The sequence below is a fragment of the Hyla sarda genome, chromosome 2, assembly GCF_029499605.1.
Source record: "Hyla sarda isolate aHylSar1 chromosome 2, aHylSar1.hap1, whole genome shotgun sequence".
Classification (NCBI taxonomy): Eukaryota; Metazoa; Chordata; class Amphibia; order Anura; family Hylidae; genus Hyla; species Hyla sarda.
The window spans coordinates 211,544,878-211,689,056 of NC_079190.1; positions in this window are offsets into that span (position 1 = coordinate 211,544,878).

Consider the following 144,179-nt stretch of genomic DNA (forward strand, 5'->3'; position numbering starts at 1 on the left):
CTGTGTTGTAGGGAGAATTTGTTGTCTTGACATTGAACAGTGAATTTTAATAACATTTAAAATTTGCCAGTGTGTCTCGATTGTTTCTATTGCACTCACTAAAGATGAGCGAACTTACAGTAAATTTGATTCGTCACAAACTTTTCAGCTCGGCGGTTGCTGACTTTTCCTGCATAAATTAGTTCAGCTTTCAGGTGCTCCCGTGGGCTGGAAAAGGTGGATACAGTCCTAGGAGACTCTTTCCTAGGACTGTATCCACTTTTTCTAGCCCACCGGAGCACCGGAAAGCTGAACTAATTTATGCAGGAGAAGTCAGCAACCGCCGAGCTGAGAAGTTTGTGACGAATCAAATTTACTGTAAGTTCACTCATCTCTAGCACTCACCATCACAGGTAAAACCCCACCAGGCACCTCACTCAAGTGTACCCTGCGGTCAAGAACTTCCTATCTTGTGCAGACCTCCTATTCACAAAAATTGCAGGGGTTCGAACATGGATGAACATGGTTAGCCAGCCACATATTGTGCCCTAAATTTTAATTCAAGGCTTGTGTGAATAGCTGAATTATCTGACCAATCAGGTTGGGCATTATACTAGTAAAACCCCATTATTACTGACTAGTAGCACCTCTTTACAGCAGAGTATGGCTCTGTACAGCATTTTACCTGTGCCAGGATGAGCTGCTTCTGTGGACACCAGGTGAGGGTGAGTACATTAAATTTTTCTGGTACATTGTGTGTACTGTACAAAACATGTCAGTGTCCGCTCCGGGGAAGGAGCATGACTATGCTGGCATGTTAGATGAAGCACATTTGTGCGTTGCTGGAATATATTGTAATGGACTACATTGGAGTGCAAAAATTATACTGTAGATGGACATGAAATAACATGTAAAATGGTGAATGTTATCATTAGGACAGGAAAAAGTCGGCTATATTAGGGGAATAATAGTGGTGGGTTGGTGTACTATGAAGGTGATTGAAAAAAAAAAATAGAGAAGGGGGGAATGTTCAAATGGCTAGCTCTGCAGATGAAATATATAAAGATTGCCAGTGGTAGCATACGGGAGGAAGGGGGGGAAAAGGAAATGAGAAGGGAATGGGGGAATGGGATGTGGGGGGGGGGTGGATGGGGGAGAATGGAATAAAACTGATGATAACCCAAATATCAAATAAATTGATGATAGCCTAAATATCAGGTTGGAAATGTGATTGGATATGACATATATCAGTAGATACTTTCAATGCCGTCATTCAGGCCATATGGAACTAGAGATTTCATTTTAAAAATCCAGTACGACTGTCTCCTTTTTAGGGTCTCAAATCTGTCAGCACTGTTTTCTGGTATTTGTTCTATGCCTGTTATAATAAAATCAGAGAAGGAATTGTTATGAGATTGGTTGGCATGGAGTGATACACTGTGCTTCTCAAATTTGTGCAGTACATTAAATCTGTGGCTGTTCATTCCGTTTTGGAGTGTTTGAGAAGTGCGTCCGATATATTGCAATCCACTATTACCGTATTTTTCGCCCTATAGGACGCACCGGCATATAACACGCACCCAATTTTAACCCCTTAACGACGCAGGACGTATATTTACGTCCTGCGCCGGCTCCCGCGATATGAAGCGGGATCGCGCCGCGATCCTGCATCATATCGCTTCGGTCCCGGCGCTCATCAACGGCCGGGACCCGCGGCTAATACCACACATCGCCGATCGCGGCGATGTGCGGTATTAACCCTTTAGAAGCGGCGGTCAAAGCTGACCACCGCTTCTAAAGTGAAACTGAAAGTATCCCGGCTGCTCAGTCGGGCTGTTCGGGACCGCTGCGGTGAAATCGCGGCGTCCCGAACAGCTGATCGGACACCGGGAGGGCCCTTACCTGCCTCCTCGGTGTCCGATCGACGAATGACTGCTCCGTGCCTGAGATCCAGGCAGGAGCAGTCAAGCACCGATAATGCTGATCACAGGCGTGTTAATACACGCCTGTGATCATGATGAGAGATCAGTGTGTGCAGTGTTATAGGTCCCTATGGGACCTATAACACTGCAAAAACAATGTAAAAAAAAAGTGTTAATAAAGGTCATTTAACCCCTTCCCTAATAAAAGTTTGAATCACCCCCTTTTCCCATAAAAAAAATAAAACTGTGTAAAAAAAAAAAAGAAATAAACATATGTGGTATCGCCGAGTGCGTAAATGTCCGAACTATAAAAATATATCATTAATTAAACTGCACGGTCAATGGCGTACGCGCAAAAAAATTCCAAAGTCCAAAAAAGCGTATTTTGGTCACTTTTTATACCATTAAAAAAGATCACGGTGCAAAAAATGAGCCCTCATACCGCCCTGTACGTGGAAAAATAAAAAAGTTATAGGGGTCAGAAGATGACATTTTTAAACGTATAAATTTTCCTGCATGTAGTTATGATTTTTTCCAGAAGTGCGACAAAATCAAACCTATATAAGTAGGGTATCATTTTAACCGTATGGACCTACAGAATAATGATAAGGGGTAATTTTTACCGAAATATGCACTGCGTAGAAACGGAAGCCCCCAAAATTTACAAAATGGCGTTTTTTTTTCGATTTTATCGCACAATGATTTCTTTTTCCGTTTCGCCGTGCATTTTTGGGTAAAATGACTAATGTCACTGCAAAGTAGAATTGGCGATGCAAAAAATAAGCCATAATATGGATTTTTAGGTGGAAAATTGAAAGGGTTATGATTTTTAAAAGGTAAGGAGGAAAAAACTAAAGTGCAAAAACGGAAAAACCCTGAGTCCTTAAGGGGTTAAAGGTGCAAAATCTAGAAAAAAAAAAGATTCTGAACCCAACTGTGTTCTTCAACCTGCGGACCTCCAGATGTTGCAAAACTACAACTCCCAGCATGCTGGGAGTTGTAGTTTTGCAACATCTGGAGGTCCGCAGATTGAAGACCACTGGTATAGGAGGTAATACTCACGTGTCCCCGCCGCTCCAGACCCGTCACCGCTCATCACCGCTGCCCTGGATGTCGCTTCATCGCTGTCGCCGCGTCCCCGGGGTGTCCCCGACGCTCCGGACGGTCTTCTTCCCAGGGATTCACGCTCTCCGTTGCCGTCATCACGTTGCTACGCACGCCGCTCCTATTGGATGATGGGACGGCGTGTGCGACGACATGATGATGTCAAAGGAGAGCGCCGGCCATGCAGGGGATCCCGGCACGGAGCAGACACCGAGGAGGCAGGTAAGGTCCCTCCCTGTGTCCGGTAAGCTGTTCGGGATGCCGCGATTTAACCGCGGCGGTCCCGAACAGCCGGGTTAGTGTCACTTTCCCTTCAGACGTGGCGGTCAGCTTTGATTGCCGCATCTGAAGGGTTAATACAGGGCATCACCTTGATCGATGATGTCCTGTATTAGCCGCGGGTCCCAGCCGTTGATGGCCGCAGGGACCTCCGCGATAGGTGTGTGTATTCGCCGTATAAGACGCACCAACTTTTTCCCCCCAGTTTTGTGGAAGAAAAGGGCGTCTTATACGGCGAAAAATACGGTCAAGTTAATGATATATGTAAAACCGCAATTTATATGACTTTTCAATATGTAAGGATTCACTTTATCTGTATAACATGTTTGCTTGTTTTTCTTTCATCTTCATTTTTTTCATACTTTGCGTTGACATTTTTTGGGCTTCAGAACCAATTACTAGTTTTCCATAGAGTTATGGTCTCAGGATACAATAGTTTCAACTTACAATGATCGTCCCAGAACCAATTAACAATGTAACTTGAGGGACCACTGTTCTCATGTTACACCGTTTTATTTTTCTATCTGTAACAAATGTTTTGTTACAAAATGTTGGCTCTCAGTTTGAATTGAAATCTCTTTTTCTACCACTATTCTGAGGTCACCTGGTTTATTTGCAGAGTTCTGTCATTCACACTTGGAAGATTCAGTGTAGGTAGGAAACATCAAAACCTTATCTAGTCTGTGAAATATAGCTCATTCCTCCTCATCATTTCAAGAAGCTTTAAAGCTATAAACTTGAGTCATCATTTTGGTAATTTTGACAACTTTTTAAACTTCTAACATTTCAAATGTGTATGTCAGATGTTTTTACTTTAACTTTTCAGTTTTGACATGTCCGAGCATTAAAGGCAAGTCAAAATATAGCTTTCAACAATCCGTAAAGAATTACATTCACATTTCTTGGTTTGGTTCGGAATAAAAGAAATGGGTTTTCCCAAAAAGATTTTGGCGCATGAAGAAATACATGAATATGTGGTCAGCATGTGTATAAATAATACCATGAGCCTTTAACCTGCAACTTGAAACTTTTCAACAGAACAGAACAGAACATTCTATCAGCAATAAATTGGGAATGTTTATTTTTAACAGAAAAAAACTTATTTTGTTTTTAAAATTCATGTCAAATAGAATGCCTGGCATCCTCTTCAGTACATCTATCAACTGGAAGCCACCACCTGGGGATCTTGCAGGAGGTTAATACTGAGGACAAAAAGATATCTTTGACGCTTGTGGAATTCGCACTCCCATTTACAGTTTTGAATTTCCGCTTGCAGACATTCTGCGGGCACCGAGCTAGGCCTGCACAGAAATGCGTCACCTTTATAGATGGCAATACATTTCTGAGCTGATTCTACAAAGAGGAGGAACATGTTTCTGCCACGAAAATACTAGCGTGTATACAGTGCAGTAGAACCCAATTGAAAGCAACGGGAGGCTGCTGCAACAGATTTTTTTATGTTGCATTCCATTTGGAAATTCATCTGAGTGAATGGGCCCTAAACCCTGATTAGTTAGTATCAAACTAGTTGTGGCATGATGGTTTAATTTTGTCTATAGTATGCTAAACATGTTCCTGTTCAATGCCTCAGGATTCTCACATTGTCCAAAAGGGATGTAATAATTTTTCTATGGAGGTAAAAGGTACCGGGTCTGATGGCACAACCGCGTTGGAAAGTACCAGCAGGAGACCCAGGTTTCTTTTAAAAACTTCAAGTTTATTCTTAAAACAGACATGATTCCGAGCATAAGCCCCTTTCGCAATGTGAACAAGGCAGTATGCAGATGGTAATGCAATCACTATTTATAGAGGTGTTGGTCCTTTCTGTTTTGACGGGGATCTAATTGGGCACCATGATATGATGTCACAAAATAGAATATATTGGTAAAAAGATATATATAGGTATATATATATATATATATATATATATATATCTGTAAAAAACTCTAATACAAATAGATAGACGGGATGCAGTGAAAGGTGCTTCCTGAATAGAACAACAAAACAATAAAACTGTAAGTTTGAATTAGCAGAGCGAGTCAGAGATCGGTGTGTCTGACATGAAGTGCCTCTGACGCGCTGACAGGCTTCACTCTCCGCTGCACTGAAATGTTCATCGCCAAACTCCTCACTTGTGGTATGTTTTGCAGATCCTATGTAGCTATATTGTAACAGTGTAAGTGTAATTCACTTAGGTGTAGTATTGTATTATTCCTCATGCCGGTCCGTTCTAAGTTGGCGCATGCACGAGTCGAGATTAACCTGTTAAGGACCAAGGGCGTACAGGTACGCCTTTGCTCCCTGGTGCTTAAGGACCAAGGGCGTACCTGTACGCCCGTGGGAATTTTGGTTCCGGGCGGGGACCGGACCGGGGTGACTGCTGATATCGATCAGCAGGCACCCCACGCAAATGCCCAGGGGAGTCATCAGACCCCCCCATGTGTGCAAAATGCAAGTGAATTCACACTTCCAATTTGCGCGATTCTGGGTCATTAAGGGGGATTAACCCGGAAAATAAGGGGGATTGCGGTTGTCCAAGACACCCACGATCCCCCTGAAGGGATAGGAGTGAGGTGGCAGGGGTGCCACCCCTCCTATCCCTGCTATTGGGCGTCTAGAAGCAACTTCCAATAGTAGATCAGGGGTGGGGGGGTTAACGTTCGTTTTCCCCGTTCTGTCCACCCACAATAGGCGGGGCAGAACGGGGAAACAAAGGGGACTGGCGCCGAAGTCCACTTACTCTACGGGCGAGGCTGTGGGCGACGATCGGTGTCGGAGATCGGCGCAGGCGGCATATTGTGCGGCTGGCTCCCTGGATCCGACAGAAGCCAGTAAGTTGCTTAGCAACATCTAGAAGGCTACATTCTGAGACCACTATACAGTGGTCTTTATACTGTTGCCCTCCAGATGTTGCAAAACTACAACTCCCAGCATGCCCAGACAAGCTGTCATGCTGGGATTTGTAGTTTTGCAACAGCTGGAGGGTCACAGTTTGGAGATCACTGTGCAGTGAACTGTGGCCCTCTAGATCTTGCAAAACTACAACTCCCAGCATGCCCACATAGTAGTATGCTGTCTGGGCATGCTTGGATTTGTAGTTTTGCAACATCTAACTGTAGCCCTTCAGATGTTACAAAACTGCAAATCCCAGCATGCCCAAAAAGCAAACAGCTGTCTCATTATGCTGGGAGTTGTAGTTGCGTACCTCCAGCTGTTGCATAACTACATCTCCCAGCATGCACTTTGGCGATCAGTACATGCTGGGAATTGTAGTTTTGCAACAGCTGGAGGCACACTGGTTGGAAAATACTGAGTTAGGTAACAGAACCTAACTGAAGGTTTTCCAACCAGTGTGCCTCAAGCTGTTGCAAAACTACAACTCCCAACATGCACGGTCTGTCAGTGCATGCTGGGAGTTGTAGTTTTAAAACAGCTGGAGGTTTGCCACCCATGTGAATGTACAGGGTACATTCACATGGGCGGGCTTACAGTAAGTTTCCTACTACAACTATGAGCTGCGGCAAATTTTTTTCTGCAGCGCAAACTACTAGAGGTAAGTTCACTGTAACCCGCCAGTGCGAATGTACAATAAAAACACTACACTACACTACACTAACACAAAATAAAGGGTTAAACACTATTTACACACCCCTTACACTGTCCCCCCCCCCAATAAAAATGAAAAATGTATTGTACAGCAGTGTTTCCAAAACATAGCCTCCAGCTGTTGCAAAACAACAACTACCAGCATTTCCGGTACTTGTCCAGGCATGCTGGGAGTTTAGCAACAGCAGGAGGCAGCCTGTTTGGGAATCACTGGCATAGAATACCCCTATGTCCACCCCTATGCAATCCCTAATTTAGTCCTCAAATGCACATGGTGCTCTCTCACTTCGGAGCCCTGTCGTATTTTAAGGAAACAGTTTAGGGCCACATATGGGGAATTTCCGTACTCGGGAGAAATTGCACTACAAATTTTGGGGGGCTTTTTCTCCTTTTACCCCTTATGAAAAGGAAAAGTTGAGGTCCATGCCAGCCTGTTAGTGTAAAAACAGGTGCTAGTGTTGCCCTTACTTTTTATTTTCACAAGAGGTAAAATGAAAAAAAAGACCCCCAAAATTTGCCGCGTGCAAGATCACGGGGGTCCCCAGCGGCGGGACTCCCGCGATCAGGCATCTTATCCCCTATCCTTTGGATAGGGGATGAGATGTCTAAGCACTGGAGTACCCCTTTAAGGCTCACTGGATGCTCCGGGGAAGGAGCTGTGTCCGCTCCGGGAAAGGAGCGTGACTATGCTGGCATGTTAGATGAAGCATATGTGTGCGGTGCGGGAATATATTGTAATAGACTACATTGGAGTGAAAAACTATATTGTAGATGGAAATTAAATAAACAATACAACATGTAAAATGTGAAATAGTCTTTGGAGTTTTTAGGGGTGGGTAGTGGTTTATAGACATGTGCAGAACCAAAAATTTCGTTTTTTTCGTTTTGTTCGTTTTTTGCTTTTTTTAAATTTTCGGTTCTGTGAATATTCGGAATTTTTTTTTCGTTTTCGGATGCATTCATTTAAAAAAACAGATGCATTCGTTAAAAACAACGAATGCATTCGTTAATTCTGATTTTTGGTTCTGCACATGTCTAGTGATCCCTCAACATACGATGGTAATTCGTATGTTGAGGGATTCGTGCAATGTAAAAAAGTAAAGTCCTACTCACCTGTCCCCGCTGCTCCCGATGGTGTCCCCGGGCCTCCGCTGGGCTCTCCTAGTCCTTTTTGGTACTCCGCTGGGCTCTGCTGGGCTCTCCTGTCTTCTCCGGTCCTCTGTTGTCTGCCGCAAGGCCTTACTGGGCCTCCTTAGTGACGTCATCATGTTGCTGCCGCGCGCCGTTCCTATTCGATGACGGGACGGCGTGCGCGATGGCGTCATGACGACGTCAGAGGGAGACCCTTATGAAGGCCCCGGACTAGCCCAGGACCCACCGGTCTGAAGGCCCGGAGCAGCGCAGAAAGGTGAGTGAACCTGCCTGGGCTGCTTCAATTGCTATCCGGCAGCAGCTTAAGCATTATGCGCTGCCGGATAGCAGTTGATGCATGGCCCCAACATTCGGTATACTAATAACGAATGCATTCATTGTTCGTTAACATGCATATTCGTTATGCGTTAGTTAACTAATGCATTTGTTAACTGTATATTTGTATGCTTTTTCGGGATTTTGTGATTTTTTTCTTTCGTGCATTCTTTTCATAACGAACATCCGAAAACGGGAAAATTTGTTTCGTTCCGTGTTCGTCACGAAACGAATTGCACATGTCTAGTGGTTTATAAGAGTGACACAGATAATGAAATAGAAGAGAGAAAGTATGGTTGGCTCAATCCAATCTACAAGACTGGGCGCTACTCAGTGATAAAAAAAAACAACATTGTATTCAAGAGAAAAAGCAGCACTGAAACCTAGTAGCACACCAATTTATGTTCTGTCAACGCACGTCGTGACGTCACCGTCAGTGCGCACAGTGACAGCGCACAGCAACAGCGCCAAAGCCAGAATGATCGCGGACCTGGGCCGGGAACAGGTAATTATAACACCGGGGATGGGGGAGGCGATGGGGCAGTTGTGGTGTTTGCTGAGGATTCTGTATAGAAGCGAAGTGGGGACCAGATAACGCTATATGTCTGGTCCCCACTTCGCTTCTGTATACTTATACCTCTTAAGTGCCATCATTGACAAGCATTAGCCAGTGGTCTCCAACCTGCGGACCTCCAGATGTTGCAACACTTTAACTCCAAGAATGCCCGGACAGCCAACGGCTGTCCGAGCATGCTGGGAGTTGTACTTTTGCAGCATCTTGAGGTCCGCAAGTTGGAGGAGACCACTGCATTAGTCATTGATAGGACTTCAGAGGCATACGTATATAGATGTGCTGTGCGGGGGGCATATATAATATATATCTACATGCGCTGCGGGGGGTATATGATAGCGCTGTGCGGGGGGTATATATAGATATATATATATAGATATATATATATATATATATATATATATACGGGTATATGATAGCGCTGTGCGGGGGGTATATATGTACACATGCGCTGTGGGGGGTATATAATAGCGATGTGCGGGGGGTATTTATATATATATGTACACATGTGCTGCAGTGGGGGACAATACATATGGCAGAGCAGGGGGCAAGATATATAGAAGCTGTGGGGACATATACAGGGATCCCTGAATGGCTCTTCAGTACGGGCCATTCAAGGATCCCGGTGGGGAATTTGAAAATGAAAGTGAAATACATCGTACATCGCTGAGGAGCGGACCATGCCGCCTGCTTAATAACCTTTGATCGGATCGGGTCTCAGAAGTGAGACCCGATGCGATGAACCCATTAGCCCCTGTACTACTACCCCCAACATGGAACAGACCCTGTTTCATGATGGGGGTAGGATTCACTCGGTTTTCAGTAATTTTCCGACAGCTCAGAGCTGTGGGGTTTTAGTGAGTTTTTCCTCATACTCCGAGTGTTTTTTCTGTTTTGTCAGTCAGGAGCACGCCCCTTTTTGTGATAACCACGCCTATTTTGTCGGGTTTAAAAAACACTCGGAGTGATGATATATTTTGCCAGGTTGAGCGACCAAATTTGTGTCGCATGGACTATGTCGCATGTCGGGTTGACATTAGTAAATGAGGGCTATTGAGTTTTATATATATATATATATATATATATATATATATATATATATATATATATATATATATAGATTTGGGTTATCATCAGTTTTATTCCATTCTTCCCCATCCACCCTCCCCCACATTCCATTCCCCCTCCCCTCTTCTCATCCCCCCCTTCCTCCCGTATGCTACCACTAGCAATCTTTATATATTTAATCTGCAGAGCTAGCCATTCAAACATTCCCCCCTTTCTTTTTTTTCAATCACCTTCATAGTACACCAACCCACCACTACTATGCCTCTAATACAGCAGTGTTTTCCTGTCCTAATGATAACATTCACCATTCCACCTTTTCAGTCTCTTACCCATTCCCAATAGTTCCAAACAGTACCCCTCATATACTTATATATCCTACACTTCATATTGCGTTATATGTGTCAGTCTCCCATAAACGACTACCCACCCCTAAAAACCACTACCCACCCCTCCAAAGACTATCTCTCACATTTTACATATTATATTGTGTATTTCCTTTCCGTCTACAATAAAATTTTTCATTCCAATGTAGTCCATTACAATATATTCCAGCAGCGCACACATATGCTTCATCTAACATGCCAGCATAGTCATGCTCCTTCCCCGGAGCAGACACAGACATGTCCATAGTTTTACCCTTTAATCCCGACTCGCGCATGCGCCAACTTAGAACAGACTGGCGCAAGGAATAATACAATACTACATCTGAGTGAATTACACTGCTACAATATAGCTACATAGGATCTGCAAAACATACCACAAGTGATGAGTTCGGCAATGTACTGTACATTTCAGTGCAGCGGAGAGTGGAGCCTTTCTGCGCGTTAGAGGCACTTCATGTCAGACACACCGATCTTCGCGATAAAAATTAGCATTTCAAAAATTCACGCTCAACACTAATTGAGAAAGGGGTTTATGCCCGAAACACGTCTGTTTTAAGGCTATCAGAATAAACTTGACGTTTTTAAAAGACACTTGGATCTCCTGCTGGTACTTTCAGACACGGTTGCGCTGTCAGATGCGGTAACTTTTACCTCCGATCCACGGAGCTGCCCTTTTGATGACTGCATCTTCGGCCGTGGATTTCATCCCGTCCGATCACCGGGTGGCTGCACCTCATTAACGCATCACAGGCCTACAAGCTGTTGTGTCCATTACACAACAGCAAAAGGTGAGTGAATCACCTCACTGCCCTGTGTCGAACAGCTCCAACAGTACTTTGATATACCACCCCATGAGAAGCTATGCTTTTCTTTTGTTTGTGTAGAATCACAGTGAGAAGTGAAGCATGCACTGTATGCATCGCTGCTCAGTTAAACAGTTTAAGGGCAAATAAATATAAAGACTGGGGAATGAGTTGAGTAACTCATATTACAGTTTTTGGGATTGAATTCTTAACTTACATTTTGGTTAAATGCTCTGGAAGCCCCCGCTATCAGAGGTAGCTCCATACAGCTATTTTCACTGCTAGTCACAGCACCATCAGTAATGTTGTTGCTCATCCCATTATCAGGTCTTTACATTTATTTTCCTCAAAACTAATTAACTGAAGAATATAGAATATGCCTTGTTGCTCACTGTAGGGAGTTCTGTCTTTTGTCAAAGGCTCAGAGGAACATGCTGATGCTATATGCATCACTGCTTATACTCCTTAGTACATCTGTGCGAATTCAAAACAATTTTGGACGTCTCACTCATATCTACTGCCTGACAACTGATTATGTATATAATATTTCATTAAGGTTACATTATTTCATTGGTGCATGAAGGTGGAAAAAATATACTTTAAGTTTGTTCTGCTAAGGGTACAAGACAACTTCATTGTATAAAAGGGATGGTGGATGGGGCCATGTACCATCAAATCTTAGGTGAAAACCTTTTTCCCTTAGCCAGGACAATGAAAATGGGTCATGGATAGATATTTCACCAGGACAATGACCCCAAAAAACAATTCCAGGACAACAAAAAGGGCCAGACTGGGGATAAAAACTAGCCCTGGAAATAACTGCATACCAGCCACCGGTCAAAGGGCACAGCCGCAACGTACATGACAGAAGCCTGGTAAATCAAATACCAGGCTTTTTCTACACACGTTCTATGCACTACAGTCTGGTATTTGATTTGTCAGGCTTCCATTACGTTGTGTTGCGGTGCCCTGCCCGCCAACCAGGCCATCCCACAAAAACTTCACAGGCTTGCAGCTAGGGGTATAATTTGTATCACATGGGCTTCAGGGAAAATGTTCTTATCATTCATCCTGCCTATATACAATCTCCCCATATATTGTCCTCAAAATGGTAACAATTCCCTCCTCCCAGCCCAGTAGGTAGGTAGTCCCCTCAGGTCAGCATCTCCAAACAAAATGAAATAGGCGCACAGGTGCACACTGCTAGTTTTGTGTGTTACCAGTAAAGGACAATTAATACTGCCACAACATGACCACTATTACCATTAAAGGGGTACTCCACTGGCCAGCATTCGGAACACTTAGTTCTGAACAATGTGTGCGCACTGCAGGGGGTTGACCACGCCCCCTCATGACATCAGGCCATGCCCCCTAAATGCAAGTCTATGGGAGGGGGTGTGGCGGCCGTCACTGACATCATGAGGGGTATGTTTGGAGCTAAATGTTTCGAACACTGGCCAGTGGGGTACCCCTTTAACACTGACTAATACCGCAACACCATGACCACCACTACCATTACCACTGACTAATATTGCTATATTCTTACTAAATAACATAAGCTATAAAAAAGACCAATATTCCTACATATATTCATTATATAGAGGTGTATACCAGCTGTACACAGGATCTGTATACCATATACGTTATTATATACAGGATCATATAGAGGTAAATACTAGCTGTTCACAAGATCTCTATACCATGTAAGTGATTATATACAGGACCATATATAGGTATATACCAGCTGTCCACAGGACCTGTATACCATGTAAGTTATTATTAACAGGACCATATAGAGGTATATACCAGCTGTACACAGATCTGTATAGCATATAAGTGATTACAGTTACATCTAGGAACTCACAGGTGATGTATTTTCTGATCAGCACCGTCCTCTTTTATTTTCCTCTCCATTTGGGTCAGATCAACATGACTACTTCTTCCAGCCAAAACTCATCTCTTCAGCATTTGCAGGACAAACATGTTAGACTCCACATTTTCCAGTGCCGTCCCCTCCTCTACACAATCTCCCCATCTATAGGCTCCCACACTGTAATACTGCCCCCCTTAGTGTCCTGCACAGCAAAATGGCAAGTAGGTAGGTAGCCAGCTAGGTAGCTAACTAGGTAGTTAGGGAGCCAGGTATGTAGGTAGGTAATTAGGTGACCGGGTATGTAGGTAGCAATGTCGGTAGCTAGCCAGGTAGGTAGGTAGTTAGGTAGCCAGGTATGTAGATAAGTAGTCCTCTCTGATTACCCCCCAAGTAGGCAGTTAGTCTTCCCCAGTAGGCCGTCATTCCCCAAATTATCCCCCCCAAATAGAAAGTTACTCCCCCCCAAGTAGGCAGTTAGCCCCCCCTAGATCATCCCCACCAAGCCCCTGTCCCCCATATACAGATAGGCCCCTCAACTCACCGGACATAAAGGAATAAGCTGTAGTTGACCAGTTCACTTCCACAGGCAATTATTTTAGGAGCCATTAAGCTGCCTTGCAGAGGTATAGATACGGTGGCCAGTGCCACGTAATGATGTAGAAAGTAGTGTGAAGGCCTTGTGATTCTGGGAATGTCATTACGCGGACACTGTATCAGTACGGCAATCCCAGCGCTCCTTATTTGTGGGAAGGGCCTAGGTCTGACAGCTAGCAGTACCTCAGCTGCTACATGATTTGCCTGGCATTTTAATGAATGACAGCCAGGGGTGGAGGTGCTTTAGCCTCTGCCTCAGTCTCCTACACGGGCCTAATCTTGATAACACTGCCACGCTGGCCATCAGGGCAAGCAGTTTACCAGGAATTTTCCCGATGTCATGTTAGGCCAGTCCGGCCCTGGTAACAAAGGAGTGGCAGGCCAGCTCCTCACCTCGATTGGGCACAGAAGACATTAAGCAATGTAGCTACAGGGAGTAATCTTTTTTTTCTTGAAGTTTATTTTAAATGTTACAGCAAAACAAACAAAAAAAGACAAGTATTGCAAAATCACAACCCACAGAACAGCACCTTAGCAAATTGCATATGGCAATATATGGTCACAAGAGCATCAATAGGTTGTCGGCCCAAAGCTAGCTGTACTGGAGTACATATCATATACACAGGTAATTTGATGCAAGGGAGTAAATATTTACAATCCTTGTCCAATCCGGCCCCAATGGGCTACGGCAGGAACAGAACTGAAACTATAACTTAACTCAGCTCCTGCAGTTAATACATCATAGGAAGAAGTGTAATCCCAAGGAATGGATAATAACGTATCCACACTTGTGCATATGAGGATATACAGTTAGCTAAGCAAAGTGGTTACAGACTTTTATATTTACGCCTCCTGGACCAGGCAGCGGAGAAGCAAGTGAGTCTGTGCAAAGTTGATGCAATAGACCTTTCCATTAAGCAATTATAGTGCGTTACAATAACCAGGTGTTGAAGGTCAGGGCCACCGTCAGGAAATTAATTAGTACCGTCAAGGAGGTAGGTCGTCCAGGCCTAGATGAAGTAAGGCCACTTCAGGTCCCCAGGGTATTGTGTAATCTATGATAGAGCACAATGTAAGATATATGTATTACTTCACATTCCCACCACAAGTGTAGAAGGGTCCCCACTTTGGCACCGCAATGCCAGCAAGTGGGTGAGCTGCCATGGTAGATTTCTGAAAGTCTATACAGGGTTAGGTACCAGCTATATATAAATTTTCTGGTTGCTTCTAGGTGGAAGGCACTATTGGATATTTTCAAACTAAAAGTGAATGCATGTATATTGGTCAGGAAAGGAGTTGCCAAGATCAGGGGGAGCTGAAATTTCTGGGTTATCTGATTATATAACTTCTCCTATATATCAGCAAGTCAGGAGATGCCCTGCAACTTCCATCCTCTAATGGTAATATCAGGAATTTGAGACTGGATTACATCTAACGGTAAGCCGGGAGTTGTAAGTGGTGTAAGAGTTTTGCAAACTACCGGTAGGCACCACACACGAATTGTCACTACAATAGGGGGGTGAGAGGAGGCCAAGTGTCTAGAGGACAAACGTGAGTAACACAGTTCCGTGGTCAACGAGGCACTAGGATTCAATTTCCACCCACTGTTTAAAGTGATCACCAATCCACCAGAATTGTTTTTGTTAAAGAATTGCTGCTCGGTAGTACCAAAGAAGGTCTGGACAGCCCAGGCCACCCAGTCGGGAGATAGAGCAGATTTGAAGCAATTCTGGCTCTGTGTCCTCTTCAGACAAAGCTCATAAGCAGTCGCTGAAGGGAACATATACGGTATTGTGGTTCTGGTACTGGTAAATTACGAAAGTAGTATAAAACCTTGGAGATGAGCAGAGAGCAATAACTTTTAAATGGCTCGACCAATTTTTATAAGTGACATCTTATTTTACTGCTGTCCACCCGCACTACAACCCAGTGTATTGGGTTTAGTACAGGTGGACAGTTTCTTTTTAATCCCAATGAAATTCTGTGAATGGAATTAGAGGTTGGAGTTGCCAAATGCCAGCCTCAAAACTTTAATGCCTTTGGGAGGATCTCTAGAGAGGAGCGAGGCAAAAACAGCCCTGAGATGTGTACAAACATAGTGGACAACTACAAGAAACTTCTGAGCTCTGTGATTGCCAACAAGGGTTTTGCCACCAGGTGCTAAGTCACGTTTTACAAAGGGGTCAAATACTCAATAGGTGAAATGAAAAACAATTTACACCTTATTTGAAATGTGTTTTCTGGATTTTGTTTGTTGTTATTCTGTCTCACTGTTCAAATAAACCTACCATTACCATTATATTTATCATTTTTTATGTCAGTTTCTTTGTCAAAATCATCAGGGGATTAAATCATTTTAAAGTGTTTCTAACATTTGGTTTAGTGAATACCTTCATACATTCTGTGGTGTGCCATGGGAGTGCGATGTGAGGTGTATGGGGCAGATGTTGTAGCCCAGGGGCAGGTGGTGTTAACCCCTAAATGTTTGTGACGCCAGGGTGTGGTTTTACCGAGGACAACCCGAATGGTAGCACCGCTAGTTCTAGTTAGGCAGGGCAAATAAGAGTCCAAAGCCAGGTCAGGGTTAATGGTAGCTTTACTGAGGTAGACAGATAGGCCAGGATCCCAGAGAGGTGATCAGTAACACAGGGGACCTTGCAGCTTGCAGGGACTTGCACTGACTTTGGACAGCCACACTGACTATAATAGACTCGACTTGACTGAAGATAGTGACAGCAGACAGAGATGACTTTAACTACTGGCTTGTGGCTGTAATTTAGGCTTGAGGCCTCCAGATGTGCTGGACACTGGCTCTGAGACGTCTGGACTGGACTTGACCTCAAAAGAAAGCGTGGTGGAAGAGAGAAAAGAGGCAGATTGCAGCTCCTCCCTTCCTTATAAAGGGGGGCTGAGCAAGGAGCCCATAGGCTAGCTGTGGGTCATCTGGTCACCTGGTGCTCTCTGGGTAACAAAACGTGTGACAACCATAATCATGTGACTAACAACCATGTGGCCATATCAAAGGTCCTTTACATATAATATACAATTATACAGATTATAGGGGTACAGTGCAGGTGAGCCCTGGGGACGTGCAGGGACTCAAGCTAATAGGACTGGGAGATGCATATCCCTTACTGGGACATCACAATTCTTTTACACTTACATGTATTTTTTTTTTCTGGTTTTTCTTCATTTGTATGCATACCATAGTGACATACCACCAATGTATATCCTGAGACAACCCTTTAAGTAATACCACAGAATAGTAAATTTAAGTGAAACATTCCTTATTTTGTAGGAGACAGACTATAGCAATCCTTTCCATATGTGAATCATGTTGAATTTTCATGATTAAGCACAGTACACAGTATATCATTTCCTAACATATTTCTTCCTCCCTGCCAAGAGTGTAGTCTTTCAATTATTATCCTTTCTCAGAACTTGGTCTCATCTTTCGTAGACCTTGACACAAGTATACTTGTACTAAGACTGATAAAAGTTACACATGCTTTTTATTCAGCTCACTGCAAGATCCATTGTTTTAAAAAAAATGGAATTTCTTACCTCAATTTAACTGGTGTTTGCTATTCCTCTATAAGTGTTCACTTTTGTCGACTTACAGTATCTCTATTTTTTTTTTCATGTAAACTCTTGTCATTTGTTGTGTTGATATTAAAGGAAAACTGTCAGATATTTTCTCCCGCACTACCCACAGGTTCCGATGGATAGTGCGGGAGACACTGATTCCAATGAACCCTACCTTGCCCCGACCCACCCGGCTGTTCGCCCGCAATTGTAGTTTTATTCTATGTGTATATCTTGTTGTAACTGGGGCTTCTGCAGCTTAACTGGCACTGACGTCAGCGCCACTTATGAATATCCATCCCCCCTCCCTCCAGCTCTCCCTCTCTTCACCGCTCCTAACTGGAGGGAGGGGGGATGAATATTCATAAGTGGCACTGACGTCAGTGCCAGTTAGCTGCCAAAGCCCCGCCCGTGCCAGTTATAGTTAGATATACACATAGACTAAAACCACAATTGCGGGCGAACAGCTGGGGGGATCCATGCAAAGGGCTCATTGGAATCAGCATCTCCCGCACTATCCATCAGTACCTGTGGATAGTGCGGGAGAAAATATCTGACAGTTTTCCTTTAAAAAAGACCATAAAAGCAGCAACTTTTTTGTATCCTTTATGGGGCACTACTTAAAGGGGTACTACTGCCCTAAGACATCTTATCCCAAATCCAAAGGATAGGGGACAAGATGCCTAATCTCAGGGGTCCAGCTGCTGGGGACCCCCGCAATCTTTCATACAGCACCCTGCTATCATCAGCCTCCAGAGTGAACATCGCTCTGGGTCTGATGAATCACAATCACGGGGTCGGTGAATTGTGACATCACAGCTCCACCACATGTGACATCACGCCCCACTCCCTCAATGCAAGCCTATGGGCATAGGCTTGCATTGAGGGGGCAGAGCGTGACGTCACACAGGGGTGGAGCCGTGACATCACAATATTCCGGCCCCGTGATCGTGATTCATGATAGCGGGGTGCTGCATGAAAGATTGCGGGGGCCCCCAGCAGCGGGACCCTCGTGATCAGGCATCTTATCCCCTATCCTTTGGATAGAGAATAAGATGTCTTAGGGCCGGAGTAAACTACTTAAAGGGGTACTCCACGGGAAAACATATTTTTTTTAACCAACTGGTGCCAGAAAGTTAAACAGATTTGTAAATTATTCACATAGGAGGTAGTGCGGCACTGCGTGAGTGTGCTGGATTTGGAATGGCAGGTGGGAGTTGGTGTAGCTGTAATGCCTCAGGTGGTGCTCAGATAATGCAAGCAAAGTTCATAGTATCCGTGAAGAGAAATGAAGATATTGGCACTCACCAGTGTGGCTGCAGGGTCTTCTTTATTGAGACATACTGACATGCGGGGTACAGAAGAGAGGGGAGTGGGGGGACAGGTGGTGGCGACCGAGCTCTAGTTTCGCACACTTGGTGTGCTTCGTCCGGCCATTACGAAGCACACCAAGTGTGCGAAACTAGAGCTCAGTCGCCACCACCTGTCCCCCCACTCCCCTCTCTTCTGTACCCCGCATGTGAGTATGTCTCAATAAAGAAGACCCTGCAGCCACACTGGTGAGTGCCGATATCTTCACTTCTCTTCACGGATACTATGAGATTTGTAAATTACTTCTATTTAAAAATCTTAATCCTTTCACTACTTATCAGCTGCTGTATGCTCCACAGGAAGCTCTTTTCTTTTTGAATTTCTTTTTTCTCTGACCACAGTGCTCTCTGCTGACACCTCTGTCCATGTCAGGAACTGTCAAGAGCAGGAACAAATCCCCATAGCAAACCTCTCCTGCTTTATCCTGCGTCAATTGGTCAATGCTGCCAGAGCTGGCATCCCTGCCCTTTGGAGAAGTTCAGAACCCCTACTCTATGGTTATGGATCAGAAAAATCCTGAAGATACAGCACATGGAGTAGCTTACTGCTCACCTCCATCACTGTACAGAGCAGTATACAAAGACCTAGTTCTACGGGTCTTCCATTTCGTAGATCTCTGAATACCATGCCTTGTCACTTCCCCATGTCTCTTTAGGAGCCCCCCCCCCCCACACCTCTTCTGTTGCAGCTGTGGGTATTGCCATTATTTTGTGTGTATCCTGTGTTGTTCTTTGCACCCCCCAGTGTTCTTCTTTTCCCTTTCATACCTCTGTTTCCCCTCCTTCTCCTTCCGGTTTATTTCTCTTCCTTCTTTTTTCTCACTTCTCCTCTTCAATCAGTTTGCTTTTTGTTACTAATGCCCTAATAGGGTGTTCCTTTGTTTTGGTCGGGTTTGCATTGATCACCCCCGTCTTCCCTACACACATGCCATGTTCATTATAATTGTTAAGGATTATATGTTTGACTCCCTCTACATAGTGAGCTTTTATTATTTGTTTATATTGAAAATTTGTAAATGAAGAATTATAAAAACCTTAATGCAAGGTGAAAAACTCATTTACGAATATGCCTTAGTGAATGCTCCTTTTTATAGCCTGCATGATTTCACTGAATGCCCTTTTATATTTTATAATTTCAAGGATAGCCAATGTATTGAAAGCACATACAAGTATTAGCCTGGGTTCCTCTGTATTCTAGTACATAAGATTAGAACCAGTGGGTTGGGAATAAATAGGGATATGTGTAATTTTCCCAAAAATTTGGTTCGATCTGAATTTATTTGCAGCAAATCTATATTAAAAACGGCTAATTCTGGCCTACAGAGAGCCTCAATAGGGGTGTAGAACACTTTGCTTTGTTCTAACACGGATGTGGAATATGCTGGGGTAGTGAAATAATACTGTTATTCAGAATAACATGCAGATTACCAGCATCGCATTTAAAATCACTGCCGCAGAGCGGAACAATGACAGTGCCTGGAGGTGGCATCAGTATGAGGAGACCATATAGTGGCTAAATGACACAGCGTTGAGGTGTTGACAGCATGAGGAGACCATATAGTGGCTGAATGACACAGCATGGAGGTGTTGGTAGTATGAGGAGACCACATAGTGGGTAAATGACACAGCGAAGAGGTGTTGGCTCAAGCATGAGGAGACCATAGAGTGGCTGAATGACACAGCTTGGATGTGGCTAATGCATGAGGAGAACATATTGTGGCTGAATGACACAGCGTGGAGGTGTTGGCAGCATGATGAGACCATATAGTGGCTAAATGACACAGCCTTGAGATTATGGCAGCATAAGGAGACCATATAGTGGCTAAATGACACAGCGTGGAGGTGTTGGCAGCATGAGGAGACCCTATTGTGGGGCTAAATGACACAGAGTGGAGGTGCTGGCAGCATGAGGAGACCATATAGTGGCTAAGAGACACAGTGTGGAGGTGTTGGCAGCATGAGGAGACTATATACAGTGGGGATCAAAAGTTAGGACACCCCAGGTAAAAATTTGTATTAATGTGCATAAAGAATCCAAGGAAAGATGGAAAAATCTCCAAAAGGCATCAAATTACAGATTAGACATTCTTATAATATGTCAACAAAAGTTAGACATTATTAACATAATTTACAATTTCAAAATAACAGAAAAAAAAATGGCATCTGCAAAAGTTTGGGAACTCTGCAGAGTTAATATCTTGTGCATCCCCCTTTGGCAAGTATCACAGCTTGTAAACGCTTTTTGTAGCCAGCCAAGAGTCTTTCAATTCTTGTTTGAGGTATCTTTGGCCATATTTCCTTACAAAAGTGTTCCAGTTCTTTGAGATTTCTGGGCTGTCTGTCACGCACTGCTCTTTTAAGGTCTAGCCATAGATTTTCAATTATGTTGAGGTCAGGAGATTGTGAAGGCCATGGCAAAACCTTCAGTTTACGCCTCTTGAATTAATCCCCCGTGGATTTTGAGGTGTGTTTAGGATCATTATTCATTTGTAGAAGCCATCCTCTCTTTAACTTCAGCTTTTTCACAGATGGCATCAAGTTAGCATCCAAAATTTGCTGAAATTTTATTGAATCCATTTTTCCTTCTACTCTTGAGATGTTCCCTGCGCCACTGGCTGCAATACAACCCCAAAGCATGATTGATCCACCCTCATGCTTGTTGCATGTTGGACAGATGTTCTTTTCATTAAATTCTGTTCCCCTTCTTCTCCAAACGTACCTTTGCTCATTCCAGCCAAAAAGTTCAGTTTTAACCTCATCGGTCCACAGTACTTGTTTCCAAAATGCATCAGGCTTGTCTATATGTTCATTTGCAAAGTTCAAGTATCATTTGTACAAGTATCTCTTTATAGTGGAATAGTGTACGACAACTCCAGTGTCTGCCAGATCTTTCTGGAGGGATTGTGCAGTCAAACGTCGGTTTTGAATTGTTTTTCTCACAATCCTGTGAGCTGTTCTGTCTGATATTTTTATTGGTCTTCCAGATCTTGCTTTAACTTCCACTGTTCCTGATGACTGCCATTCCTTTGAACAGAGGATATTGACATCTGAAAACGTTTTGCTATCTTCCTATAGCCTTCTCCAGCTTTGTGAGCGTAAACTATTTTCAGTTTCAGATTTCAGATAACTGCTTAGAAGAACCCATGGTGCTGATTGTTGGGGCAAGGTCAGATGAGTCTGGGCATTTAAAACCTTTGAGATTGACATCACCTGGTCTTCCCAGATGATGATTGAGAACAATCCATGGCCCTGCCAGGTCTCATCTTTGCAAAGGGGGCAGTGCATGCTATAAATTCTGCAGGGTGCCGAAACATTTGCAGACGCCATTTTTTTTTAATGTTATTTTGAAAGTCTAAATGATGGAAACAAAATCTAACTTTTGTTGAAATATTATAAGAATGTCTAATCTGTAATTTGATGCCTTTTGGAGTTGTTTCCATCTTTCCTTGGCTTCTTTATGCACATTAATACAAATTTTTACCTGGGGTGCTCAAACTTTTGATCTTCACTGTAGTGTCTGAATGGCACAGCCTGGAGTTGGCTGAAGCATGAGAAGAGACCAAATAGGGGCTGAATGAGATAGCCTGGAGGTGGCAGCAGCATCAGGAGTCCTGAATTTGACCCCGTGACAGAGTGGTGCGGTGGGAGGCAAAACCAGTACCCGGTGACAAAGGTGGGTGAAAAAAGGTCTGATGCGGAGGAATGTTTGTAACTGGGGAGCAGTGCCTTAAATCTTTTTGGCACTATCCATATTTGTGAAGTGTTGGTGTGGCACCATGGTCAATCTACTCTGATGCATCAGGCATTGGTGGGTGGAAATCCTGGCTGATCCATGGCTGATTCATCTTGAATCAAAGGTCAGTCTCTCCACATTTTTCGTGGACAGACGAGTTCTTCGTGGGGTGACTATGGCCCCCGCCGCACTAAACACCCACTCTGATAGCACACTACTGGCTGGGCAGGACAGCTTTTCCAGGGCAAACTTTGCTAGTTGCGGCCCTCCTCAGCAGCCATGACAGCGGAAGGTGAGCACATGGGTCCCCCCCATTCAGACCTGCGAGAGGAAGGGGGATGGCGCCGATAGGCATCGGCCAACTGACTACATAGGATGCCTCTGTAGTAGGTCACTTTGTCCTCCCTCTCAGTGGGTGTAAAAAAGGCCCCTATTTTGTGGCTGTAGTGAGTGTCCAATAAGGAGGAGAGCCAGAAGTCATCCCGCTGCCGAATGGTGACAATTCAGCTGTTAATACGCAAGCAAGTGAGCATGCATCGTGCCATTTGTGCAAGTGACTAGGAGGGACTCCCTGCCTCCATCTCCACTGCATACTGCCACAGTGTGTCTGGGTCATCTCTCTCGGCTTCCTCATAACCCTCTAGCTCCTCTGGCTGCTCCTGCTCCTCCTCTCCTGTCAGATTACTAGAAAAACCGCCCATTTGGCGAAACCTAAACTAAGAAATGAAGCAGTGGAATGACGTTGTTCATCCCGTAATCCTGGCGACTAACTAACAATGTGGCTTCCTCAAAGGTCCTGAGTAGTGTTGCTCGCGAATATTCGCAATGCGAATTTTATTTGCGAATATTGCATATTCGCGAATTCACGAATATGCGCGAATCTAGCACTATATATTCGTAATTATGAATATTATTTTTTTTTTCACAGTACACATCACAGTGATCATCCCTCTCTGCTTCCAGCTTGTGTGGTGTAAAGAAGGCTCTAATACTACTAAGTGAGACTGGCATGCAAATTTTCGCATACACAAATTTTCGCATATGAGAAAATAAAACGAGAATATTACGAATATGCAAATTTAGCGAATATATGACGAATATTCGTCCATATATTCGCGAATATTCGCGAATTCGAATATGGCCTATGCTGCTCAACACTAGTCCTGAGCAATCGGCAGGTGTCAGATATGAGCTGCCGCTGGTTCACATTGAAGTTCCACAGGAGAGTACCCCTATCCGCTTGGATCATCAAGAAATCGGGCATGGCTTTTCTCTGTTCGTACAGGTTCGGTCCAACATATGGAGGGTGGAAATCCAACCTTTTTGGAAATCTTAATACCTAAGTACTGAATGCTCTCATGTTCTTTAACTATTTGGAGGGGGAAATTCACTGGTGTTCTTCAATGGGATAAGAAAGATTTTCCCCAATTTACATCTAGTCCTGATAACACTCTAAAACCGGTTATTAGCTGCATTAATTTTGGGATGGTGTGGATTGGGTCTCTAACAAATAACAGGAGGTTGTCAGCATACATTGCTATTTTGTCTGATTTACCTCTAATTCCAAATCCCTTGATATTCTGACTAGCTCGTATTAAATTTGCTAGAGGTTGTATATATAGAGCAAAAAGGGCCGGAGAAAGGGGACACCCCTGTCTGGTTCTTCTTGAAAGACCTATCTCATGTGAAAGCCTATCCCCCAGAATTATCTTAGAAGAATAATCTGCACTCTCTAGTTTAACAATTGATTTTCTTTGATACGACTATAAACTATGCTAATTTGCTTACAATGCTCTTAGGTCAGTCTTCCACTCATCCACAGGTTGGATGCTGATAACACTGTAGGCCCTTATGCCAATCAAGTTTAGTTATTATCTTAGCTAAATGTACTAACTCAAGTAACTCTGTAATAAATGAAAGAGGATAATGATTCCTGACAGTTATTCAATTGAATTCTTTATAGTCAGAGCTTAGATGCATGATCATTGCTGCCACTGCACATGACACCTGCACACTAATGTCACTGTGCTGCATCATTGCCACTGGTATGTTAGCATAATTCCAAAGTTTAGATCTCTTTCAGTTTATGTGTCTTTAGGGACTTGGTCAGGGGTAGATTTGGGCAGGGATTGCTCTTTTTAGGGGCGGCTGCTCTGATGATCTCTGAGGTAGCAGGTTTAGCAAGATCCTGACACATGTGGCACAATGTGGAGAACGTTTCTCTCCATACCCTGTAATAAATACCTATGCTGCATCATTATACCGATACTCATCCACAAACCTACAAGACCTTGGAACAGGCAAGATATGTTCTTGATGGTCATAATTAGCATCAAAAGGAGCAGCAGTTCAGTGCTTAGTATGACCCCGTCGGCTCAGATAACACCATGAATACTGTGCATCAGTAACCCCTTCTTCCCCACATTCCCTCTATAGGTCTGTACTAGGAAAACCATGCCCAATACAGTGCAACATATTCCGTGCCCTTTCACCAGCACTATGTCATGACATAGCAAAGAGACGTATGTGTTGTTTTGTGATTGACCAGAGAAGTAAGAAAAAGGAAGCCTTTTGTACTGCATGTACTAATGGCATACAACCCATCCCTGGCCCTGCTCCCTGAAATAGAGAATGAGAAATAGAGAGTGATTGACATTGCTTGGAGAATTTTTTTGCCATACTTCAGAGTTTTTGCTGTTATTCAGTTTCTCTAGTTCTTTGTGGCCTTTTTTCTTAAGATAGTGTTGTCCTGTTACACTGTTGTGTTCCACTCCTGTCTGTTGCTTGTCCTCTATTTGAATGATTCTGCTTGCCATTGATACGTGCTTGTATGAATTCCTCATGCGATTACTGACTAGCCATCTTATTCTGCCAGACTATAAGTCCTTAGGGTAATTGAATACTGGAAAACATTGTTTGGGCCCAGGAAAGAAGACTTTTAAAATTTGTAGATTTTTTAACTATGGCAGTACTTTCATACCTATTATAATTGGTTATATACGGTGAGATACTTGGCTATTCAACAACACTGGCGTTGATGATTTATTCTTAAGGGAAGGCTCAACTATGTACATAAGATTAAATTTAGCGTGGTTGTGATTCATATTGCTAAAATAAAGTTAATTCATGGGGGACCATTGCTATTGTAAAACTCTTTTTCTCTTAAAAGATTACCCTATATACTACAAATATTGTTATTAACTCCTACTATTATATTTCAGTAGTACTGAATGAGTTATACCTGAAATAGGTCAGGATTTCAAAAAAGGTGTCGGGTATCTGAGGTGGCATTGGGAAATAACATTACTGCACTTACCATCTATTATAATTTTCAAAGTATCATTAGACAGAGTCTGTAAGGTATTATATAACAGAATACCTTGGTCAAAAGCTGCTTTGCCTTGTGGGAGTATCTGTGTTAGGGGAAAATGGTCAGTAATTAAATACCATTTCCTCTAAGGTAAGTAGCTTTTCAGGGACTTAAGAGTTCACCTAAAGGAAAAGTATAAATAAACTTATCTTAGTTTGAAATAGACACGCCATCTTACAGCGTCAAATCGCCAGCTTAGATTATTGATCTGGAATTAGTTAACGTGCTTGTTTCTTTCAAGCACAATGTTGTCTCGGGGACATTTGTTTCTGTTTCTCTAAATAGTAGTGATCATTTAACCCCTTCAGGACCAAGCCCATTTTGGCCTTAAGGACCAGAGCGTTTTTTGCACATCTGACCACTGTCACTTTAAACATTAATAACTCTGGAATGCTTTTAGTTATCATTCTGATTCCGAGATTGTTTTTTCGTGACATATTCTACTTTAACATGGTAGTAAATTTTTGTGGTAACTTGCATCCTTTCCTTGTGAAAAATCCTAAAATTTGATGAAAAATTTGAAAATTTTGCATTTTTCTAACTTTGAAGCTCTCTGCTTGTAAGGAAAATGTATATTACAAATAAAAAAAATTTTTATTCACATATACAATATGTCTACTTTATGTTTGCATCATAAAAGTGACGAGTTTTTACTTTTGGAAGACACCAGAGGGCTTCAAAGTTCAGCAGCAATTTTCCAATTTTTCACAAAATTTTCAAACTCACTATTTTTCAGGGACCAGTTCAGGTTTGAAGTGGATTTGAAGGGTCTTCTTATTAGAAATACCCCACAAAAGACCCCATTATAAAAACTGCACCCCCCAAAGTATTCAAAATGACATTCAGTCATCATTTTAACCCTTTAGGTGTTTCACAGGAATAGAAGCAAAGTGAAGGAGAAAATTCACAATCTTCATTTTTTACACTCGCATGTTCTTGTAGACCCAATTTTTAAATTTTTACAAGGGGTAAAAGGAGAAAATGTATACTTATATTTGTAGCCCAATTTCTCTCGAGTAAGCACATACCTCATATGTCTATGTAAAGTGTTCGGCGGGCGCAGTAGAGGGCTCAGAAGGGAAAGAGCGACAAGGGGATTTTGGAGAGTACGTTTTTCTGAAATGGTTTTTGGGGGCATGTTGCATTTAGGAAGCCCTTATGGTGCCAGAACAGCAAAAAACCCTCACATGGCATACCATTTTGGAAACTAGACCCCTTGAGGTACGTAACAAGGAATAAAGTGAGCCTTAATACCCCACAGGTGTTTCACGACTTTTGCATATGTAAAAAAAAATATTTTTTTTTCACTAAAATGTGTGTTTCCCCCCAAATTTCACATTTTTCCAAGGGTTAATAGCAGGAAATACCCCCCAATATTTGTAACCCCTTCTCTTCTGAGTATGGAGGTACCCCATAAGTTGACCTGAAGTGCACTATGGGTGAACTACAATGCTCAGAAGAGAAGGAGTCATATTTGGCTTTTTGAGAGCAAATTTTGCTCGGGGGGCATGTCGCATTTAGGAAGCCCCTATGGTGCCAGAACAGCAAAAAATACCCACATGGCATACCATTTTGGAAACTAGACCCCTTGAGGAATGTAATAAGGAATAAAGTGAGCCTTATTACCCCACAGGTGTTTCATGACTTTTGCATATGTAAAAAAAAAAATAATAATTTCCACTAAAATGTGTGTTTCCCCCCTAATTTCACCTTTTTGCAAGGGTTAATAGCAGAAAATACTCCCCAAAATTTGTAACCCCATCTCTTCTGAGTATGTAGGTACCCCATAAGTTGACCTGAAGTGCACTATGGGCGAACTACAATGCTCAGAAGAGAAGGAGTCATATTTGGCTTTTTGAGAGCAAATTTTGCTCGGGGAGCATGTCGCATTTAGGAAGCCCCTAAGGTGCCAGAACAGCAAAAAAAAAAACACATGGCATACCATTTTGGAAACTAGACCCCTTGAGGAACGTAACAAGGGGTACAGTGAGCATTTACCCCCCACTGGTGTCTGACAGATCTTTGGAACAGTGGGCTGTACAAGTTTTCATTTTCATGGACCACTGTTCCAAAGATCCGTCAGACACCTGTGGGGTGTAAATTCTCACTGCACCCCTCATTACATTCCGTGAGGGGTGTCGTTTCCGAAATGGGGTCACATGTGGGGTTTTGTTTTTTTTGCGTTTGTCAAAACCGCTGTAACAATCAGCCACCCCTGTGCAAATCACCTCAAATGTACATGGTGCACTCTCCCTTCTGGGCCGTGTTGTGCGCCCCCAGAGCACTTTGCGCTCACATATGGGGTATCTCTGTAGTCGGGAGAAATTGCGTTACAAATTTTGGGGGGCTTTTTTCCCTTTTACCTCTTGTGAAAATTTAAAGTATAGGGCAACATCAGCATGTTAGTGTAAAAAATAAAAAATGTTTACACTAACATTCTGGTGTAGACCCCAACATTTCCTTTTCATGAAGGGTTAAAGAAGAAAAAGCCCCCCACACCTTGTAACGCAATTTCTCCCGAGTACAGCGATACCCCATATGTCGCCCTAAACTGTTGCCCTGAAATACGACAGGGCTCCAAAGTGAGAGCGCCATGTGCATTTGAGGCCTAAATTAGGGATTTGCATAGGGGTGGACATAGGGGTATTCTACGCCAGTGATTCCCAAACAGGGTGCCTCCAGCTGTTGCAAAACTCCCAGCATGCCTGGACAGTCAACGGCTGTTCGACAATACTGGGAGTTGTTGTTTTTCAACAGCTGGAGGCTCTGCTTTGGAAACAGTGGCGTACCGGACGTTCTTATTGGGGGAGGGGGGCTGTGTAGGGGTATGTGTATATGTAGTGTTTTTAACTTTTTATTTTATTTTGTGTTAGTGTAGTGTAGTGTTTTTAGGGTACAGTCACATGGGCGGGGGATTACAGCGAGTTTCCCAGCGCAAAATTTGCTGCATCTCAAGATGCGAGAAACCCACTGTAAAAGCCTCGCCCATGTGAATGTACCCTGTATATTCACGGGGGTGGCGGGGCGGGGGGGGGCTTGCATCAGCTGTTGCAAAACCACAACTCCCAGCATGCATGGTCTGTTAGTGCATGCTGGGAGTCATAGTTTTGCAACAGCTGGAGGCACACAGGTTAGGAAACACTGAGTTAGAAACAGACAATGTTTCCCAACCAGTGTGTCTCCAGTTGTTGCAAAACTACAACTCCCAGCATGCCCAGACAGCTGAAGGGCATGCTGGGAGTTGTAGTACGGCAACATCTGAAGGGCCAGATGTTGCTGAACTAAAACTCCCAGCATGCCTGGACAGTCAGTGCATACTGGGAGTTGTAGTTTTGCAACAGCTGGAAGAGCACAGATTGGAGACCATTATACAATGGTCTCCAAACTGGGGCCCTCCAGATGTTGCAAAACTACAACTCCCAGCATGCATGGTCTTTAGTGCATGCTGGGAGTTATAGTTTTGCAACAGCTGGAGGCACACAGGTTAGGAAACACTGAGTTAGAAACAATGTTTCCCAACCAGTGTGTCTCCAGCTGTTGCAAAACTACAACTCCCAGCATGCCCAGACAGCTGAAGGGCATGCTGGGAGTTGTAGTTCGGCAACATCTGAAGGGCCAGATGTTGCTTAACTAAAACTCCCAGCATGCCTGGACAGTCAGTGCATGCTGGGAGTTGTAGTTTTGCAACAGCTGGAAGAGCACAGATTGGAGACCATTATACAATGGTCTCCAAACTGAGGCCCTCCAGATGTTGCAAAACTACAACTCCCAGCATGCCCAGACAGCCAAAGGCTGTCTAGGCATGCTGGGAGTTGTAGTTTTCAGACTCCTAGAAGCAGCAGTGAAGATCTTCACTGCTGCTTCTGAGGACCATATACTCACCCGTCGCTGCTCGTCCACGTGGCCGGTCCCGCGCTGCTCCTCGGTCCCGCCGCTGGATCAGGTAAGTCCGCCGGTCCCCACGTGTTCCCTCCGAATGCCGCAGGTCCCCGCAGCCATCGTCCCCCGTTCTGCCCGACTTCCAGGGGCGGGCAGTGCGGGGGATCTGAACTTTCACCCCAGATCACTGTGATTGGTCCACAGGGACCAATCACAGTGATCGCTGACCAGGACCATCAATTGATGGTCCTGGGGGTGAAGCAGAAGTTGTCCCCTGCTGGAAACAGCGGGACTTCTGCCAGTTAACCCGTGCGATGCTGCGCATCGCCGGGTTAACTGCATGTCATTTATAAACGCCGGGATGCGCGAACGCACTGCACAACCCGGCGTTTATATATGACATTCTGCGGGAAGGGGTTAAAGAGGTGTCCAGGGTTAGAAAAAATGTATCTGTTTCCTTTTTTTTGTTCTTTTTTTTAAGGATTTGCACCACCTTCGTCCTCGGTTTGTTTCTAATATCGCAGTTCAGTCCCATTTTTTTCAATCATTGACAAGGCATCTGATTTTAATAAGGGTCATATTAATTTGATTAAAGGGGTATTCCAGGAAAAAACTTTTTTTTATATGTATAGCAACTGGCTCTAGAAAGTTAAACAGATTTGTAAATTACTTCTATGAAAAATCTTAATCCTTCCAATAATTATCAGCTGCTGAAGTTGAGTTGAGAAAGCATCAGGCCGAACGCCAGTCCATGCCAGCTTGCATCCAACGCTGAACTAAGGAGTCTCCACACTAAATAGGGTGGTGAGTGGTTCGGTGCACCAATAATACCTTTTCATTTCTATCATCATCTTGTAAATTCTACCATGTTACTCCAGCGGAATTAATACAGTGGTCCCTCAGCATACGATGGTAATTCGTTCCAAACGAGCCATCGTTTGTCGAATCCATCCTATGTTGAGGGATTTTCTGCAATGTAAAGTATAGGAAGCTGTACTCACCTGTCCCCGCCGCTCCGGACCGCATCCAGCCGCTCCCGATGGTGTCCCCGCAGCTCCCGATGGTGTCTCCGGGCCTCCACTGGGCTCTCCTGGTCTTCTCCGGTCCTCTGCTGGGCTCTCCTGGTCTTCTCCGGTCCTCTGGGCCTGCGTAGCGATGTCATTACGCCGCTGCGTACGCCGCTCCTATTGGATGACGGGACGATGTGCGCAACAGTGTATTGACGTCACCGGAGAGGGCCGAGAAGACGCCGGAGGACCAGCGCTGGACCCAAAGGACACCCCGGAGCATCGTGGAGGGGTAAGTAATATTCACCGCACCACACGGGGAACATTAAGCTGCTATCCGGCAGCAGCTTAAGCATTTTGCGCTGTCGGATAGCAGTTAATGCGATGGTCCCGACATAAAAAAGCATCGTATGTCGATGATGACATCGACATGCGATGGCCTCTGAGAGGCCAGCGTATGTCGATCTGATCATATGTCGGAGCCATCGTAGGTCGGGAGGCCACTGTATAGAGAACTATAGTGAACTTTGCACCAACGAACTTTGAAATATAGAGAACTATAGCGAACCTTTGCACTAGCGGACCTTGCACAATTTTTATACTATTTTTATACCTATCTTATCCCTAATTATTTTATCTCTACCTGTATCATTTAGCCATATTTAAAATACCCCAAAACTAATAGTGGGGGACATCAATTATATTCACTTGCTATTATTGTTTTCTAATATACCTATTGTATATCTACAATAATTATCTGGAGCCTGTGCAAGGGCACTGCACTAGACTTCAGTTATTCTATCTAATACATTGCATTTTATTTAATAAATACTCAATATTTCATTGTACTGGATCTAACTATCTTCTTTCTTGTATACCTTTAAAGGGGTACTCTGGTGGAAAACTTTTTTTTTTTTAAATCAACGGGTGCCAGAAAGTTAAACAGATTTGTAAATTACTTCTATTAAAAAATCTTAATCCTTACTGTAATTATTAGCTGCAGAATACTACAGAGAAAATTATTTTCTTTTTGGAACACAGAGCTGTCTGCTGAATCACGAACACTGTGCTCTCTGCTGACATCTCTGTTCTTTTTAAGAACTGTCCAGAGTAGGAGAAAATCCCCATAGCAAACATGTGCTGCTCTGGTCAGTTCCTAAAATGGACAGAGATGTCAGCAGAGAGCACTGTGGTCATGATGTCAGCAGAGAGCACTGTGCTTGTGATGTCAGCAGAGAGCACTGTGTTCCAAAAAGAAAATCATTTCCTCTTTAGTATTCAGCAGCTTATAAGTACTGGAAGGATTAAGATTTTTTAATAGAAGTAATTTACAAATCTGTTTAACTTTCTGGCACCAGTTGATTTAACCCCTTAAGGACACAGCCCATTTGGGCCTTAAGGACGCAGACAATTAAATTTTTACGTTTTCGTTTTTTCTTCCTCGCCTTCAAAAAATCATAACTCTTTAATATTTTCATCCACAGACTAATATGGGGGCTTATTTTTTGCAAAACCAGTTGTCCGTTGTAATGCCATCACTCACTTTACCATAACATGTAAGGCGCAACCAAAAAAATACAATTTGTGTGGTGAAATTAAAAAGAAAAATGCAATTTTGCTAATTTTGGAAGGTTTTGTTTTCACTGACATGTGTTCTTTATTCTTTGGGTCAATATGATTAAAATGATACCCATGATAACATACTTTTCTATTACTGTTGTGCTTTAAAAAAAATTGCAAACTTTTTAACCAAATTAGTACGTTTAAAATCCCCCTATTTTGAAGACCTATAACCTTTTCATTTTCTTATATAAGCCACGGTGTGAGGGCTAATTTTTTGCACCGTGATCTGTACTTTTTATTGATACCATATTTGTTTATATAAAACTTTTAATCCATTTTTTATGAATTTTTTTTGAATAAAATGTTATAAAAAAGCAGCTATTTTTGACATCTTTTACGTTCACGCCATTCACCGTACGGTATCATTAACATTTTATTTTAATAGTTCAGATATTTACGCATGTGGTAATACCAAATATGTATATAATATATTTGTTTAACACTTTTTGGTTGTGAAATAGGGACAATGGGACAATTTACGTTTTCATTGGGGGAGGGGATTTTTCAAATTTTTTAAACTTAATTTTTTGAATTTTTGTACTTTTATTTTTACATTTTATTAGTCCCCATAGGGGACTATTTATAGCAATCATTCAATTGCTAATACTGTTCAGTGCTATGTATAGGACATAGCACTGATCAGTGTTATCGGTCATCTTCTGCTCTGGTCTGTGGGAAGGCAGATCAGAGCAGAAGACACCAGGAAGGCAGCGGAGCCAGGTGAGGGGACCTCCAGCTGCTGTGCTGGATGATCGGCAGCGCTGCGGGCAATCCGATCCTCCATTTTAGTGACCGCGATGCTGCAGATGCCGTGATCTGTATTGATCACGGCATCTGAGGGGTTAATGGCGGACATACGCTGGATCGCCATTACGGGCAAGTCCCTGACTGGGATCAGCAGCCGGGACCTGCCGCCCATGATCCGGGCATCGTTCCGATGTCCACGGTTATGCTTAGGCCGTAAATGTACGTCCTGGTGCGTTAAGTACCACCTCACCAGGATGTACATTTACGTCCTGCATTGTTAAGTGGTAAAAGAAAAGTTTTACTGCACCGGAGTACCCCTTTAAGGAATGGTCACACATAATTTGTATGTATATATTTATATATATTATATTTTAATTTAACAGATTTGACATGGTTTTCTTGCCAATGATGAACTCATATACTGTATGCTAGGAAAATGACCTGAATGTAGTCACTAGCATCAAAACTGCATATAATGTGAACTGACCCACTTATAAGTCTAATGCATTCACCGGGGTGACCTCCAGCACCAGCAGCCTGATGAGATGACAAGGTTCAATAATCATACTGTATGTCCCAGCCAAGGTCATAGGATTATTGGGAAATATAGGCTGCATTATCCATAACCATGCCTGCCACATCAGCTTACAGAGGTAAGGAGAAAGCATGAACAAGAACATTTACATTATTCTCTAATTATAGCCTATGGTGCACTATATAAGCACACAAATGATTCTTCACCTTAAGGACACAGCTCATTTTGACCTTGAGGGCACAGCCAATATTATTTTTGCATTTTCATGTTTTCCAGTTCACCTTCTAAGAGCCATAATGCTTTTATATTTCCACATTCAAACCCATGTGAGGGCTTGATTTTTGCACAACCTAATGTAAATCCTGCTTGCCATAGCACTAAGAGTATATCTTTCCTATTTAGACATGTGGCTTACTACCAGTCACCCAACAAAATAGTCAACAATATGTTACTCATACATATCACATGTCTCCTGTTTAAGGCCATAGACCTAAGGACTCCAACTCTTAACAGGGATTCAGGTCCCTCACAGCATCATGTGGTATACTGAGTTACACCTTGTTTTAAAGCCCAGTAACCAGCTATCTTCTTTTCCTATGTTGATTTTGGGCCACACTAAAAATCTAGACTGGCCAGGAATTTGTAAAACAGGCCCTACTACCAACCTCCCTGTTATTCCTTTAAAATCCAGGAATCCAAAAACATCATTTTAGCAAAGGTTCCTTAGTGGCTATTTTCTGCTAGAGATCTCGTACTGCCCTGTATTTTTCATATCTCACTCAGCTTTTCCTGGATGAAATATGCACATTCTGAAAGCTGGTAGCTACATATGAAAGGCAGGATCTGCTGTAAATTTTCTGCTGCTGATTTTGCTAACCATTGACTTCAATGGGTAGCAAGATCAGCTGCAAAACAAAATGCAGGAAAATATGCTGCAGATGCTGTAAGTGCCAACAGACCCATAGAGTAGGGTCACATGTGCGTGTTTTACTGCATATTTGCTGCTGCATATTTTTCTACCCATTGAAGTCAATGGATAGAAAAATCAGCTGCAGAAAATACACAGCAAAATACGACATATATGACCCAACCCTAAAGGAATCAACCTGTTTCTGAGCTTACATTAGAGAACACTAGTCCCTCCGATGATACAAATGCACTCTGCAGTAAGATGTATTTGTTAGAATAGCTTCATACAGCATTTCAGCTGTCCATCACAGGTATACGTCAGCATCCTGCCAAAAATCAGGTGCTAATGTATACTGTGGTGGAGATCAGCAGGTGCCATATATTCCAATGGCTTGAACAGAGTCACCTACTTACTCAGTTAAGGCCATATATGCTATTGTACGCAGACTGGACAGTGCAGCAGATCACACTTTAGAATTTAGAAATTGTGTATATGGCCAAAACTCTGTTCAAGCCATTGTAGTGAATGATGCCTGCTCTCAACCACAGTATATGTCAGCATTTCTTTTTTGGGGGGATGCTGAGGGATACCTGTGATGGAAACACAGTATGAACCCAGCCTAAGCTGCCACTGCCCAGTCATTATAGGCAGACTGCTGACAATCAGCGGCTCCTGAATACATTAAACTACAGAGTGTGTTGGTGCTGTAAAGTTGCACAGTTACGGTTTGGGTAGTTAAGTGTGTGTGTGTGTGGGGGGGGGGGGGGGGAGCTCTGATTTTGCACCAGGGCCCATGAAACTTAAGCTACACACTTGCTGCTGTCCCAATCACAGAGCAGAATTTCCAACTTGGAAATTCCACATTTTGCTAAATTTAAAGACCAGTCCTTAATTTTGTGGCCCTTTGTGGTGGCATGCCATTGCATGCATGCAATTTCAGCGAAATTCTCTGTTTTCAGAACACAGAATTATGCGTAAATTCTGCCACAATTCCAGCAGAATTCAGCAATTTCATTTTTGCAACCTTTGTGGAATGAAAATTGGGTGGAATTTCTGCAATACAGCCTCAGTTATTGGGAAAACTGCCATTGCAGTATTTAAGCCAAGGCCAAAAGTAGATTCAGCTAAGGCTTTGGCTAAAAAAAATGCAGGTTTTCTAAAAAAACAAACAAACTGCCAAAGGGAAATACAGCCTCAGGCTAGGTTAATGCATTGTATTTTGGTAAGTATTTGATCGCCCTTTTGGCCATCATTTGGGCAGTGCTTTAGCAAAGCTCAAGGTTGGGTACGAAACATAGAAAAGCTGCATATGTTTCCATTATTAGTTTTCCTCTGTGTCAGTTCCAGACCAATTATTGACTAACATAATATGTGTGAATCCAAGGTCTTGGTCCTAGCATATCCAGCCGTTAACCATCCCTTTCTATGATGGGAATACACTTGTAAACAGGACACAAGATTAGTTCCACTATAGAAAATAAGTGAGACAGGTATGTATACTTTCACAACGTAATAGTCTTGAATATTATTCTGTTAGTATATAATGATCAAAATTGAAATAAAACAAACATTAGAGCAATAGGAAAAGCGCTAAACAAGAAATATGACACAAAGAAGGCAGTGCTTAAGCAAGAACTAGAAATATTCTCAAATAAAATGTAAACTATTCTGAAAACAAACATCAGAACTGTTCAGTTTGTGATATTTTCTTTGGCTTTTCATGGGTGAGAAAGCTGTATGGTTTGGGTTGTGGGTTGGGGTGAAAGGTATATGGTTTGGGGTATTGGTTGGGGAGAAAGCTGTATGGGTTAGGGGTCAATAAAATATTCATGTATTGGTATACCCAGTCCAAATCAAGAAAGTTATTTAACCCCTTAAGGACCAGGCCATTTTACACCTTAGGACCAGAGCGTTTTTTGAACATCTGACCACTGTCACTTTAAACATTAATAACTCTGGAATGCTTTTACTTATCATTCTTATTCTGAGATTGTTTTTTCGTGACATATTCTACTTTAACATGGTGGTAAATTTTTGTGGTAACTTGCATCCTTTCTTGGTGAAAAATCTCAAAATTTCATGAAAAAATTTAAACTTTGGCATTTTTCTAACTTTGAAGGTCTCTGCTTGTAAGAAAAATGGATATTCCAAATATTTTTTTGGGATTCACATATACAATATGTCTACTTTATGATTGCATCATAAAAATGACAAGTTTTTACTTTTGGAAGACACCAGAGGGCTTCAAAGTTCAGCAACAATTTTCCAATTTTTCACAAAATTTTCAAACTCACTATTTTTCAGGGACCAGTTCAGGTTTGAAGTGGATTTGAAGGGTCTTCATATTAGAAATACCCCATAAAATACCCCATTATAAAAACTGCACTCCCCAACGTATTCAAAATGACATTCAGTCAGCGTTTTAACCCTTTAGGTGTTTCACAGGAATAGCAGCAAAGTGAAGGAGAAAATTCACAATCTTCTTTTTTCACACTTGCATGTTCTTGTAGACCCAATTTTAGAATTTTTACAAGGGGTAAACGGAGAAAATTTATACTTGTATGTGTAACCCAATTTCTCTTGAGTAAGCACATACCTCATATGTCTATGTAAATTGTTTGGCGGGCACAGTAGAGGGCTCAGAAGTGAAGGAGCGACAAGGGGATTTTGGAGGGTACGTTTTTGTGAAATGGTTTTTGGGGGGCATGTTGCATTTAGGAAGCCCCTATGGTGCAGCAAAAAAAAAACACATGGCATACCATTTTGGAAACTAGACCCCTTGAGGAACGTAACAAGGAATAAAGTGAGCCTTAATACCCCACATGGGTTTCACGACTTTTGCATATGTAAAAAAAAAAAATTTTTTTTCACTAAAATGTGTGTTTCCCCCCAAATTTCACATTTTTGCAAGGGTTAATAGCAGAAAAAAACCAACCAACTAATCAATTGCCCCAAAGGGAAGGTGGGGTACACTAATACAACACCAACAAAAATTGTGCCCAGAGGGCACTAATCCCTCTATCCTTCCCTCTAAAACTTAACTTTTATTGTAATTAAATTATAAGGAGTATCAAAGTTTAAAAGCACAGCACCATCCACTGTTTGTGACCAGTGTCTTGCTTACAGTATAGCAGTATATGTATTTTTTATATGAATGCTCCCTCTGGAGCTAGTTTTATATTGCTAGTTAATGCCCTTACAGACTGTAATTACCATCCTTGAGAAAGAAACGCATAGTGGCGAAACATGTAGGATAATATGCAGGGATTAGGTTTTAATTAGCATCACTGTCCACTGTCCATTAGCTGCCGGCGCACACTGCCGTCTGCACCCATCACCAACATCACAGTATCAACTGTAAGGGAATTAACTAGCCATATAAGACTAGCTCCGGAGGGAGCAGTCACATCAAAAATACATATACTGCTATACTGTAAGCAAGACAGTGGTCACAAACAGTGGATGGTGCTGTGCTTTTAAACTTTGATACACCTTATAATTTAATTACAATAAAAGTTAAGTTTTAGAGGGATTAGTGCCCTCTGGGCACAATTTTTGTTGGTGTTGTAATAGCAGGAAAAAAAGCCCAAAATTTGTAACCCCATCTCTTCTGAGTATGGAGGTATGGAGGTAAAGTGAGCCTTAATACCCCACAGGGGTTTCATGACTTTTGCATATGTAAAAAAAATAAATTATTTTTTGTCACTAAAATGTGTGTTTCCCCCAAATTTCACATTTTTGCAAGGGTTAATAGCAGAAAATACCCCCAAAAATTTGTAACCCCGTCTCTTCTGAGTATGGAGGTACCCCATAAGTTGACCTGAAGTGCACTACGGGCGAACTACAATGCTCAGAATAGAAGGAGTCATATTTGGCTTTTTGAGAGCAAATTTTGCTCGGGGGGCATATCACATTTAGGAAGCCCCTATGGTGCCAGAACAGCAAAAAAACACATGGCATACCATTTTGGAAACTAGATCCCTTGAGGAACGTAACAAGGAATAAAGTGAGCCTTAATACCCCACAGGGGTTTCACAACTTTTGCATATGTAAAAAAAAAAAAATTTCCAATAAAATGTGTGTTTCCCCCCAAATTTCACATTTTTGCAAGGGTTAATAGCAGAAAATACCCCTCAAAATTTGTAACCCCATCTCTTCTGAATATGGAGGTACCCCATAAGTTGACCTGAAGTGCACTACGGGCGAACTACAATGCTCAGAAGAGAAGGAGTTATTTTTGGCTTTTTGAGAGCAAATTTTGCTCGGGGGGGCATATCACATTTAGGAAGCCCCTATGGTGCCAGGACAGCACAAATAAACCCACAGGGCATACTATTTCAGAAACTACATCCCTCAAGGAACATAACAAGGGGTACAGTAAGTCTTAACACCCCACAGGTGTTTGATAAATATTCATGAAGGGGGATGTGAAAATGAAAAATTTGATTTTTTTTACACTAAAATGCTGGGGTTACCCCAAATTTTTCATTTTCACAAGTGGTAAAAGGAGAAAATGTCACCGTAAGTTTGTAAATACATTTCTTTGGAGTAAGGACATACCTCAAGTCTAGGCATAAACAGCTTGCACACTGGTCTGAGAGGAGCAGGTCGTATTCAGGGGCCTTGAGCTTCTGCATTGCGGCCTATTGAGCCAGAACAGTGGGACCCCCCCTCAAGGGGCATTACATGGGGTAAATAACTGGGGTACACTAAATAACTAAAATGGGGTACAGTGGGACATAAAATTATAAAACAGGTTATGTTCCCAGAATGATGACCCAGAGCATAGCCAAAACTAAAAAATATGCCCGCCCCAAACCCTATGCTCTGAATCATCATTCTGGGAATGTGACATGTGTGGCCGTCCCGAACCTGTTGCCTCAAATGCGCACCCCGCTCGTGTGGAGAGAGAGCGCTGCGCATTTGAGGCAGCAAAAAAAGTCCCCGATGATAGTGACTCAGTGACCCATGACCCAGAGAAAAAAATACCCCCAGAGGTCTTATCAGTTTTTTTTTTTTAGATGAGTTTTTTTTTTGGCAATTTAGTGGTTTTATGGTGTTAAAATTTGGAATGTACTCTGGACTTGGTACATTGGGGTCAAATTATGGAAAATTAAAATGAAAAGGGAAAATTTAGTACTGCAATGAAGTGTGATACTCTCTGAAGCAGTTTTTAATGCAGAGGCCCGGATGATCGGGGCAAGTGTCACATTAAGTGATGGTTTCCTTCCGAATCCCCTCCTGTTACACACTCTGCATTTTTTCTGGGATCGTCCCTTCTTTCCAGTGTGGGGGACTTCACCTGGAAAGTGTTAGCCTGGGACGATCCTGGCACCTATAACTCCAGTTCCGTGGGAAGTCCGGCCTGCTCTTTCCCGGTCGCCAAAGATCAGGACCTTAAGGACTTCTTCTTGGAACTGGAGGAATGTCCCTGTGTTGCCAGCGTACTGGGACAGTACAAAAGCGTTGTACATGGCAACCTGTACCAAGTAGACCGCAACTTTTTTGTACCATACCCGTGTTTTCCGCATGGCCATGTATGGCTTGAGGACTTGATCAGAAAGATCAACTCCCCCCATATATCAATTGTAGTCCAGAATACAATCGGGCTTGAGGACCGGTGTTGTGGTACCTCGCACAGTGACAGGTGAGCTGCCGTTACTATGAATAGTGGTCAACATAAGGACATCCCTCTTATCCTTATACCTGACCAGCAACAGGTTTTCATGGGTAAGGGCACGGGACTCACCCTTGGCCATAGGTGTCTGCAGAAAATTTAGAGGGAGGCCTCTCTGTTTTTTTCGCACAAACGGACGTGGATCAGGCGGCAAGGGATGTGAACAGAGGGATGCTGCTATAAAAGTTGTCCACATACACGTGGTAAACCTTATCCAGCAAAGGGTGCACAAGCTCCCAAACAATTTTCCCGCTAACACCCAGAGTGGGGGAACAATCTGGGGGTTCAATACGGGAATCTCGTCCCTCATACACTCTAAACTTGAGAGTGTACCCGGAGGTACTCTCACAAAGTTTATAGAGCTTCACGCCATACCGCGCCCGCGTCGAGGGAATATACTGGCGGAAGATGAATCTCCCCTTAAAACTGATAAGAGACTCATCAACCGAGAGCTCCCTGAGGGGTACGTAGGCCTCCAAAAATTTGGCCCCAAAGTGATCGATGACCGGCCTCACTTTGTAAAGCCGGTCATAGGTGGGATCACCTCGGGGTGGACATGCCTCATTATCTGCATAATGAAGGCATTTCCGAATGGCCTCGAACCGCCTCCGTGCCATGAACATACTGTAAAGCGGGGTCTGGTAGAAGATGTCCCCGCTCCAGTACTGTCTGACACTTGGTCTTTTGACCAGGCCCATATGCAGCAAGAGGCCCCAAAATGTCCTCATCTCTGCTGCATCAATGGCGTACCATTTATTGGGCCTGGCCAAAACAGAATCAGGGTGGTGGGCGATGAACTGCCTGGCGTACAGATTCGTCTGCTCCACCATGTGATTGACAAAACTGTCACTGAAAAAATAACTGAAATAGTCAATTTCAGTGAATCCAGAATTTTCAATCCGGATTCCGGAGTCGCCAACAAACTCCAAAATCCGTGGCTGATAAGCCTCTGGGGGTCTCCAGACAGGTTCACGGGAAGGGGGCTCCGGTAAACTTGTCTGGGGGGTCGGACTCCTAGTATGAGCAGCATCACCACTCGCACTAGTGCTGGCCACTGGGCCACTATCATGGGGGGTGCGTGGCCTCGCCTGGCGGTGTCTCCGCCGCCGTATAGGTGATTCATCATCAGTACTAGATGATGAGGAGGACGATGATGAACACATGAATGTAGGATCTTCATCGTCCTCACTGACAGATTCGGAGTCGGAGGCAAGAAAAGCGTATGCCTCCGCTGTCGAAAATGCCTGGCGAGCCATCGCCTTTTTTCTACGGGGGTGGGAGGGGGGGTTTGTGGCGGGGGGGTGGGTGTGTGTGTGTGTGGGGGGGGAGTATGTAGTGTGTGTGATTGATGTAACTGTAACTGTATGGGGGGGGGGGGGAAAGCGCTGCGGTCAAAAATTAAAAAAAATGGGGGGCCAAATGCAGCGCCCTGAATCCCTAATAGGGCCCGGGTCACACTAAAAAAATTGTGGCGGACCATTTAGGTCCTATTAGGGGGTCAGGGGGGGAAAAATGTTTCACTTTTTTTTAACTTTACTTTACTGGTTAACCCTACTTGTCCCTGGGGCTGCACTCTCTCCCTGCTCTAAGGGGGGTCTTCCTCTGTGAGGAGCTCCGATCTTCACAGAGTGGGGGTCCCTGGCTCCTTCTCGCAGTGCTGAATGAACTCAGGGAGCAAGCAGAGACGCGAGAAGGGGCCTTTAACCCCTCCCCTGCCAGCTGCTATTGGCCAGCCGGCCAATAGCAGCGATCCTGGGGGGGTGACGAAATCGCCACCTCCCCATAGATACAGAGGGTGATAGGGGGTGTATCCTACACCCCCGATCACCTTGTTTCTCCGGGTCAGCGGGTCACACATGACTCGCATCACCGGAATAGCCGAAAATCGCAAGTGTTAATTCACTTGCGATTTTTGGCGATCGCCTACATGAGGGTTCTGATGGGCATTGTCGCGGGGTGCCTGCTGATCGATATCACCGATATACGCCCTTGGTCCTTAAGTACCAGGGAGCAAAGGCGTACCTTAAGGGGATAATGAAGAAAAAAAACATTTATACTAACAAATGATTGTAGATACACAAGCTTTTTTATTCAGAGATCTGCATTGTCATGATTTTCAATTTCAAGAGACTGGAAAACAAATTCCAAAACTAGAGGCCTTCCTCCCCTATTAACATACATTACAAGTAGAGATGAGCGAATTGAAGTTGACAAACACAAATTCGTTACGAATTTTATGAAAAATTCGATTTGCAACGAATATGAATATCTCCGTGATTCTACCGCGCAAATTGTTTAATTAAACTCCATTTTACAGCGTTCCAGGCTACTGGGGACCGGCGGGAATGAAGGTAGGCGGGCTGACCCTGAATCACATGTGAGATGCAGCCTATCAGTGTTCACTGACCCCTGTGATGTCACAGCCCCTATATAATCGGCGGCCATCTTGCCTCTCTTAATTTCTTCTATGCACTCAGATGGAGAGGACGGGACTGCGTGTGTGTGAATAGATCATACCACAGCTTACCACTGCAACTGCTAGTCACATCAGCATTAGGAAAAGGCAGGAGTGCTGAGTGCTGTGCTGTTACTCTGAGAAGGATCATTGATTGCTAAACCTCCTATTCACGTTATTGAGCATTGCAGCAGAGAGGGGCAGATAGCTGTCAGCTGCCTCATACAGATCTCCAAGCTGCCTGAACTTTCTGAAGCATCTTATCTCCAAATTGTTCAGCCCAATTGAGTTTATTTTTATCTGCTCCACAAAACTTCTGCTGCTCAGAATTGTGTGACAGAGTGCAATTTAGTGTTTAATCCCTGGATTTTTTTTGTGGTGCTGCCCTGTTGGGTCCTGCTGCTGTTCAGAAATACGTGATTGTTCAGTGGACTGTAGTGCATTTGCACCATTTTGTACCTGTTAATCTGTAAAGGGGCTACATACTGTTCAAGTTCAAACAATAGTATTCACCGGCTGTTTTTTTGTTGTTTTTTTTAAACAGTTTTTTCTGCGTATAGTTACGCATATATAACTGCCCTCATTGGTGCATACCGCATAGGTACATGCAAATATTGTACCATTTAGTACCTGTTAAGCTGTCAAGGTGATCCATACCGTCAAAGTCCAAACAATAGTATCCACTGGCTGGTGTTTTATAAAAATACAGAGTTTTTTCTGCTAATAGGCATATTACTGCCCTCATCAGTGTATACCGCATACGTACATCCAAGTATTGTACCATTTAGTACCTGTTAAGCTGTCAAGGTGCTCCATACCGTCAAAGTCCAAACAATAGTATCCACTGGCTGGTGTATTACAAAAATACAGAGCTTTTTCTGCTAAGGCTAAGTTTCCACCTGTTTTTTTTCTGGCAGTTTTTGGAAAACTGCCACTGCAGTTTTTGAGCCAAAGCCAGAAATGTATTAAAAAGGAATAGGACATATAAAGGAAGGACTTGCACTTCTTCTGCCTTATGGATCCACTTCTGACTTTGGCTCAAAAACTGCAGTGGCAGTTTTCCAAAAACTGCCAGAAAAAAAACAAGTGGAAACTTAGCCTTATAGTTAGGCATATTACTGCCCTCATCAGTGCATACTGCATAGGTACATCCAAGTATTGTACCATTTAGTAGATGTCAAGGTGCTCCAAACCGTCAAAGTCCAAACAATAGTATCCACAGGCTGTTGTTTTACAAAAATACAGAGTTTTTTCTGCTAATAGTTAGGCATATTACTTCCCTCATCTGTGCATACCGCATACGTACATCCAAGTATTGTATCATTTAGTAGCTGTCAAGGTGCTCCAAACCGTCAAAGTCCAAATAATACTATCCACCGGCTGGTGTTTTACAAAAATACAGAGTTTTTTCTGCTAATAGTTAGGCATATTACTGCCCTCATCAGTGCATACCACATACGTACATCCAAGTATTGTACCATTTAGTACCTGTTAAGCTGTCAAGGTGCTCCATACCGTCAAAGTCCAAACAATAGTATCCACCGGCTGGTGCTTTACAAAAATACAGAGTTTTTTCTGCTAATAGGCCCTCATCAGTGCATACCGCATACGTACATCCAAGTATTGTACCATTTAGTACCTGTTAAGCTGTCAAGGTGCTCCAAACCGTCAAAGTCCAAACAATAGTATCCACCGGCTGGTGTTTTACAAAAATACAGAGTTTTTTCTGCTAATAGTTAGGCATATTACTGCCCTCATCAGTGCATACCGCATACGTACATCCAAGTATTGTACCATTTAGTACCTGTTAAGCTGACAAGGTGCTCCATACCGTCAAAGTCCAAACAATAGTATCCACTGGCTGGTGTTTTATAAAAATACAGAGTTTTTTCTGCTAATAGGCATATTACTGCCCTCATCAGTGTATACCGCATACGTACATCCAAGTATTGTACCATTTAGTACCTGTTAAGCTGTCAAGGTGCTCCATACCGTCAAAGTCCAAACAATAGTATCCACTGGCTGGTGTATTACAAAAATACAGAGCTTTTTCTGCTAAGGCTAAGTTTCCACCTGTTTTTTTTCTGGCAGTTTTTGGAAAACTGCCACTGCAGTTTTTGAGCCAAAGCCAGAAATGTATTAAAAATGAATAGGACATATAAAGGAAGGACTTGCACTTCTCCTGCCTTATGGATCCACTTCTGACTTTGGCTCAAAAACTGCAGTGGCAGTTTTCCAAAAACTGCCAGAAAAAAAAACAAGTGGAAACTTAGCCTTATAGTTAGGCATATTACTGCCCTCATCAGTGCATACCGCATAGGTACATCCAAGTATTGTACCATTTAGTAGCTGTCAAGGTGCTCCAAACCGTCAAAGTCCAAACAATAGTATCCACGGGCTGTTGTTTTAAAAAAATACAGAGTTTTTTCTGCTAATAGTTAGGCATATTACTTCCCTCATCAGTGCATACCGCATACGTAAATCCAAGTATTGTACCATTTAGTACCTGTTAAGCTGTCAAGGTGCTCCATACCGTCAAAGTCCAAACAATAGTATCCACCGGCTGGTGCTTTACAAAAATACAGAGTTTTTTTCTGCTAATAGGCCCTCATCAGTGCATACCGCATACGTACATCCAAGTATTGTACCATTTAGTACCTGTTAAGCTGTCAAGGTGCTCCAAACCGTCAAAGTCCAAACAATAGTATCCACCGGCTGGTGTTTTACAAAAATACAGAGTATTTTCTGCTAATAGTTAGGCATATTACTGCCCTCATCAGTGCATACCGCATACGTACATCCAAGTATTGTACCATTTAGTAGCTGTCAAGGTGCTCCAAACCGTCAAAGTCCAAACAATAGTATCCACCGGCTGGTATATTACAAAAATACAGAGTTTTTTCTGCTAATAGGCATATTACTGCCCTCATCAGTGTATACCGCATACGTACATCCAAGTATTGTACCATTTAGTACCTGTTAAGCTGTCAAGGTGCTCCATACCGTCAAAGTCCAAACAATAGCATCCACCGGCTGGTGTTTTACAAAAATACAGAGTTTTTTCTGCTAATAGGCATATTACTGCCATCATCAGTGTATACCGCATACGTACATCCAAGTATTGTACCATTTAGTACCTGTTAAGCTGTCAAGGTGCTCCATACCGTCAAAGTCCAAACAATAGTATCCACCGGCTGGTGTATTACAAAAATACCTGTACCTGTTAATCTGTCAAGGGCCTACATACTGTTCAAGGACAGCCGTAAGTAATCACCTGCTGCGGTGCTAGACAAATACTGTTTAAAGAGTAGTGTAGCATATTGTAATACCCTCATAAACGCACTAAGTATGTCAGGCAGAGAAGTGCCAGGACGTGCACAGAGGAGTGGCAGAGGCCTAAATACTTCAGGAAGAGTTGGCAGCAGACTTGGGGCGAGTGGCAGCAGGAGTCGCAGCGAGAGGCCTGAGCTCCCGTTATCAGCCAGCGGTCGTGTCTCCACCAGCAACCCATCTGCTGTCGTTGATTGGTTAACACGCTCATCCACATCATCACAAGTGACATCTGACACCCCCAGTCAACAGTCGGTGGGTTCCTCAGACACAACCCTCAGTTGGCATGGCCCGGGAGCAGTCCGTGTCCTCCCATTGCCTTTGTCCTATGCTGTTCCCTCTCCTAAAGAAATATCCTATGCTGTGGGTTCAGCTCCACTATTTACTGAGGACAATCCAGTAGAGGACAGTCAGCAGCTACTGGACAGCCAAGAAGGGGAGGAGACATGCGCCGCTAGGCGGCCAAGTAGTGATGCTGAGAGTGACGTGGGAGGCGGTGTTGCAAGTGTTCAGGGTCCTGAAGCAGACACTGTTGGGGAACCTGAGGAGGACATCAGTGACGTGCACACAACTGTTGATGATGATGAAGCCGATAGCAATTGGGAGCCGGGTGCAGAAGGGGCTTCATCATCATCAGGAGAAGAGAGTTGCAGGTTGCCCTTGAGGCAGCAAGGCGGTAGCACGGTTGGCAGTCAGCGTGGTGGCAGTAGTGGAAATTCAGGAGCCAAACGTGCCCGGGGGAGGCCACCTGCTTCGCGGCAGCCTACCTTTCCGGGAGGTAGAGGAACAGGGGATCCTGGAGACGGCACCAGTAGCAGTCAATTAGTGCGGACTGCTGGTGGGAAAATCAGCTACTCGGCGGTGTGGAAGTTTTTCTTAAGGTATTCAGAGGAGGTTCACGTAGCCACATGCAAGATCTGTCGGCAGAAGGTGAAGCGTGGCCAGGGTCCCAATGTCGGCACCACGGCCCTGCGTCAACACATGCTTTGCCACCATAAAGCGGCCTGGGAGAACCGTGGCTCTGATGTAGTGGTCCAGCCTGCTGCATCACCCAGTGGCCATCCGCTCCCTCCTTCATCCAGCCAAGGCTCCACCACCTCTGCCGAAGGGAGCTGTGTGTCAAACCCTCCTTCTGTCGCTCCTGCTTCTCCCGCTTTTAGTCAGCCATTCCGCCAACAATCCATCGGCGAAGCCATGTCCAAGAGACAACAGTATGCGCAGAAGTTGAATGTGCTCCTGTCCAAGTTGCTGGTGTTGCAGTCCCTCCCTTTTCAAGTGGTGGACTCTGCACCTTTCAGAGAATTGATGGCTTGTGCTGAGCTGAGGTGGAGTGTCCCAAGCCGTCATTTCTTTGCGAAGATGGCAGTACCAGCCCTGCATAAGTTTGTACAAGAGAAGGCGGGCCAGTCCTTGAGCCTGTTGGTGTGTTCAAAAGTGCACGGCAGCGCCGACGTGTGGAGCTGTAACTACGGGCAGGGACAATACTTGTCTTTTACGGCTCACTGGGTAAATGTGGTTCCTGCACAGCCACAACAGCAACTTGGACAGGTCACACCGCTTCCTTCTCCACGCTCTCGCTCCCAGGCAGTTGGTCCTGTTACAGTGTGCGACGCCGCCTCCTCATGCTCCACCGTGTCCTCGACCTTCACTGCATGTCCACATCTCGGTGGCCATTCATCGTACCATGTGTGTAGGGCACGGTGGTGTCAAGCTGTTCTTCACAAGTTCATTCGTAAAGAAATCCGAGTATGGCTTACTCCACGAAATCTGGAAATGGGAACCATGGTGACAGACAACGGGAAGAACACTGTGTCCGCGTTGCGACAAAGAAGTGTGAAACATGCACCCTGCATGGCACACGTGTTGAATCTGGTTGTCAAGCACTTCCTCAAGTCTTCACCCCATTTGCAAAACATCCTGACAATGGCAAGAAAACTGTGCATGCACTTCAGCCACTAGTACACCGCCAAGCACACCTTCCTTGCGCTGCAGCGTCAGAACGGTATCCCACAACATAGTCTTATTTGTGACGTTGCCACACATTGGAATTCCACCCTCCATAAGTTGGACAGACTATACGAACAAAGAAAAGCCATCACCGATTTCTTGCTGATCCAAGCAGAAAGGAGTACTCCCCTGTATAACTTTAATGTGAACCAGTGGCAGCTCATACGTGACACCTGCCATTTGCTGAGGCCCTTTGAGGAAGCCACATTATTTGTGAGTCGCCTGGATTACGCCATGAACAACGTAATTCCACTCCTACATTTCCTACAACAAATGATTGAAACCATGGCTGGTCACGGCAATGGAGACTTTGTGCTTACATCTCAAGGCTACATAAGCCCTGTGGGGGCTGACCTGGAGGAGGAGGATGATGAGGGGCAGAGCGGAGCACAGTTTAGGTTGGATGAGATGGCCGGTGTTTATAGTCTTCGGACAAGAGAGGAGGGGCAGGAGCAGCCAGAGGAGCTGGAGGGTTATGAGGAAGTTGAGACAGAAGACCCAGACACACCGTGGCAGTATGCAGTGGAGATGGAGGCAGGTAGTCCCTCCAAGTCACTGGTGCAAATGGCACGATGCATGCTCAGTTGCTTGCGTAGTGACCCCCGAATTGTCAAAATTTGTCAGCTGGATGACATTTGGATCTCCACCTTATTAGACCCTTGCTACCGTCCAAAAATGGGGGCCTTTTTTACACCCACTGAGAGGGAGGAAAAACTCTCTACTACAGAGAGATTCTACGTAGTCAGTTGGCTGATGCCTATCGGCCACGTGGTCCATCCACTCGCAGGTCTGACTCGGGGGGCCCTCTGCGCTCACCTTCCACTGCCATGGCTGCTGGGGAGGGGAGGGGTGGGAGGAGCAGTACCAGCTCAATCAGCAGCAGCCTGAGTCTACAGTCGCTGATGAGTAGCTTTCTTCACCTGCATAGTGAAGCAACTCATCAGCAGCAGGTAGACATGGATCAGGACCTGAACCAGCAGGTTGTGGCATACCTTGACATGGCCATGCCAACAACCATTGAAGATCCGCTGGACTTCTGGGCAGCCAAACTTGATTTATGGCCACAACTAGCAGAGTTTGCCCTGGAAAAGCTGTCCTGCCCGGCCAGTAGTGTGCCATCAGAGCGGGTGTTTAGTGTGGCCAGGGCCATAGTCACCCCAAGGCGAACTCGTCTGTCCACTAAAATGTGGAGAGACTGACGTTTGTCAAGATGAATCAGGGATGGATCAGCCAGGATTTCCAGCCACCAATGACAGATGGGTCTGAGTAGATTGACCATGCTCCTACAACAAAATTTTCTCTATTATGGTTGGTTATGAAACCCTCTGGGGCAGACCTGGACATTATACGGCCCACTTGCCACATACGGCCCTTTGATTGGCTCTGACCGGCCCGCGCTGACTGGGGGACAACTATCCTGCCTAATCTGGGGGACAACTATTCTCCTAATCTGGGGGACAACTATGCTCCTAATCTGGGGGACAACTATGCTCCTAATCTGGGGGACAACTATGCTCCTAATCTGGGGGACATCTATGCTGCCTAATCTGAGGGACATCTATGCTGCCTAATCTGGGGGACAATTATGCTCCTAATCTGGGGGACAATTATGCTCCTAATCTGGGGGACATCTATGCTGCCTAATCTGGGGGACAATTATGCTCCTAATCTGGGGGACATCTATGCTGCCTAATCTGGGGGACATCTATGCTCCTAATCTGGGGGACATCTATGCTGCCTAATCTGGGGGTCATCTATGCTCCTAATCTGGGGGACAACTATGCTCCTAATATGGTGGAAACTGATGCTTCTGGCCTTGGGCCTGTAATTTTTTTTGAAGTTTAGCAGTAGCTAAATATATGCTTAATGCAAATGTAAACATTGAACTTTAAATGTAAGGGGTTATGAAACCCTCTTGGGTACTGCGAATGACTGCTGCAGACTAATTCTGTGTCTTTCACAAACATCTTGCCTCCCTGGTGCCTCTGGCCTTAGGCCTTACATTTTTGGATGTTTAGCAGTAGCTAAATACATGCTTAATGCAAATGTAAACATTAATCTTTAAATGTAAGGGGTTATGAAACGCTCTTGGGTACTGCGAATGACTGCTCCAGACTCATTCTGTGTCTTTCACAAACTACTTGCCTCCCTGCTGCCTCTGGCCTTGGGCCTTACATTTTTGGATGTTTAGCAGTAGCTAAATACATGCTTAATGCAAATTTCAACAATGATCGTTAAATTCTCGGCGCTCTGCCAGGACCTTCTCCTACCCCGCCTGGGCCGATTCGAGGACCTCACTAACCAATCCAATCGGTTGTAGCAACGGGCGGTGTGTACAAAGGGCAGGGACTTAACGCGAGCTTATGACCCTCACTTACTGGTAATTCCTCGTTTTAAGGGTAACTAATTGCAATCCCAGATCCCTCTCACGAACTGGTTTCAGCATGTAACACGCACCTTTCCTTGAAAGATAGAGATGCGCTAATCCGTTCAATGGAGCGCTAGTGCGGCCCAGGACATCTTAGGCCATAACACACCTGTTATTGCTCGATCTCGCAATTGATCAGGTAAGGTAAGGGTTTTTTAAAGCCTCTTGGGTACTGCTGAGGCCTACTGTTGACTGTTCCTGGTGCAATGTATGGGGTAATTAAACACTCTTGAGTAGTGTTATTGTTAAATTTACTAATAATTTTATCAGTAATAAAACTGAAATTTGCAGAATGCTAACCGTTACACAACGGAACGCTTGTTGCGTGTGATTTTTTAATGAAAATAAAAAATCCGGAGAGGGATTTACTCTGCTTAATCATTTTTGGCGAAAAAAATCCTTTGGTGATCTGATCTTTTGGAGACACATGCGCTTACACACATATGTAATAATTTTTTTAAAAATAATTTCAAACATTGTGTGGTTTATTATTTTTGAGAAGAAAGTCTTTGGGTGGTCCACCGTCCTGCATTATAGAGTCTTCTGAAATGTTGGATATGCGCTTGTTCTTACACAAAGGTATACATTTTTTTAAAACATTTATACAATTTTGTTGATTTTGGGGCAGATAGTGAAGCCCTGTGTGTACTGGTGCATCAGCCAACTCCAGGCTGTGTCCTTCAGGCAATATATGGGTTCCTGATGCCACAGAGGTGGGGCCTGGGTCTGGGAATTTTAAATTTTTGGATAGCGGGTGCTACATATGAGAAATCTTTGTCAAACATTTCTCATTTTGTGTTGTTTTTTTGGGGGGATTGTGAAGCCCTGGTGTGTAGTGTACTCGTGCATCAGCCAACTCCACGCTGTGCCATTCAGCCACTATATGGTGTCCTCATGCTGCCAACACCTCCACGCTATGCCATTCAGTTGATGGTTGACAACATTTATTTGCATTCCCTTAACGCTGTTACTAAAACCTGGGGTAATGGTTTTCTGCTGTGAAATCTGGATGGTCTTGGTAATGTTTATGGATGGGGACCATTGAGCCATGGCGGAGTTCATAGGGATGGGCGGTGTGCTCCTCTTCAGACTGATATTTTCCCGGGCGTCCATCAATTTTGACGGTTTTACTGCAAAACCCACCTGCTGTTTTTAGAATTCAACATCTCTCGGGCATCTTGCACTTTATTCTGAAACGTGGATCTTTGGCAACCATTTTCTCGCAGGCATCCTTCATGCCTAGCTTCAGATGGGCATCTGTCACGCCAATCTTCTGACGGGCATCAAACATTCTCTGGAAACTTTTTTGCAGGGATCCACGTTTCAGAATAAAGGGTAACGTGCAAGATGCCATTGCAAGCCATTGTCCTTGTCCTGGTATGGTATAGTAAGTTTTATCTTCCGAGGATGTCCTACATTTGGGGAAACAGGGTAATAAATTTGAAATTTCCAGAAGGATAACCATTACACAACGGAACGCTTGTTGCGTGTGATTTATTACGTAAAATTTTACTTAAAAAAATACAAAGTGGGATTAATTCTGCTTCTTCATCCTTTTTGGTGAAAATTATGATTTTTGGTGGTCCACCGTCCTTTATTTTGGGGCCTCATCAACTCGTTTATTTGAGATTGTTTTTATTAAAAAAAAATTAAAATATTTGTCAAAAAATTATCATTATGTTGTTCTTGGGGGGGGAGTTGTGAAGCCTTGGTGTGTACTCTTGAATCAGCCATCTCCAGGCTGTGTCCTTCATGCAATATATGGGTTACTGATGCCGCAGAGGTGGGGACTGGGTCTGTGAATTTCAAAATTTGGGATAGCGGGTGCTACCTATGAGAAATCTTTGTGAAACATTTCTCAAGGTCTTGTTTTTTGGGGGGGATTGTGAAGCCCTGGTGTGTACTGGCCAACTCCAGGCTGTGTCCTTGAGCCAATACATGGGTTACTGATGCCGCTATGGTGGGGCCTGGGTCTGTGAATTTCAATTTTTTTGGATAGCGGGTGCCACCTATGAGAAATCTTGGTCATAAATTTCTAATTGTGTTGTTTTTTGGTGGGGATTGTGAATCCCTGGTGTTTACTCTTGCATCAGCCAACTCCAGGCTGTGCCATTCAGGCAATATATGGGTTACTGATGCCGCAGGGGTGGGGCCTGGTTCTGGAAATTTCCAATTTTTGGATAGCAGGTGCTACCAATGAGAAATCTTTGACAAAAATGTCTCATTGTGTTCTTTTTGGAGGGGGGATTGGGAAGCCCTGGTGTGTACTGGTGCATCAGCCAACTCCAGGCTGTGTCCTTCAGGCAATATATGGGTTACTGATGCCGCAGAGGTGGGGCCTGGATCTGTGAATTTCAAAATTTTGGATAGCGGGTGCTACCTATGAGAAATCTTTGTGAAAAATGTCTCAATGTCTTGTTTTTTTGGGGGGGGGGATTGTGAAGCCCTGGTGTGTACTGGTGCATCAGTCAACTCCAGGCTGTGTTCTTCAGGCAATATATGGGTTACTGATGCCGCAGAGGTGGGGCCTGGGTCTGGGAATTTAACATTTTTGGATAGCGGGTGCTACCTATGAGAAATGTTTGTCAAAAACGTCTCATATTGTGTTGTTTTTTTTTTTGGGGGGGGGGGGGGATTGTGAAGCCCTGGTGTGTAGTGTACTAATCCATCAGCCAACTCCACGCTGTGCCATTCAGCCACTAAATGGTATCCTCTTGCTGCCAACATGTCCACGCTGTGCCATTCAGTCACTATATGGTGTCCTCATGCTGCCAACACCTCCATGCTGTGTCATTCTGCCACTATATGGTGTCCTCATGCTGCCAACACCTCCACGCTGTGCCATTCACCCACTATATGGTGTCCTCATGCTGCCAACACCTCCTCGCTGTGCCATTCAGCCACTATATGGTGTCCTCATGCTGCCAACACCTCCACGCTGTGCCATTCAGCCACTATATGGTCTCCTCATGCTGCCAACACCTCCACGCTGTGTCATTCTGCCACTATATGGTGTCCTCATGCTGCCAACACCTCCACGTTATGTCATTCAGTCACTATATGGTCTCCTGACACTGATGCCACCACCAGGCTCTGTCATTGTGCTGCTGTGCGGCAGTGATTCTAAGAGTGATGCCGGTAATCTGCATGCTATTCTGAATAACAATATTATTTCACTACCCCAGCACACTCCATATGCGTTTAAGGACACAGCAAAGTCTTCTATACCCCTATAGAGGCTGTACATAGGCTAGAAATAGCCTTATTTAATATTGATTCGCCGCAAACAAATTCGGATCGAAATGACATTTTTCAGAAAATTCGGCGAATCGGCTGAATTAAATTTTCCAAAAGTTTGCTCATCTCTAATTACAAGCAAACAACAGACCTTCTGTCTCTCTTACAATATACTGCTCAAAAAAAATAAAGGGAACACTAAGGTGACACGTCCTAGATCTGAATGAATGTATGAAATACTTTCGTCTTTACATAGTTGAATGTGCTGACAACAAAATCACACAAAAATTATCAATAGAAATCAAATTTATCAACCCATGGAGGTCTGGATATGGAGTCATACTCGAAATCAAAGTGGAAAACTACACTACAGGCTGATCCAACTTTGATGTAATGTCCTTAAAACAAGTCAAAATGAGGCTCAGTAGTGTGTGTGGCCTCCACGTGCCCGTATGACCTCCCTACAATGCCGGGGCATTCTCCTGATGAGGTGGCGAATGGTCTCCTGAGAGCACAGAGGGGTACTATCAAACAGGACAAAGCACAGAGGAGTCCAATCAGACAGGAGAGAGCACAGAGGAGTACTATCAGAAAAAATAGAGCACAGAAGAGTCCTATCAGACAGGAGAGAGCACAGAGGAGTCCTATCAGACAGAAGAGAGCACAGAGGAGTACTATCAGACAGGAGAGAGCACAGATGAGTCCTATTAGACAGGAGAGAGCACAGAGGAGTACTATCAGACAAGAGAGAGCACAAAGGAGTACTATCAGACAGGAGAGAGCACAGAGGAATACTATCAGACAGGAGAGAGCACAGAGGAGTGCTATCAGACAGGAGAGAGCACAAAGGAGTACTATCAGTCAGGAGAGAGCACAGAGGAGTACTATCAGACAGGAGAGAGCACAGAGGAGTGCTATCAGACAGGAGAGAGCACAGATGAGTACTATCAGACAGGAGAGAGCACAAAGGAGTACTATCAGACAGGAGAGAGCACAGAGGAGTCCTATTAGACAGGAGAGAGCACAGAGGAGTACTATCAGACAAGAGAGAGCACAAAGGAGTACTATCAGACAGGAGAGAGCACAGAGGAATACTATCAGACATGAGAGAGCACAGAGGAGTGCTATCAGACAGGAGAGAGCACAGAGGTGTGCTATCAGACAGGAGAGAGAACAGAGGAGTGCTATCAGACAGGAGAGAGCACAGAGGAGTACTATCAGACAGGAGAGAGCACAAAGGAGTACTATCAGACAGGAGAGAGCACAGAGGAGTACTATCAGACAGGAGAGAGCACAGAAGAGTGCTATCAGACAGGAGAGAGCACAGAAGAGTGCTATCAGACAGGAGAGAGCACAGAGGAGTACTATCAGACAGGAGAGAGCTCAGAGGAGTACTATCAGACAGGAGAGAGCACAAAGGAGTACTATCAGACAGGAGAGAGCACAGAGGAGTACTATCAGACAGGAGAGAGCACAGAAGAGTGCTATCAGACAGGAGAGAGCACAGAGGAGTGCTATCAGACAGGAGAGAGCACAGAGGAGTACTATCAGACAGGAGAGAGCACAGAGGAATGCTAGCCCACCCTAATTTACTGGACTTTGTCCGTGCCTGTATTTCAGCTTTGACAAAGCCATGATTTTATAAGCTAACAAGAATGTTATAAAAAGGAAATAAAATTTTAAATGGTGTTTTAGAAAGGTTAATGTTTAGCCAAGATGCATAACACATTTTTTTTCCTATCTGACAGCGCAACAATGCTCAATTGGCACTAAGAGGTATCCAAAGTGTGCCAAAAATGTCCTCCACACCATTACACTATCACTGGAAAGAACTACACAACTTCCTCTGTAGTATACAGCAGCTGATAAGTACTGAAAGGATAAAGATATTTAAATAGAAGTCATTTACAAATCTTTTTAACCTTCTGGCACCAGTTGGCTTGAAAACATTTGTTTGCCACTTGTTTTCCACCGGAGTACCCCTTTAATGCTTTGTAGTGCATAAACAAGTGTTGAGACTTCTTTACTGGTTTACTACACTTTCATTTACAGCACTACACGCAGCGTGCCAACCGTGCTAGAACTTTGTTTATCCCAATTACACCGCTTGAGTGTAAAAGCTATTGGGCATACTGGAGAGTTAGAGTTTATCAGGGTATCCATTGGCGGGCCAGTTCGATGTCATGCTCCACTTGCTCTACACCTGTTTTTTTGTTTGTTTTTTACTGTTCCTCATTAGATACCTTATTTGCAATAGAAATTATATGAACACTCTGCTTTACCAGACTGTGAATCAAAACCCTTCATGAAAATTTTGTGAATTGCAAATTCATTCCCATATTTCGTCTATGTCCATTTGTAAATGTCTCCACCAGAATGTGGGAATCTTCTGTGTGAATTTTCCAACATGACCCGTTTCATACTGAGATGTTCTATTACACCCCCGCCCAGCCAGTAGACACACCAGTGGTAAAAAAAGATATGAAGCTTTCTGACTAGTAGGTCAGGAATCATATAAATGTTATCACTTTGCATTCCTGAAAAAAATGTGGTTCAGTGCAAGTTTCTGATAAATTGAGCATATTGCTCAGAAATCCCACAGTCATATTCTGGGATTTAAAATAGGAACTGATGAGATGGAACAGGAAATAATCTGAGCAGATTAATTTTCCGACCTGACTTCCTTTAACACTGTTACCTAGTTACCAGTTCAGTGTTGATTTAGGAAAATGAAAAAGATGGGAATGAATCAGTGTCCAATCTCCATTACCATCAGAACATCTATAAAAAGGTTACTTTTTAAAACAGTGTTTCCACTTAAAACATAACATTTCTCATATTAAATCAGTACGTACAGCAGTAGCTAAAGTTCAATTATGGCCATTGTCAGAGTTTGCTTTTGGAGCCTTTTTACAGATTCTAACAAAGATGCAGGATAAAGTAATACACCACTATTTTCTTTTAATATAGAAAATACCATGGTGGAAACCTAATGCATTGCATTTTAAAAGGAACCTGTCACATTGGAAATGCCGTTCAATTTGCAAATATCACGTTATAGATCAGCGGGAGGAGCCAAGCACATTTATACATAGTTTTAAGTGAAAAAGTTCCAGGACACCGCATATACTGGAGTATAAGCCGACCCGAATATAAGACGAGGTCCCTAATTTCACCCCAAAAACCCAGGAAAAGTTATTGACTCGACTATAAGCCTAGGGTGGGAAATAAATCATCCCCCCCTATCATCATCCAGACCCCCATCATTAACATCCCCGTCATCATCACCCTGTCATCATCACCCCCGTCATCATCACCCCGTCATTTTCACCCCCGTCATCATCCCCCCCTGTCATCATCCAGACCCCTGTCATCATTCCCCCCTCCCCTTCCCTTCATCATCACCGCCTGTCAATCCCTTCATCAGTGGTCTTCAATCTGCGGACCTCCAGATGTTGCAAAGCTACAACTCCTAGCATGCCCGGACAGCCATCGGCTGTTCGGGCATGCTGGGAGTTGTAGTTTTGAAACATCTGGAGGTCCACAGGTTGAAGACCACTGCGGCCTTCGTCATCATCCAGACCCCCCTTTCGTTTTCTACTCACCTCCCCTTGGTGGGAAGAAAGGGTGAGCTGGTCCGGGCCATCTATGCTGCAGGGACCGTCCGGTGGGGAGGATTAGTCATTCCGGGCTGTCCATCTTCACCGGGAGGCCCTCTTCTCCGCTCCGGGCCGGCCCCGGACTAGTGATGTTGCCTTGACGACGACGCACAGGGATGTTCATGCGCAGGTACGTCTGCTGCGCACAGTCATCCCTGTGCGACATCGTCAAGGCAACGTAACTATGCCGGGGCCGGCCCGGAGCGGAGAAGAGGGCCTCCCGGTGAAAATGGACAGGCCGGAACGACTAACCCTCCCCACCGAACGGTCCCTGCAGCATAGATGGCCCGGACCAGCTCCCCCTTCCTTCCCACCGAGGGGAGGTGAGTAGAAAACTAAAGGGGGGTCTGAATGATGACGAAGGCCACAGTGGTCTTCAACCTGCGGACCTCCAGATGTTTCAAAACTGCAACTCCCGATGGCTGTCTGGGCATGCTGGAAGTTGTAGTCTTGCAACATCTGGGGGTCCGCAGGTTGAAGTCCACTGTGAAGGGATTGACAGGCGGAGCCGAGGGGGGCGTTTTCAGCACGAAAAATCGTGCTGAAAAACCTGGCTTATTGTCACGATGCCGGCTGGCAGGTAGTGGATCCTCTGTGCCAGAGAGGGATTGGCGTGGACCGTGCTAGTGGACCGGTTCTAAGCCACTACTGGTTTTCACCAGAGCCCGCCGCAAAGCGGGATGGTCTTGCTGCGGCGGTAGTGACCAGGTCGTATCCACTAGCAACGGCTCACCTCTCTGGCTGCTGAAGATAGGCGCGGTACAAGGGAGTAGGCAAAAGCAAGGTCGGACGTAGCAGAAGGTCGGGGCAGGCAGCAAGGATCGTAGTCAGGGGCAACGGCAGAAGGTCTGGAAACACAGGCAAGGAACACACAAGGAACGCTTTCACTGGCACTAAGGCAACAAGATCCGGCAAGGGAGTGCAGGGGAAGTGAGGTGATATAGGGAAGTGCACAGGTGAATACAATAATTGGAACCACTGCGCCAATCAGCGGCGCAGTGGCCCTTTAAATCGCAGAGACCCGGCGCGCGCGCGCCCTAGGGAGCGGGGCCGCGCGCGCCGGGACAGAACAGACGGAGAGCGAGTCAGGTAGGGGAGCCGGGGTGCGCATCGCGAGCGGGCGTTACCCGCGTCGCGAATCGCATCCCGGCTGGCAGCGGAATCGCAGCGCCCCGGGTCAGAGGACGTGACCGGAGCGCTGCCGCGGGGAGAGTGAAGCGAGCGCTCCGGGGAGGAGCGGGGACCCGGAGCGCTCGGCGTAACAGTACCCCCCCCCTTGGGTCTCCCCCTCTTCTTAGAGCCTGAGAACCTGAGGAGCAGACTTTTGTCTAGGATGTTGTCCTCAGGTTCCCAGGATCTCTCTTCAGGACCACAACCCTCCCAGTCCACTAAAAAAAAATTTTTTCCTCTGACCTTTTTGGCAGCTAAAATTTCTTTGACCGAGAAGATGTCCGAGGAGCCGGAAACAGGAGTGGGAGGAACAGATTTGGGAGAAAAACGGTTGAGGATGAGTGGTTTGAGAAGAGAGACGTGAAAGGCATTAGGGATACGAAGAGAGGGAGGAAGAAGAAGTTTATAAGAGACAGGATTAATTTGACACAAAATTTTGAAAGGACCAAGATAGCGTGGTCCCAACTTGTAGCTAGGGACACGGAAGCGGACATATTTAGCGGAGAGCCATACCTTGTCTCCAGGGGAAAAAACGGGGGGAGCTCTTCTTTTCTTATCCGCGAACTTCTTCATGCGTGATGAAGCCTGTAAGAGAGAATTTTGGGTCTCTCTCCATATGATGGAAAGGTCACGAGAAATTTCATCCACAGCGGGCAGACCAGAGGGCAAGGGAGTAGGGAGGGGGGGAAGAGGGTGACGGCCGTACACCACGAAAAATGGGGATTTGGAGGAAGACTCAGAGACCCTGAAGTTATACGAGAATTCGGCCCATGGGAGGAGATCTGCCCAGTCATCCTGGCGGGAGGAAACAAAATGTCGCAAATAATCACCCAAGATCTGGTTAATCCTTTCTACTTGTCCATTGGACTGGGGATGATATGCAGAAGAAAAATTTAATTTAATCTTGAGTTGTTTACAGAGAGCCCTCCAGAATTTAGACACGAATTGGACGCCTCTATCCGAGACAATCTGCGTAGGCAACCCGTGAAGACGAAAAATGTGTACAAAAAATTGTTTAGCCAACTGAGGCGCAGAAGGAAGACCAGGAAGAGGGATGAAATGTGCCATTTTGGAGAATCGATCAACGACCACCCAAATAACAGTGTTGCCACGGGAAGGGGGTAAATCAGTAATAAAATCCATACCAATCAGAGACCAAGGCTGTTCGGGGACAGGCAGAGGATGAAGAAAACCAGCGGGCTTCTGGCGAGGAGTCTTATCCCGGGCACAGATAGTGCAGGCTCGCACAAAGTCCCCAACATCCGTCTCCAGAGTCGGCCACCAATAGAAGCGGGAGATGAGTTGCACAGATTTCTTGATACCCGCATGACCTGCGAGATGGGAGGAGTGACCCCATTTGAGGATTCCGAGGCGTTGGCGAGGAGAAACAAAGGTCTTTCCTGGAGGAGTCTGCCTGATGGAGGCAGGAGAAGTGGAGATCAGGCAGTCAGGTGGAATGATGTGTTGCGGAGAGAGTTCAACTTCTGAGGCATCCGAGGAACGAGAGAGAGCATCGGCCCTAATGTTCTTATCGGCAGGACGAAAGTGAATCTCAAAATTAAATCGGGCAAAGAACAGAGACCACCGGGCCTGGCGAGGATTCAGCCGTTGGGCAGACTGGAGGTAGGAGAGGTTCTTGTGGTCGGTGTAGATAATAACAGGAGAACTTGATCCCTCCAGCAGATGCCTCCATTCCTCAAGTGCTAATTTAATGGCTAGAAGCTCTCGATCCCCGATGGAGTAGTTCCTCTCCGCTGGAGAGAAGGTCCTAGAGAAAAAACCACAAGTGACAGCATGCCCGGAAGAATTTTTTTGTAGAAGAACAGCTCCAGCTCCCACTGAGGAGGCATCAACCTCCAATAGGAAGGGTTTGGAAGGGTCAGGTCTGGAGAGGACGGGAGTCGAAGAAAAGGCAGACTTGAGTCGTTTAAAGGCGTCTTCTGCTTGAGGAGGCCAGGACTTGGGATCAGCATTTTTTTTGGTTAAAGCCACGATAGGAGCCACAATGGTAGAAAAATGAGGAATAAATTGCCTGTAATAATTGGCGAACCCCAAAAAGCGTTGGATAGCACGGAGTCCGGAGGGGCGTGGCCAATCTAAGACGGCAGAGAGTTTGTCTGGATCCATCTGTAGTCCCTGGCCAGAGACCAAATATCCTAGAAAAGGAAGAGATTGGCATTCAAACAGACATTTCTCAATTTTGGCATAGAGTTGGTTGTCACGAAGTCTCTGAAGAACCATACGGACATGCTGGCGGTGTTCTTCTAGATTGGCAGAAAAAATTAGGATATCGTCCAAATATATAACAACACAGGAGTATAACAGATCACGAAAAATTTCATTGACAAAGTCTTGGAAGACGGCAGGGGCGTTGCACAGTCCAAAGGGCATGACCAGATACTCAAAGTGTCCATCTCTGGTGTTAAATGCCGTTTTCCACTCGTCCCCCTCTCTGATGCGGATGAGGTTATAGGCGCCTCTTAAGTCCAATTTAGTGAAGATGTGGGCACCTTGGAGGCGATCAAAGAGTTCAGAGATGAGGGGTAAGGGGTAGCGGTTCTTAACCGTGATTTTATTAAGACCGCGGTAGTCAATGCAAGGACGTAGGGAGCCATCTTTTTTGGACACAAAGAAAAATCCGGCTCCGGCAGGAGAGGAGGATTTACGGATAAAGCCCTTTTTTAGATTCTCCTGGACGTATTCGGACATGGCAAGAGTCTCTGGGGCAGAGAGAGGATAAATTCTGCCCCGGGGTGGAGTAGTGCCCGGGAGGAGGTCGATAGGGCAATCATAAGGCCTGTGAGGAGGTAGAGTCTCAGCTTGTTTTTTGCAGAAAACATCCGCGAAGTCCATATAGGCCTTAGGGAGACCGGTTACTGGAGGAACCACAGAGTTACGGCAAGGGTTACTGGGAACCGGTTTTAGACAGTTCTTGGAACAAGAGGACCCCCAACTCTTGATCTCCCCAGTGGACCAATCCAGGGTAGGGGAATGAAGTTGAAGCCAGGGAAGTCCAAGGAGAATTTCCGAGGTGCAATTGGGGAGGACCAAAAGTTCAATCCTCTCATGATGAGATCCGATGCTCATAAGAAGGGGCTCCGTGCGGAAACGTATGGTACAGTCCAATCTTTCATTATTTACACAATTGATGTAGAGGGGTCTGGCGAGACTGGTCACCGGGATGTTGAACCTTTTGACGAGAGAGGCCAAAATAAAATTTCCTGCAGATCCAGAGTCCAAGAAGGCCACTGTAGAGAAGGAGAAGGCAGAGGCAGACATCCGCACAGGCACAGTAAGACGTGGAGAAGCAGAGTAGACATCAAGGACTGTCTCACCTTTGTGCGGAGTCAGCGTACGTCTTTCCAGGCGGGGAGGACGGATAGGACAATCTCTCAGGAAGTGTTCGGTACTAGCACAGTACAGGCAGAGGTTCTCCATACGGCGTCGTGTCCTCTCTTGAGGTGTCAGGCGAGACCGGTCGACCTGCATAGCCTCCACGGCGGGAGGCACAGGAACAGATTGCAGGGGACCAGAGGAGAGAGGAGCCGAGGAGAAGAAACGCCTCGTGCGAACAGAGTCCATATCTTGGCGGAGTTCCTGACGCCTTTCGGAAAAACGCATGTCAATGCGAGTGGCTAGGTGAATAAGTTCATGTAGATTAGCAGGAATTTCTCGTGCGGCCAGAACATCTTTAATGTTGCTGGATAGGCCTTTTTTGAAGTTCGCGCAGAGGGCCTCATTATTCCAGGACAATTCTGAAGCAAGAGTACGGAATTGTACGGCATACTCGCCAACGGAAGAATTACCCTGGACCAGGTTCAACAGGGCAGTCTCAGCAGAAGAGGCTCGGGCAGTTTCCTCAAAGACACTTCGGATTTCCGAGAAGAAGGAGTGTACAGAGGCAGTGACGGGGTCATTGCGGTCCCAGAGCGGTGTGGCCCATGACAGGGCTTTTCCGGACAGAAGGCTGACTACGAAAGCCACCTTAGACCTTTCAGTGGGAAACAGGTCCGACATCATCTCCAGATGCAGGGAACATTGGGAAAGAAAGCCACGGCAAAACTTAGAGTCCCCATCAAATTTATCCGGCAAGGATAAGCGTATCCCAGGAGCGGCCACTCGCTGCGGAGGAGGTGCAGGAGCTGGCGGAGGAGATGACTGCTGAAGCTGTGGTAGTAACTGTTGTAGCATAACGGTCAGTTGAGACAGCTGTTGGCCTTGTTGCGCTATCTGTTGTGACTGCTGGGCGACCACCGTGGTGAGGTCAGCGACAACTGGCAGAGGAACTTCAGCGGGATCCATGGCCGGATCTACTGTCACGATGCCGGCTGGCAGGTAGTGGATCCTCTGTGCCAGAGAGGGATTGGCGTGGACCGTGCTAGTGGACCGGTTCTAAGCCACTACTGGTTTTCACCAGAGCCCGCCGCAAAGCGGGATGGTCTTGCTGCGGCGGTAGTGACCAGGTCGTATCCACTAGCAACGGCTCACCTCTCTGGCTGCTGAAGATAGGCGCGGTACAAGGGAGTAGGCAAAAGCAAGGTCGGACGTAGCAGAAGGTCGGGGCAGGCAGCAAGGATCGTAGTCAGGGGCAACGGCAGAAGGTCTGGAAACACAGGCAAGGAACACACAAGGAACGCTTTCACTGGCACTAAGGCAACAAGATCCGGCAAGGGAGTGCAGGGGAAGTGAGGTGATATAGGGAAGTGCACAGGTGAATACAATAATTGGAACCACTGCGCCAATCAGCGGCGCAGTGGCCCTTTAAATCGCAGAGACCCGGCGCGCGCGCGCCCTAGGGAGCAGGGCCGCGCGCGCCGGGACAGAACAGACGGAGAGCGAGTCAGGTAGGGGAGCCGGGGTGCGCATCGCGAGCGGGCGTTACCCGCGTCGCGAATCGCATCCCGGCTGGCAGCGGAATCGCAGCGCCCCGGGTCAGAGGACGTGACCGGAGCGCTGCCGCGGGGAGAGTGAAGCGAGCGCTCCGGGGAGGAGCGGGGACCCGGAGCGCTCGGCGTAACACTTATACTCGAGTATATACGGTAAATTGTCATTTATTCTTGTAAATCTCTGCTTATTCTAGGCTAAAATGTCAAGTTGGCGGTCCTAATTAATGTTCAAACTTTGCACCAAGCCTAAAGTCTTCCCTCCTGGTGAATACTCTAATCTAATAGACTGATAAGTAAAGAATTCCTGAATTTTATTTGTGACTTGTCTCTACCCAAGACCACCCTTAAACATTGTATTACTATAAAACCCTCACTATACATCTAAAAACAAAATAGTACCAAAGAGGGTTTTTTTAATTAAAAAAACCATAACTTCAGCACTAACGGTAGAGCGCTTTACTTTACTGTAATACTATGCATTTGAGCATGTGATCACTGACATACTTTAGACATGTGTAAGTGCAATAGGGTATACATCTGCTACTGGTCGCAATGCAAAAAAAAAATACAGTAAAGACAAAATATGTTACTGGGGTCCACTGGAGGCCAAAATGACATTCCTTTGGTCTGTGTTGCATCAATGGGGGTCTATGGATATTTTCAGCATTTTTACTGGAAGTTTTCTCACACATACACTGACTGTGTGTAAATGAATAATACATTAAAGGGGTATTCCGGGCAAAAACATTTTATCCTCTATCCAAAGGATAGGGGATAAGATGTCTGATTGCCGGGGGACCGCTGCTGAGACCCCCCGTGATCTCCCTGCCGCACCCGCATTCTATGCGGGGACTGTGTCTCTAGTTTCAGAAACCTCCGGGTTTCCGGGACTGGGGACATGACGTCACGTTACGCCCCCTCCATTCAAGTCAAATCTGGAGGTTTCCGAAACTGGAGAGAGAGGGAGCAGGGAGATCGCCGGGGTCTCAGCAGTGGGCCCCCCGCGATCAGACACCTTATCCCCTATCCTTTGGATAGGGGATAAAATAGTTTTTGCCCGGAATACCGCTTTAAGAATATAATGAGGCAAATTGTAATTATCTGGGTCAACCAATTCCTTTGCCATGGTCCCACTGTGCTGGGTCTGTAATTTAGTTAACATGGAATTGTTTTAACATGGAAGTCAATGTATGACATATATCTCTGGTAAACAATGCAAAGGATCCCCTCTTCTTGGTGTGTACCTGGTATGGGAGTCACCATGAGGGCTATGCCTCACCCATAATCTCAGGAACAAATTAGAAATATTACATATATAAATGATATAGAAATGGTCAGAAATAGTGTTATTCCTCATGTACATGCATGATATCTCATCCTGATAAAGGTTCTCCTGATAAATGTATGTTGCCTCAATTTTACCTTATATTAGAACTGCTTATAGTTACAGATCTGGGCCGAGATTGCATAGTGTGCATGGTGCCTTAGTGACTCCTAAAACGTCATCAGTATTATATTTCTTAAAAGCAATAGACTGCATTAGATGGTTGATGGGAAACGGATTAAACGGATGATGGGGACATTTAATTATTGCAACATTCAGTGTCACTGAAATGGAAAGCTTAATTCATCATTGTTTTGCAATGGAATTCAACCATGGCCAGACTTCACTCTTGGATTAATAGATATTGCTTTATTCACCTATATGCATATAAACCACAGTAACTTGCATTTTACTTTTACAAGCATCTTATTATCTTTATATCCCCTTACATAAATTTTCTGCTTAATCCACAGTAACGCTTTTAATGCCTTATGTGTACTATTATTAAGGTATTAAATAGTCCACTCCCCTCAGTAGGCACCGTTTTAGGAGCATTGGCTTCTTCTCCGGGAAAGAATATTTCTCTTTTTGTATTCTTTAAGGTGGAAAGATTGGAATCTACATTACTACAATTATATTGTACTGTATAACTGGTAGGTTTTGTAATATCTCCAAAACTCTAATTAATCAAGTTTTGTGGGTAGATTAAAATTGTGCCGTAGTTGGCTTAACCTGCGAGCTATACTGTACTTTATAATAAAACATATTACTCAATTTTAATTGGTATTCTGTCAGATGTGTGCAGAAACTGATAAAGAATATCACTACTTACTGTTTTTCCTAGCCTTTGAGTGACCTAACAGTCAAGAAAAAATGTATTAAAAATATAATAATTATAGTAGTAATAATAACAATAATAAAAACGATTCTGCACGGAATACTGAGTGCATGGAAATCACAAATGTTTCCTTCTGGAACCATACTGTTTTCAGATATGATTCCCACTGAACTGTTTAGAGAGAAACCAGCAAGAAGGGGGATATTAATCCACTAGAACATCCTTCCCATCTCTTCTGCTACAATATCTTCTCCTACTGTGGAACAACAAAAAGAAAAGACCCAGCAACTCACCGCAACCGTCACTCAGAAAATAGCTGCCGCCATGGATGTCTGGGATCTTGTGGGAAGCTCAGAGGCTACAAACTGGTGAGTTTCATGCAATTAGCACTTCTTGAGGGGCCGGAAGAAGTGCTAATTGCACGAAACTCCCCAGTTTGTAGCCTCTGAGCTTCCCGCAAGATCCCGGACATCCATGGTGGCAGCTATTTACTGAGTGACGGTTGCAGTGAGTTGCTGGATCTTTTCTTTTATTCCTCTGCACCACCGCTTATCTCTGATTTTTTGAACCACTGTGATTTCTTGTTTTCGCTCCCCTTCCTGTCCTAGCCGGATCTTGTTGCCTTAGTGCCCTGTGAAAGCATTTTAGAGTGTTCCCAAGCCTGTGTACCCAGACCTTCTGCTGTTGCCCCTGACTACAACTCTTGCTGCCTGCCCTGAACTTCTGCTACGTCCGACCTTGCTCTTGCCTTGTCCCTGTGTACCGTGCCTGTCTCAGCTGTCAGTGGGGTTGAGTCGCTATCGGGTGGAATGACCTGGGGGTTACCTGCCGCTGCAAGTCCATCCCGCTTTGCGGCGGGCTCTAGTGAAAACAAGTAACCCCTTAGATTCCATTCCCTTGGTATGGCCCACGCCATCACCTCACTGACACAGAGGATCCACCTCCAGTGTCCTCACTGCATACCAGTCCGGATCCTGACAACTGGCCTTTGTGCAGTGCCAGATCCACTGTACACACCAGATACTTTAAGGAACAGAATGCTAGCAATCTTAGGCCACATCGGTTAACCATTAATCATGTGCAATTAGTTTCGGCACAAATGCTAATTTATACGAATTTTGCAGTTTTCGGGCATTCGGATTCATCCGAACGCACGAAAACATATTTGGAACATTTCCGAATAACCACAATAATACGAACATCAGATTAACGAATACATTAGTAAAATAACAAATGCATTCGTAAAATAACAAATGCATTTGTTAACCGTAAAACGAAAGTAAATAATTAATTAGATTTTTTTAGTTGGTCCTTGGGAGGTTGCATGATCGGAGTTCATTGTTACATGATACCTTTTAGCCAATTAGCTTATTCCATTTGATCCCTACTGTATCACAGACTGTGAGGCTGTTTAATTAGTTGTGATGTAGTCCTGTGAGAGTTTGCCTGGTGTTACTGGAGTGTGGAGTCACTGGATTAGCAGAAATGGACAGTTTACCTGAGGAAAACTTGGCTTCTGGCACAGAGACAACTGCAAAACAAGGTGCAAGCAAGAATTCTAAAGTAACTCCTGCTATTTTGTACAAGAGAGGATCAGCAAGGCCTGGGTTAGAAATGAGCATTAAAATGAATAACGAAATAGTCCGAAAACAAAAGTGAAACGAATGATATATATATAACTAATAGATCCGAAACAACGAATGCATCCGACAGCCGAACAGTTTCCAAATAGAACCGAAAAAATTATATAAGAATGCGTCCGGAAACAGAATAAAACGAATTACTGTATCCCGGAGGTTTAACAGAACCAACATTATTTTTAGCTGAAACAAAACTAAACAAAATGAAAATTTTGGTCGTGCACAAGTCTATTAACCATAGCCACCCCTAAACTATACCCCTCATGGAAATAACTATGAAAAATATAACAGTATTATGTTACCTTAAAGGGATACTCTGGTGGAAAACAATTTTTTTTAAATCAACTAGTGTCATAAAGTTAAAAAGATTTGTAAATTACTTCTATATTACATATTAATCCTTCCAGTACTTACCAGCTGATGTATGCTACAGAGGGAGTTATATAGTTCTTTTCAATCTGACCACAGTGTTCTCTGCTGACACTCTTTTTATTAGAAAAATACAAAACTTATCAAATACAAAACACAAAGCAAGCTTAACCAGCTAAAACATAAATAAGAAATACTCTAGAACCAAAAACAAAACCTCATAAACAAAACCCTGCTTAACCGGCCAGCCCAGCTTTACTAAGATACTAAAATAATAAGATATTAAAATATGCCCAAAATATCTACCGTATTTATCGGGGTATACCACGCACCGGCCTATAACACGCACCCTCATTTTACCAAGGATATTTGGGTAAAAAAAGTTTTTTACCCAAATATCCATGGTAAAATGAGGGTGCGTGTGTGCGCGTGTATACCCCGATATACCCCCAGGAAAGGCAGGTCTAGAGCGCTGCTGTCAGCCCTTCTCACCCCCTGGCTATCGGCGCCGCTGCCAGGGGGAGAAAAGCGGCGCCGACAGCCAGGGGGAGAGAAGGCGCAGCGGCATCCATTGCCGGCGCCGCTGCCCCGTTGCCTCCCCCCATCCCCGGTGGCATAATTACCTGAGTCGGGTCCGCGCTGCTGCAGGCCTCTGGCGTGCGTCCCCGGCATCGTTGCTATGCGCTGAACGGCGCGGCGCATGACGTCAGTGCGCCGCGCCGTGCATAGCAACGACGCAGGGGACGCACGCCGGAGGCCTGCAGCAGCGCGGACCCGACTCAAGCAATTATGCCACCGGGGATGGGAGGAGGCAACGGGGCAGCGGCATCGGCAATGGGTGCCACTGCCCCTTCTCTCCCCCTGGCTGTCGGCGCCGCTTCTCTCCCCCTGGCTGTCGGCGCCGGCACCGATAGTCAGGGGGACAGAACGGGCAGCGGCGCCGATAGCCAGGGGGTGAGAAGGGCCAACAGCAGCGCTCTACACCCCAGGAAAGGCACGGGGAGAGAAGCGGGCAGCGACGGCCTCTCTCCCCCTGCCTTTCCTGGGGGTGTATCGGCGTATAACACGCACACAGACTTAAGCCTAAAAATTTTAGCCTAAAAAGTGCGTGTTATACGCCAATAAATACGGTAATCAAACACTCACACACTTACCGAAAATGAACATAAGAAAAATAAATAAATAAAATAGCACAACTTGGCTTGTCAAAATATAAACATAAAAGTTATCATTATCCGACTATAACTCAAAATCATCCATACTTGGGAACACGCAACAAGAAAACTAAACAGAAACGTAGCAAGCACACCTCAAAAAAATAAATAAATAAATAAATAAATTATTATATATTTTTTTTTACATTTTTTTTAATATTTTTTTTATTTTTTTTTATTTTTTATATTTTTTTATCTTTATATATATATATATATACACACATATATATATATATATATATATATATATATATATATATATATATATATAAAAACAATAATAGTAATAATAATCAACAAAATAATCACACATACATTCACTTACAAAACGTCCAAATTAACTGGATCCTCTATCCGGGACTAATGAAAATACCAAAGAAAACATAAAACAGACCAAATAACTGAAATAAACTAAATAAACCACATATCAACACAGCAACTGGTCCGGCTACCATGACGATGAAACAATATGAAACAATATAGATATAAACACAATATAGGTACAAAATTACTAAATATACTATATAAATAAAATATAATATAAACAAAATATATGCACTACAGAAAACACCTACAAAATCAATAGAAAACCCTAGGAAAAACCCTACACTAAAACTGTACCCTCACCCACACCACCCCTCCTGTACATGGGTCAGAGTCCATACCGTTCTTACAGTTCACAAAGTACAGTCCTTAACTGACCCATGTCAGGTCCCCCAAAGATGAACACCACCACCCACAAGCACACCCTCCCCACCTAGCACTCCTCCCAACCAACTTATACACAAACTTATACACACTGAACCACAACCCACTTTAGGCCCAAGTTTGGTCGCCTGTAAGCCTTTCATACCATATCAGCTTAAAAACAAAACAAAAAACTAGCGTGCACATGCATTAGCCCACCACCAGGGAGAAGGATGGCAGACTTGATACATTCAAAATAATTTTACACTCTTTCCCTAACTCCCCCTACAATTCTCCCTAATCCTATCCCTTCATTCAAACTAACCCTGTTCTCATCCTATCTCTGTCCCTCTGACACTGTCCCTAACCAAAATAAAGGTACTCTACCCAAAAGGTCTAGTACCTAGGGCACATCAAAGGAAAACCCTCTCCATAGGAGAGAAGCCCTATTGGTACCAAGACTGCCATGCTCCAAAGACCTGATCTTCCCAAGGTCACCGGTGATGTTCCTACAGACCTCCACCTCGGAGAGGATCTTCTGTTGGGTCGACACTAAACACCGTGCATTCCACGTGTAGTACCTAACCACTAAACTGACTAAGAATAAAGTGCCCCGATCTTGGCCACCCAGGTTCCTGAATGCCCCATAAGCCCACTCCGGATAGGTAAGGCCGGCAAGTTGACTCCAGCCGATGGAAGCGCCCACCCTGTTGTAAACTCCTATATTAAAGGGACAATGAAGCAGGAAATGGTCTATGCTTTCCAGCATGTCCCCGCACTCTTCTCGGGGACATCCCCGGTCATCAGAGTTCCTACACTTCAAATTGTCCCTCACATATAGCTTCCCCTGAAAGCAGCGCCAGGCCAAGTCCCAAAACTTCTGGGGGATCCTTTTCATGTTTAAAAGGTAAAACCCCACCCTCAGATCCCGACCTGGGCAGTCCCTGAGCGCCAGAGGCTTCTGGAAGTGGGTCAAAAGAACCCGTTTGTCAAGGAACTGCCTTGACTGGGTCCTGATCTCCCACACTCCCAGACCCCACCGACGTATCGCCTTCAGAGCGTAAGCCGGAAGATATCCATGGGGCGTACGGAGGTCCTTCACTTGCCCTCCTGTCTCCCATTCCTGGAAGAAAGGCCGAAACCATTCCCTACAGGAGAGTACCGACGGAGAAGCCCTCTCTGACCAGAGGTTTGAGATGTTAGCTTTCAAGAAGGTGTCGGTTAAGAACACCACAGGGATTACCATAGATAAACCCCCTAGTCTCCTTGTGCGGTACGTAACCTCCCTCTTGACTAGGTTCATCCTGTTTCCCCATAACAGTTGGAAAAACAGGCTGTAGACCCTAGTGTAGTAAGCCTCTGGCAGGATACATATGCTGCCCAGATAGATAAACAAGGGGAGCAGGTACGATTTGATCAGGTGTACCCTTTCCTTGAGGGTCAGAGACCAACCCTTCCACTGGTCCACCTTCTGAGCGGCATCCTGGAGCTTACCATCCCAGTTTTTGGTGGGATAATCATCCTGGCCGAATATGATGCCCAACACTTTTGCTGACTCTTGGGGCCCTGGAAGGGTGTCTGGGAGATCAAACGTGGGATCTCCCCCTCCCAGCTAGAGACTTTCACACTTATCCCGGTTGATCTTAGACCCGGATGCCTCCGAGTAGCGGTCCACTTCCGACATCACCACATCGACCTCCTCTCGCGAGGACACGAAAAAAATACGCCACCACTCTCTGGGCGACATCCAGCTCCGCCAGGCTCATCCCGACTCCCGCCAACGGCTCACAATCCACCCTCCGGACGAAGGGATCGATTGCGAACACGTATAAAAGCGGGCTCAAAGGACAACCCTGACGGACTCCGGACCCCACCTCAAAAAAACGGCCAGACCAACTGTTCACCAGTGGGAAACTCTCTGCCCGTGCATACAAGATCTTAAGCCAATTAACAAAAGTACTCGGTAAGCCATATCTCAGGAGGACGGACCAGAGGTACTCGTGGTTCACCCGATCAAACGCTTTGGCCTGATCCAGGGACAGCAAGTACCCCTTCCAGAAACCCGCACTACTCCTCTCCACTGCCTCCCTGACACTAAGGACCGCACTTAAGGTGCTTCGGCCTGGAACAGAGCAGTGCTGAGCTCCCGAAAGGAGCCGGGGTGCAAACCTTACCAGCCGATTAAACAGTATCTTGGCCAGAAGCTTCCTGTCCGTATTGAGAAGAGCTATGGGCCTCCAATTCTCAATCCGGCTGGGATCTTTACCCTTTGATAGAAGAATCAGGGCTGACCTCCTCATTGACTTCGGAAGAGTGCCCGAGGAGAGACACTCATTGAATACCTCAGTCAAGAGGGGAGCTAAAGACTCCTTAAAGGTCCTGTACCACTCGGATGTTAAGCCATCCGGACCTGACGACTTCTTAGGGGCGAGCCCCTCGAACGCCAGTCTCACTTCCTCTTCCCTGATTTCTTCTGCCAAAACATCAAGAGAGGGGTCTACCCCTGGCTCAGGAATGGTTTCAGCCAGGAAAGCCGACATCTTGTCTCGATCTAGATCCTTCCTCCCCAAGAGGTGCGAGTAGAAGGATCTGACGACCTCCAAGATCCCTGATCTGGACCGATTCAGAGATCCTGTACTATCAATCAGTCCTGAAATGACTTTACTACTCACTGACATCTTACAGTTTCTGTAAGGGTCGGGCGAGCGGTACTTCCCGAAATCCCTCTCAAAAACCAAAGATGCGTGCCTATCGTACTGACACCTCATCAGCAAGGATTTCACTCTGGAGATATCCTCTCGGCTACCTCCAGTCGAGACAAGAAGCTCGAGTTTCCTCCTCAGACCCTGATACAGGCGATACCTGTTCAGAGACCTGAGGCTCGAGAGCTGGCGGAAGAACCCCACAACCCGCTTCTTGAATATCTCCCACCACTCTGACTTACTACTACATAGGCCCAGTAAAGGTACATGACTCTGAAGAAAATCCTCAAAGGACTGTCTTATCTCCGCTTCCTCCAGGAGGGACGAATTCAGCTTCCAATAACCTTTTCCCATCTGGGGGATCTCTGAAACATTCAGGGAAAACAAAATCATACAGTGGTCGGAGAACTCCACCTCAACCACGGACACTGCGGAAGAGACGGCTTCCTCCTTTAAATAAAACCTATCTATCCTAGACCTGTGACTACCTTGATGATAGGTGAAACTCGTGTGGCCTGAGGGGCTCCGGATGTGGGCGTCCTCTAGGCGAGCTTCTCTAGCTATGCTAATCAGTGCCACACTATCGCAAGTCAGCGGACCATTGGAGCCTCTCCTATCTTGGGACCTCGTGACATTATTGAAGTCCCCTCCAAAGATCACTTGCCGACTCGTAAAAAGAAAGGGCTTAATCCTCATAAAGAGATCTTTACGGCCCCGCTTAGTTTGCGGGGCGTAGATGTTAATGAGCCGGAGCTCTTGTCCCTTCATGAAGACATCTAAGATCAGGCACCTCCCCATTTCTAACTCAATAACCCGTCTGCATTCAACAGGAGCGGTAAAAAGGACCGCCACCCCACTATACGGCTCAGCCGCAAGAGACCAGTGGGAGGGACCGCGCCTCCACTCTCTTCTGGCTTTTACCAGGGAGGCTAGATCTGACAACCTGGTCTCTTGCAGATACAAAATGTCGGCTTCAACGCGGCCGAGAAAATCAAAGGCTGAGAATCTAGCCGTATCAGACTTTATGCTGGCACAGTTAATAGATGCCAGCGTCAGTGGGGTGAGTGCCGCCATCCTGGGTGATTGAGTTAGATGGCCTCACCCCTTAAACCTTCTTCCTCTCCTTCCCTCCACCCCCATCTGAATCGGAGGAAGACCCTTTGCCTCTTTTTAAACTCAGGGATATATCCATCCCAGGATCTTTACCTCCAGCATCTGGTGTTACCTCTCCCCCTGAGGAAACTGCCCCAGAGGAAGGAGGCTCGGCACCTCCTGGAGGCCGCACTGCCTCCGGACCCTCGAGAAGAGGAGGGGAGATGTTATCCCCAAGGGCCTCATATCGATTTGAAAGGACGATCAGAGGGTCAGAGACTGAGTTGTTCCTTCTATGGTCTGAGGCTACAACTGAAGAGGAGGACGGCGCTGCCTTACTCTTACCCTTCTTCCTCCTCTTCTTCTTTTCCTGGCCACCATTTACTGTCTGCCCCTCCTTCTCCTCCTCATCCACAGTTTCAGATTCGGAGGCATGACTGGAGGAAGGAGCATCTTGACCTTCTTCCCTACGCAGTCTCCCTATCTCCTCATCCAGTTCGGCCCCACCAAAAGCCTCAGAGTTATTCTGACCTCCTTCTGAGCCAGTGTCTGGAGTGGGACCCCGAGCTACCCCTGGCACCTGGGCATTCTCAAGGGCCCTCTCCAACCTGCGCTTCTCCTCTCGCCTCCACATAGAGGGGGTCTTATGTTTTTCCTTCACTGGCTTTGGTGCCCCCTCTCCTCCACTAGTCCCATCCCCCGCTGGGGCAACCGTTAGGCTCTCCCCAGCCGGGGCGGTCACAGTGTTGGAGAACGAGCGTGGACACCGGCTGAACGGGTGACCTAAGTCACCACACAAGTTACACCGAATCTGCCCACAGGTGGCCGCCAGATGACCCACCCCACAGCAGAGGGCGCATATCTGCTGAGTGCAGTTGGCACTAAAGTGGTTTGAGTCACCACACCTGTGACACAGCCTCGGCTGCCCCTGGTAGAAGATCTGAATCCTGTCGCGTCCCAGAAAGGCGGCCGAAGGGATATGGGTGACCGTGTTCCCTGAACGCCTGAGACGAACGGAAAACGTCCAGGCCCCAGACCATATATTGTGCTCGTCAAAGTTCTTCCGGGGGACGTCCGTCACCTCCCCGTACCTGCCCAGCCAGGTCATAATGTCATAACAAGAAAGTGACTCATTACGGGTCAAAACGGTCACTTTCTTTACCATACTCTGGCGAGATACCGCTTTTACAGCGAAATCTCGCCATCCGGGCTCGTTTTTCATCAGCTCATAATTAGACCAAAAGAGATCTAGTCCTTCCGGCCTAACAAAGCTTACGTCAAACTCAGAGGAGCCGAAGGGGTGAATCAGGGCAAAGATGTCCCCATCCCTGAAACCCATCTGGAAAAGAAGCTCCACCACCTTACCCCTTTGGGGGCACGCATCTTCGCCTTTCCAGACCAAACGGGCCACATTCCTGCGACCTACCTCCTGCCCGGGTGTCTGGAGGGACCATACGGTCTCCCCATTCCTCTCTCGGAACGCTCCCAGACCATGTCTCTCCACCCAAAAAGACAGGTCCATCTCCTTTCCCTCTACCTGGAGCGTCCTTTCTCCTCTCTTTAGTGCCTCCAGGAGGCGCCGTTGCAACTGACCTTCACCAGATGCAGGAGGTAAAGATCCTACTGAACCCCCAGCCGCCACAATTGCATAACTCCTGACGACCGGGGGGGGGGGGGGGGGCAGCCGGACCAGACACCGTCCCTACATTCCCGCTTAGGCCACCTGTACTGCCACAAAAGCCACTCTTATTCCTACCATCCACACCACTACTACTACTCTCATTCACACCACTACTCCTCCCATCTGCACCACTACCACTCCTCTCATTTACACCACTACCACCCCTCCTATTCACTCCACTATCACCACTCTTAATCACTTCACTGCCACTCCTCCCCGATCACTCCACTACCACTCCTCCCATCTGCACCACTACCACTCCTCTCATTCACTCCACTATCACCACTTTCATTCACACCACTACCACTCCTCCGATCTGCACCTCTACCACTCCTCCCATCTGCACCACTACCACTGCCACATACACCCCTCTCATTCACAGCACTACCACTCCCATCTTTCACACACCTTGTATTAACATTGCTTTTATTGACAGTATTTTTGGGATCAGCATCTGCTTCACCCACTACCTCTGGGCTGGCCTGGACATGCTTTAGCTCGGCCTTTTTGTACATTCTCAGGTCACCGGCGGCTGCCATTGTCGGCAACGCTGACTCCTCCTCCATTCGAGATGTCACCGCCGACATCACCTCCCGAAGCTGAGGCTGCCCCTCCAGGCGCACCTCCACCACTCCTCCTGCCACTGATGTGCAGGGACTCCCCTCTCTCACATGGGAGATCCCTGCAGTGCCTGCGCCACACACTGCGCCCAACCGCACGGGCTCAGCAGCAGGTTCTGACACCTGGACGCTCCCCCCACCCTCTCAGGGGAGTGCCCCGCAGCACCGACACTACTAGCAGCGACCAGGGGACTGCCCCCCGAGCAGAAGATCTCACCACACACCTCAGGCGCTTGGACACTCCCCCCCTCTCAGGGAAGTGCCCCACAGGGCTAGTAACATTGCCCACAATACTCGGGGAACCGCTCCCCTTGCAAACTGCCGCATAACTATTGCCCACTATTAGTCCGTCCTGCTCCTCCCTACCAGCAGGACGCGTGACTGTAGCACCCGCGGCCATGTTGGATGCAGCACTGTACCCCCCGTGCAGGTCCCGTTCCACAGCAGAAGTGGGATCTGGCAGGGTGGGGGGCCCAGCAGCCTGAACCAACTTTTCAGGTGGCCCAGACTGCTGGATAGGAGAGAAAACAAACTTTATCTGCTCCTCAGCCTTTTTCTTCTTCTTTTTTTTCTTCCTCTTCCTCTCCTCAGGGCCCAGGTCCTGGCCAAAACTGAAATTTTCCAGACGGGTGGGTGACTCCTGCATCACTATGGCCCGCAGGAGCCCCCTACAGACCAGTCCACTGTCACTGCCATCATTACTGTCACTTTCCTCAGAGGTGGCTGGTAAGGCGACTTGGGCAGGGTTGATGTAATCCGCACTCGGGGTGACAGAGGTCTTAGGGGTACATGGGGTATCACACACATCCCCCTCACTCTCATCACCCTCACTGCCGCCATCTCCCTCACCACCTTCCTCCATCTTCTCCTCCGTAACACACAAGCACTCTTTCTCCCCCTGACTATCCTCTTCCTCCTTCACAGGGGTCTTCATTCTTTAATTTTTCTTTAAACATGCCTGCTCCCTCTACAATCAGCATTCAGGCTCTCACCACCTCCTGCTCCTCTGCCTTCAGCTCACACACCCTGGCAGCAAACATAGCCCTCATAGCCTTGGCAGAGTTATCTGTTTGGTAGCGGGCAAACTTCAGGTCTTCCCTTATGATTTTCAGCTGTTTCCCCAGCTGCTCATATTCTACAAGATTTGCCTGCATGCGGGAACCGAAAGTAGCTAGCGACTCCCTGGGACCCTTCACCCCCCCATTGCTGGGGTTCCAAAGTATCAGACACAGTCCCCGAAGACATAACCATAAGCTTCTTACCGGACGCCTTGCGGTTTCCAGCGAAGGACGGGGGAGTGGGCTCCACATTACTGCGGAGTCTGCTGGATTTTCTCACCCTGTCCTGGGAATCGGCCGTAGCTCTCTCACTCCCACCCCCCTCCGGCCTTGTTCGAGGGGTGGAAGTCTGGGGCTCCATAGCAGGAAGCTCTCTCAAGGAAGCTACCACCCTCCTGGGGAAAAGGCTGTAGGAAACACTGCTTCAATCCTCTCTCTCTGGAAAACTCTGGAAGTCAGACACACCCAACAGCTGCTGTGTTCCACAGGAAGTGCTCTCTGCTGACACCTCTGTCCGTGTCAGGAACTGTCCAGAGCAGGAGAGGTTTGCTATGGGGATTTTCTCCTACTCTGGACGGTTCCTGACATGGACAGAGGTGGCAGCAGAGAACACTGTGGCCAGACAGAGAAGAACTAGTGATGGAGAACGGGCGGTAAGTCATTTTTTGTCTTATTACAAATCCTGGGCACTTTGCTTAAAAAAAGATTTGGCTGGGTAACTATAAATCTGAACTGGGTTTTTGGAGAATTCTGCATGTAGTTGTCCCACAAAAAATGTGTTCTGCCTCTTCGCAAGTAGTCCTGAACTAGCCCGATGTTACTTTTCAGTGTCTTCTCTTAGACCTATACTCAAATCAGTTCAAAATTTTAGGCACTTCGTCGCTGCCGCAGGAGGTCTGTCTCATATCCTGACATGGAGTCTGTGTGTTGGACTTTCAGCTGATTTCCAATATTTGGGAATCCAGATTTTAACTGTGTTTAACAGATGAGTCGTAAGAGAATGTTTTATTTCTGAACGGTTAACATGGAACAGATTGAAAGAAAACAAGTTTACTATTTTACTTCTTACTTTCTGTCTTGTCTCCTGGTAATTGTAAAGGAAACGTAGTCTCCAAAATGGCTAGCTGACCATATAGTCTTCGTACCTCTAAAAGAGGCGTTACAATTTGACACAGGTCAGATCACTGAAATCCCTACTTCATTATACATTTAAAACTTTTCATAGAATTTCTTACAAAGTACCATAGGTTAAAAAGTTTGAGAAATCTTGCTTTATTATTTTCAAAAGAAGTAAAAGCTTCTGGCTCCACATTCTTTTCATTTCGCTACAGTTCTAAGGGTGATTTTTTTTTATCAATAGTTGTAAGCATTCATTTGTATCGTCTACATTTTAAATATATTAATTTTTTTTAGTACTTTTCTCTTCCCTGTAAAGATATATTATCTAATTGGAAAATTAAATAACCTAGTAGCAGTAAAAGAGAAGTGCATGTGTTGCAGGTTGTGGTATTAAAAAAGGGTTTATGAGAAAACTGAAAAGGAACATAAATTAGGTAAGTTATTATATAACACTGTAAATTTAAGTCTTAAAGGAGTAGTTCAATTAATAATTTTTATCTATTATTAGTTTCCTCCTTTATATTTTTTTTTTATTTTTGCAATAAACATCCATAAAAAATTGACATTCCTTTCACCACTATTCCTATGGTGAAATGTCATCAAAACCCTTTTCTGCCTCTCTGTTCTGGCATCTCCATCTCGGCTGCTGTCCCTCCTCCTACAGCCCCCACCTTCCGAGACGGAGATCACATGACTTAACTGCTGAGATGACCACCTGACTCTCTATCTGCGGGGGAGAGCAGGAGACTTCTTCGGTCTAGCAACACCCATGAGGTGGTGCTAGGGCTCCCGGTCCCCTGCTACAGCTCCCCTGCTGCGCCGTGCTGCTCACTGGGTCTGGAGGTCAGTGACATCACTCGTCACGCCGCCGCCGTAGAGAAGTGCAGCACAGGCCAGGTGAGTGTGTGTGTGTCTCTCTATGTGTGTGTCTCTGTGTGTGTGTTTTTCTGTGTGTGTGTGTGTGTGTGTGTGTGCGTGTCTGTGTGTATTTTTTTCTGTCTGTGTGTGTGGGGGGGGGGGGTTGAAACTTTGCTCCTAATGTGCAGAATCTATGCTATCTAACGTGGGGAAACTATGCTCCTAATGTGGGGAATCTATGCTACCTAATGTGAGGAAACTATGCTACCTAATGTGGGAAATCTATGCTCTAAATGTATGGAATCTATGCTACCTAATGTGGGGAAACTATGCCCCTAATGTGGGGGAACTTCTGCCTACCTAAAAAAAAAATTTTCCTACAACTCCCGGCATGCACTGACAGCCGAAAAGAATGCTGAGAGTTGTAGTTATGCAACAGCTGGAAGGGCTCATTTTGGAAACCACACTCTAGAGCAGGGGCGGACTGACAACATTCGGAGCCCCCGGACCAAAAAGCCAAGGGCCCCTGCTAGGCTCTGCAGCTCATCAATCTTCTGACACGCCCCTATTCCACTCAAATCCCACACACGATAAACTAAAATTTATATATGAAAGAAACACTTTAACGTAGGTAAATTTCCATGACCAATTATACTGGTATACAAGGAGTAAATATATACCACCACACAATAACTGGATAATACCACATTGTACTAAATAAAACCACTATAGACAGACCAGTATACTATGCAGGATCTGTATACTATATAAGTTATTTTTTTCAGGACGATATGGCGGTAGATAACAGCTGTACACAGGATCTGTACTACATAAGTGATTACTGTTACATTTTGGGACTCACATTTGGGACTCCATCCGGATAAGACCACCATGTGGATCTCTTAACATCTGCAGGAAAAAAATGTCAGACTTTGCATTTTTCCAGTGCCCTCCTCTACACAATCTTTCCATCTATAGGCCCACAAGCTGTAATAATGCCCTCCTTGGTGTCCTGCACAGTAAAAGGGCAGGTAGGTAGGTAGCCAGGTAAATAGGTAACCAGGTAGGTAGATCAGGAAGCAAGATATGTAGGTAGGTGACAAGCAAGGTATGTAGTTAGGCAGCCATGTATGAAGGCTAGGTATGTACATAGTTAGGTAGCTGGGTATGTAGGTAGTTAGATAGCCTGATATGTAGGTAAGTAGTTAGGCATCCAGGTATAAAGTTAGGTAGCCCCCCCCCCCCCCCCTCCCCATAGGTATAGGCAGCAGAGTTAACCCCCCCTTCCCTTTATGGAATAGGCAGCAGAGTTAATCTCCCTTCTTCTAAGGTATAGGCAGCAGAGTTAGCCCACCACCCGTCCGCATAGGTATAGGCAGCAGACTTAACCCCCCCCATCCCCATAGGTATAGGCAGCAGAGTTAACATCCTTCCCAATAGGTATAGGAACATAGTTAACCCCCCTTTCTCCTTAGGTATAGGCAGTAGAGTCCCCCCCCTTTCCTCATAGGTATAGGCAGATTTAAACCCCCCATTCCCCATAGGTATAGGCAGAGTTAAATCCCCTTTTCCCTATAGGTATAGGCAGAGTTACCCCCCCATTCCCCATAGGTATAGGCAGAGATACCCCCCACCCCTGTGCCCCATAGTTATGGGCAGAGTTCCCCCCCATGTTCCCCATTGGTAAAGGCAGAGTTACCCCCCCCCTTTCCCATAGGTATAGGCAGCAGAGTTAACCCCCCTTCCCAATAGGTATAGGAACATAGTTAACCCCCCTTTCTCCTTAGGTATAGACAGCAGATTCCCACCCTCCTTCCCTGTAGCTATAGGCAGAGTTACCCCCCCCCCATTCCCCATAGATCTAGGCAGAGTTAAACCCCCTTTTCCCCATAGGTATAGGCAGAGTTACCCCCCCTTCCCCCATAGGTATAGACAGAGTTACCCCTCCCTGTTCCCCATAGGTATAGGCAGAGTTACCCCTCTCCCCTCTTCCACATTGGTATAGGCAGAGTTACCCCCCTTTCCCTCCCTTTCCCCATGGGTATAGGCAGAGTTACCCCCTCCCCCTTTCCCCATAAGTATAGGCAGAGTTACCCCCCTCTTCCCCAGAGGCATAGACAGAGTTACCCCCCTCTTCCCCATAGGTATAGGCAGAGTTACCCCCCTCTTCCCCAGAGGCATAGACAGAGTTACCCCTCTCTTCCCCATAGATATAGGCAGAGTTACCCCCCCCCCCTCTTCCCCATAGGCATAGACAGAGTTACCACCCTTTCTTCCCCATAGGTATAGGCAGAGTTACCCACCCCCCTCCTCTTCCCCATAGGTATAGGCAGAGTTACCCCCCATTTCCTCCCCTTTCCCCATAGGTATAGCAGAGTTACCCCCCCCCCCTCTTCCCCATAGGTATAGACAGAGTTACCCCCCCTTCCCCATAGGTATAGGCAGAGTTACCCACACCCCTCTTCCCCATAGGTATAGGCAGAGTTACCCCCCTTTCCCTCCCTTTCCCCATACGTATAGGCAGAGTTACCCCCCTCCCCCTTTCCCCATAAGTATAGGCAGAATGTCCCCACCTACCCACTTCCCCATAGGTATAGACAGAGTTACTCCCCCCCCCTCTTCCCCATAGGTATAGGCAGAATCCCCCTACTCTTCCCTAAAGGTATAGACAGAGTTAACCCCCCCTCTTCCCCATAGGTATAGGCAGAGTTACCCCCCCTCTTCCCCAGAAGAATAGGCAGAGTTACCCCCTTCTTCCCCATAAGTATAGGGAGACTTACCCCCCCTCCCCCCTCTTCCCTATCAGTATAGGCAAAGTTACCCCCCCCCCCTTCCCCATAGGTATAGGCAGAGTTAAAAAAAGAAAAAAAATATGCTCACCTAATGTCCCACGGAGCAATCTCCTCAGCAACAGGGGCCCGCGTCTTCTCCCATCATCGGCACCTGTTCTGCGTGCTGCATGGGGGTGGAGGTCACGTCTCCTCTGTGTAAGCTGCAGATGTGGCTCAGACAGAGGGGACACCTTCTCCTGTGTGTACGTGTATCGCACATACCAGAGAAGGCAGCGCTGTCTGCTGGGGATCTGGTATGAGCTTCTCGGATCCTCAGCAGAGGCGGCAGCGGGCCCTTAACCCAACTGGGCCCTAGGACGATGTCTGATCACACTGGCCGGTCAGCCCGCCCATACCTTGTGGTCTCCAGACTGTGCCTCCTCAGATCTTGCAAAACTGCAATTCCCAGCTTGCCTGGACTGTCTTAGCATGCTAGGAACTGTAGTTTTGCAACATCTGGAAGAGTGCATTTTGTAGACCACTGCACAGTGGTCTCCAAACTGTTGCCCTCCAGATGTTGCAAAACTAAAACTCCCAGCATGCACTGACAGCTGAAGTGTATGCTGAGAGTTTTATTTATGCAACAGATGGAAATGCACGGTTTTTAGACCACTGTGTAGTGGTCACCAAACTTTTGCCCTCCAGATGTTGCAATACTACAACTTCCAGCATGTCCACACTGTACAGGCATGCTGGGAGTTGTAGATTGGCAACATGTGAAGGACCAAATGTTGCAGAACTACAACTCCAAACCCGCATGGACTGTCTTGGCATGCTGGGAGTTGCAGTTCTGTGGCATCTGCAGGGGTATCCATTGTAGACCATTGCACAGTGGTTTCCAAACTGTAGCCCTCCAGATATTGCAAAACTACAACTCCCAGCATGCCCGGACAGCCTCTGGTTGCCTAGGCATGCTGGGAGTTTTAGTTTTGCAACAGCTGGAGGCACCCTGGATGGGAAACACTGATTGTATATAATATATATAGATATTTTTATATGTATACAGTACATACCAAAAGTTTGGACACACCTTCTCATTCAAAGAGTTTTCTTTATTTACATGACTGTGAAAATTGTAGATTCACACTGAAGGCATCAAAACTATGAATTAACACATGTGGAATTTTAGACATAACAAAAAAGTGTGAAACAACTGAAAATATGTCATATTCTAGGTTCTTCAAAGTAGCCACCTTTTACTTTGATTACTGCTTTGCACACTCTCTGCATTCTCTTGATGAGCTTCAAGAGGTAATCATCTGAAAGAGTCTTCCAACAGTCTTGAAGGAGTTCCTTCATTGGGTTCAGGTCTGGTGACTGTGGAGGCCAGGTCATCTGGCGCAGCACCCCATCACTCTCCTTTTTGGTCAAATAGCCCTTACACAGCCTGGAGGTGTGTTTGGGGTCATTGTCCTGTTGAAAAATAAATGATGGTCCAACTAAACGCAAACCGGATGGAATAGCATGCCGCTGCAAGATGCTATGGTAGCCATGCTGGTTCAGTATGCCTTCAATTTTGAATAAATCCCCAACAGTGTCACCAGCAAAGCACCCCCACACCATCACACCTCCTCCTCCATGCTTCAAGGTGGGAAACAGGCATGTAGAGTCCATCCGTTCACCTTTTCTGCGTCGCACAAAGACACGGTGGTTGGAACCAAAGATCTCAAATTTGGACTCATCAGACCAAAGCACAGATTTCCACTGGTCTAATGTCCATTCCTTGTGTTCTTTAGCCCAAACAAGTCTCTTCTGCTTATTGCCTGTCCTTAGCAGTGGTTTCCTAGCATATATTCTACCATGAAGGCCTGATTCACACAGTCTCCTCTTAACAGTTGTTCTAGAGATGTGTCTGCTGCTAGAACTCTGTGCGGCGCTGACCTGGTATCTAATCCGAGCTGCTGTTAACCTGCGATTTCTGAGGCTGGTGACTCGGATGAACTTATCCTCCACAGCAGAGGTGACTCTTGGTCTTCCTTTCCTGGGGCAGTCCGCATGTGAGCCAGTTTCTTTGTAGCTCTTGATGGTTTTTGTGACTGCACTTGGGGACACTTTCCATCTAGAATATGACATATTTTCAGTTGTTTTACACTTTTTTGTTATGTCTATAATTCCACACGTGTTAATTCATAGTTTTGATGCCTTCAGCGTGAATGTACAATTTTCATAGTCATGGAAATAAAGAAAACTCTTTGAATGAGAAGGTGTGTCCATACTGTATATTAAAAGATATCTAATACGCACAATTACTTGTATGAAAAAAAAAAAATACATAAGTGTGTATACGTATTTTCATTCAAATATATATATATATATATATGTGTGTATATTTAATGAACTGTATATATACAATATATATATATATATATACACACATATATATATATATATATATATATATATATATATATATATATATGTGGTAAGCTTGTGGGGGTGTAGGGTATATGGGGTGTAGCTGTGCAGTGACTAAAGGGTGTTTGGTTAACCCTTAATACTCGTGACGCCAGGGTGAGGGCTCCTCTGTACATACTTGTCCTATCGCCACCCGTCCCAAGAGTGATAGGGAGGGATAACAAATGATTGTCCACAACCTGAGGTTGCAGAAAACTGTCAGAACTTTTACTGCAGGTTTTATGCAGGATTAAACAGGAACAGTCTTTGTACAAGAAGAGTCTATAAGGATCCTGACAGTTGGTTGGGACCTTGTGAGTTTTAAGCTCAGGAGATTTATATGCGCTGTTCCTCTGGATTTAGGGGATTGAGTTTAGGTCCAGCAGTCATGCAGACTTTAGCGGGGAGCTGTATTGTAACTCACGATTTGGTAATTTGCAGTATTATCAGGCTTCGGCCTGGTCTTGTCTATGAAAGTTGCACGGATCTCTCCTCTCTGCTAGTCCGGAACCCAAGAGAGCGAGGATTGGCTGGCATCTCCCTTATATGGGCAGGGGCTGGGCTTGAGCTCATTGGTCCATACCATCTGTCAGTCACTTTACACAAGGGATTATGGTCTAAACATGTGCCCACACGTGACCTAGGAAGGTCCTTTAGCATACCTTAGGAGAATTAACATTAGTCACATGACCAAAGGTCCTGCGACACTATATACACAATTAAATACACACACACAAACATCACAAAATTAAAGAAGGAAGAGGTGACTAGGGGCTATCCCACCAGGAGGACCCTACCGGAACGGAGTAACTCTGGATTTGGGGACCACCATACAAGGTACGGTATACCATACGGTACCGGGACACCACATATATATATATATATATATATATATATTATTGTTTAGTAGAGCTTTATTGGGGAGATAAATCTCTGTCTAACTATATATCTATCTATATATATATATATATATATATTTTTTTTTTTTTTTTTTTTTTATTTACTGCAAAAAAACACATAGCACACAACTTGCGTGAAAAAAATAGGTGGTTTTTATTTTAGGAATCCAGTAATTAATGTATTACTATGTATATGTACATAATATGTAGCAGTGTTTCCCACAAAGGGTGCCTTCGATTGTTTAAAAACTTTCAAACTACAACTCCACGCATGCACAGATGGACTTTGAATTTTTGGGAATGCTGAAGTTGTAGTTTTGCAACAGATGAAGGCCCCCATTTTGTGAATCATTGCAGTATAGTACAGCAGGTGAAAGCAGGATGGGAATGGTTGCTTAGTAACATTCCCAGTGTTGGGGTCAGGTGACTGGGGCAGAAAACGGTAGTTAGGAGGAAGTGAGCACAGAGCGGCAGCAAAGAATGCTGGGACCTGTAGTTTAAAGATAACGTGTGGGTAAGGGAACAAGTAGGGGGGCAGAAAGGTGTATTAGAGCCATGTACAGGAGATAAAAAGGTCACAGTAGAATAATAGATGCAAGGTTAATGTCCTATGCTGGTCTGAGTTTTTTTTTTTTTGTTTTGTTTTTTACGTTCGTTGGATAACTTCTTTAAGTGTTCTGTGCTTAATTTCAGCAGTTGAAGACCAGTAAAAATACAAGAAATGTAGCTGGATTTTTTAAAATTGTGCTCATATTTTTTCTCTGTGCCGTAAAGGTCACTTTCTAAAGAAACCCTTGCTATTTCTATTTTCACACTCTTAGATTTAGTGATAAATTTGCCTTTAGTGTGATCTTAAACATTCCTCATGGTCAATGTGGTGCCAGAGAGATCATACGCCGTCCTTGGTTCTGCAAGGTAAAATCTGCAATGACAGAAAAAAAAGTTATAAAAACTTCAAAAATGCATGTTTCCAAGGACCTTGAGGTCTTCCATATTTTTGAACTCAAAGACTATGTGAAGGATGGCACGGATCTGTAAATAAATAGAAAAGAAAATTCATGTGAGCAAACTCAATCAAAAACCTTAGGTTGATCCTGTACCGGCATAAAATTCCAACTTCATTATGAAGAAATACAACAAAAATAGGCTCACAGGCCTATTTATACTGTGCTTCAGGTGTATGTTAGAGGTGTCTGTCAGCATCACATGAAAAAGGGATTTCAATGTATACTGTCGTGACCCATTCATTTTAGTGATCTGAATGGTGTCACCTATTTACTATGTTAGGGTCGCTTCTCGCTAGTATATGCTAATTTGGCAGCACACAATTGAGCAGCAGATGAAGCTACTGTATATGCTGCATCAAAATAGTGTATGAAAGCCTGAACCGGCCCCAATGGAGTCATAGGGGGTCACTGGAATGAATGTGAATGCTACAAGAAACATTGGCATCCCCTTTTTTGATGTCACTTCCTTGGGTATGTTATTGGTCCACCAGCTCCATTTCTTTGCTGGCATAGAGTGGGGCATCATGGGTGTGCTTATCTTTTTGGGTCCTACAATGTGGTCAAGTAATAAAATATGGCATAAGCGGTTGTATTATCTACCATGGGGCAAACAGTTAGAGGTCAAGTCCTGTGGGGAAAAAAGTGAAGTGTGGGAACTCACCCAAGATTTCCTATCAAGGACTGGTCCTGCAGGACTCCTGATAATGTGTTCCTAAGCACTAGGAGCATTTCTTTATGCATAGTGCTGTGGAATTTCTTGAATATTTCACCCCTTTCTGGGACATTTCATACCTGTGAGCAGCAATAAATGGACCCCTTTGCCTACTTTTCCTTTTGTCAGGTGGGTCGGACTCCCTGAGTGGGACACATAAGAAACCGAATAACAGTTCCAGGTCTCTACCCCATACATCTCTGATTAAAGCTTGAACATGTGGTGTCAGGGTGTGAAGTGCAGGGTAGATGCAGGGCAGATGGTATTAACCCCTCCTTGTCGTGACGCCAGGGCGTGGTTTAGCGTTAACCACCCGAAGGTAATACCGCTGATCCTGGGTTAGGCAGGGGCAATGGAGACGGCAATGGAGACACTAACGCCAGATTAAGGAGAACAGCAGCTTTACTAAGGCAAGACAGGTGATATAGTATTTGCAGTACAGCCATATATCCCAGGGAGGGGACCAGTGACACAGGGGGACCTCGCAGGATTGCTGGGACTTGCAGTAGCTAGACTGACTTTAGTGCAGGCCATGGTGAATACAGATGGACTTGACTTGACACAGATACTGACTGACAATAAGATGACTTGACTTACTGATGACCGACTTGTGGCTGCAGGACTTTAGGCTTGAGGCCTCCAATGCTCTGGACACAGACACTGAGACGACTGCACTGGACCTCAGTATACAGCAGAAGAGAGAGATTGCAGCCCCCCGTGGTTATGTGGGGGCTGTGCAAGGAACCCATAGGTCAATTGGGGGGTCACCTGGTCACTGGAGCCCTCTGGGTAACAATCATGTGGTACAAACATTAAAGCAACAGTACATTAAATGAGGCAAACGAGAAAGATTATGGCCTCATTATGGTGTGGCGGATCCGGGTATGGTAGGCATCAAACTGATCAGCGTCCCCCACACTACCAGCCAGTACCACTGGTTTGTGGGGGGAGCAAGCTGACAGTTTTCATTTAGAGAAACATAGGAGCAAAACTGTTTATATACCATCGGTTCATGCCCCCCACCAATTTGGATAGACACAAAAAGGGAGATTTATCATTGCTTTGAGAGCATTTTTTTGTCTATGTTTTTGGTGCAGTTCTTGCGCAAGCAGCATATTTAGCAACTTTTATGTGTCTTTTGATATAGACAGTTTCACTCTTTTTGCCTACCCATAGAACCTTTTCTTTTTGACCATACAGTGGTCACATATTTATTATTTGCGACTTTTGTCAAAAGTCGCTATTTTGTGCGCAAATCTACATTATTAGGCGCAAAGCTGCACCACCTACCAGTAGGCGTGAGAATCCCTTCTACCTTCCGCAATTCAATCTTTAACCTCTTGTGGACGAGAGCGTCCCACTCCCCTTCTATGACATGTGCTCAGGAGCTGTGCGTAGGTCATAGCTGGGTGGTCCTGGGGGCTATCTGCCACCAGGACCCATCTCTAATGCCAGACAGCACCAATCACGGTGATGCCCGGCTCTAACCCCTTAGACACTGCAATCAAATTTGTGAAAGTAAGTAATAACACCTAACCTGCCAAATTCAGGGCCCGGGAAAGTGTCTACTTCCCTCCCTCACAAGTGTGTAGAAAAAGTGTATGTGGTAGAGCTTTTCCCACCACAGCAGAGCTGGCAAAATTAATCATCCTGCTGCACCTTCTTGATGAATAAGATACACGCTAGGCAAACCCACCACCCAAATAAATGTGGGAAAACAGCTCTACCATAGACATTCTTTGATAAATCTGGGCCAAAGTGTCATATGCTACTCTCGGTTGTTTGTGAGCCCAAATTAATTTAGTAAAACATGAGTGGATTCTAACCATATTGACATGGTGAAGGAGCAAGGGGATAGTTTGAAGCGGATATAAGTACTTTGGGAAGCTCATCATTTTTACTAACTTAATTCTACCCATCAATGATAGCATCAATTACCGTCTGGACATTATGTCTCTTTTTAAAATAAAGTTAGACATTTTATTTTTAAAGGCGTACACCACTGGAAAACTTTTTTTTTTAAATCAACTGGTGTCAGAACGTTAAACAGATTTGTAAATGTCTTCTATTTAAAAATCTTAATCCTTCCAGTACTTATCAGCTCCTGTATGCTCCACAGGAAGTTCTTTTCTTTTTACATTCATTTTCGGTCTGACCACAGTGCTCTCTGCTGACACCTCTGTCTGTCTCAGGAACTGTCAAGAGCAAGAGCAAATCCCCATAGCAAACCTATCCTGCTCTTCCAGTTCCTGAGACAGACAGAGATGTCAGCAGAGAACACTGTGGTTAGACAGAGCTGATATGAACTGGAAGGGTTAAGATTTTTAAACAGAAGTAATTAAAAAATCTGTTTAATTTTCTAGCACTTTAATGGGTAAAATGTGTAAGTGTTTTATGGTGTCTGTTCATGTTCCTATTGGATGTTGGTTACTAAATAAAGCAAGATAGATTATTCCACAGTTCGTTCCTGGACAACTGCTTTCATTTTGTGTTCCTTGGCGTGGCCAGCGGGTCTGTTGCACAGGTGTGTTAACGAGACTGGGTGAGCTGTGTCTTTGGTATTGTGGAGAAAGTTAAACAGATTTGTAAATTATGTCTATTTAACAATCTAAATTGTTCCAGTACTTATCAGCTGCTGTATGTGCCAGAGAAAGTTGTGTAGTTCTTTCCAGTCTGACGATAGTGTTGTCTGTTGCTATCTCTGTCCTTGTTAGGAACTGTATGCTCTTGCTGCAGTCAACTTGTGCAGAAAAATATGTGTCTGTTAAAAAAATATATATATCTTGCCTAAATTACAAGATATATTTAAAAGTGAGGCACTATAGAGAGCATTCACTAGAGCTTTTTGGTTTCAAAATGTGCACATTTTTGAGCAACCAAGATATTATCAACAATCTTATATCTGACTTTAATCATGAAGATTTGTGAAGATTTAAGAAAGCTAAACAATTGCCTTTTTGCTTTATTTCTTACCATTTTTGTGACTTTTAGATCACAGCGTCAGTTATCTATAAGACTCAAAAATTGGATGTGGGCATTTCACAGAAGCTGGATCCTATATCCTCGTCTGTAGGCTACTTGATTATTGTACAGAGTCATTTTTGTCAGTAAAAAAGAGGATAGAAGGTGAGGGTGAGTGAGGAAATGTGCCAGGTTGGGGCACTTGAGCAGCTCAGCTCCGCCTCCTTGACACGTGACGCTGAAAAAATAAAGAGGGATTTGTATAAGATGGCCTCCATCATCCGCTCCAGGAAAGGTGCAGTTTGATTTTATACCCTAACAGCTATCCAAATTGCCTGCATCTCTTAGCAGAACTTACAGATTGCTTTTCTCTTAGATGCAAGCAATTTCCTTGTCATCTCAGTGGGACCCAAGAAAGAATAACTTCTCACATTGTTTTTTTTACATGGTCAATTTTCATAGTATACAAAAATATTGCAAAAAAATTCTGACAAACATTCTTAACTGAATTTTTGCTTCCTTCTCCTTCTTATTGTCAGTTGATCAAAACTAGACTTAGATTTCAAAGAGTTATTCTGGGATTTTTTCTCTTTAAATTTAAAGCATTACTGTCCTTAGAAACAACTTTTTCCACTTAATACTTAGAAGAAAACTTAATACTTAAAAACTAAGCATTTTCCTAATACACTTCATAAAAAAAATTGATTGCTAAAGATGGGAAATGTTTTTTGCAGCCTACTAAATTAGTGTTGTCTAGGACTTTTCCCAGCTTGCTGTGCGGCCCTAGACAATGCATCATAAGTCAGGTGCTAAAAGGGGGCTTTGCTGCTTCGTCTGTTGTGTGTGAAGCCAACCCCCTGATGATGTCACTGACGCGCATGTGTCCGTATTCATTATCATGCAGATTTATAGCTTGTGTGCTAGATAATGTCGGGAAAGTCATGTGCTGCAATGAGGTGACTAATGTGTGAGAGGAAAATAAATCACCTCCCACTTTGAAACAAAGGATCCTTTGGGATTGTAGTCTGAGGGAGGCCACAGAAACCGGAATTAGCCAGTTCCCAAAATCAAGACAGCAGCATGATGGGGACACAGGATACAGCCATTTACCATCAACACAAGCACAGATCCCTTGATAAAAGTGTGAAATACTGTATGACACTTTATTAGTAAATTCACCTTATGTTGGATAACTCCTTTAAGATGCAGCCATATCACTGCTTTATAAAAAGATAAATAGAATGTGTCACCTAAATGATTTTTTTTAACTGATTAGAGCCAAACACTGAAACTCATGTAGCCTGAGCTTTTTCTCTACTCTAGTAAATAGCATTTAACCCCTTAAGGTCCCAGCCATTTTACACCTTAGGACCTGGTCATTTTTTGCACATCTGACCACTGGCAATTTAAACATTAATAACTCTGGAATGCTTTTAGTTATCATTCTGATTCGGAGATTGTTTTTTCGTGACATATTCTACATTAACATAGTGGTAAAATGTTGTGGTAACTTGCATCCTTTTATGAAAAATTTGAAAATTTTGCATTTTTCTAACTTTGAAGCTCTCTGCTTGTAAGGAAAATGGATATTCCAAATAATAATTTTTTTTATTCACATATACAATATGTCTACTTTATGTTTGCATCATAAAATTGATGTGTTTTTACTTTGGGAAGACACCAGAGGGCTTCAAAGTTCAGCGGCAATTTTCCAATTTTTCACAAAATTTCCAAACTCACAATTTTTCAGAGACCAATTCAGGTTTGAAGTGGATTTGAAGGGTCTTTATATTAGAAATACCTCATAAATGACCCCATTATAAAAACTGCACCCCCCAAAGTATTCAAAATGACATTCAGTCAGCGTTTTAACCCTTTAGGTGTTTCACAGGAATAGCAGCAAAGTGAAGGAGAAAATTCACAATCTTCATTTTTTACCCTTGCATGTTCTTGTAGACCCAATTTTTGAATTTTTACAAGGGGTAAAAGGAGAAAATGTATACTTATATTTGTAGCCCAATTTCTCTCGAGTAAGCACATACCTCATATGTCTATGTAAAGTGTTCGGCGGGCGCAGTAGAGGGCTCAGAAGTGAAGGCGCGACAAGGGGATTTTGGAGAGTACATTTTTCTGAAATGGTTTTGGGGGGGCATGTTGCATTTAGGAAGCCCCTATGGTGCCAGAACAGCAAAAAAAAACACATGGCATACCATTTTGGAAACTAGACCGCTTGAGGAACGTAACAAGGAATAAAGTGAGCCTTAATACCCCACAGGTGTTTCACGACTTTTGCATATGTAAAAAAAAAAAAAAAAAAATCACAAAAATGTGTGTTTCCCCCCAAATTTCACATTTTTGCAAGAGTTAATAGCAAAAAATACCCCCCAAAATGTGTAAGCCCATCTCTTCTGAGTATGAAGGTACCCCATAAGTTGGCCTGAAGTGTACTATGGGCGAACTACAATGCTCAGAAGAGAAGGATTCATATTTGGCTTTTTGAGAGCAAATTTTGCTCGGGGGGCATGTCGCATTTAGGAAGCCCCTATGGTGCCAGGACAGCAAAAAATACCCACATGGCATACCATTTTGGAAACTAGACCCATTGAGGAACGTAACAAGGAATAAAGTGAGCCTAAATACCCCACAGGGGTTTCACAAATACCCCACAGGGCAAATTATCACTGCACCCCTCATTACATTCCGTGAGGGGTGTAGTTTCTGAAATGGGGTCACATGTGGTTTTTTTTTTTTTTGCGTTTGTCAAAACCGCTGTAACAATCAGCCACCCCTGTGCAAATCACTTCAAATGTACATGGTGCACTCTCCCTTCTGGGCCTTGTTGTGCGCCCCCAGAGCACTTTGTACCCACATATGGGGTATCTCCGTAGTCGGTAGAAATTGCATTACAAATTTTGGCCCTTTTACCTCTTGTCAAAATGAAAAGTATGGGGCAACACCAGCATGTTAGTGTAAAAAAAATATTTTTTTACACTAACATGCTGGTGTAAACCCCAACTTCACCTTTTCATAAGGGGTGAAAGGAGAAAAATCCCCCCAAAATTTGTTAGGCAATTTCTCCCGAGTTCGGCGATACCCCATATGTGGCCCTAAACTGTTACCTTGAAATACGAAAGGGCTCCGAAGTGAGAGCGCCATGTGCATTTGAGGCCTGAATAAGGGATTTGCATAGGGGTGGACATAGGGGTATTCTACGCTGTGATTCCCAAACAGGGTGCCTCCAGCTGTTGCAAAACTCCCAGCATGCTTGGACAGTCAACAGCTGTCCGGCAATACTGGGAGTTGTTGTTTTGCAACAGCTGGAGGCTTCATTATGGAAACAGTGGCGTACCAGACGTTTTTCATTTTTATTGGGGAGGGGAGGGGGGCTGTGTAGCGGTATGTTTATATGTAGTGTTTTTTTACTTTTTATTTTATTTTGTGTTAGTGTAGTGTGTTTTTAGGGTACAGTCACACGGGCGGGGGATTACAGCGAGTTTCCCGCTGCGCGCAAAATTTGATGCATCGCAAACTTGTAGCCTGATACTCACTGTAAGTCCCCTGCCCATGTGAGTGTACCCTGTACATTCACAGGGGGGGAACCTCCAGCTGTTGCAAAACTACAACTCCCAGCATGCACAGTCTATCAGTGCATGCTGGTAGTTTTAGTTTTGCAAAAGCTGGAGGCACACGGGTTGGGAAACACTGAGTTAGGAAATAGACAATGTTTCCCAACCAGTGTGCCTCCAGTTGTTGCAAAACCACAACTCACAAACATTCTCAGACATGCTGGAAGTAGTAGTTCAGCAACATCTTTAGAGCCAGATGTTGCTGAACTACAACTCCCAGCATGCTTGGAGTTGTAGTTTTGCAACATCTGGAGGACTACAGTTTGCAGACCACTTATACAGTGGTTCCCAATCTGTGCCCTTCCAGATGTTGCCCTTCCAGATGCAAAACTGCAACTCCCAGCATGCCCAGACACCAAGGGCTGTCTGGGCATGCTGGGAGTTGTAGTGTAAGGGGACCAGATGGAGCAGTCCAGATCGCTTTACGGCGGTCTGGACTGCTGCAAAGGTCCCGCGCCGCCGCCGAAGATCAACTCACATGTCGCCACCGCCTCCGTCTCCGCCGCCGGGATACGGGTCTTCAGGGACAAGGTAAGTACCGGGGCTGGGCCCCAGCACTCCCTCGTCCCCCGCCGCGTCCTCCGGTCTTCCTTCTGTTCTCTCCGGACTTCCAGGGGCCGGGCAGGGCGGGAGGAAGTAACCGCCCCCCCCCCCCCCTGCGATTGGTCAGTTAGCTAACCAAGGAATCGCAGGGGAGGTGACAGGCTTCTCCTATACTTCAGCATGGTCCTGGCTGTCTGTGACAACCGGGATCATGCAAAATTACCGGGCGGTCGGGTCCCAGAGACCCGATCAGCCCGGTATCGACGCAGATCGCAGGGGCAATTTCCCTCGCGATTTGCAACGATCGCCGACACGGGGGGCAGACATGCTCCCCCTCTGCGTTTGCCCTGGATGCCTGCTGAAGCATTTCAGAAGGCATCCGCTTCCGATCTCTGCCCGGCGCACGGCAGGGACCGGAAAATGCCAGGACGTACGGGGACATTCTGGGTCCTTAAAGCCCAGGGTGCGGGGAAGTCCCCGTATGTCCTGGGTCCTTAACCCCTTAAGGACCAAGGACGTACTGGTACGTCCTTGGTCCTGCTCTCCTGATATAACGCAGGGTTACACGGTAACCGCGCATCATATCACGGCAGTCCCGGCGTCATAGTGAAGCCGGGACCCGCCGCTAATAGCGCGCAGTGCAGATCGCGGCGCCGCGAGCTATTAACCCTTTAGCCGTGCGCTCAGAGCTGAGCTGCGCGGCTAAAACCGAAAGTGAAAGCTGCCGGTTAACTCAGTGGGCTGTTCGGGATAGCCGCGGCGAAATCGCGGCATCCCGAACAGCTTACAGGACAGCGGGAGGGCCCCTACCTGCCTCCTCGCTGTCCGATCGCCGAATGACTGCTCAGTGCCTGAGATCCAGGCATGAGCAGTCATGCGGCAGAATCGTCGATCACTGGTTTCCTATGAGAAACCAGTGATAAATGATGAAGATCAGTGTGTGCAGTGTTATAGGTCCCTATGGGACCTATAACACTGCAAAAAAAAAGGGAAAAAAAAAAGTAGATGAATATCATTTAACTCCTCCCCTATTAAAAGTTTGAATCACCCCCCTTTTCCCATGAAAAAAAAAACACAGTGTAAATAAAAATAAACATACATGGTATCACCGCGTGCGGAAATGTCCGAATTATAAAAATATATCATTAATTAAACCGCTCGGTCAATGGCGTGCGCGCAAAAAAATTCCAAAGTCCAAAACAGTTCATTTTTGGTCACTTTTTATATCATTTAAAAATGAATAAAAAAGCAATCAATAAGTCCTATCAATGCAAAAATGGTACCGTTAAAAACTTCAGATCACGGCGCAAAAATAAAAATAAAAAAGTTATAGGGGTCAGAAGATGACAATTTTAAACGTAATTTAATTTTCCTGCATGTAGTTATGATTTTTCCAGAAGTCCGACAAAATCAAACCTATATAAGTAGGGTATCATTTTAATCGTATGGACCTACAGAATAAATATAAGGTGTCATTTTTACCGAAAAATGTACTAAGTAGAAACGGAAGCCCCCAAAATTTATAAAGCGGCGTTTTTTTTTTCCAATTTTGTCGCACAATTTTTTTTTTCCGTTTCACCGTAGATTTTTGGGCAAAATGACTGACGTCATCACAAAGTAGAATTGGTGGCGCAAAAAATAAGCCATCATATGGATTTTTAGGTGCAAAATTGAAAGAGTTATGATTTTTTAAAGGCAAGGAGCAAAAAACGAAAATGCAAAAACGGAAAAAAACCCTGGTCCTTAAGGGGTTAAGGGGTTAAAGAGATACTTCACAGCAACCACTTGGACAATAGGAAACAACAGTCTAAAGCTGAACTATTTTTTACTTATGTGACAGAGTTTTCTCTGTATAGACATCATTGTGCAAGGAAGGGGAGGAGGTGAACTGTGACCATCATGAATCACAGATCCTGTTGCAGGAAAACAATAGGGGAGGTGAAGCTTACAACAAAAGAGATTGAGGTATACTGACTGTGAAACCCCAATGTGTCTAATCAGGGGCGGACACAGACAGCAGAGGGCCCCTGTGCAAAGAATATGCCTGCCCCCCCCCCCCCCAGGTAATATTTTTGCTAGGTAAGCGGGTAGTACGTTTGCTAGTAGTACATTTGCTAGTTAGGTAGGTAGAACATTTTCTAAGTAGGTAGACAAGTAGTAAATTTGCAAGATATTTAGGCAGTTAGTAAGTTCAGTTGGTAGGAAGGCAGGTAAAATGTTTGGTGGTAGGTAGGTAGGTAGGCAGGTATAAGTTTGGTTGGTAGGTGGGTAGCCATGTAACATTTGGTAGGTAGGCCCTTTGTCCAGTGTTTTCCAAACAGGCTTTGACTGTTTGGGCATGCTGGGAGTTGTAGTGTTGCAACAGCTGGAGGAACCCAGGTTGGGAAACAATGGACTAAGGACCTACCTACCAAACCTGAGTGCCTCCAGCTGTTGCAGAACTAAAACTCCCAGCATGCCTGGACAGCTAAAGACTGTCTGGGGGAATGCTAGGAGTTGTAGTTTTGCAACAGCTGGAGGAGCCCAGGTTGGAAAATACTGACTAAGGAGGTGTTTTCAAAACAGTGTCTCTCCAGGTGGTCCAAAACTACAACTCCCAGCATTCCCGGACAGTCTAGTGAATAGTGAGTACAGCTCTGGAGTATAATAAAGGATATGACTCAGTACATAAGTAATGTAAAGTGACCCTATAAAACGTGACATCTTATACAACGGGTGGCACCCATTGTGCAAAATCTAATTATTGCGATAAATGAAGGCTCACTTTACATTACTTATGGTGAAAGCAGCAGCTCACTCACCTAGTCTTCTAAGGAAACTTTTAGATTTGACTGTTGTGATGCTCCTCAGGTTCTGTTATATGAATGGCAGCTCTGGAGTATAATACAGGCTATAACTCAGGATCAGTACAGGATAAGTAATGTAATGTATGTACACAGTGACCTCACCAGCAGAATAGTGAGTACAGCTCTGGAGTATAATACAGGATATAACTCAGGATCAGTACAGGATAAGTAATGTAATGTATGTACACAGTGAACTCACCAGCAGAATAGTGAGTACAGCTCTGGAGTATAATACAGGATATAACTCGGGATCAGTACAGGATAAGTAATGTGATGTATGTACACAGTGACCTCACCAGCAGAATAGTGAGTACAGCTCTGGAGTATATTACAGGATATAACTCAGGATCAGTACAGGATAAGTAATGTAATGTATGTACACAGTGACCTCACCAGCAGAATAGTGAGTACAGCTCTGGAGTATATTACAGGATATAACTCAGGATCAGTACAGGATAAGTGATGTAATGTATGTACACAGTGATCTCACCAGCAGAATAGTGAGTACAGCTCTGGAGTATAATACAGGATATAACTCAGGATCAGTACAGAATAAGTAATGTAATGTATGTACAGAGTGACCTCACCAGCAGAATAGTGAGTACAGCTCTGGAGTATAATACAGGATATAACTCAGGATCAGTACAGGATAAGTAATGTAATGTACGTACACAGTGACCTCACCAGCCGAATAGTGAGTACAGCTCTGGAGTATAATACAGGATATAACTCAGGATCAGTACAAGATAAGTAATGTAATGTATGTACACAGTGACCTCACCAGCAGAATAGTGAGTACAGCTCTGGAATATAATACAGGATACAACACAGGATCAGTACAGGATAAGTAATGTAATGTATGTACATAGTGACCTCCCCAGCAGAATAGTGAGTACAGTTCTGGAGTATAATACAGGATATAACTCAGGATCAGCACAGGATAAGTAATGTAATGTATGTACACAGTGACCTCACCAGCAGAATAGTGAGTACAGCTCTGGAATATAATACAGGATACAACTCAGGATCAGTACAGGATAAGTAATGTAATGTATGTACACAGTGACCTCACCAGCAGAATAGTGAGTACAGCTCTGGAATATAATACAGGATATAACTATTATAATTACTAGGTTCACACTGAAAAATCTTCAGACAGCAATGCATTTCTGAGCGGATCTGCAAAAAGATCTGCACGGTCCTAGTGCCGCCCAAAGGGATCGCTTCTGGAGATTCATCAATGTGAACCAAGCCTTATACATGTGAGAAGGGGATTACACATGTGAGAAGGGGATTATACATGTGAGAAGGGGATTACACATGTGAGAAGGGGATTACACATGTGAGAAGGGGATTACACATGTGAGCAGGGGATTATTATAATCCTCCACTCACATATATGTAACATCTCTCCATCACATGTATAATCTAATAATCTCCTCCTCACATTTATAATCGCAAAATCAGATTATACATGTGAGGAGGGGATTATACATGTCAGGAGGGGATTATACATGTCAGGAGGGGATTATACATGTCAGGAGAGGATTATACATGTGAAGAGGGGATTATACATGTGAGGAGGGGATTATACATGTGAGGAGGGGATTATACATGTGAGGAGGGGATTATACATGTCAGGAGGGGATTATACATGTCAGGAGGGGATTATACATGTGAAGAGGGGATTCTACATGTGAGGAGGGGATTATACATGTGAGGAGGGGATTATACATGTGAGGAGGGGATTATACATGTCAGGAGGGGATTATACACGTTAGAGGATTATTATAATCCTCCCCTCACATATATTTATCATATCTCCCTCACATGTATAATCTGATAATCCCCCCCTCACATTGATAATCCCCTCACATATATAATATCATAATCAGATTATATGTGAGGGGATTATACAGGTGAGGAGGGGATTATTATAATCCTCCCCTCACATATATGTATTATCTCCCCCTTACATGTATAGTCTGATAATCCCCTCCTCACATTTATAGTCCCCTCACAAGTATAATCTCCTAATAAGATTATATGTGAGGGGGTTATTAGACTATACAGGGGGAGATGATACATACATGTGAGGGGAGGGTTATAATAGTCATTATTATCCTCCAATCACATGCATAATTTCTCCCCCCCCCCCACACACACACACAATCGCAACCCGGCACCCCCCCCCTCCCTCCAATCCTCACCCCACCCCCCTGCCAAACAACCCCTACCCCTCAACTCACTTGTAATCCGGATGATATACCGGTCCATCTAGCGGTGAGTGACGCTGCAGCCTGGAGGCCGTGTGTGGGGGCTGTAAATCACTGATAGAGAGGAGCAGAGGACTCTTCTCTGTTCCGCTCCTCTCATCTCTATGATGCCCACGGCCCGCCGTGATGTCGCACGTCACGTCAGCGGGCGTGACTATTTCCCAGGCAGCCACAGCGGTCCTGGGATAGTGGCTGCCTGTGGAAGATTTACGGCGGAGGCGGTGGCAATGAATTAGAAAAAGGCCCCCTCCCAAAAAAGGTAGCGGGCGGCGGCGGTTGTGGGCCCCCTCCCTCCCTCCCTCAGTCTAAAATTTTGACGCCTGGCCCACCTGTTTCCCAGCCTGGGATGTCATGACCAGGGCCCCGCGTGGGGGAAAAGGGGCTAGCTGCTTTTGGGCCCCGAGGAATGAGAGGGCCCGGGGCAGCCGCCCCTTTTGCCCCACGTTAAAGACGGACCTGGCCCCAGTGGTCACTGAGTGACTGTCACTCACTGACTCGCTAACAGTTTCAGTTCCGGCTGGGCCCCCCTGGGCTCCTGGGCCCCTGTGCAGCTGAACAGGCTGCACATATGGTATGTCCGCCCCTGTGTCATATATATATATATATATATATATATATATATAGCCACTTCCTAATGGCTGGAGATATTTTGATGTAACTTAACCCCTTAAGGACGCAGGACGTAAATGTACGTCCTGGCGAGGTGGTACTTAACGCACCAGGACGTACATTTACGTCCTAAGCATAACCGCGGGCATCGGAGCGATGCCCGTGTCATGCGCGGCTGATCCCGGCTGCTGATCACAGCCAGGGACCCGCCGGCAATGGCCGACGCCCGCGATCTCGCGGACGTCCGCCATTAACCCCTCAGGTGCCGGGATCAATACAGATCCCGGCATCTGCGGCAGTTCGCGATTTAAATGAACGATCGGATCGCCCGCAGCGCTGCTGCGGGGATCCGATCATTCATAACGCCGCACGGAGGTCCCCTCTCCTTCCTCCGTGCGGCTCCCGGCGTCTCCTGCTCTGGTCTGTGATCGAGCAGACCAGAGCAGGAGATGACCGATAATACTGATCTGTTCTATGTCCTATACATAGAACAGATCAGTATTAGCAATAATGGTATTGCTATGAATAGTCCCCTATGGGGACTATTCAAGTGTAAAAAAAAATGTAAAAAAATGTAAAAGTAAAAGTAAAAAAAAAGTGAAAAATCCCCTCCCCCAATAAAAAAGTAAAACGTCCGTTTTTTCCTATTTTACCCCCAAAAAGCGTAAAAAACATTTTTTATAGACATATTTGGTATCGACACGTGCGTAAATGTCCGAAATATTAAAATAAAATGTTAATGATCCCGTACGGTGAATGGCGTGAACGAAAAAAAAAAAAAAAAAGTCCAAAATTCCTACTTTTTTAATACATTTTATTAAAAAAAAATTATAAAAAATGTATTAAAAGTTTTTTATATGCAAATGTGGTATCAAAAAAAAAGTACAGATCATGGCGCAAAAAATGAGCCCCCATACCGCCACTTATACGGAAAAATAAAAGTTAGAGGTCATCAAAATAAAGGGATTATAAACGTACTAATTTGGTTAAAAAGTTTGTGATTTTTTTTAAGCGCAACAATAATATAAAAGTATGTAATAATGGGTATCATTTTAATTGTATTGACCCTCAGAATAAAGAACACATGTCATTTTTACCATAAATTGTACGGCGTGAAAACGAAACCTTCCAAAATTAGCAAAATTGCGTTTTTCGTTTTAATTTCCCCACAAAAATAGTGTTTTTTGGTTGCGCCATTCATTTTATGATATAATGAGTGATGTCATTACAAAGGACAACTGGTCGCGCAAAAAACAAGCCCTCATACTAGTCTGTGGATGAAAATATAAAAGAGTTATGATTTTTAGAAGGCGAGGAGGAAAAAATGAAAACGTAAAAATTAAATTGTCTGAGTCCTTAAGGCCAAAATGGGCTGAGTCCTTAAGGGGTTAAAACACATGTTATTTAAAGGGGTATTCCGCCCCTAGACATCTTATCCCCTATCCAAAGGATAGGGGATAAGATGTCAGATCGCCGCTGTCCCGCTGCTGGGACCACCAGGATCCCCGCTGCGGCACCGCGCTCTCGTTACAGCACAGAGTGAGTTCGCTCTGCACGTAATGATGGGCGGTACAGGGGCCGGAGCATCGTTATGTCACGGCTCCGCCCCTTGTGATGTCACGGCCCGCCCCTTTCAATACAAGTCTATGGGAGGGGGCGTGGCGGTCGTCACGCCCTCTCCCATAGACTTGCATTAAGGGGACGGGCCGTGATGTCACAAGGGGCGGCGCCATGACGTCACGCTGCTCCGTCTCCCGTATCGCCCGTCATTTCGCACAGAGTGAACTCGCTCTGTGCTGTAATGAGAGCGCGGTGGCACAGCGGGGATCCCGGGGGTCCCCAGCAGCTGGACCGCGGTGATCTGACATCATATCCCCTATCCTTTGGAAAGGGGATAAGATGTCTAGGGGCGGAATACCCCTTTAAATGTCAACTAAAAATATATGATGTTTAAATTAACCCTAACCCACTCCCATTTGCGAGGGTGTAGGTTTTTGTTTAAAGCTCCATGCAAGTCTATGGGACTTCTGGTAACTTACTCCGTACTTCACAAACTTTGCTCTGCATTTCATAGAGAGTGTGTTGGCCCAGCTTGCAAGCTACCCCTTTCTCACAAGCCACTCCCATGGAACTAGGATGGGGAGTGTCCATTAGATGTGTGGCCCTATACTGGGGAGTGTCTATTAGATTTGTGGCCCTATACCCCTAAACTGTGCCGTGGTTCTAACCTGAACCTAGGAGTTAACACTCTAATAAGGGCAGCCTCACTCTGGAACCTAACCCTATACACTCCTACAATGTCCCTGAAATGAAGTAGAATAGGAAAAGGTTCACTGTCTCACTCAGGGTCCTTGTCTAGCTTGGTGGATAAGAAAGGATGTTGTGACAGAGAACTGGACTTTTGCCAAAGGACCAATAGTAAATAGCATAGGATCATAAAATATGTGATATAGTGTGTGCAGACAATGAGATAAATTTAATAAACAGAGACAGGTATTTTAGGGCCAAACCCTTGGGTCATACAACCTCGATAGACATGCAATTTTGTCCATATGTCAATTATGCATGGAAAACTGGTCATAAACTCACAATCAGGTAATTATAGTCAACACTTCTCTAAGACATAGTTCACACTCAATACTTCATGGCAACAACAAAGACATGGTCTCAAATGGATGGAGGTGCACAACCCCAAATGTAGTTGTGCATTTATGCTGGGGAAGCAGATCCTGCCCTTGTGGTTCTTTGCTAGGGGCAATAAAAATGTATACAGTGGGGGATGCCTGCAGCAGACTAAAAGTGCCCCAATAGGATCCTACACCAGATAGATGGTGTGGATGTGTAACAATTAGAATAATACAGGAATTTAGGTGCACTACTGTGGTAGATGTATACAATGATATTGGATAACCCTCAACACTGATGTTAAAATAGAGACATTAGCCAGAATATCCTTGTATAAAGGACTTACCTGAGCCCGCACACCAACGCCAAGGTTTCTCAAGTGGCATGGGACTTAACACTAACCTACCTGTGCGTGATAAGCAAAACTCTTTTATAGAGCAGGAATAAATTGGGGAGGGTAGACCTGCGTGCGGGAGGGGTTCAGGCACTGATTACAGTCTGGCTCTGACTCCTCATGCTGGGGAGGTCTGTCTCCTGTTATATAAACCTAAACATTTCAAGTTCTTCGTTGAGACCTTTCGGAGCCAACGTTTCCATTTGATATATCATGTTGGACTCTGCTATAGATATTTTGGCGATGAAATTGCCACCCCTACAGTCTGAATTTACTGTTTGGAGAGCTGCAAAAGTGGTACCTCTTAGGTGACAGTTGTGGTACTGTTTATAATGTGATGAAAGGGTGTGTTTTTCGTATCCACATTTTAATGTTATAGAAATGCTCTGCTATTCTTTTCTTTAGGGTTCTGGATGTGCGGCCTATGTACTATTTGGAACATGGGCATTGTATTATGTATATGCTATTTGTACTATTGCAGGTGAGGAATTCTTTTATTGTATGTTGGGTGTGATTGGTAGAAAATGTTAGTACTTTTTGGAAAAAGAAGTGGCCTTGCAGTTATTGCATTGGGTGCATCTGTGGAAACCTTTTGAACCTGATATCGTAGTCTGTCATTTTTCATGTTGTGTGATAATGGTGGGATTGATGGTGGGGGCTATTTTGAGGCCCAAATTCGGGGCTTTGGTGAATACAATTGGTGGTTGTGAGGATAAAGATGATCCTATTGTTTTGTCTGTTTGTAGTAAATGCCAGTGTTTATTAAAGGAAAACGGTCAGATATTTTCTCCCGCACTATCCACAGGTACTGGTGGTTTGTGCGGGAGTCGCTGATTAAAACAAGCCCTACCTCACCTGGATCCGCTGGGCCGTTCTCCCGCAATTGTAGTTTTATTCTATGTGTATATCTTGTTGTAACTGGCACGGGCGGGGCTTCTGCAGGTTAACTGGCACTGACGTCAGCGTTGCTTATGAATATTCATCCCCCCTCCCTCCAGTTAGGAGTGGCGAAGAGAGGGAGAGCTGGAGGGAGGAAGATGAATATTCATAAGCGGTGCTGATGTCAGTGCCAGTTAGCTCCAGAAGCCCCACTAGTGCTAGTTACAGCAAGATATACACATAGAATAAAACCACAATTGTGGGCGAACGGCCGGGCGGATCCCGGTAAGGTAGGGCTCGTTTTAATCAGCTTCTCCCGCATCAGTACCTGTGGATAGTGCGGGAGAAAATATCTGACAGTTTTCTTTAAATTATTTTTTTTTATTTGGCGATGTGCTGTGTTAAAGGGGAGTATGAGTTTGGCTGTTTGTTGTGTTATGTTTTCTGCAGGTGATGGTTGTTTATTTTCAAAAAAAAGATTCTCGGTTTTGTATTTTTGTTTTTATAAGTGAATTGTGTATTAAGTTTTCTGGATAATGTTTTTGTTGGAATTTTGCCTTTAGTTTATTGGCTTCTATTTCAAACTGTTGAATGTGTGTGCAATTGCATTTAATATGTCAAAACTCTCTGTATGGTATGTTTGTAAGCCAAACTACTTTTGGATGTGGGTTTGCGATAGGTGCTACAGATTAGACTGTTGTTGTGCGCTGTGATGGTGATGTCTAAAAAATCTATTTTTTCAGTACTGACATGGGGTTTGAACTGAAGGTTGAAAGTGTTTTGATTTAAATGATCTATAAATGTTTGTAGTGATTGTGAAGTATTATTCCAAATTATGATAATATCGTCTATGTACCGCTTCCAGAGGACCAGGTTCGCGCCTAGGTGGGGGGTGATATGAATCCACTCCCAGTATGCAATGAATAGATTTGCAAAGCTCAGTGTGAACTTGGTCTCCATTTCAGTACTGAGAATCTGTAGGTAAAATTGGTTGTTAAAACAAAAGTAATTATGTGTGAGAATGTACCGGATACTGTCAAGAATGAATGTGATATGTACTGGGGGCAAGTCACTATTGGATAAGCAGTGGTTAATGGCTGTGATTCCCTGTTCATGATTAATGGAGGTGTATAGTGAACTGACGTCTAATGTTGCTAGGACCCAATCTGGTTGCCACTTTATCGCTTCTAGTTCTCTGATGATTCGTGTAGTATCTTTGATGTAAGATTGGGTTTAACATATGGTTGTAGGATGATGTCTATATACTCGGATAAGTGAGAGGTGAAGGATTCTATCCCATATATTATGGGTCTTCCCGGAGGTTTAATTGGATTCTTGTGGAATTTTGGGATACAATAGAATAGGGGTATATGGTTTTCGGTAGTGGTTATGTAGTCATATTCAGATTTAGTAATTATTTGATGGTCAAGGCCTTTAATACAAATATGTTGAAGTTCAGATATGAAGTTTTCAGTTAATGGTTTATATGTATTGGTATCGGATAGTTGGCTATGGCACTCTGAATTATACTTATCTACATCCTGGATCACTACCCCTTCCCCTTTGTCCGCTGGTCAGATAACTATTTGCTCATCTTTCTGTAACTCTTTCATTGCCAATGATTCTCTGTGGGTTATGTGGTATTCTTTGTGTGGTTTTAGTTTTTTGATGTCATGTTCTACATTTAGTTTGGAAGCTGTCAATGTCTCACTTATCTCCTGTTTGGGATACAATTTGGATTTGGGTTTTAGTGGAGTATGGGTGTATTGCTGTTTGGTGATAAGTTGCTGTTCAATCTGATTGTTTTGGGGATATTTTGTTAAGACAAAGTTTTCACATGTATTTTTTAATTCCCATGTATGTAATAAATTTGTCTATTGGTTCATTTGGAGCAAATTTCAACACTTTGTTAAGCAACATTATATGTTCTGGTTTCAGAGTTTTTGAACTTATATTATAGATAGCTGAATCTGTATTTTGTTCATTTTCACTATTTTTTATTTCGGTCTGACGACTTGTTCTGTGTCTTCGGCATGGCTTCTTTTTTGTGTTGGGGTTTGGTTCTCGGGGGTGTCTCATTGAGAATTGTGCATCGGTGCCAAATTGATTGTTTGAGACAGAGAAGGTTTCACTGGTGGTGTCAATGTGTTGGTTGTCATGAGCGGAAGAGTGGGTAGGGGAAGTAGTGGTTGTTTCTGATTCGGGGGTTGGTGGTGAAACTGGCGTGGAGGATAGTGGTACGTGATGTGAGGGGGTACGGACATGGGTGATGGTTGTAGTGCGGTCTGTGTGTGTGTGTTGTGATTGGTAGTGTGGAATTTGGCTTGTTTCTGGACCATGTTGTCTCTGAGTGTATCTTTGAGTTTTTGGGGTGGTGTGGTAATAAGGTGTGTTTGGTTTTATATGGTGTCTTGGAGAGTAAGGACGGTGGTTCGTGTAATTGGGGCGTTTGGATAAAGAATAGTTTTCTGACAGTGGTTGAAATCTGTTTTGAGTGGTGACATTGTATACTATCGATTTAGGCTGGGTTGGAGCAGAGTCTGAGGGACGTGGGGAATCTCTTTTACATTTATTAGATTTTTTCGGAATAATGTCTTTCTCGGTTTTATCTAATTTTCTACAGATACTTTCTTGATATTTCCTATATTCATTGTTTTTAGTAAATTTTTCCATTTCTACATTCACCTTTGGTATCTGTTCTTCCATCTCTGCCAATATCTCAGTGCGTCTTTTGATGTCCATTTTGACTGTTTCTATTGATTGTGCGTGAAAAAAGGCATCCCATTCTTTATCAAATGTTTCGCTATGTAGGTCTACAGCTGGATATTTATACGACTTGAGACTTTTTGGTACAAAATTGGAATTTATACATTGAGAAAGGGATTTTATTTCCCATTGTTGCTTTAATTGTTTAATGATGAGGTGTTCTAGTGTTCTAAAGGTGTCTGATTTGGTAGTATCATTCTCTTATTTTGTGTGGGGGATTGGAAGTGATTGAGTTTCTGTATCAAAATTGTATGTTTCTGCATATCTTTGTTTTTGTTTTACTACTCTCCTTACTTTTGTTTTACTACTATGTCCTTATTTTGTGAAAAGGAATCTGGTGCACACCCAATTAGGTACTTTATGTAAAATAAATACCATATTTATCTGGGTATACCACGCACCGGCCTATAACACGCACCCTCATTTTAACCAGGATATTTGGGTAAAAAAAGTTTTTTACCCAAATATCCTTGGTAAAATGAGGGTGCGTGTGTATGCATGTGTTTTCCCCCGATACACTGTTTCTGACCCCACAGAAGCCCCCAGAAAAGGCAGGGGGAGAGAGGCCGTCGCTGCCCGCTTCTCTCTCCTGCCTTTCCTGGGGTCTAGAGCCCTGCTGCCGCCGCTTCTCTCCCCCAGGCTATCGGTGCCGCTGTCCCATGCTGGGGGTTGTAGTTTTGCAACATTTGGAGGTCTGCAGGTTGAAAACCACTGATGAAGGGATTGACAGGCTGTGATGATGAAGTGGGGAGGGATGATGATGAAGGCCGCAGTGGTCTTCAACCTGCGAACCTCCAGAGGTTTCAAAACTACAACTCTCAGCATGCCTGGACAGCCGATGGCTGTCCGGGCATGCTGGGAGTTGTAGTTTTGCAACATCTGGAGGTCCACAGGTTGAAGACCACTGATGAAGGGATTGACAGGTGGTGATGATGAAGGGGGGGGGGATGATGATGAAGGCCGCAGTGGTCTTCAACCTGCGGACCTCCAGAGGTTTCAAAACTACAACTCCCAGCATGCCTGGACAGCCGATGGCTGTGTATACCATGTGTATGGGGTTTGTTTTGCCATTATATGTGGCTACTGGTGGTAACTATATTTAAATATACAGGTAAAATCTGTAAAAATATGTAGTATATAAACCTTTTTTGTTGTGCCAACATTCAGGATGACAATTATAACTTATACCATATAGCTCCTTCTGGGTAAACAATTTGCTGACACGATATAAGTCCTGGTGTCTGCAAAAATGGAAAATGGCTTTGAGGTTGCTTAATAATGTGTGTGCACACTAAGGTACACTAAGCCTGTAAATAAGGACAGTCATATGGCATTGTATGCCAACTCCAGAAATGCTGTGGAGTAAAAGGACAGTAAATTCATGTCTTCTGTAGAGGCTATTGCATCGGCGACAAAAACAGCAATATGTTTCTGAGCAAAGTTATGCTAGAGAAGATGACAATAAGAAATTAAAGAAACGTATCTGCTTTTTACCGTGATGGAAGATAACATGTAGAGTGTGTATGATCATTTATTATCTCTGTAGAGTATTGGATGACTACGTCATTGCCCAGATTATACATATTTGTATATTATGTGTCTCAGATCAGATTTTTTGTAGAATGAAAAGTTATGCTAAATTTACTATATTTTTGTGTCCCTTCCTTGCCATTTTCAATAAATTTTCATGATCACATATAAGGGCTAACATATATGCCATAATAGAACAGTAAAGAAGAGTCGACACTGCAGATTGGTGATATTGTGATATCACAGCTGTACACGTTTATTATTATTTGCAAAGCAGAACACCTCTGTATAAGTTGTATATAGATGTAGTACCAACCTTTCAGGTCAATACCTTTTATCACATGCCATCGTGTCATGCTACAAGCTACACTAACTAAGCCTTATGAAGAGCATTGACCTAAAAGGTTGCTACATTTATATGTACAGCAATTTATACAGTAGTGTTCTGCTGTTATAGGATCACCAATTAAATTTAATGTGACGATTCACCCTCATTGTTCTATGTTTACCGCTTATTTCTGGGCTGCTCTTAGCTTGCACTGTGAAACAAAGGTAAGTCCAGGTGCAGCTCTGCAATTAGCGGGGCTAATATAGGATAATTTATGCGAGGTGGATATGATGTGCACTTATTTGCATATTATGATATATAAATACATACTATAAATGTGCAGAGATATGCATACTATAATTATCGAATGATAGTCTACAGATGGTATCCACGTTAAAGAGAAATGCAGGCTATAAAAGGAATAGGTTTACTTAAGTCTAATTTTATAATACACAAAATAACCATAGATAGCATACAAATAATTACTATAGTTTGCATGACTGTTATAACAATAGAATATAATTTGAGCAATGAATCAACCAATGGTAAAATGTAAACAGCTCAATGCAAAACTTTGCCCCTACACACATTTTAAATGTGCATTTTCTGCTCTTTTACCATATAAATATGAAAAACTGGAAGTCTTTTGAAAAGAAACCCATTCTATCTTAAATTGAGCTATGAATTAGAAAATTCCCACTATGTGTCCCTGTGGGATAGGAGGGACTTGACAAGGACTGACAAGGGCAAGTAAGTACTTCGGACATTGGTAATATTTGTTCACTCTACAACGTCTTAGGTTATCTAAGTGGTGCCATGACAAATGTGAAGATGCCCCTGTATGGACCACATTACCAAGCTCTGTATTACTGTGGAAAAGATCAACAAATTTCAAGCATATTTATAGTTGGTGTTTGTTGATTATGAAAAAGATTTTGACCAACTCATCCATTATAAATCTGCCATGATGATGTCCTCATATAGTCAAAGTGCAGTTGGAGTCTGTGTGCAGAGTAATGAATAACAGAGTTTTGTCAGACCCTACCATGAATGAAGAGGTTTTAGCCAAAGCAACAGAAAGCTAAAACTTGCCAGTATCTTAAAAGCTAAGTTGTGCCAGACAGTGGCACCGAGATTAATACACTGCTCAAAAAAATAAAGGGAACACTTAAACAACACAATGTAATTCCACGTCAATCACACTTCTGTGAAATCACAATGTCCACTCAGGAAGCAACACTGATTGACAATCAATTTCACATGCTGTTGTGCAAATGGAACAGACAACAGGTGGAAATTATAAGCAATTAGCAAGACACTAATAAAGGAGTGGTTCTGCAGGTGGTGACCACAGACCACTTCTCAGTTCCTGTGCTTTCTGGCTGATGTTTTGGTCATTTTTGAATGCTGATGGTGTTTTCACTCTAGTGGTAGAATGAGACAGAGTCTACAACCCACACAAGTGGCTCAGGTAGTGCAGCTCATCCAGGGTCAATGCGAGCTGTGGCAAGAAGGTTTGCTATGTCTGTCAGCCTAGTGGCCAGAGCATGAAGGCACTACTAGGAGACAGGCCAGTACATCAGGAGACGTAGAGGAGGCCATAGGAGGGCAACAACCCAGCAGGAGGACCGCTACCTCCGCCTTTGTGCAAGGAGATGCAGGAGGAGTGTCACGATTCGGCTGGCAGGAGGTGGATCCTCTGTGCCAGAGAGGGATTGGCGTGGACCGTGCTAGTGGACCGGTTCTAAGCTGCTACTGGTTTTCACCAGAGCCCGCCGCAAAGCGGGATGGTCTTGCAGCGGCGGTAGCAACCAGGTCGTATCCACTAGCAACGGCTCAACCTCTCTGACTGCTGAAGATAGGCGCGGTACAAGGGAGTAGACAAGAGCAAGGTCGGACGTAGCAGAAGGTCGGGGCAGGCAGCAAGGATCGTAGTCAGGGGCAACGGCAGGAGGTCTGGAACACAGGCTAGGAACACACTGGGAAACGCTTTCACTGGCACGATGGCAACAAGATCCGGCAAGGAAGGGAAGGGGAAGTGAGGTTAAATAGGAAGTGCACATGTGAATACACTAATTAAGCCAACTGCGCCAATCAGTGGCGCAGTGGCCCTTTAAATCGCAGAGACCCGGCGCGCGCGCGCCCTAAGGAGCGGGGCCGCGCGCGCCGGGACAGGACCGACGGAGAGCGAGTCAGGTACGGGAGCCGGGGTGCGCATCGCGAGCGGGCGCCACCCGCATCGCGAATCGCATCCCGGCTGGAAGGGGTATCGCAGAGTACCCGGTCAGCAGGCGTGACCGGGGCGCAGCAATTGCGAGGATGTTGCGAGCGCTCCGGGGAGGAGCGGGGACCCGGAGCGCTCGGCGTAACAGTACCCCCCCCCCTTGGGTCTCCCCCTCTTCTTGGAGCCTGAGAACCTGAGGACCAGACTTTTGTCTAGGATGTTGTCCTCAGGTTCCCAGGATCTCTCTTCAGGACCACAGCCCTCCCAATCTACTAAAAAAAATCTTTTCCCTCTGACCGTCTTGGAGGCCAGTATCTCCTTCACGGAGAAGATGTCCGAAGAACCGGAAACAGGAGTGGGAGAAACAAGTTTGGGAGAGAAACGGTTGATGATGAGTGGTTTAAGGAGAGAGACATGGAAGGTATTGGGAATACGAAGAGAAGGAGGAAGAAGGAGTTTGTAAGAGACAGGATTAATCTGGCACAAGACTTTGAAGGGACCAAGATAGCGTGGTCCCAGTTTGTAACTGGGGACACGAAAGCGGACATATTTAGCGGAGAGCCATACCTTGTCTCCGGGAGCAAAAATGGGGGGGGTTCTTCTTTTCTTATCGGCAAACCTTTTCATGCGGGATGAAGCCTGTAAAAGAGAATTTTGGGTCTCTTTCCATATGGTGGAAAGATCACGAGTCACTTCATCCACAGCGGGCAAACCAGAGGGCAAGGGAGTAGGGAGGGGGGGAAGAGGGTGACGGACGTACACCACGAAAAATGGGGACTTGGCAGAAGATTCAGAGACTCTGTAGTTGTATGAGAATTCGGCCCATGGTAGAAGATCTGCCCAGTCATCCTGGCGGGAGGAAACAAAATGCCGTAAATAGTCACCCAGGACCTGGTTAATTCTTTCTACTTGCCCATTGGATTGGGGATGATAAGAAGAAGAGAAGTTTAATTTAATCTTGAGCTGTTTACAGAGGGCCCTCCAGAATTTAGAGACGAATTGGACGCCTCTATCCGAGACGATCTGCGTGGGCAAACCGTGAAGGCGAAAAATGTGTACAAAAAATTGTTTTGCCAACTGAGGCGCTGAAGGAAGAGGAATAAAATGTGCCATCTTGGAAAATCGATCAACGACCACCCAAACCACAGTGTTGCCACGGGATGGGGGTAAGTCTGTAATAAAGTCCATACCAATCAGTGACCAAGGCTGCTCGGGGACAGGCAGAGGATGAAGGAGACCAGCAGGCTTCTGGCGAGGAGTCTTGTCCCGGGCACAGACCGTACAGGCCCACACAAAATCAACAACATCCGTCTCCAGAGTCGGCCACCAATAGAAACGAGAGATGAGTTGCAAGGACTTTTTGATGCCCGCATGGCCTGCGAGGTGGGAGGAGTGACCCCATCTGAGAATCCCGAGACGTTGGCGTGAAGAAACGAAGGTCTTCCCTGGAGGAGTTTGCCTGATGGAGGCTGGAGAAGTGGAGATCAGACAGTCAGGAGGAATGATGTGTTGCGGAGAGACCTCTACTTCCGAGGCATCTGATGAACGAGAGAGGGCATCGGCCCTAATGTTCTTGTCGGCAGGGCGAAAATGAATTTCAAAATTAAAACGGGCAAAGAACAACGACCACCTGGCCTGGCGAGGGTTCAGCCGTTGGGCAGACTGGAGATAGGAGAGATTCTTGTGATCGGTGTAAATGATAACTGGAAATTTTGATCCCTCCAGCAGATGCCTCCATTCCTCAAGTGCCAATTTAATGGCCAGAAGTTCTCGATCCCCGATGGAGTAGTTTCTCTCCGCCGGAGAGAAGGTCCTAGAAAAAAAACCACAAGTAACAGCATGCCCGGAAGAGTTTTTTTGTAGAAGGACCGCTCCAGCTCCCACTGAGGAGGCATCAACCTCCAATAGGAAGGGTTTAGATGGGTCAGGTCTGGAGAGCACGGGAGCAGAAGAAAAGGCAGACTTGAGCCGTTTAAATGCGTCTTCCGCTTGGGGAGACCAGGACTTGGGATTGGCATTTTTCTTGGTTAAAGCCACGATAGGAGCCACAATGGTGGAAAAGTGTGGAATAAATTGTCTGTAATAATTGGCGAACCCCAAAAAACGTTGGATAGCACGGAGTCCGGAGGGGCGTGGCCAATCTAGGACGGCAGAGAGTTTATCCGGGTCCATTTGTAATCCCTGGCCAGAGACCAAGTATCCTAGGAAAGGGAGAGATTGACATTCAAACAGACATTTCTCCATTTTGGCATAAAGTTGATTGTCTCGAAGTCTCTGAAGAACCATGCGGACATGCTGGCGGTGTTCTTCTAAGTTGGCAGAAAAAATCAGAATATCGTCCAGATACACAACAACACAGGAATATAAGAGATCACGAAAAATTTAATTAACAAAGTCTTGGAAGACGGCAGGGGCGTTGCACAGGCCAAAGGGCATGACCAGATACTCAAAGTGTCCATCTCTGGTGTTAAATGCAGTCTTCCATTCGTCCCCCTCCCTGATGCGGATGAGATTATAAGCACCTCTTAAGTCCAGTTTGGTAAAGATGTGGGCACCTTGAAGGCGATCAAAGAGTTCTGAGATAAGAGGTAGAGGGTAGCGGTTCTTTACCGTGATTTTATTAAGTCCGCGGTAATCAATGCAAGGACGTAGGGAGCCATCTTTTTTGGACACAAAAAAAAATCCAGCTCCAGCAGGAGAGGAGGATTTGCGGATAAACCCCTTTTTTAAATTTTCCTGGATGTATTCAGACATAGCAAGAGTCTCTGGAGCGGACAGAGGATAAATTCTGCCCCGGGGTGGAGTAGTGCCCGGGAGGAGGTCAATAGGACAGTCATAAGGCCTGTGAGGAGGTAAAGTCTCAGCTTGCTTTTTGCAAAATACGTCAGCATAGTCCATATAAGCCTTAGGGAGACCGGTTACAGGGGGAACCACAGGGTCACGACAGGGAGTACTGGGAACCGGTTTAAGACAGTCCTTGAAACAAGAAGTACCCCAGCTCTTGATCTCTCCTGAGGACCAATCAAGGGTTGGGGAATGACGTTGAAGCCACGGTAATCCAAGGAGAATTTCGGAAGTGCAATTGGAGAGGACCAAAAACTCAATTTTTTCGTGATGAGGTCCGATGCACATTAGGAGGGGTTCCGTGCGGTAACGCACGGTACAGTCCAATCTTTGATTGTTAACACAATTGATGTAGAGGGGTCTGGCGAGACTGGTCACCGGGATGTTGAACCTGTTGATGAGAGAGGCCAAAATAAAATTTCCTGCAGATCCGGAATCCAAGAAGACCATAGTAGAGAAGGAGAAGGTGGAGGAAAATATCCGCACAGGCACAGTAAGGCGTGGAGAAGCAGAGTTGACATCAAGAAGTGTTTCACCTTTGTGCGGATTCAGCGTACGTCTTTCCAGGCGGGGAGGACGGATAGGACAATCCTTCAGGAAGTGTTCTGTACCGGCACAGTACAGGCAAAGATTCTCCATGCGGCGTCGTGTCCTCTCTTGAGGTGTCAAGCGAGACCGGTCAACTTGCATAGCCTCCACGGCGGGAGGCACAGAAACGGATTGCAGAGGACCAGAGGAGAGAGGAGCCGGGGAGAAAAAACGCCTTGTGCGAACAAAGTCCATATCCTGGCGGAGCTCCTGACGCCTTTCGGAAAAACGCATGTCAATGCGAGTGGCTAGATGAATAAGTTCATGTAGGTTAGCAGGAATTTCTCGTGCGGCCAGAACATCTTTAATGTTGCTGGATAGGCCTTTTTTAAAGGTCGCGCAGAGGGCCTCATTTTTCCAGGATAATTCGGAAGCAAGAGTACGGAATTGAATGGCGTACTCGCCAACGGAAGAATTACCCTGGACCAGGTTCAGCAGGGCAGTCTCAGCAGAAGAGGCTCGGGCAGGTTCCTCAAAGACACTTCGAATCTCCGTGAAGAAGGAGTGTACGGAGGCAGTGACGGGGTCATTGCGGTCCCAGAGCGGTGTGGCCCATGACAGAGCTTTCCCAGACAGAAGGCTGACTACGAAAGCCACCTTAGACCTTTCAGTAGGAAACTGGTCCGACATCATCTCCAAGTGCAGGGAACATTGTGAAAGAAAGCCACGGCAAAACTTAGAGTCCCCATCAAATTTATCCGGCAAGGATAGTCGTAGGCCGGAAGCGGCCACTCGCTGAGGAGGAGGTGCAGGAGCTGGCGGAGGAGATGATTGCTGAAGCTGTGGTAGTAGCTGCTGTAGCATCACGGTCAGTTGAGACAGCTGATGGCCTTGTTGCGCTATCTGTTGCGACTGCTGGGCGACCACCGTGGTGAGGTCGGCGACAACTGGCAGTGGAACTTCAGCGGGATCCATGGCCGGATCTACTGTCACGATTCGGCTGGCAGGAGGTGGATCCTCTGTGCCAGAGAGGGATTGGCGTGGACCGTGCTAGTGGACCGGATCTAAGCTGCTACTGGTTTTCACCAGAGCCCGCCGCAAAGCTGGATGGTCTTGCAGCGGCGGTAGCAACCAGGTCGTATCCACTAGCAACGGCTCAACCTCTCTGACTGCTGAAGATAGGCGCGGTACAAGGGAGTAGACAAGAGCAAGGTCGGACGTAGCAGAAGGTCGGGGCAGGCAGCAAGGATCGTAGTCAGGGGCAACGGCAGGAGGTCTGGAACACAGGCTAGGAACACACTGGGAAACGCTTTCACTGGCACGATGGCAACAAGATCCGGCAAGGAAGGGAAGGGGAAGTGAGGTTAAATAGGAAGTGCACATGTGAATACACTAATTAAGCCAACTGCGCCAATCAGTGGCGCAGTGGCCCTTTAAATCGCAGAGACCCGGCGAGCGCGCGCCCTAAGGAGCGGGGCCGCGCGCGCCGGGACAGGACCGACGGAGAGCGAGTCAGGTACGGGAGCCGGGGTGCGCATCGCGAGCGGGCGCCACCCGCATCGCGAATCGCATCCCGGCTGGAAGGGGTATCGCAGCGTACCCGGTCAGCAGGCGTGACCGGGGCGCTGCAATTGCGAGGATGTTGCGAGCGCTCCGGGGAGGAGCGGGGACCCGGAGCGCTCGGCGTAACAAGGAGCACTGCTAGAGCCCTGCAAAATGACCTCCAGCAGGCCACAAATGTGCATGTGTCCACTTAAATGGTCAGAAACAGACTCCATGAGGGTGGTATGAGGGCCCGACATCCACAGGTGGGGGTTGTGCTTACAGCCCAACACCATGCAGGACGTTTGGCATTTGCCAAAGAACACCAAGATTGGCAAATTCACCACTGGCACCCTGTGCTCTTCACAGATGAAAGCAGGTTCACACTGAGCACATGTGACAGACGTGACTGAGTCTGGAGACGCCATGGAGAACGTTCTGCTGCCTGCAACATCCTCCAGCACGACCGGTTTGACAGTGGGTCAGTAATGGTGTGGGGTGGCATTTCTTTGGGGGGCCGCACAGCCCTCCATGTGCTTGCCAGAGGTAGCCTGACTGCCATTAGGTACCGAGATGAGATCCTCAGACCCCTTATGAGACCATATGCTGGTGCGGTTGGCCCTGGGTTCCTCCTAATGCAAGACAATGCCAAACCTCATGTGGCTGGAGTGTGTCAGCAGTTCCTGCAAGAGGAAGGCATTGATGCTATAAACTGGCCTGGACTGGACTGAAGTGTGACTCCATATCCAGACTTCCAAGGGTTGATCAATTTGATTTCCATTGATAATTTTTGTGTGATTTTGTTGTCAGCACATTCAACTATGTAAAGACGAATGTATTTCATATGATTAGTTAATTCATTCAGATCTAGGATGTGTTATCTTACTGTTCCCTTTAATTTTTTGAGCAGTGTATATCGAGCAGAATCAGAAGGACACTTTCTCAGAGTGTCAAATGTTTCTGAGACACAATTCTCAGAAACATTTTACACTCAAACCAGCTCAGTAAGTGTACCAGAATATGAATAAATCTTCATTCCAACTGTAAAATTGGTCTTGCTATACAGGAAAAAGACAAGAGACAAGATAAGCTGATACACACAACAGTTGCAAATCTTCATTAACCCTTGTCAGGGTCAGACTGGGCATAGGAGAGGACAGAGAGGTTTGGGGGGTAAGAGGGGTCTGGAGGAGGGGTCAGCAGGGTTTGGGGGGTCTGGAGGAGGAGGAGACAGATGGGTCTTGGGGAAGAGAGGACTGAGGGTTTTGGGGGGGGTCAGAGACATATGAAGGAAGAAACAGAGGTGTTGGGAGGCCAGATGGGTCTAGGAGGGGTCAGATGCATATGGAGGAGGTGACAGAAGGGTCTGGAGGAAGACTAAGGGGTGTGGGGATAAGAGGGGTCTGTAAGAGGACAGGAGTACAGAAGTACAGTAGTGCAGCCAAACTGAGAGGAAACAGTGTGTGGCAGTATTACTTTTAGGGGACATAATGTCGGAAAGGGTTATGTTTAGGGGTACAGTTTTTGGCAGAGTTTATTGGTGGGGTCCCAGCAGTCGGACCACCGCCCCAAAAAATGGGCTGCATGGTTCAAAATGCCCGGGCTTATTTTTGATCCCAGTCCGGGTCTGACTGCTGTGCTACATCATGTGAGCCGAGTGGCCTGCCCACTGGATTTTGAATGCAGAGCTGCACCAGTGGAGCAGACAGAGGCCAATAGAATTAGAGATTAGCAAGCGCATATGGAGTAGAATCAGACACACCCTGTGTGAAGGCAAGATTTTTAGGCACTCTAATAGAATTCACATGTTTGACGCTGAAGAGGCAGACAAAGAGGCTCTTGCTGAAAAGTGTGCACTAAGAAATCAGTGCTGTTAACATGAATCTGTTTTGACCCAACATAAAGACAAAAGCCAGCAACCAACAGCAGTGGAAGTCTTACATGTTAGCCCTAGGTCTTCATGTGCAAGGACATAACTTTAAGTAGGTAAACTGACATGATTGTAAAGTAGCACAGTTTTATACTGTTTATATGTCATTGTACTGATTTATTCACGTGCATTAGTTTGTGGCACTTCATTTGTCACATTCTAGATAGTGGGTGAAACATGCTCTAGCCCAGTCTTTCTATAGCCAGAGGAAGAATATAATGTTTAGTCTGGAGGAGATAATGATAAAATGAGGAAGGGTGTGGAGCACCTAATTGCCCTTCTTTCATTGGTTGGCTTTAATGGCCATGATTGTTCGGAGCACATTGATACCTGTAAAGTAAACATTCTAAATCCTGGAGCATCATTTCAAGGCCATTCTGAGAGATTAAGAGAGAAAATTAGAGACTTCATGGCTGCCAAGCTACCATATTACCAAAAGACCAGTGCTAACTCATGGAGCATGGGATAGCCTAGTAGAAGATCTGGTACCAATACACCATGAGTTGCTGCTAGAGATGAGCGAATGAATCGAAGTTGACGAACCCGAATTCATCACGAATTTCATGAAAAATTTGATTTGCAATGAATACGAATATCGCCACGATTCTATCGCATGAATCGCTTAATTAAACTCCATTTTACAGCGTTCCAGGCTATTGGGGACCTAAGATGGCAGATCCACATTTGAGTACATGGGGCAGGGGATTATGGGAGGGCGGGAAACAGCGGCGGGAATGAAGGTAGGAGGGCTGACTCTGAATCACATGTGAGATGCAGCCTATCAGTGTTCACTGACCCCTGTGATGTCACAGCCCCTATATAATCGGCGGCCATCTTGCCTCTCTTCATTTCATCTATGCACTCAGATGGAGAGGACGGGACTGCGTGTGTGTGAATAGCTCATACCACAGCGTTACACTGCAACTGCTACTCACATCAGCATTAGGAAAAGGCAGGAGTGCAGAGTACTGTGCTGTTACTCTGAGAAGGATCATTGATAGCTAAACCTCCTATTCACGTTATTGAGCATTGCAGCAGAGAGGGGCAGATAGCTGTCAGCTGCTTCATACAGATCTCCAAGCTGCCTGAACTTTCTGAAGCATCTTATCTCCTCATTGTTCAGCTCAATTGAGTTTATTTTTATTTGCTCCACAAAACTTCTGCTGCTCAGAATTGTGTGACAGAGTGCAATTTAGGGTTTAATCCCTGTATTTTTTTTTGTGGTGCTGCACTGTTGGGTCCTGCTGCTGTTTAGAAATATGTGATTGTTCAGTGGACTGTAGTGCATTTGCACCATTTTGTACCTGTTAATCTGTCAAGTGGCTGGCTACATACTGTGCAAGTCCAAACAATACTATTCACCGGCTGTTTGTTTGTTTTTTAAACAGTTTTTTTCTGTGTATAGTTACGCATATATAACTGCCCTCATCAGTGCATACCGCATAGGTACATGCAAGTATTGTACCATTTGGTACCTGTTAAGCTGTCAAGGTGCTCCATACTGTCAAAGTCCAAACAATAGCATCCACCGGCTGGTGTTTTACAAAAATACAGAGTTTTTTCTGCTAATAGGCATATTACTGCCCTCATCAGTGTATACCGCATACGTACATCCAAGTATTGTACCATTTAGTACCTGTTAAGCTGTCAAGGTGCTCCATACCGTCAAAGTCCAAACAATAGTATCCACCGGCTGGTGTATTACAAAAATACAGAGTTTTTTCTGCTAATAGGCCCTCATCAGTGCATTCCGCATAGGTGCATCCAAGTATTGTACCATTTAGTACGTGTTAAGCTGTCAAGGTGCTCCATACCGTCAAAGTCCAAACAATAGTATCCACCGGCTGGTGTTTTACAAAAATACAGAGTTTTTTCTGCTAATAGGCATATTACTGCCCTCATCAGTGCATACTGCATACATACATCCAAGTATTGTACCATTTAGTATCTGTTAAGCTGTCAAGGTGCTCCATACCGTCAAATTCCAAACAATAGTATCCACCTGCTGGTGTATTACAAAAATACTGAGTTTTTTCTGCTAATAGTTAGGCATATTAATGCCCTCATCAGTGCATACCGCATAGGTACATCCAAGTATTGTACCATTTAGTACCTGTTAAGCTGTCAAGGTGCTCCATACCGTCAAAGTCCCAACAATAGTATCCACCGGCTGGTGTTTTACAAAAATACAGAGTTTTTTCTGCTAATAGGCATATTACTGCCCTCACCAGTGCATATCGCATACGTACATCCAAGTATTGTACCATTTAGTACCTGTTAATCTGTCAAGGGCCTACATACTGTTCAAGGACAGCCATAAGTAATCACCTGCTGCTGTTCTAGACAAATACTGTTTAAAGAGTAGTGTAGCATATTGTAATACCCTCATAAACGCACTAAGTATGTCAGGCAGAGAAGTGCCAGGACGTGCACAGAGGTGTGGCAGAGGCCTAAATACTTCAGGCAGATTTGGCAGCAGACTTGGGGCGAGTAGCAGCAGGAGTTGCAGCGAGAGGCCTAAGCTCCCGTTATCAGCCAGTGGTCGTGTCTCCACCAGCAACCCATCTGCCGTCGTTGATTGGTTAACACGCTCATCCACATCATCACAAGTGACATCTGACACCCCCAGTCAACAGTCGGTGGGTTCCTCAGACACAACCCTCAGTTGGCATGGCCCGGGAGCAGTCAGTGTCCTCCCATTGCCTTTGTCCTATGCTGTTCCCTCTCCTAAAGAAGTATCTTATGCTGTGGGTTCAGCTCCACTATTTACTGAGGACGATCCAATAGAGGACAGTCAGCAGCTACCGGACAGCCAAGAAGGGGGGAGGAGACATGCGCCGCTTGCTCCGCCAGGCGGCCAAGTAGTGATGCGGAAAGTGACGTGGGAGGCAGTGTTGCAAGTGTTCAGGGTCCTGAAGCAGACACTGTTGGGAAACCTGAGGAGGACATCAGTGACGTGCACACAACTGTTGATGATGATGAAGCCGATCGCAATTGGGAGCCGGGTGCAGAAGGGGCTTCATCATCATCAGGAGAAGAGAGTTGCAGGTTGCCCTTGAGGCAGCAAGGCGGTAGCACGTTTGGCAGTCAGCGTGGTGGCAGTAGTGGAAATTCAGGAGCCAAACGTGCCCGGGGGAGACCACCTGCTTCGCGGCAGCCTACCTTTCCAGGAGGTTGTGGAACAGGGGTTCCTGGAGACAGCGCCAGTAGCAGTCAATTAGTGCGGACTGCGGGTGGGAAAATCAGCTACTCGGCAGTGTGGAAGTTTATCATAAGGCATCCGGAGGAGGTTCACGTAGCCACATGCAAGATCTGTCGGCAGAAGGTGAAGCGTGGCCAGGGTCCCAATGTCGGCACCACGGCCCTGCGTCAACACATGCTTCGCCACCATAAAGCGGCCTGGGAGAACCGTGGCTCCGATGTAGTGGTCCAGCCTGCTTCATCACCCAGTGGCCATCTGCTCCCTCCTTCATCCAGCCAAGGCTCCACCACCTCAGCCGAAGGGAGCTGTGTGTCAAACCCTCTTTCAGTCTCTCCTGCTTCTCCCACTTATAGTCAGCCATTCCGCCAACAATCCATCGGCGAAGCCATGTCCAAGAGAAGTTTAATGTGCTCCTGTCCAAGTTGCTAGTGTTGCAGTCCCTCCCTTTTCAAGTGGTGGACTCTGCACCTTTAAGAGAATTGATGGCTTGTGCCGAGCAGAGGTGGAGAGTCCCAAGCCGTCATTTCTTTGCGAAGAAGGCAGCACCAGCCCTGCATAAGTTTGTACAAGACAAGGTGGGCCAGTCCTTGAGCCTGTCGGTGTGTTCAAAAGTGCACGGCAGCGTTGATGTGTGGAGCTGTAACTACGGGCAGGGACAATACTTGTCTTTTACGGCTCACTGGGTAAATGTGGTTAATGCACAGCCCCAACAGCAACTTGGACAGGTCACACCGCTTCCTCCTCCACGTTCTCGCTCCCAGGCAGTTGGTCCTGTTAGAGTGTGCGAGGCCGCCTCCTCATGCTCCACCGTGTCCTTGGCCTCCACTGCACGTCCAAATCTCGGTGGCCATTCATCGTACCATGTGTGTAGGGCACGGCGGTGTCAAGCTGTTCTTCACATGGTTTGCCTTGGCGAACGGAGACACACAGGGGAGGAACTGCTAAAGTTCATTCGTAAAGAAATCCGAGTATGGCTTACTCAACGAAATCTGGAAATGGGAACCATGGTGACAGACAACGGGAAGAACATCATGTCAGCGCTGCGACAAGGAAGTGTGAAACATGCGCCCTGCATGGCACACGTGTTGAATCTGGTTGTCAAGCACTTCCTCAAGTCTTCACCCCATTTGCAAAACATCCTGAAAATGGCAAGGAAACTGTGCATGTACTTCAGCCACTCGTACACCGCCAGGCACACCTTCCTTGAGCTGCAGTGTCAGAACGGTATCCCACAACATAGTCTTATTTGTGACGTCGCCACACGATGGAATTCCCCCCTCCATATGTTGGACAGACTATACGAACAAAAAAAAGCCATCACCGATTTCTTGATGATCCAAGCAGATAGGAGTACTCCCCTGTGTAACTTCAATGTGAACCAGTGGCAGCTCATACGTGACACCTGCCGTTTGCTGAGGCCCTTTGAGGAAGCCACATTATTTGTGAGTCGACTGGATTACACCATGAACAACGTAATTCCACTCCTACATTTCCTACAACAAATTATTGAAACCATGGCTGGTCACGGCAATGGAGACGTTGCGCATACATCTCAAGGCTACATGAGCCCTGTGGGGGCTGAACTGGGGGAGGAGGATGATGAGGGGCAGAGCGGAGCACAGTTTAGGTTGGATGAGATGGCCGGTGTTTCTAGTCTTCGGACAGGAGAGGAGGAGCAGGAGCAGCCAGAGGAGCTGGAGGGTTATGAGGAAGTTGAGACAGAAGACCCAGACACACCGTGGCAGTATGCAGTGGAGATGGAGGCAGGTAGTCCCTCCGAGTCACTGGCGCAAATGGCATGATGCATGCTCAGTTGCTTGCGTAGTGACCCCCGAATTGTCAAAATTCATCAGCGGGATGACTTCTGGATCTCCACCTTATTAGACCCTCGCTACTGTCCCAAAATGGGGGCCTTTTTTACACCCACTGAGAGGGAGGACAAACTGACCTACTACAGAGAGATTCTACGTAGTCAGTTTGCTGATGCCTATCGGCCACATGGTCCATCCACTTGGAGGTCTGACTCGGGGGGCCCTCTGCGCTCACCTTCCACTGCCATGGCTGCTGGGGAGGGGAGGGGTGGGAGGAGCAGTACCAGCTCAATCAGCAGCAGCCTGAGTCTACAGTCGCTGATGAGTAGCTTTCTTCACCCGCATAGTGAAGCAACTCATCAGCAGCAGGTAGGCATGGAGCAGGACCTGAACAAGCAGGTGGTGGCATACCTTGACATGGCCATGCCAACAACCATTGAAGATCCGCTGGACTTCTGGGCAGCTAAAGTTTATTTATGGCCACAACTAGCAGAGTTTGCCCGGGAAAAGCTGTCCAGCCCGGCCAGTAGTATGCCATCAGAGCGGGTGTTTAGTGCTTCCGGGGCCATAGTCACCCCAAGGCGAACTCATCTGTCCACTAAAAATGTGGAGAGACTGACGTTTGTCAAGATGAATCAGGGATGGATCAGCCAGGATTTCCAGCCACCAATGCCAGATGCCTCAGAGTAAATTGACCAAGCTGCTACACCAACATTTCCCAATTATGGTTGGTTATGAAACCCTCTTGGGTTATCAATTAGGGTTATGGAACCCTCTTTGGTACTTTGATTGCCTGCTCCTGGCTCATCCTGTGTCTTTCAGGAACTACTTGCCTCACTGATGCTTCTGGCCTTGAGCCTTTAATTTTTGGATGTTTAGCAGTAGCTAAATACATGCTTAATGCAAATTTCAACATTCATCTTTAAATGTAAGGGGTTGGTTAGGAAACCCTCTTGGGTACTGCGAATGACTGCTCCTGACTCATTCTGTGTCTTTCAGGAAATAATTGCCTCCCTGATGCCTCAGGCCTTGAACCTTAAATTTTTGGAAGTTTAGCAGTAGCTAATACATGCTTAATTCTAATTTCAACAATGATCTTTAAATTCTCGGTGCTCTGCTAGGGCCTTCTCCTACCCCAGCCGGGGCCGATCCGAGGACCTCACTAAACCATCCAATCGGTAGTAGAGACATGCGGTGTGCTCAAAGGGCAGGGACTTAATGAACCCGAGCTTATGACCAGCGCTTAGTTGTGATTCTTCTTTCCTGGCAAATAATTGCAATCCCTATCGCGAAGGGGGTTCAGCGGGTTACCAGCACCTGTCGGTGAAAGATAGACACACGCTGGTCCGTTCAGTGTAGCGCGCGTGCAGCCCCGGACATCTGAGGGCATAACACACCTGTTATTGCTCGATCTTGCGAGAGATCGTGCAATGTAAGGGGTTATTAAAGCCTCTTGGGTACTGCTGATGCCTACTCATGACTGCTCCTGTGTCTTTCAGGAAGTACTTGACTTCCTGATGCTTCTGGGCTTGGGCCTTTAATTTTTGGATTTTTGAAATACATACATACATGCTTAATTAAAATTTCAACATTTATGGTGCAATGTATGGGGTTATTAAACACTCTTGGGTAGTGTTTTTTTTTAAATTTTCTGATAATTATCACAGTAATAAACAGTAATTTTCCACAATAATAACCATTACACTATTGAACGATTGTTGCGTGTGATTTTTTAAGTAAATATTTTCCAAAAAATATGCAGAGGGATGAACTCTGCTTCTTTATTTCATAAAAAATTATTTTATAGAAGAATGTCTTTTGGTGGTCCACCATCCTGCATTATAGAGTCTTCTGGACTCTTGGATATGTGCTTGTTCTTAAACAAATATACAAAAACCAAAAATGGCCGGTCAGGGCTATGGAGATGTTGCGCCTACATCTTACGGCCACATGAGCCCTGTGGGTGCTTGTGAGATTAGGTCCTTTGTACCCACACGGCTGGGTCCGGGACACAAATTTTGATTTAAATTTCAAATTAAAAAATCACACATTTTAATGGTCTCCTCATCCTGCAGCCAACTCCAGGCTGCGTCATTCTGGTAATATAGAGAGAGCACTCGCTGTCCTAAATTTTCGTAAAAATTTTTCGTCAAAAATGTTTGTCTTTTTTATTAGGGATTGTGAAGCTTTGGTGAGTACTCATGCATCAGCCTACTCCAGCCTGTGTCATTCAGGCAATATATGGTTTACTGATGGCGCTGCTGGGCCTGGGTCTGGGAATTTCAAATTTTCTCATAGGTAGCACCCACTATCCATAAGTCTTCTTCATAAATTTCTACAATTGTTGTGTTTTTTTTTTTTTTTTTTTTTTTTTTTAAGCCCTAGTGCGTACTCATGCATCAGCCAACTCCAGGGTGTGTCATTCATGCAACATATAGGTAGCACCCGCTGTCCTAAATATTCTTAAAATTATTTTTAAAATGGTTGTTTTTTCTTTGGGATTCTGAAGCCCTGGTGTGAACTCAATGCTGCTTCCTGCTACACTCTGTCAGCCCGTTGTTCCTGCGACAGTGTGCTACTCCGCCTCCACATCCTCCTCTGTGTCTTAAGCCTCCACTGCCCGGACAAGTCTCAGTGGCCCTTCCATGTGTGCAGGTCACGGCGGTGTCACGCTGTTCTTCACATGGTTTGCCTTGGCGAGAAGTCTTGGAAACAATGGCCGGTCAGGGCAATGGAGACGTTTCGCCTAAATCTCACGGCCACATGAGCCCTGTGGGGGCTTGTTGGATTTGGTCCTTCGTACCAACACGCTGGGGTCCGGGACACGCAAAGGTTGTTTTAAATTTCAAATAAAAAAATGATGGCACTGCTGGGCCTGGGTCTGTTAATTTCAAATTTTCTCATAGGTAGCACCCTCTATCCAAAATCTTTTTCAAAAATTTCTAAAATTGTGTTTTTGGAGGGAATGTGAAGCCCTGGTGTGTACTTCTGCATCAGCCAACTACAGGCTGTGTCATTCAAGCAATATATGGGTTACTGATGCCGCTGTGGGGCCTGGGTCTGGTAATTTCAAATTTTCTCATAGGTAGCACCCGCTATCCAAAATCTTCGGTTTAAATTTTTTAATTCATCTTTTAATCTTAGGGATTGTGAAGGCCTTGTGCCTACTCATGCTGCTGGCAACTCCGGGCTGTGCCATTCATCCACTATATGGTCTCCTCATGCTGCCAACACCTCCATGCTGTGTCATTCAGCCACTATATGGTGTCCTTATGCTTCAGCCTCATCCAAGCTGTGTCATTCAGCCACTATATGGTGTCCTCATGCTGAAAACATGTCCATGCTGTGTCATTCAGCCACTATATGGTGTCCTTATGCTGCCAACATGTCCATGCTGTGTTGTTAGGCCACTATATGGTCTCCTCATGCTGACAACACCTCCATGCTGTGTCATTCAGCCACTATATGGTGTCCTCATGCTTCAGCTTCATTTAAGCTGTGTCATTCAGCCACTATATGGTGTCCTCATGCTGACACCTCCATGCTGTGTCATTCAGCCACTAAATGGTTTCCTCATGCTTCAGCCTCATCCAAGCTGTGTCATTCAGCCACTATATGGTGTCCTCATGCTGCCAACACCTCCACACTGTGCCATTCAGCCACTATATGGTGTCCTCATGCTGCCAACACCTCCATTCTGTGTCATTGAGCCACTATATGGTGTCCTCATGCTTCAGCCTCATCCAAGCTGTTTCATTCAGCCACTATGTGGTGTCCTCATGCTGACAACACCTCCATGCTGTGTCATTCAGCCACTATATGGTGTCCTCATGTTTCAGCTTCATCCAAGCTGTGTCATTCAGCCACTATATGGTGTCCTCATGCTGCCAACACCTCCACACTGTGCCATTCAGCCACTATATGGTGTCCTCATGCTGCCAACATCTCCATTCTGTGTCATTCAGCCACTATATGGTGTCCTCATGCTTCAGCCTCATCCAAGCTGTGTCATTCAGCCACTATATGGTGTCCTCATGCTGCCAACACCTCCACACTGTGCCATTCAGCCACTATATGGTGTCCTCATGCTGCCAACACCTCCATTCTGTGTCATTGAGCCACTATATGGTGTCCTCATGCTTCAGCCTCATTCAAGCTGTTTCATTCAGCCACTATGTGGTGTCCTCATGCTGACAACATGTCCATGCTGTGTCATTCAGCCACTATATGGTGTCCTCATGCTGCCAACATGTTCATGCTGTGTCATTAAGCCACTATATGGTTTCCTCATGCTGCCAACACCTCCATGCTGTGTCATTCAGCCACTATATGGTGTCCTCATGCTTCAGCTTCATCCAAGCTGTGTCATTCAGCCACTATATGGTGTCCTCATGCTGCCAACACCTCCACACTGTGCCACTCAGCCACTATATGGTCTCCTCATGCTGACAACACCTCCATTCTGTGTCATTCAGCCACTATATGGTGTCCTCATGCTTCAGCCTCATCCAAGCTGTGTCATACAGCCACTATATGGTGTCCTCATGCTGCCAACATGTCCATGCTGTGTCATTAAGCCACTATATGGTCTCCTCATGCTGACAACACCTCCATGCTGTTACGCCGAGCGCTCCGGGTCCCCGCTCCTCCCCGGAGAGCTCGCAACATCCTCGCTACGGCAGCGCCCCGGTCAGATCCACTGACCGGGTGCGCTGCGATACCGCCTCCAGCCGGGATGCGATTCGCGATGCGGGTGGCGCCCGCTCGCGATGCGCACCCCGGCTTCCGTACCTGACTCGCTCTCCCTCGGTCCTGTCCCGGCGCGCGCGGCCCCGCTCCCTAGGGCGCGCGCGCGCCGGGTCTCTGCGATTTAAAGGGCCACTGCGCCACTGATTGGCGCAGTGGTTCCAATTAGTGTCTTCACCTGTGCACTCCCTATGTATACCTCACTTCCCCTGCACTCCCTCGCCGGATCTTGTTGCCCTTGTGCCTTGTGAAAGCGTTCCCTTGTGTGTTCCTAGCCTGTGTTCCAGACCTCCTGCCGTTGCCCCTGACTATGATCCTTGCTGCCTGCCCCGACCTTCTGCTACGTCCGACCTTGCTTTGTCTACTCCCTTGTACCGCGCCTATCTTCAGCAGTCAGAGAGGTTGAGCCGTTGCTAGTGGATACGACCTGGTTACTACCGCCGCAGCAAGACCATCCCGCTTTGCGGCGGGCTCTGGTGAGCACCAGTAGTAACTTAGAACCGGTCCACTAGCACGGTCCACGCCAATCCCTCTCTGGCACAGAGGATCCACCTCCTGCCAGCCGGCATCGTGACAGTAGATCCGGCCATGGATCCCGCTGAAGTACCTCTGCCAGTTGTCGCCGACCTCACCACGGTGGTCGCCCAGCAGTCACAACAGATAGCGCAACAAGGCCACCAGCTGTCTCAACTGACCGTGATGCTACAGCAGCTACTACCACAGCTTCAGCAATCATCTCCTCCGCCAGCTCCTGCATCTCCTCCGCAGCGAGTGGCCGCTTCAGGCCTACGACTATCCTTGCCGGATAAATTTGATGGGGACTCTAAGTTTTGCCGTGGCTTTCTTTCACAATGTTCCCTGCACTTGGAGATGATGTCGGACCAGTTTCCTACTGAAAGGTCTAAGGTGGCTTTCGTAGTCAGCCTTCTGTCTGGAAAAGCTCTGTCATGGGCCACACCGCTCTGGGACCGCAATGACCCCGTCACTGCCTCTGTACACTCCTTCTCGGAAATTCGTAGTGTCTTTGAGGAACCTGCCCGAGCCTCTTCTGCTGAGACTGCCCTGCTGAACCTGGTCCAGGGTAATTCTTCCGTTGGCGAGTATGCCATACAATTCCATACTCTTGCTTCTGAACTATCCTGGAATAATGAGGCCCTCTGCGCGACCTTTAAAAAAGGCCTATCCAGCAACATTAAAGATGTTCTGGCCGCACGAGAAATTCCTGCTAATCTACATGAACTCATTCATCTTGCCACTCGCATTGACATGCATTTTTCCGAAAGGCGTCAGGAGCTTCGCCAGGATATGGACTTTGTTCGCACGAGGCGTTTTTTCTCCCCGGCTCCTCTCTCCTCTGGTCCTCTGCAATCCGTTCCTGTGCCTCCCGCCGTGGAGGCTATGCAAGTTGACCGGTCTCGCCTGACACCTCAAGAGAGGACACGACGCCGCATGGAGAATCTCTGCCTGTACTGTGCCGGTACCGAACACTTCCTGAAGGATTGTCCTATCCGTCCTCCCCGCCTGGAAAGACGCACGCTGACTCCGCACAAAGGTGAGACAGTCCTTGATGTCAACTCTGCTTCTCCACGTCTTACTGTGCCTGTGCGGATATCTGCATCTACCTTCTCCTTCTCTACTATGGCCTTCTTGGATTCCGGATCTGCAGGAAACTTTATTTTGGCCTCTCTCATCAACAAGTTCAACATCCCGGTAACCAGTCTCGCCAGACCCCTCTACATCAATTGTGTTAACAATGAAAGATTGGACTGTACCATACGTTACCGCACGGAGCCCCTCCTAATGTGCATCGGACCTCATCATGAAAAAATTGAGTTTTTGGTCCTCCCCAATTGCACTTCCGAAATTCTCCTTGGACTACCGTGGCTTCAACGCCATTCCCCAACCCTGGATTGGTCCACAGGGGAGATCAAGAGCTGGGGTACCTCTTGTTTCAAGGACTGCCTTAAACCGGTTCCCAGTACTCCCTGCCGTGACCCTGTGGTTCCCCCTGTAACCGGTCTCCCTAAGGCCTATATGGACTATGCTGACGTATTTTGCAAGAAACAAGCTGAGACTCTACCTCCTCACAGGCCTTATGACTGTCCTATTGACCTCCTCCCGGGCACTACTCCACCCCGGGGCAGAATTTATCCTCTGTCCGCCCCAGAGACTCTTGCTATGTCTGAGTACATCCAGGAAAATTTAAAAAAGGGGTTTATCCGCAAATCCTCCTCTCCTGCCGGAGCTGGATTTTTCTTTGTGTCCAAAAAAGATGGCTCCCTACGTCCTTGCATTGACTACCGCGGACTTAATAAAATCACGGTAAAGAACCGCTACCCTCTACCTCTTATCTCTGAACTCTTTGATCGCCTCCAAGGTGCCCACATCTTTACCAAACTGGACTTAAGAGGTGCTTATAATCTCATCCGCATCAGGGAGGGGGACGAATGGAAAACGGCATTTAACACTAGAGATGGACACTTTGAGTATCTGGTCATGCCCTTTGGCCTGTGCAACGCCCCTGCCGTCTTCCAAGACTTTGTTAATGAAATTTTTCGTGATCTCTTATATTCCTGTGTTGTTGTGTATCTGGACGATATTCTGATTTTTTCTGCCAACCTAGAAGAACACCGCCAGCATGTCCGCATGGTTCTTCAGAGACTTCGAGACAATCAACTTTATGCCAAAATGGAGAAATGTCTGTTTGAATGTCAATCTCTTCCTTTCCTAGGATACTTGGTCTCTGGCCAGGGACTACAAATGGACCCAGACAAACTCTCTGCCGTCTTAGATTGGCCACGCCCCTCCGGACTCCGTGCTATCCAACGTTTTTTGGGGTTCGCCAATTATTACAGACAATTTATTCCACATTTTTCCACCATTGTGGCTCCTATCGTGGCTTTAACCAAGAAGAACGCCAATCCTAAGTCATGGCCTCCTCAAGCGGAAGACGCCTTTAAACAGTTCAAGTCTGCCTTTTCTTCTGCTCCCGTGCTCTCCAGACCTGACCCATCTAAACCCTTCCTATTGGAGGTTGATGCCTCCTCAGTAGGAGCTGGAGCGGTTCTTCTACAAAAAAATTCTTCTGGGCATGCTGTTACTTGTGGTTTTTTTTCTAGGACCTTCTCTCCGGCGGAGAGGAACTACTCCATCGGGGATCGAGAGCTACTGGCCATTAAATTAGCACTTGAGGAATGGAGGCATCTGCTGGAGGGATCAAAATTTCCAGTTATTATTTACACCGATCACAAGAATCTCTCCTATCTTCAGTCTGCCCAACGGCTGAACCCTCGCCAGGCCAGGTGGTCTCTGTTCTTTGCCCGGTTTAATTTTGAAATTCACTTTCGCCCTGCCGATAAGAACATTAGGGCCGATGCTCTCTCTCGTTCCTCGGATGCCTCGGAAGTAGAGCTCTCTCCGCAACACATCATTCCTCCTGACTGCCTGATCTCCACTTCTCCAGCCTCCATCAGGCAAACTCCTCCAGGGAAGACCTTCGTTTCTCCACGCCAACGCCTCGGAATCCTCAAATGGGGTCACTCCTCCCATCTCGCAGGCCATGCGGATATCAAGAAATCCTTGCAACTCATCTCTCGTTTCTATTGGTGGCCGACTCTGGAAACGGATGTTGTTGATTTTGTGCGGGCCTGTACTGTCTGTGCCCGGGATAAGACTCCTCGCCAGAAGCCTGCTGGTCTTCTTCATCCTCTGCCTGTCCCCGAACAGCCTTGGTCTCTGATTGGTATGGACTTTATTACAGACTTACCCCCATCCCGTGGCAACACTGTTGTTTGGGTGGTCGTTGATCGATTTTCCAAGATGGCACATTTTATTCCTCTTCCTGGTCTTCCTTCAGCGCCTCAGTTGGCAAAACAATTTTTTGTACACATTTTTCGTCTTCACGGGTTGCCCACGCAGATCGTCTCGGATAGAGGCGTCCAATTCGTGTCAAAATTCTGGAGGGCTCTCTGTAAACAACTCAAGATTAAATTAAACTTTTCTTCTGCTTATCATCCTCAATCCAATGGGCAAGTAGAAAGAATTAACCAGGTCCTGGGTGATTATTTACGGCATTTTGTTTCCTCCCGCCAGGATGACTGGGCAGATCTTCTTCCATGGGCCGAATTCTCGTACAACTTCAGAATCTCTAAATCTTCTTCCAAATCCCCATTTTTCGTGGTGTACGGCCGTCACCCTCTTCCCCCCCTCCCTACTCCTTTGCCCTCTGGTTTGCCCGCTGTGGATGAAATAACTCGTGATCTTTCCACCATATGGAAAGAGACCCAAAATTCTCTCTTACAGGCTTCATCACGCATGAAGAAGTTACCTTTTTCTCCCGGAGACAAGGTATGGCTCTCCGCTAAATATGTCCGCTTCCGTGTTCCCAGCTACAAATTGGGACCACGCTATCTTGGTCCTTTCAAGATCTTGTGCCAAATTAATCCTGTCTCTTACAAACTTCTTCTTCCTCCTTCTCTTCGTATTCCTAATGCCTTTCATGTCTCTCTTCTTAAACCACTCGTCATCAACCGTTTCTCTCCCAAACTTATTTCTCCTACTCCTGTCTCCGGTTCTTCAGACATCTTCCCCGTAAAGGAGATACTGGCCTCCAAAAAGGTCAGAGGAAAAACTTTTTTTTTAGTGGACTGGGAGGGCTGTGGCCCTGAAGAGAGATCCTGGGAACCTGAGAACAATATCCTAGATAAAAGTCTGGTCCTCAGGTTCTCAGGCTCTAAGAAGAGGGGGAGACCCAAGGGGGGGGGTACTGTTACGCCGAGCGCTCCGGGTCCCCGCTCCTCCCCGGAGCGCTCGCAACATCCTCGCTACGGCAGCGCCCCGGTCAGATCCACTGACCGGGTGCGCTGCGATACCGCCTCCAGCCGGGATGCGATTCGCGATGCGGGTGGCGCCCGCTCGCGATGCGCACCCCGGCTTCCGTACCTGACTCGCTCTCCCTCGGTCCTGTCCCGGCGCGCGCGGCCCCGCTCCCTAGGGCGCGCGCGCGCCGGGTCTCTGCGATTTAAAGGGCCACTGCGCCACTGATTGGCGCAGTGGTTCCAATTAGTGTCTTCACCTGTGCACTCCCTATGTATACCTCACTTCCCCTGCACTCCCTCGCCGGATCTTGTTGCCCTTGTGCCTTGTGAAAGCGTTCCCTTGTGTGTTCCTAGCCTGTGTTCCAGACCTCCTGCCGTTGCCCCTGACTACGATCCTTGCTGCCTGCCCCGACCTTCTGCTACGTCCGACCTTGCTTTGTCTACTCCCTTGTACCGCGCCTATCTTCAGCAGTCAGAGAGGTTGAGCCGTTGCTAGTGGATACGACCTGGTTACTACCGCCGCAGCAAGACCATCCCGCTTTGCGGCGGGCTCTGGTGAACACCAGTAGTAACTTAGAACCGGTCCACTAGCACGGTCCACGCCAATCCCTCTCTGGCACAGAGGATCCACCTCCTGCCAGCCGGCATCGTGACACATGCTGTGTCATTCAGCCACTATATGGTGTCCTCATGCTTCAGCTTCATCCAAGTTGTGTCATTAAGCCACTAAATGGTCTCCTCATGCTGCCAACACCTCCACACTGTCATTCAGTCACTATATGGTCTCCTGACACTGATGCCACCACCAGGCTCTGTCATTGTGCTGCTGTGCGGCAGTGATTCTAAAAGTGATGCTGGTAATCTGCATGTTATTCTGAATAACAGTATTATTTCACTAACCCAGCACACTCCATATGCATTTTAGAACACAGCAAAGTGTTCTATACCCCTATAGAGGCTATATGTAGGCTAGAAATAGCCTTTTTTAATATAGATTTGCCGCAAAAAAATTCGGATCGAAACTAACTTTTCCGGAAAATTCGGCGAATCTGCCGAATCGAATTTTTGAAAAGTTCGCTTATCTCTAGTTGCTGTACATGCATTAAATTTGTACGGCTACCTTGAAATGCTACATCCCCTGGCAATTACAGTTGGGGGCCCAGGGTGGGCAAAAACACAGTCATGATCACCATTGAGCATGCAAAAACACAGTCATGATCACCATTGAGCATGCATGCAAACATTCTATTCTTTTGGAGTTTAGAGGTACCTGATTACAAGTTTAAAGTGTATCCTCTATGTGTGAACATACCCCAAAGTTTATGGTCATGTTAGAAGCTGGGGATTTTGAGCTCTGTATCAGAAAAAGTGAGCTTTGACCGCTATAAAAATAAACTACTTAAAATATTTGAACCCAAATGTGAATCCTAAACCACATGGAGAAAATATTTATGAGTAACCATTCCTTTTGGGCAATTTCTGCCCCAGCTTTTTAATGTTTAAAAGTTAGGCAAAAGTAGAAATTGACATCTGGAGTTTCATTTTTACCTTTGATAATGTTAAATGATTACACACATACCTGACAAGACATGTACAGAAACATACATAAAAAGAAAATAACAATATCAAAATCATACAGTACATCCTCTAGATATACAAAATATTTTAGACATTTTTTATGTAAAATATGTTTTAAAACTAACATTTAAAATGGAATTAGTAATACGGTAACCAATACCTGTGTGTACGCCTGCAGGGCTGAAAACAGAAGAATCACTGTAAGGACTGTTGTGCATACTAGAAATTGGATAACAACAAATCACAGAAAGGCTGGCTTCACTCATAGTGTTTTGGTCAGTATATTTAGGCAGGATAAGGAGTGGGTCCAACACAAAAAAGGTGCAAATCAATTTGTTTTCCTCTGGTTTCAGTACTGGTTTCACTACTGGTTTTGGTAACAAAAAACAAAAAACAAAAAAAAGATAGCTGTTTGGGCAAGAAGTCACATCGCTTGTTTTCAAGACAGGTGTGCGCCCCAAAGGTGTAATCCACATCTATCAAAGGATCCAAAGGATAGGGGATAAGATGCCTAACTGCTAGAACTTTGCAATCTCCAATCTGGCACCTTGGCATTCTCAATATTTATGTTCTAAACGGCGTCAGTGCTAAGCTTCAGACCTGGCCGTGGTTGTCACGCCCCCTCCATTCATGTCTATGGGAGAGATAGAGATACAGCGTTCGCGTATCTCCGTATGTCCCATAGAGATATATGGAGGGGGCGTGTTGGCCACAGCTTTGGGCTGTGGTTGCCAGTAATCCGGCACAGAGCGGAGATTGCTCTGTGCATGTGGATTACTGGGGTGCATATTTCTTGCACAATCTCCATCTTACACAAGTTTTTCTGGTACCAACAAAACTACAGATCATGGTGCAAAAAATGAGCCCTTGTAAAGCCCTCAGGAAAATAAGAAAGTTATAGGGGTCAAAACAGGACAATTTTTAACCCCTTGGGGACGGAGCCCATTATAACCCTAAGGACGGGAGCATTTTTTTGCAATTCTGACCACTGTCACTTTAAGCATTAATAACTCTGGAATGCTTTTACTTTTCATTCTGATTCCAAGATTGTTTTTCATGACATATTCTACTTTATGATAGTGGTAAATTTGTGTCATAATTTCTTGGTGAAAAATTCCAAAATGTTATGAAAAAATAAAAAGTTTCCATTTTTCTAACTTTAAAGCTCTCTGCTGGTAAGGAAAACAGACAATCCAAATGAATTATATATTGATTCACATATACAATATGTCAACTTTATATTTTCATCATAAAGTTGACATGTTTTTACTTTTGGAAGACATCAGAGGGCTTCAAAGTTCAGCAGCAATTTTCCAATTTTTCACAAAATTTTCTAAATCGGAATTTTTCAGGGACCAGTTCAGATTTGAAGTGGATTTGAAGGGCCTTGATATTACAAATACCCCATAAATTACCCCATTATAAAAACTGCACCCCTCAAAGTATTCAAAATGACATTCAGAAAGTTTGTTAACCTTTTAGGTGTTTCACAGGAATAGCGGCAAAGTGAAGGAGAAAATTCAAAATCTTCATTTTTTACACTTGCATGTTCTTGTAGACCCAGTTTTTTTTTTTTTTTTTTTTACAGGGGGTAATAGGAGAAAAAGCCCCCAAAAACTTGTAATCCAATTTCTCTCGAGTAAGGAAATACCTCATATGTGTATGTCAAGTGTTTGGAGGGCGCAGTAGAGGGTTCAGAATGGAAGGAGCAACAATGGGATTTTGGAGAGTGAATTTTTCTGAAATGGTTTTTTAGGGGCATGTCACATTTAGGAAGCCCCTATGGTGCCAGAACAGCAAAAAAAAAAAAAAAACATGGCATACTATTTTGAAAACTACACCCCTCAAGGCAATTAACAAGGGGTCCAGTGAGCCTTGACACCCCACAGGTGTTTGATGACTTTTTGTTAAAGTCGGATGTGTAAATGAAAAAAAAAATGTTTTCACTAAAGTGCAGTTTCTTTTCCCAAATTTGCCATTTTTGCAAAGGGTAATGGGAGAAAATGCCCCCCAAAATTTGTAACAACATCACTTCTGAGTATGGAAATACCCCAATGTTAGGGCGTAAAATGCTCTGCGGTCGAATTACAATGCTCAGAAGAGAAGTCACATTTGGCTTTTTGAAAGAAAATTTAGCTGAAATTGTTTTTGGGGGGCATGTTGCATTTAGGAAGCCCCTATGGTGCCCGAACAGCAAAAAAAAACACATGGCATACTAATTTAGAAACTACACCCCTCAAGGCATGTAACAAGGGGTACAGTGAGCCTTAACACCCCACAGGTGATTGACGAACTTTCGTTAAAGTGGGACGTGAAAATGAAAAATTTGATTTTTAACACTAAAATGCTGGTGTTACCCCAAACTTTTCATTTTCACAAGGAGTAATAGGAGAAAATGCCCCACAAAATTTGTAACCCCATTTCTCTCGAGTAAGGAAATACCTCATATGTGGATGTAAAGTGCTCTTTGGGTGCACTAGAGGGCTCAGAAGGGAAGGAGCGACATTGGGCTTTTGGAGAGCGAATTTTGCTGAAATGGTTTTTGGGGGCATGTTGCATTTAGGAAGTCCCCATGATGCCAGAACTGTAAAAAAAAACAAAAAACACATGGCATAATATTTTGGAAACTACACCCCTCACAGAATTTAATAAGGGGTGCAATGAGCATTCACACCCCACTGGCATTTGACAGATCTTTGGAACACTGGGCTGTGCAAATGAAAAATAAAATTTTTCATTTTTACGCACGACTGTTCAAAAAATCTGTCAGACACCTGTGGGGCGTAAATGCTCACTGCACTCTTTGTTACATTCTGTGAGGGGTGTAGTTTACAAAATGGGGTAACATGTGGAGGGGGTCCACTGTTCTGGTACCATGGGGACTTTGTAAACACACAGCCTTCAATTCCAGCCTAATTCTCTCTCAAAAAGCCCAATGGCGCCTCTTCTCTTCTGAGCATTGTAGTTCGCCCGCAGAGCACTTTACATCCACATAGGGGGTATGTTCTTACTCAGAAGAAATGGGGTTACACATTTTGGGGGGGCTTTTTTCCTATTACCCCTTGTGAAAATGAAAAATTTGGGGTAACACCAGCATTTCAGGGAAATTTTTAAATTTTATTTTCATGTCCAACTTTTATGAAAATTTGTCAAAGACCTATGGGTTGTTAAGGCTCACTATACCCCTTGTTACATTCCACAAGGGGTGTAGTTTCCAAAATGGGGGTGTTCTTTTTTTGCGTTCATGTCAGAACCGCTGTAACGATCAGCCACCCCTGTGCAAATCACCAATTTAAGCCTCAAATGTACATGGCGCTCTTTCACTCCTGATCCATATAGTTCGTCCGCAGAGCATTTTACGCACACATATGGGTATTTCCGAACTCAGAAGACATTGCGTTAGAAATTTTGGGGGTCTTTTTCTCCTTTTACCTCTTGTGAAAATGAAAAGTATGGAGCAACACCAGCATGTTAGCTCAAAAAATTATTCTTTTTTACACTAACAGGCTGGTGTAGCCCCCAACTTTAGCTTTTCATAAGGGGTAAAGGGAAAAAAATCCCCCCAAAATTTGTAATGCAATTTCTCCCGAGTACGGAGATACCCCAGATGTGGCCCTAAACTGTTTCCTTGAAATACGACAGGGCTCTGAAGTGAGAGAGCGCCATGCGAATTTGAGGCCTAAATAAGAAATGTGCAATAAAGGAGGACCCAGTTACAAGGCTGGGGCTTGTCTCCACCAAAACCCTACAGCAGTGTTTCCCAAACAGGGTGCCTCCAGCTGTTGCAAGACTCCCAGCCTGCCAGGACAGTCTATGGCTGTCCGGCAATACCGGGAGTTGTGGTTTTGCAACAGCTGGAGGCTCCGTTTAGGAAACACTGCCGTATGAGAGGTTTTTCATTTTTATTTTGGGGGGACTTGTTAGGGGGTGTATATGTAGTGTGTTACTTTTTATTATTTGTTAGTGTAGTGTCTTTAGGGTACATTCACACAGGCGGGGTTCACAGTAAGTTTTCCGCTGGGAGTTTGAGCTGCGGCGGAAAATTTGCCGCAGCTCAAACTTGTACAAGGAAACCCACTGTAAACCCCCGCCTGTGTGAATGTACCCTGTACATTCACATGGGGGGGGGGGGGGGGCACCCCAAACCTTCAACTGTGGCAAAATGACAACTCCCGGAATGCACTGACAGACCGTACATGCTGGGTTACAACAGCTGTAGGCACACTGGTGGGGAACCACTGAGTTAGGAAACAGACTCTAGCTCAGTGTTTCCCAACCAGTGTGCCTACAGCTGTTGCAAAACTACAATTCCCAGCATGGCCAGACAGTCAGGGATGCTGGGCGTGTAGTTCTGCAATATCTGGCCCTTCAGATGTTGCAGAACTACAACTCCCAGCATGCCTGGACAGTCTGGGCATGCTGGGAGTTGTAGTTATGCAACAACTGGGGAAGAACAGTTTGGAGACCGCTAAGTAGTGGTCTCCAAACTGTAGCCCTCCAGATGTTGCAAAACTACAACTCCAAGCATGCCCAGACTGCCCTGGCATGCTGGGAGCTGTAGTTCTGCAACATATGATGGGCCAGATATTGCAGAACTACATGCCCAGCATCCCTGACTGTCTGGCCATGCTGGTAATTGTACTTTTGCAACATTTGGAGGGCTACAGTTTACCGTATAGTGGTCTCCAAACTGTGCCACTTCAGATGTTGCAAAACTACAACTCCCAGCATGCCCAGACAGTCAGTGCATGCTGAAAGTTCAACATCTGGAGGATCACAGTTTAGAGACCACTACACAGTGGTCTCCAAACTGTGACCCTCCAGATGTTGCAAAACTAAAACTCCCAGCATGCCCACACAGCCTTTGGCTGTCTGGGCATGCTGGGAGTTGTAGTTTTGCGGCTTTTAGAAGGCCACAGTGAAGATCACTTACCGAGATCTTCGCTGCAGCCTTCTCCGCCGCACTTTCCGGCCGCCGCTCCTCCTGCTGCCGCTGCTCGTGGATGCCGCCTCTGAAGCCTCCGTCGATCAGGAAAGCCGGGCCATGCTCCCCCCTCGCCGCCCGTGTTCCCCCTGCTCTGCTCCGACTTCGATCGGTGGGCAGAGCAGGGAAAATGAACTCTACCCCCCCCCCCCGCCCCCCTCCTGCCATTGGTCGTCAGCCTGATCGATCAATGGCAGGGGATAAGAGGGGGTGGCAACACTGCCACCGTGCTCCTATCCTTTAGAATGGTCGGAGCTGGCTCTGACAGCTCCGATCATTCTTATTTTCCAGAAGATCGTGTCACCAGTGAGCCGATTGGCCCGGATCGCGGCAAATCGCAGGTCTGAATTGACCTGTGATTTGCCGCGATCACCGACATGGGGGGTCTCAGGACCCCCCTAGGCATTGCCACGGGATGCCTGCTGATAGATATATCGCAGGGCGTACAGGTATCCATTCGCCCTCCGTCCCCAACAGGTTAAAGGGGTACTCCGGTGAAGAACTTTTTTTTTTTTTTTTTTTTTTTTATCAACTGGTGCCAGAAAGTTAAACAGATTTGTAAATTACTTCTATTAAAAAATCTTAATCCTTCCTGTACTTATTAGCTGCTGAATACTACAGTGGAAATTATTTTCCGTTTGAAACACAGAGCTGTCTCCTGACATCATGAGCCCAGTGCTCTCTGCTGACATCTCTGTCCATTTTAGGAACTGTCCAGGGTAAAAGGAAATCCCCATAGCAAACATATGCTGTTCTTGACAGTTCATAAAATGGACAGAGATGTCAGCAGAGAGCACTGTGCTCGTGATGTCACCAGACAGTTCTGTGTTTCAAAAATAAAAGAATTTCCGCTGTAGTATTCAGCAGCTAATAAGTACAGTATTAAGATTTTTTAATAGAAGTAATTTACAAATCTGTTTAACTTTCTGGCACCAGTTGATTTAAAAAAAAAAAGATTTTCACCGGAGTACCCCTTTAACATACTAATTAGAGACGAGTACATTTTTGAAAAATTCAATTTGTCCGATTCGCCGAATTTCCCCCCCCAAAAATGTGGTTTGATCTGAATTTATTTGTGGTGAATTGCTACTAAAAATGGCTTTTTAAGGGCTACAGAGAGCCTCAATAGGGGTGTAGAACACTTTGCCTTGCTGTAACATACATAGGGTGTGTGCTGGGTTAGTGAAAAAATACTATTATTCAGTATGACATGCAGATTACAGATGTCGCTATTATAATCACTGCCAAAGAGCGTCTGGATATGGCAGCAGGGTCAGGAGACCATATGGCATCTGGAGGTGGTGGCAGCATGACACAGCCTGGAGGTAGCAGCAGCATCGGGAGACAAAATGGCAGCAGAATGACAAAGCCTGGAGGTGGCAGCAGCCTATGTAGGCCACAGAACAGCAGAATGACAGAGCCTGGAGGTGGTAGCAGCCTATGTAGGCCACAGAAAAGCAGAATGACAGAGCCTGGAGGTGGCGGCAGCATGAAGAGACCATATAGTGGAAGAATGAGCGTTAAAACCAGGTGTGCAGGTATTGCTGGCCTAAAACAGTAACTGGCCCGTATGAGTTTAACAGGGAAAAAAATGTACACAGCCTGAGTGTTCGTATAGGTTACACCTATGTGAGGACAATACACCCTAGCATGGTTAAACCTCAATTAGGCGTTAAAAGCAGGTGTGCAGGTATTTCTGGCCTTTAACAATAAATGGCCCTTATGAGTTTAACAGGAAAAAAACTTACACAGCCTAACAGAATTGAATAAGGGGTGCAGTGAGCATTTACACCCCACTGGCATTTGACAGTTCTTTGGAACAGTGGGCTGTTTAAATAAAAATAGAATTTTTAATTTTCACTGACTACTGTTAACAAAAATATGTCAGACCATTGTGGGCGTAAATGCTCACTGCACCCCTTATTAAATTATAACAGGCGTTTAGTTTTCAAAATGAGGTCACATGTGGGGTGGAGGGGTGCATCGTTCTGGCACCATGGGGGCTTTTTAAACACACATGGCCTTCAATTCTGGATAATTTTTCTCCCCAAAAGCCCAATGGCGCTCCTTCTTTTCTGAGCATTGTAGTTAGCCTGCAGAGCATTTTATATCCACATATGGGATATGTTTTACTCAAAAGAAATGGGGTTACAATTTATTTTTTTTTTTTGGGGGGGGGGTTCCTATTTTCCCTCATGAAAATGAAAAATTTAGGGAACACCAGCATTTTAGTTCAACATTTTTTTTCTTTTTTTAATTTTTCCATCCAACTTTAACAAAAATTCATCAAACACCTGTGGGTTGTTAAGCCTCACTATACACTCCGTGAGGGGTATAGTTTCCAGAATGGGGTATTGCTGGCCTAAAACAGTAACTGGCCCGTATGAGTTTAACAGGGAAAAAAATGTACACAGCATGAGTGTTCATATAGGTTACACCTATGTGAGGACAATACACCCTAGCATGGTTAAACCTCAATTAGGCGTTAAAAGCAGGTGTGTAGGTATTTCTGGCCTTTAACAATAAATGGCCCTTATGAGTTTAACAGGAAAAAAACTTACACAGCCTAACAGAATTGAATAAGGGGTGCAGTGAGCATTTACACCCCACTGGCATTTGACAGTTCTTTGGAACAGTGGGCTGTTTAAATAAAAAATAGAATTTTTAATTTTCACTGACTACTGTAAACAAAAATATGTCAGACACTTGTGGGCGTAAATGCTCACTGCACCCCTTATTAAATTATAACAGGCGTTTAGTTTTCAAAATGAGGTCACATGTGGGGTGGGGGGGTGCATCGTTCTGGCACCATGGGGGCTTTTTAAACACACATGGCCTTCAATTCTGGATAATTTTTTTCCCCAAAAGCCCAATGGTGCTCCTTCTTTTCTGAGCATTGTAGTTCGCCTGCAGAGCATTTTATATCCACATATGGGATATGTTTTACTCAAAAGAAATGGGGTTACAAATTTTTATTTTTATTTTTTTTGGGGGGGGGGGTCCTATTTTCCCTCATGAAAATGAAAAATTTAGGGAACACCAGCATTTTAGTTCAACATTTTTTTTCTTTTTTTCATTTTTCCATCCAACTTTAACAAAAATTCATCAAACACCTGTGGGGTGTTAAGCCTCACTATACACTCCGTGATGGGTATAGTTTCCAGAATGGGGTCACACGTGTGTGTTTATTTTTTGCATTTATGTCAGAACCACTGTAAAATCAGCCACCCTTGTGCAAATCACCAATTTAGGTCTTAAATGTGCATAATGTGCTCTCACTCCTGAGCATTGTTATGCGCCCGCAGAGTATTTTACATCCACATATGGGGTATTTCTGTACTCAGGAAAAATTGCATTACAAATTTTGGGGGTCTTTTTTTCCTTTTACCTCTTGTGAAAATAAAAAGTATGGGGCAACACCAGCATGTTAGTGTAAATTTTTTTTTTTTTTTACACTAACAGGCTGGTGTAGACCTCAACTTTTCCTTTTCATAAGGGGTAAAGGAGAAAAATCCACAAATAATTTGTAATGCAATTGCTCCCAAGTAGGGAAATACCTCATATGTGGCCCTAAACTGTTTTCTTGAAATACGACAGGGCTCCAAAGTCAGAGAGCGCCATGTGCATTTGAGGACTAAATTTGGCATTGCATAAGGGTGGACATAGGGGTATTCTACACCAGTGATTCTCAAACCAGGTGTCTCCAGCTGTTGCTAAACTCCCAGCATAAATAGAAAATGTAAAATATGCGTAGCTCACTTAGGATAAAAGGAATGATGTGCTTGAGGTTAAAGGTGTTGCCTTCACCAAAAAGGCCTAATGTAATATGCAGAAATTATAAATATAAAATATTTATGTGAACCAGTCCTCAAAAGCACAGGCGAGAGAAGAAAGAAAAGACTAGTGGAGATGGGATCCAAAAAAAGGTCTTTATTGTATAAAAAAGGGTATATATAACCAATCGCCTAGCAGGGCCCTTGCTAAAGGTGAATGGCATATACTGGGTAAAAAATAGGTATAGTAAAAAATACAAAAAGTAAATACAGTAAGATTAAAATGAAATAAATATGATGGGTAAGTAGCACCAAAGAAAATTAATTAATTAAATATCTGCTGCATATATCAAGAGAAAACGTTCTCAGTGCATATAATTCATAGGAATAATTCAATAAAAAATCCACAAAAAATTTCCAGAATGAAAAGTCACAATTAGTTTAGGTATATCCGGAGTAACGGGTATATAGTAGTAAATGTAGCGACAGTAGCTACAATAGGAAATTCATAGACAAATCTTCGGTGATAGCAGTGATGTGCCTGTCAAGATTATATCTTTGTGTCGACTAAGTTAAATAATGCAGACAATGTGGCAAACACTGTCAGCGATGAAGATGTCAAGTCTCGGTGCACAGCACCACTCACCCTCCTTTGGAGTCCTCAGGTCCGGGCTGGCACGGCTGAGTCCGGCACTCTGGATATCAATGCCCGCCTGGGTGGTATGCTGGGTGAGTGGCTGAATCTCCGGGGGTCCAAGTGTCCTGGGCTGGCACGGGAGGCGTCCGGCCTTGGGGAGGATGATGTCCAGGAGTAACTCTGCCGACCGGGGCTGTGAGTGGATGCAGGTAACAGGTGGTGCGGATTGCACGTGTGAATAAGGCGCTAACAGCGCGCGTGCAGCAGTGGTCCCAGAATCGCGGGCATCCAGCTGTTGCAATTGGAATATGGCAGATACAGTCTATTTAAAGGGATATACACTTATGGATAAGGTGCAGATATTGGGCCAGACGCGTTTCAAGGCCACGGGCCTTTTCTTTAGTAGCTATAGGTATCTGCATCCACTCACAGCGCCCGGTCGGCAGAGTTACTCCTGGACATTATCCTCCCCAAGGCCGGACGCCTCCCGTGCCAGCCCAGGACACTCGGACCTCCGGAGATTCAGCCACTCACCCAGCATACCACTCAGGCGGGCATCGATATCCAGAGTGCCGGACTCAGCCGTGCCAGCCCGGACCTGAGCACTCTGAAGGAGGGTGAGTGGTGCTGTGCACCGAGACTTGACATCTTCATCGCTGACAGTGTTTGCCTAATTGTCTGCATTATTTAACTCAGTCGCCACAAAGATATAATCTTGACAGGCACATCACTGCTATCACCGAAGATTTATCTATGAATTTCCTATTGTAGCTTCTGTCGCTACATTTACTACTATATACCCGTTACTCCGGATATACCTAAACTAATTGTGACTTTTCATTCTGGACATTTTTTGTGGATTTTTTATTGAATTATTTCTATGAATTATATGGACTGAGAACGTTTTCTCTTGATATATGCAGCAGATATTTAATTAATTAATTTTCTTTGGTGCTACTTACCCACCATATTTATTTTATTTTAATCTTACTGTATTTTTTTACTATACCTATTTTTTACCCAGTATATGCCATTCACCTTTAGCAAGGGCCCTGCTAGGCGATTGGTTATATATACCCTTTTTTATACAATAAAGACCTTTTTTTGGATCCCATCTCCACTAGTCTTTTCTTTCTTCTCTCCCCTGTGCTTTTGAGGACTGGTTCACATAAATATTTTATATTTATAATTTCTACATAAACTCCCAGCATGCCTGGACAGTCAGTGGCTGTCTGGAAATGCTGGGAGTTGTTGTTTTGCAACAGCTGGAGGCTCCGTTTTGGAAACACTGCTGTACGATACGTTTTTCATTCTTATTCGGGGGGAAGGGGGGACAGTGTAAGGGGGTGTATATGTAGTGAACAAGAAGAAAGGAAATAGGAGCACACACCTGTATCTCTTGCTTGAAGTGGTTTTATTCCATGAGGTACAAATCCAACATCCCGACACCCCTAAACCAGACAGAGCCGGAGGGGCAGGAGCTATTCACCCGGACGATCGCAGTTTCACGCTGACGGGCGTTTCTTCAGGTCCGTGGTGTATATGTAGTGTTTTGACTGACCAATAGCAGGGATAGGAGGGGTGGCACCCCTGCCACCTCACTCCTATCCCTTCAGGGGGATCGTGGGTGTCTTGGACAGCCCCGATCCCCCTTATTTTCCGGATCACCAGGTCACCAAAGTCCCGAATGACCTGGAATCGCCACAAATCGCCGGTCTGAATTGACTAAGGACCCCCCAGGGGTTTTTACCAGGTGCCTACTAAATGATTTCAGCAGGCATCCCAGTCCGGTCCCCATCCGGTGAGCGGGGGGACCGGAATTCTGCGGGCGTACAGGTACGCCCTTGGTCCCTAAGTGGTTATATAAATAATATTTTT